The following is a 133,929-nucleotide window of genomic DNA, read 5'->3' as shown; positions in this document are numbered from 1 at the left end:
CACACACACACAAAGTTGAGCAAGTGAGCCTGTGTTGAAAGCCCTAACATGTATAATGAGAATTCTAGAAAAATACAAAGACAATGATGGTGAAACAGTGTCTGAAAATATTAAGATTTTTAAGGTGTTGATAAAAGACATTAGACTTCAGATTTTAAAAACAAACTCTTAGTACTAATAAAATAAACATGTGCTGAGGCATATCATACGGATATTTACAAAATATCAAGGATAAAGAGCAAATTGTAAAAGCTACCATCGACGTGAGAAAGAAACCGATTTTGCCTACGGAATGACAGTAAGACTGATAAAACACTTCCCTGTAATCCTAGAATTTTATTTCCAACCAAATTGTCATTAAAGAGTGAAGGCAAAATACATTTTGTAATGCCAGAAACAATGAAGGGATAAAAAAACCACACCCGGGGCACCTGGGTGGCTCAGTGGGTTAAAGCCTCCGCCTTCGGCTCAGGTCACGATCCCAGTGTCCTGGAATCGAGCCCCGCGTCGGGCTCTCTGCTCAGTGGAGAGCCTGCTTTTCCCTCTCTCTCTGCCTGCCTCTCTATCTACTTGTGATCTCTCTGTCAAATAAATAAATAGAATCTTAAAAAAAAAACAAAAACCACACCCACCCAATCTCACTGAAAGACCTATTTATAAACAAGAATTAATAAAACTGCTTGGGAAAAACGTCCACTTCTGGCCATGATGGTGCAACAGGACCCTCTTTGCCTTTGCCACGTAGAACACGGGTTAGAATACATAAGCAACACTTTTCAGATAATGGATGTAGCAGGCAGTACACACAGGAGAGTGGTCCCTGAGAGAAGGGGAAAAAATGAGGTAAATCCTGTGAGAAGCCCAACTTACTGCCTAGAGTTTTCAGGCCACTTTGTGGGGAGAGGAAACCCAAACAGAGCCTGACAATATCATTGCATTGAGAAGACAGGGTTGAGAGTTCAAGGAGACCAAAGTGGCTAACATTACCAGAGAGCCAGAAAGGATGGAGTTACCCAGAGAAATAACTATGGCGCTTCATAGAAGGATCCTCTCCAGATTTTGTTTGTGAACTGAGCTAAACATACACATGCGGAAACTATCAAGGTTGAGGAAAGAACCCTCTGAGAGGAGTAAACAAAACAGTGGAAAGGAGGCCATTTTGGCGGATGGCAGGATTACCGCTGACAGGGTTCCTGTTACAGCTGTTTGTCCCTAGCGAACTGCAGAGCCAAGCAGTTACAAGATATCAGGTTATTCATTATTTTTTCTTTTTGTAAGACTTTTAAAAAATATTTTTATGTATTTATTTGACAGACAGAGATCACAAGTAGGCAGAGAGGCAGGCAGGCAGAGAGGAGGAAGCAGACTCTCTGCCGAGCAGAGAGCCCTATGTGGGCTCCATCCCAGGACCTTGAGGTCATGACCTGAACCGAAGGCAGAGGCTTAATCCACTGAGCCACCCAGGTGCCCCTGTAAGACTTTTATTTATTTATTTTTAAATTTATTTTATTTGACAGAGAGAAAGAGAGAGAGATTACAAGGTGGGAGAGTAGCAGGCAGAGGGGGAAGGAGAAGCAGGCTCCCTGTAGTGAGCCAGACGCAGGGCTTGATACCAGGACTCTGGGATCCCGGCTTGACTGACTGAGCTGCCCAGGCACCCCAGTCATTCACTTCTTTGAATGTGAACCTCGGCTAAGAATATTTGTCCTCACGATGACGACAAGAAGCAGCAGGATTTTTCTAAGTAATACTTAGAAAAGTATTGGCCCCTGGTTTTCAGGGGCCAATCTGTCAGACTCAACTTGTGTGTCCTCAATCCTCAACAGCCAATATAGCAAAGGAGTTCTCTTACTAAAGGATTTTGAGGATTCCCTAAGGAATGGGTAAGTATGCCACAGATCCTCCCTGGAAATTACTGTCGCTTTTGCCAGCTATCCTTGCTCCCAGACACTGCCCCTCTTGAACTTTGCCATCACTTCCTTTGGTCCCACCCACTGGACCTAGATCTCTACTTTATTCCCCAAAGCTTTAACTACTTAACAAGACGCAAAGGCACGGACTTTAAAAACAAAGAGGACCCCACAGCTTCCACTAGAATTGGCTGTTCTTCTGATCCCTGATAAGGCAGAGCTGGCTCAGCGGGCCTCCTTCTCCCTGTAGGAGCTCTGGGCTGGGCCACTTCTTGGAATCCTAATGCCCGCATTAGGCATGAGTCAAGAGAGAATCTTTCTTTTCTAACTCAAGGCCTGCCTATTCCCACTCTAGAATATTTGATTGAGGAACTATCCTTTTTTTTAGGGGGTGGGGAAACTCACCTCCAAGTTGGCCTGCTGATTTATTAACACAGTCTCAGGAGTCACGGACACCTTCCAGACTTTGGGTAATTTGGCTGTACGTAACGCCATTTTGTGATCTGCCAGTTTCCAGGCCAGTCTGTTCTCTTATACACGGTGCACAGGTTAAGATTCACACACTCCTCGGTGGGGGCTCCGATTTTGTGATCACCTGTGAGCAAACACTTGAATAAAAACATACATAGATCTCCTAATAACAAGTAAGGATTTTCTTAAGAGACATTCCAGTCTATATTCTTATTTAGGCGGGGAAACAGTCTCTTTTTCTCTTCAAGGGCACAGTTCTGCAAAATATTTTATGTTACTAATACATTAATTAATTAATTACCTCCAGGGGCACCTGGGTGGCCCAGTCAGTTAAGCGGCTGCCTTTGGTTCAGGTCATGATCCCAGGGCTCTGGGATCAAGCCCCTTGGCGGGCTCCCTGCTGAGCAGGGAGTCTGTTTCTCCCTCTGGCTCTCCCCTTCATGCCCACTTGCTCTCTCTGTCTCCCTCTCTCTCTGAAATACATAAAATCTTAAAAACAAAAACAAAACACCTCCGGTATCTCAGTTTGAGATCTGAATTTTGATTAATGTCATTTCATTTCAAGATTTTCTTCAGGATAAAGGTGGGATATTTCCTTTAAAATGTGTAGAGGGCCCATTCTGGTGATTTCCAGGAGTAAAGGTGGATGGCTGCAAGATGAATTTAGATCTGGCCTTCTAGAAATAGAAGACTGTAACTTTAATTTTTTTTCAAAGATTTATTTATTTTAGAGAGAGAGAGAGAGCAGGGGCATAAGGGAAATAATCCTCAAGCCAACTCCCCGCTGAGCAAGGAGCCAACCAGGGGTTTGGATCCACAGCCCTGAGATCATCACGGGAGCCAAAACCAAGAGTCGGTCACTCAACCCAGACAACCAGGTGCCTGAGAAGACTGCAACTTTAAAATAGAACACTTCTGGGGCACCTGGGTGGCTCAGTGGGTTAAAGCCTCTGCCTTTGGCTTAGGTCATGATCCCGGGATCCTGGGATCGAGCCCCGCATCAGACTCTCTGCTTGGCGGGGAGCCTGCTTCCCCCTCTCTCTCTGCCTGCCTCTCTGCCTACTTATGATTTCTGTCAAATAAATAAAATCTTAAAAAAAAAAAGAACAATTCTTTGACATTTAAAAAAAATTTTTATTTATTGGGCACCTTTTAAAATTTAGGGAGTACGAAGAGGAGTATGGATTGGCCCAGAACCTCAGAAATGGACTCTTACCCCTTTTTTCCCTAATAACGTCAAAATATCTGCATTTCTTCTTTCCTAGCTCTAAATCCTGCCCCACACTTTTTTCCCCTTCCCTGGATCAATCTTTTACCTTTAATCACACACAGGAAAGAATATAGCGTCAAAAACTACTGAGCTTCTGGGGTCCCTGGCTGACTTAGTTGATACAGCGCACAACTCCCGACCCCGGGTTTTCGAGCCTCATGTTGGGTATAGAGACTGCTTAAAAATAAAATCTCAGGGCGCCTGGGTGGCTCAGCGGGTTAAGCCGCTGCCTTCAGCTCAGGTCATGATCTCAGGGTCCTGGGATCGAGTCCCTCATCGGGCTCTCTGCTCAGCAGGGAGCCTGCTTCCCTCTCTCTCTCTGCCTGCCTCTCTGTCTACTTGTGGTCTCTGTCTGTCAAATAAATAAATAAATAATCTTAAAAAAAAATAAAATCTCAAACACACACACACACACACACCTGCTGAGCTTCTAAATTCATTATCTTATGAATAGCATAATATCTTCAGAAACAGAATGTGAAGGAAGTAAAGAGTCAAAGACAGGGGCGCCTGGGTGGCTCAGTGGGTTAAGCCGCTGCCTTCGGCTCAGGTCATGATCTCAGGGTCCTGGGATCGAGTCCCGCATCGGGCTCGCTGCTCAGCAGGAAGCCTGCTTCCCTTCCTCTCTCTCTGCCTGCCTCTCTGCCTACTTGTGATCTCTCTCTGTCAAATAAATAAATAAAATCTTAAAAAAAAAAAAAAAAGAGTCAAAAACAGAGTTAGGAACTCAGGAAAACCCCAGGGAGGGCAGGAAAGACTGGGAGGACTGCTTCCTAACTTCTCACCCTCCTCTTATTCTCTCCCCACTTAACGTCTTCTGTGTGCAGGTTGAATTTCTCAGTCTGTGGTTGGCCAGTCTCTGGGGGGTCTTGTATTTCCAAGCCACTGTGAATTTTCTTTCCTTTTATTTTATTTTATTTTTTTGCCACTGTGAAATTTCTATGAGCATTTTAAAACTTTGTACTTTAAGTTTTATAATATGTTAGCTGATTTTGGATCATCTGGATTAACACTTTATATTTTGAGTGATCTTGAATTGAACTGGTGTCACATTAGACTCTGAAGTTAAACTTTTAATTTCAAGGCAATGTTGCCTGGCCGTGGCAGGGGGGTATGGAGTGGGGAGGGGTGTCCTTTGAATCCCTTGGGATCTGCAGAAGTATGTCTCAGTGCTTCACAATTTCTCATGTTTGGAAAACACTGCCTTGAACTACCTTCTCCTGTTTTCTCCTCTCTCATGAGAGATAACTTGAAAGAGGCTCATGAGAAGCTAAGAGAAACAAAACTGTTTTAAAAATGACTAGTATTTGGGGGCACCTAGGTGGCTCAGTTGATTAGTGTCTGCCTTTGGCTCAGGTCATGATCCCAAGGTCCTGGGATGGAGCCCGGTGCTGGACTTCCTGCAGGGAGCCTGCTTCTCCTTCTCCCTCTGCCAGCCACTCCCTTTGCTTGTGCTCTCCTTCTCGCTCTCTCTCTCTCTCTCTGCCAAATAAATAAAATTTAAAAAAAAATGGCTAGTATTTGTTAGTTTATCTTCAGTGCTTGACCAGTTTGGGAGCTAAGAAAATACAAGCAATCTCTTGATTTCTTTAACTAAAGCAAAGGTGATACTGGGCTTTAGATTTGTATGTGTAGCAATTGCCAAATGCTTAGTTATTTTTTATGTACAACTAACCAGTCATTTATCTCTTGTTTTTTTAATAAACTTGGTATATATCTTAAAGATTTTATTTATTTAGAGATTTCTGGGGGTAGGCAGGCCTGCATGAGCAGGGAGAGGGGTTAAGGGAGAGAGAGAATCTCAAACAAACTCCCGGGTGAGCAAGCGACCCCACTCTAGGCTAGATCTCACGACCCTGAAATCATGACCTGAGATCATGTCCTGAGCCAAAGTCAACAGACACTTAACCACTTAACCGACTGAGCCACCCAGGTACCCCAGCTTGCTATATATTTTAGAGACCTTTCTATCATTGGGCCAGTCCCTAAAGTACATGTTTAGGAGCTTCTTCTGTGACTATGTTTGATTAGTCACATTTTTGAAGCTCATAGCTTAAAGACTCAGGAAAATCAATCTACTAATATAATGTTTTGGGTTTAGTTAAAAAAAATTTTTTTTTGCTCCCTATCAAAGCATGAAATCTGTGTGTCCTTGGAAGCATATTTTAGTGGTTTTGGGGAGAATGGGGATGGCTAAGGAGAGGATAATCTTAATAATCTTTGTCTCTTTTCCCATGTCTTTCTCTGAGCCCCCTTAAAATCTCCACCTCCCCTCTCTGAGACACTGCCACCTTCCCAGAACCTTGCTTTTTTTTTTTTTTTTTTTTGTTTTATTTATTTAACAAAGAGAGAGCACACTTGAGAGAGCTCACATAGGGGGAGCGGCAGAGAGAGAAGCAGACTTCTTGCTAGCAAGGAGCCAGACAGATGCTTAACCAACTGAGCTACCCAGGCGTTCCAACCTTGCTTTTTCCTGAGTCGTATTTTTTTCTGCTTTTTTCCTTGTTTGTTATTCATTTTGTTTCAGATCCTCTATTTTTTGTAAAAATAATTCCAAATAATTTAATGTCACGTGTATCCCATATTTATCATGTGTATGTGGATACTTAAATGGTAGTACATCATTGAATTCAGCATTTATGCAAACTCAGCACTTTGTATTAGTTCCTCTTATCCTTAAAGCAATTGGAAAAAGTAAATATTGTATGTCTGTTTTCCATGAGGAACTGAGCCTGAGAGAGAATAACTTGTGAAAGACCACATAGATTAATATATGCCAAAACACGTGTGTTTTTTCACAATGTCACATTCCATAGTTAGGGAGGGAAAAAGAGGCTGAGTCATTTCATGCCTGTTATCCTGCCCTGTCCAGAGATCTCATCTATGTTCATTAGGACCTATAGGCCTAACTAACATCTTCTACCCTCAGCCTAACTTCAGTGGGTTCAGTGTTTAGATATCTAATTGTCACCTTTAACGGAACCCACCATTTTCTCCCCAAACTAGCAAATACACACCAACCCACGCCACACCATTTTTTGTTAATGGCTCCACGAATTTTTGTCATTCAGGGTCAAAACTTTGGTATTATTCATTCAAGGGAGATATTGAGCACATACAGATTGTGCTAGGGATGCTGGGGTATACAGTAAGTTTGATAGAGTTTTTGCTTTTGTATAGGCTTTAGGAAAGACTAACAAATGGGGAACCTACCCAAACTAGATTATGGATATTAGAGAAGACTTCTTGGAGGATGACAAAGGTGGGTGGGTATGGAAGTGTGTTTGATAGGCAAAGGCATAGGAGAAACATGGTTTTGGAGGAATCCAAGGATGTATTGCTGAATACACTGATTTGTAGTGGGAATGGAAAGTGGGAGAGATATGTTAGAATTAGTTCAAGCATGAAGGGTCTGGTAAACTATGTTAAAGAATTTGGACTATCTGTATAGCAGGAGGAAGTATAATTAGTTTTGAATTTTAAGAGAGTCAATCTGCTCATAGTTTGGAGGATTTCTCCTTGTTCTTCCATTCCCTGAATCCAATCTGTTACTAAATCCCGTTCGTTTCTTATTGTCTCATTTGTTTATCTCTATTCCCACTGCCACCACCTCAGTTCCAGCCCTTCCCATCTCATGCTTCGATTAAGAGCCTTTTAACCAGTTAGTCTCCACTTTGTTCCTCCAATCTACACTGCACACAAAGACTAGACCAACAGTCCCAAAAAGCTATGCAAGGATAACGGTGAAGTCCAAGTCACCCATCTTGGCGCTTATGACCTTCTCTACCCTATCTATCGAATATTAAAATCGCTTTCCAACGAGGCCAGCCAGCTTCCTCCAAAATCCTGCTAAATGCAGTTGACATTCGTTTCTCACCCCTGCAACCTTGTAACATTATTCTCTTCTCCGAGGCATAAAGCACTTCTGGGGCAACCAGAGGACGTCCAGCAACAGCTCGTCTTCCTCTCCTTTGATTTCTTCTCACCCAGCAGAGACTGTGCCAAATATTTTTGTATTGTATTAACTCGAATGATGCTACAGATTGAGGTTTTCATTTCCTTTAGTCAGAAAAAGACTCTCTCCTAAGACCAGGCCAGGCACTTCATGCGCTCGGAACAAATACTAGTTAACTTTAATAGAGCCGAATTGGGCGGGTTTGCGGAGCCTGAGCGCGCGGTGGGGAGAGGGGACTGATGCACTGCAGGATGGATCAGGAGGGCTGGGTGGCACACAAAAGAGCTACTCAAACACCGAGAGGCCGGAGTACGGGGGCGAAGGCAGGGCGGGGTAGCGAGGGACAGCTGGTGGACAGCTACATATGGCAAGCCACTCGCCGGGCTGCGGGAGACAAGCCGCGGCCGTTGGTGGGCGTGATCGCGCCAGTCTCGCGGGAGCGGCGGTTGGGCGGGCCGTTGTCCCCGCGGGCGGGGCGAGTTGCTAAGGAAATGACTACCCGCAGCGCCGCGCCGTGCCGCGCCGCGCCGGCCGGGCGGGGTCTGGAGCAGCGCCGTTTCCGCTTCCGCTCCCTCTCTGCTCCCGTCCCGTTACCGCCTCCTCGCTGGCCTCGCGCCTTTCACCGGCACCTTGTGTCGGCCGTGCAGCCGGGCCCGCTCCTGCCACGCGCGCGCCCCCGGGGCTCCGGCTCCGGCACGGGTCGCGCCCCGGTCGCCTGCCCCTGAGGTCGCCGGCCAGCTGCCGCCATGGGTGCCTACCTCTCCCAGCCCAACACGGTGAAGTGCTCCGGGGACGGGGTCGGCGCCTCGCGCCTGCCGCTGCCCTACGGCTTCTCCGCCATGCAAGGCTGGCGCGTCTCCATGGAGGTGAGGCGGGAGAGGCCCAGAGGCGGGCCGCTGCAGGGCGGGAACCTGACGGAGGAGGGGAGCGGGGGTGGGGGGGATGGGGTCATCCCCCGGGAAGGGTCCGTATCAGAAGCCTGCAGCTGCAGCTGCGGCGGCAGTTTGACCGGCGGCAGCGAGAGTGGGCCCGGGCCCGAGAGGGAACTACCGGTGCTTGGGAACCGTGTCTCGGTGGCCGGCTTGGCGGCGAGAGTTCGGCCATGTGGGGAGAGGCACCTTCCGCCCACTGACCGCCCTCTCCCCGTGCCTTCGCGCCATCCTCTCTTGCCAACCCAGCCCTCCAGGCTCATAAACGGTGTGAGGTGTAGTGTGGGAGTGAAGATGAAAAGAGGGACTGTTTATTCATTTAGTTTTGCGAGGATGAGGAGAATAGACGGGCATGACTACTTTTTTTTTTTTTCTCCTTCCTTAAATGTGTGCTGTGAGAGGCCTCTTTGGACGAGGAGTTTGACAGTGAAAGAAACCTGGGCGAGCAGTCTGTTTCAAATTCTTAAACACCTAGTTGCTTGGCTCTGGTCACCGAATGTTAATTTCAGAGGCTTGACCTGACCTCCGGGAATTGTCAGTGGTTTGTATTCTCATCAGGGCCTTTTACGACCTTTGGAAAACTTCAGTAGTGTCGATCGGTATCACTCCTTTTTTTATTATGCTTGGTATTTTTTCCTCGGAATTTTTCTAAGACTTAATTCGCAATTGTCATTTGCCTGTGCTTGTTGGGGTTTATAGTTTCCTTGATTTGCAATCATTCCATCATAACCTACAAAGTACTGATTTTTTTTCTTTTCTAGAAAACTTCTTCTGGATAAAAGGAAAAGGGAAAATTTCTGGATAGAAAGAAGTAGAATTGGGCAAAATGGATGTGAAATTACAAGGGAGAATAGGGGAAACCATGCAGGGAGAAAGGGAGAAAGACGTGTGTAAGACATGTCTTTGTGAAGAGTGTTGGGAGATCTAAGCAGAAGGGCCAGGGAAATGCTCTTAATTATTTCTGGGATTAAGGGTTGATTACTTAACTAGGTGGGCTTCAGGTAACAGCCTAATACTACTGTCTCCCTGGGGAATTTCTTCAAATCCCTCACTCCTCCCTGTGGTTAGCTCTGGAATGGCAGTATAAACTTAAATTGTTCTCAGATTCAAATTTTATACCCACGGATGACTTTAAACTGTTCTGTCATTAGGTATAGCATTTCAAGAATGAGGGGAATCCTATAGTTCATCTCATCTAGTTTGGCTCCCTCATTTTATAGCGGGGAAATTGAGGCCCAGAAAGGTTAGGACACTTGTGCCTTGGTGGAAAGAATCTGTGGGATGAAGTTGTTCGAGACAGTTGCTGAACACTGTTATCATAGTGTGTGAACATGAAGTATAGCATTCATATTTCAGTGGGGTGCTCAGTATTGAGCTTACTGGGTGCTTGGTAAATGTAATTGAGTGTTGGAAATATCTGGATTGAGCTTCGAAAGAAAAACCTTAATAAAGGGCTGGGCTTTGGGTTAGTTGCTAGTTTGGAGATTCCATTTCTATGGCATTTTCTGTTAATATTGTAAGATTTGAGGTGACTCATCTCACAGTAAGGCTTATCCTTCAGGTTTCTCATTCCTTATTTTCTAGTTTCTTCTCTGCTGTGGTTTTTCTAGGGTTTTTGTTTGTTTTATTTTGTTTTGTTTTTTGGTACTTTTCTAGTTTTCTTTAGTGAGTTGTTTGGATATTTAGTTTTCCAAGTTGTTTGCCTGGTGATTCTGTTCTGTTTGCTTCTCTGTGGGGTATTTACCTTTATTTTTGGTTTCTCCTTTGGTAATTAGAAAATGACATTTTCTTCCCCCCCCCCCCCCCCATCAGCAGCTGTTTGGCTTATAGAAATCTTGTTAGAATATTTCTTAGATCCTAATCTTCCTCCTGAGAGGTAACCAGTTTGGGTTTTAAAATCTTCCTGTTAATGTTATTTCTCAATTTACTTTTGTTTGAATGGTTATTTTTAATCAAATCCTCTTGAAGTCCTGCTTGGGATCCTTTTCTGTTGCATCAGTACTTTTCCTTCTGGCTTTGCTTCCTTTCTCTACAAACTATAACATACTTTCCTTGCTATGGCAAGACCATAACTATGACTTGTAGGCTCTTGAGTGAATCTTACCTTTTAAGAAAGTGTACACACCTGTTCCTCTTAATCTTTAGGACTCAATCCCACCTATTTATTAAGTCTGTTGACCTTATTTGCTTGGTCCTAATGATTCCTTTGAGGTAAGTTTGTGCCAAAAGACATTACAGAGGTTGCTAAAATCCTAATTGTTGCATAGATTCAGCCTTAGTACTATTTTACCCCTTCTCTTGAGGCAAGGATGGCAACTATCAATAGCGGGCATTTTATACTTTCTGCCTCTCCAGCCCCTCTTGCTGTGGAACCAGGGTGTTTTGAGGAGGGGTAAACAAAATACCACAGTTGATGTTCCCTTCCCTTCTTCCTTCTCCATGGTTTGGAGGGACCCTCAAGCTGGTTGAGGTATGTATTTTGTGGGTTAACAGGTAGGTTGTGGAAGGGTGCCTGAGAAATATATATGGAAAGGCTCTGAGTTTTTGGTGGCTAATGAGAAGTCCAACCTGAAAATGGTTTTAGTTGATGTAGTCTTTTTTTTTTTTTAAAGATTTTATTTATTTATTTGACAGAGAGAGATCACAAGTAGGCAGAGAGGCAGGCAGAGAGAGAGAGAGGGAAGCAGGCTCCCCGCTGAGCAGAGAGCCTGATGTGGGACTCGATCCCAGGACCCTGAGATCATGACCTGAGCCGAAGGCAGCGGCTTAACCCACTGAGCCACCCAGGCGCCCTAGTTGATATAGTCTTAAAGGGACATGGGTACTTTTAGTTTTGGGTTATGAGGTTCTCTGGAAGTGATAAAACTTTCTTTGAGGAGTTAGTTTTTTTGTTTTTGTTTTTGTTTTTAATTCTGCGAATTATATTTGCCTTTAAAAGGCAGTATCAATACCAAGAGTATACTTTTGAGTAGGCTAGCTGTTTACTGCCATAAAGAAGCTGGCTCATTACTGGTCATAAAGGGTCATCTAGAATTGAATGTAGATAATGTTAGGCAGAACATTCTTGAGAGACCTACATGACAGTTTTAGTCATTATGTTAACGGAGCAGAATATAAAATGGGATATACTACAAGCATTGTGTGGGGTTCCCCTTAAAAGAGGATATCTGAAGGCTGAAGAGCATTTTTTGTCTGATCCTCAGATTAATGCCTCATCTCTATGTCTTAAAGCACTTTTTACTTACTGAACCAGATCAGAATTCCTTTGTCCAGGATGCAGTTAAGCAACTTCTATAAAAGGGCATTCTTTTAATTTGATTAGCATGCAGTACCTATTCACAATTCAGAGATAGTATGAAATGATATGAAATGTATATCCATGAATATGGAGAAATTGTTTTCTATTTTACTATTCCTTTATAAGTTCTTACACAAATGGAAGTTAAAATCAGAATTTATTCCCTAAGATTTCAAGAATATTTTACATAAATTATTTCTATTGCCCAATCCTATAGCAGATGTTGCTACTGCTTCTCCATCCTGACCCTCTGTTGGGTTATATCATCTTGGAATTGTACTTTGAGAGGTAAGGTAAGGAACTGTACTTTGAATTTGAGTATAAAAGTTTCACAGATCTGATCAGTAGTTCTTGCCATAGTAAGCTGTAATTAATTAATTTATTTATTTATTTATTTATTTTTAAAGAGAGAGATCACAAGTAGGCAGAGAAGCGGGTGGGGGGGGGGGGAAGCAGGCTCCCTGATGTGCAGAGAGCCTGATGTGGGGCTCGATCCCAGGACCCTGAGATCATGACCTGAGCCGAAGGCAGAGGCTTAACCCACTGAGCCATCCAGGCGCCCCTGTAAGCTGTTTTTAAATTATGCTGTCTGAAAGCATAAATCTTTAGAACTTATCTCAAAGCATCGCTAATATATAATGACGTGCTTTAAACTGAGTACTGATTCCAGAGGAGTTGTTTTCTGTTTCCCTTTAGATTCTGTCCAGAGATGGAATCTATCAACTTTTAATCGCATATAGTACTTAAAAATGTCTATACAGATTTCTTATAAACAATTTTGAGATATAGTTCATATACCATATCCATTTAAAGCATACATTTTAGTGGCTAATATATTCAGAGTTGTACAGCCATCACCACTATCAATTTTAGAACTGTTTTATCACTGAAGAAGAAAACCTATAACCATTACCAGTCACTCTCTACCTCCCCTCCTCCAACCCCTTGCAACCACCAATTTATATTATATCTGTATGGATTTACCTATCTTTAACATTTCATAAAAATGGAATTATAAAAGTGTCACCTTTTATGTCTTTATATATATATTTTTTTAAGATTTTATTTGAGAGAGAGCATGACAGGGAAGGAGGGTAGAGGGAGAAGGAGAAGCACATTTCCTGCTGAGCAGGGACCCCCACCCCGACATTGGTTTCGATCCCAGGACCCCGAAATCATGACATATGCTAAAGGCAGGGCTTAACTAACTGAGCCACCCAGGCGCCCCTCTAAACAGTATTTCTAAGAGTCACTCATGTTGTACCATGAATTCTTTTAGATGGCCGAATAGTATTCCATTTTATGGCTATTTTGTTTATCCATTCATCAGTTAATGGATATTTAGATTTCCACATTTTGGCCATGATGAATAATGATGCTAAGAACATACATTTATAAATTTTTATGTGGAAATAAGTTTTTATTTCTCTTGAATATGTTGTAGGAGTGGAATTGCTGGGTCATATAGTAACTCCATGTTTAACATTTTGAGGAGCTACCTGTTTTCCAAAGTGGTCTCACCATTTTGCATTCTTACCAGCAATATATGAGGGTGTCAGTTTCTCTACAGCCTCCCCTTTTTATTATAGCCATTTTAGTGGGTGTGAAATGGTAGCTCACTGTATTTTTGTTTTTGTTTTTGTTTTTTTTAATTTTATTTTTTTATTTATTTGTCAGAGAGAGAGAGAGAGAGAAAGCACAAGCAGGCAGAGTGGCAGGCAAAGGCAGAGAGAGAAGCAGGCTCCTTGCTCACTGTGGTTTTGATTGTATTTCCCTGGTAGCTTATGTTTGACCATCTTTTCTTGTGTTAATTGCCACTTACAGATCTTTGAAGAAATGTCTGTTTGGATCTTTTGTCTGTTTGTATTGGGTGGCCCCCCCCTTTATTTTTTTGTCTTTTTATTGAGATGTAAGGATTCTTTATATATTTTGGATAAAAGTCCTTTATCAGATAAGATTTACAAATATTTTCACCTATTCTGTGGGGTGCCTTTTTGCTTTCTTGTCCTTTGAAGCACAAAGATTTTGAATTTTGTTGAAGTCCAGTTTCTCTATTAAGAGTTTTATAGTGGGACGCCTGGGTGGCTCAGTCGGTTAACTGCTGCCTTCAGCTTAGGTCATGATCCCAGGATCCTGGGATCGAGTCCCATGTGGGGTTCCTTGCTCAGCAGGGAGCCTGCTTCTCTCTCTGCCTCTGCCTGCTTGTGCTTTCTCTCTCTCTCTCTCTGACAAATAAATAAATACATAAAATCTTTAAAAAAAAAAAGAGTTTTATAGTTTTAGCTCTCATAGCCATTGTGGGTTAATTTTTGTGAATGGTGTAAGAAAGAGATCCAATTTCATACTTTGACACGTGGATATCTACTTGTCCCAAAACCATTTGTTAAAAAGCCTATTCTCCACCACCCCACCCCCCGCACTGAATTATCTTGGCATCATTGTTAAGATCATTTGACTATAAATAATGAGGGTTTATTTCTGGACTCCTTCCATTTCCATTGATCTGTGTACTTACTGCTCTGCCAGTACCACACTGTCTTGGTTACCATTAGCTTTGTGGTAAGTTTTGAAATTAGGAAGTGCGAGTTTTCCAGCTTTGTTCTTTTTCTTATTTCTCCTTCTCTGGGTCCCTTGCATTTTCATATGAATTTAAGATCAGCTTGTCAATTTCTGTGCAAAAGGCACTTGGAATTTTGATAGGGATTGTGCTGAATCTAGATCTAGTTGAGTGTTGCTATCTTTAACAATACTAAGTCTGTAGTTTTCTTGTGATGTCTGTGGTTTAAGTATCAGGATAATATTGGCCTCAGAATCAGTTGGGAAGTGTTGCTTCCTCTTCTATACATTGGAAGAGTTTGAAAAATTGGTATTATTCTCTTAAAAATGCTTGGTAAAACTTACCATTGAAGCCATCTGAGACTGGTCTTTTCTTTATGGGAGTTTGTATGTATATGTATGTTTTAATTATTTTATGTTAAGTTGTGGTAAAATACACATAACATAAAATCTTCCATCTTCACCATTTTGAAATGTATAGTTCAGTGCATTCATACTGTTGGGCGACCAATTGCCAGAACTATTTTCATCTTGTAAAATTGAAACCCTATACCAGTTAAACAGCTCTCCATTCTGCCTGCCCTCTGCCCCTACCACCTGGCAACCATTCTACTTCCTATTTCTATGAATTTGACTACTCAAGGTAACTCCTAGAAAGACACATTTGTCATTTTGTGACTGGCTTCTTTCACTTAGCATAATATTCTCAAGGTTCATCCATGTTATAGCATGTGTCAGAATTTCCTTCCTTTTTAAGGCTGAATAGTATAGTATCCATTGTATGAATATACCACACTTTGTTTACTTATTCATCTGTTGATGGACTCTTAGGTTGTTTCTTCCTTTTGTGTATTGTGGATAAAGTTGCTGTGAACATGGGTATAAAAATATATCTTCAAGACCCTGCTGCTAAGTCCGAGACTGAGGTGTCTGCTGAGGGCCCACTTTCTGGTTCATAGATGTCTGCCTTCTAGTTCTATTTTCAAGACAAGGGAGCTATTTGGAGTCGCTTTTATAAGGGCACAATCTCATTCATGACCTAATTACTTCCCAAACACCCACCTCCAAATAGTGTCATGTTGGAGATTACATTTCAACATATGAATTTTGGGAGACACAAAATATTCTATAGCATTGAGGTAATACATGCATGTAATTTTAAAAGTCAGATAGTAATACATGACTTTTTAAAATAAGAAATGTAGTTCCTTTCCCAACCACCTTCAAACTTTTTGTCTTGGTTTATAAAGATTTAGATAAGTTTATGTATATAAATGTAAATGGTTGGTCATCCAGTAACACAGGAACATTTGTGGATGTATTTATAATCTTAGGAGATTGACATCAGGCAGGATAACCAGGATTTTATTAATATAGATCCATTGGTTGCCTAGAAGATCAGAAGGTTCTGTATGATATGTGATTTTAAGTAAGGCAAGGCCTAGGGTCCCTGACTCAGGTGACCTATGTGTTCTGAGTCATCTCCTTCAGACTATATCAGCTGTTAGTGTGTTACGATACATCTCTATGTTTAGGATAGGAAATGAGAGAGGAGGCATCTGTAAGGTATTTGTCCTGAGGCAGCTGGAAACTCACCATCATAAACAAACATGGAGTCCTACTATATTGCAGAACATAGTTTTAGGCCCCAAAGCTGTAAAGAAATTTTTTCTGGTTTACGATATAGTTTTGGACCTAAGACTCTTTTTCCCTCATGGAATGCTGGATAGCAATACAAGACAGTATATGCTGAGTAACCACATTATTGGTAGAGACAGTAAATATTAAAAGAGTTTGGAGAGAGGAATGATCATAGAGTATTGGTGTGATTGAGAAAGAATTCCTTTTTTTTTTTTTTAAAGATTTTATTTATTTATTTGACAGAGATCACAAGTAGGCAGAGAGGCAGGCAGAGTGGGCAGGGATGCAGGCTCCTTGCTGAGCAGAGAGCCAGATGCGGGGCTCCATCCCAGGACCCTGAGATCATGACTTGAGCTGATGGCAGAGGCTTTAACCCACTGAGCCACCCAGGCACACTGAGAAGGAATTCTTGGAGATGGTGAGATTAACTGGACCTTAAGGAGAGAGTATAATGGGGACAAAAGGAGAGGAGGAAAGAGGAAGGAGAAGAATGAGAACGAGAAGGATATCGGAGGGAGGGATAGGAGTAAGGACTCTTGAGGCTTGCTTTCTACTTTGCTGGGGTGTCGTAGTCAGTGTTGAGTGGAGTAGTTTCTTTTGGGGAATGGTATGAAAATTAAGAGATTCGTTTATAGAGATGGGTAGGAATGATGATTGAGTGCCTTAAATTGCCTGTAAGTTGTGTGGAATTAATCTTATATCCAGTAGACTTCACTGAAGTTTTTAGCAATAAAGTGTTGTATTGGGAAGGATAATCTGGCATCTGAATGTATGTAGTCTGGATTACAGGGGCAGAGAGTAGAAACAGGAAGGAGATAAAATGCTAGTAAGAGTAAAGTAATCCAGGAACAAAGTTATAAAGGAAAAGTTAGTAGGACTTGGTGATTGGATGGTAGAAGAGAACCAGAAAGTAAAGGTGAACTGATATTAAGTGTTGCCTGGGAAAGTTAAGATTCCATGATTAGAAATAAGACCTACAGGGGAAGTTCTGATTTTTTTGAAGACTGCTGAGTTTCTGTTTACATATGTTAAGTTTGAAATGAAGGGACATCCTGTAGAAACAGGCAACTGGAACTTCACAGAGCCCAAGAGAACTTTCAAGAAAGCTGACATGGTTTTCACTGTTTAATTATGTACAGTATTTGGTAAAAAATGAAGCCTGCAAAATGGCTATTTGGGTTGCTATTACGGTTATTGCCTGCTCTGTGAAGTAGGAAAAGGAAAAGATTTTGAGATTAGAAGTTTAAGAGGAAAATAAATCTAAAAAAAGAGGAGATGATTTTAACCAGTTTCCAATAAATGGTTTAATACAGGTTTTGTTGAATTAAAAGAAGAGGAGAAACAATGCTTTGGAGGCAGAAGTGAAGGAGAGGTTGGGTAAACCGGTAGAGAAATTTTGAGGTAGAATAGAGACAATGAGGTAGTTCTTGAAATATGACCTTGATCTAAGTAAGCAAGAGGTTAGCTCATCTGCTAAGAGTGAAAGAAGAGCATTGAGAGCTTGAACAATGGGGGAAAGGTTTGTGATTGACTGTAGTGAATATATTGAAACACCAATGCAGAACACGTGAAAAAAATGTTGAATGGGATTAGGGTGCACAATTAACATGGGTTCATGACATTTTATGACTAGCAATACTTAGTGGCTCTGATTCAGGGGCAAAGAAAGCAGTTGGTCGGGTTATACGAGGTTGGATGAGTTTTTCTCGATTACTAAGAGACAGTGTTGAAATACTTGGCTCTGGCTCAGAAAGGTCAAGAGAGAAAGAAAAGCAAGGGTAAAGGTAGGTAGGCTCTGAACAGAGATGCAAAGGGGGAAACTAAAGTGCTTAGAGAGGGTAGAACAGTTCCAAATGATAAAATAGATCGAGGGCCTTACCAGGAAGTGAAAGAAAAGGTAGTGTGAAGTAGTTCTAGGAACTGAGACCTCAAGATATAAGATGAATCTTTACAGTAGGCATTCCTCTTTGAGAATAAGAATAGGGAAGAAAAATGTGAGGTAGGTGCTGATACCAGAGCAGAATATACATTTGTTGAATTCCAGCTTACAAGGAGTTTTACATATTTTGCAACTATTGCATCACAATACTTCTGTGGTGATACGGGTAGGTATGGTAGCTATTCCTGTTCCATATTATAGGAGAGAAAATGGAGGCACACCAAGAGGTAGCTGGCCAGAAATCCTGCAGTATATCATAGCATGGCCACTTGAGGACAGTTCATAGGTTCATTTTGTCATCATTATCATTCAAACCAGAACAATATGGCATATTGTACAAAAAGTTATAAAGTAAATGCTCTGGTTTCTCTTCAAATCGTATAAATCTTTCGCCTTTTACAAAAAGTTATAAAGTAAAAAAAAAAATAGAAAATAATTATTATCCAATTCTTATTCTCCACCCAGACTTCTAGGATATATATACAGGTACTTTTAGTTTTTTCTCCTTTTATCACTTAATATATTGTGAACCCATTTCCAAGTGAACACATTCATTTCATTTTTTAAAATATTTTTTATTTTTTTAAAGATTTTATTTATTTGAGGGGCGCCTGGGTGGCTCAGTGGGTTAAAGCCGCTGCCTTCGGCTCGGGTCTTGATCCCAGGGTCTTGGGATGAGCCCCACGTCGGGCTCTCTGCTCAGCAGGGAGCCTGCTTCCCTTCCTCTCTCTCTCTGCCTGCCTCTCTGCCTACTTGTGATCTCTGTCTGTCAAATAAATAAATAAATCTTTAAAAAAAAAAAAGATTTTATTTATTTGAGAGAGGCAGGACGGGTGAGGGGAGCACGAGCAGGTGGAGGGGCAGAGGGAGAGGGAGAAACAGATTCCCCACAGAGCAAGGAGCCTCGATCCCAAGACCCTGAGATCATGACCTGAGCTGAAAGCAGACTTGTTTAACCAACTGAGCCACCCAGGCATCCCCTACGTACTCAATTTTATTTATTTTATTTTATTTATTTATTTGACAGATCACAAGTAGGCAGAGAGGCAGGCGGAGAGAGAGAGGAGGAGGAGGCAGGCTCCCCGCTGAGCAGAGAGCCCGATGCGAGGCTTGATCCCAGGACCCTGGGATCATGACCTGAGCCAAAGGCAGAGGCTTTAACCACTGAGCCACCCAGGCGTCCCCGTACTCAATTTTAATAGCTGCATTCTGTTGGAGGGATGTATCCCTTGTAATCTAATTTCTTCATGGAAATTAGGATGTTCATAATTGTTCTTTATTGTAAATAATGCTATAGTGATCTTTTTTTTTTTTTTTTAAAGATTTTATTTATTTATTTGACACAGAGAGAGGGAGAGACAGCGAGAGAGGGAACACAAGCAGGGAGAGTGGGAGAGGGAGAAAGCAGGCTTCCCACCGAGCAGGGAGCCCAATGTAGGGCTTCATCCCAGTCGTGACCTGAGCTGAAGGCAGACACCTAACTGAGCCACCCAGGCACCACTATAGTGATCATTCTTTTTTTTTTTTTTTTAAAGATTTTATTTATTTATCTGACAGAGATCACAAGTAGGCTGAGAGGCAGGGAGAGAGAGAGAGAGAGAGGTGGAAGCAGGCTCCCCACTGAGCAGAGAGCCCGATGTGGGGCTCCATCCCAGGACCCTGGGATCATGACCTGAGCCGAAGGCAGAGGCTTTAACCCACTGAGCCACCCAGGTGCCCCTATAGTGATCATTCTTATATGTATCCTTGTACCCTTTTCTTATTACTTCTATAAAATAAACTTTTGGAAGTCCAGTTACTAAATCAAAGGGCATGTGCATTTGAAATTTTGATATATTACCAAATCGTGTTCCAGGAAGGCTATACTAATTTATATTCTTGTTGGTTAGGATATGAGGATGTGTTTTTACTTCACTCTTATTACCCTTGGTTATTATTAATCTTCTTCATTATTCTAATTTGCACAAAAGCATATTTCCTTGTTTTTAATCATTTTTCTGTTTTTTCAAAAGTTCTTATGAAGCTAGATCTGCTTCACATCACATGCTTTTGTGAGAAACAGATGAGGAAGTCAAAAAAGATGATTTGAATAGAGGTGTGGGTTCAAAAGAAACAGTACAGTTCTGATTTAGAGTGGTACTGCAGGACAGAGAATGATTGTCCTGTTCCATTAGGAAGGAGTGGACAAGTAGACTGCTCTTCCCTCCCCTACAAAAAGTGGAATTAGTTGGGGGCGCCTGGTTGGCTCAGTGGGTTAAAGCCTCTGCCTTCGGCTCAGGTCATGATCCCAGGGTCCTGGGATCGAGCCCCGCATCGGGCTCTCTGCTCAGTGGGGAGCCTGCTTCCTCCTCTCTCTCTCTGCCTGCCTCTCAGCCTACTTGTGATCTCTGTCAGATAAATAAAATCTTTAAAAAGAAAAAAAAGTGGAATTAGTTGGACCAGTTTCTCAAATTCTGGTGATACATTGAGTCTTTTAAAAATACTTAATTTGCTTTTGAAGAAACTGAACATTCCTGTGGCTCATCTCGCTCCTATCTGTCTGCACCCTCTGGTTCCCACCACAGTTACCTGTTTTTCTTTAGTTTTCTGTGTATCCATGTAGTATTGCAGTATGTGAAGACAAATATCTATTCCTGCGCTCCCTCTTCTTACACAAAAGCAGCTTACTAAATATGTCATTCTGTACTTTGCTTTCCTTCTGCACTTTGCTTTCCTTATTTAACAAAATATCGTGGAGCTCTTCCATGGATTTTTTTTTTTTTTTTTAAATGAAAGCAATACTTGTGGAATTCCAGAATTCACTAAAACAATTTTAATTTAATTTTACTTAAACGAGTACAAACATAGAACTGGGCATACATTCCATGCCAACAAACCACACTACAAAATCGACAGAATTAAAGTCAACATTAATATGACACACTGTTTTGCTGATCATGACTTAGGTAGTGACTGCTGAGGTGCAGTTGCTTATGGCTTTAGCAAGCATGTACCACACTGTGTCCCATGCCGATTCAGTTCCCCTGCCCCTTTTCTGTAATCCCAACTCAGTCCTCTGTTCTGCCTTTCCTTTATTCCATAGCACTATCATGTTTCTATAGGAGTTACAGCATCATGCTATAGGATTTAACTATTTGTTGTGTTTATTGTATATATTCCTCGTGAGAATGTAACTTTCTTTATGAAGCGCAGGTCTTCATTTTATTCACTGATATATCCCAAACACTCAGAAGTGATCCTGGAACATAATGGGTACTCAAATATTTGGTGAAGGAATAACAAATGAATTCTTAGGCACATAAAGTCTGAGAACCACTGGTTTAGGATGCTGAGGCAAAAGATGGTCATAAAGGCAGGCCAAAAGGTGCTGAGAGGAGAGGTAGGTCCAGTAAAGTCTAACCCTGGCTTAGCAGGAAGGGAGGCCAGTGTGGCTGGTGGTGGAGTGGTTGGAAGAGGGAGAAAACCTTTTTGGTCTATAGTGCTCTCTAGGTCCTGGGGATGGGGCTCAGAGGTGATTGTTTACAACTTTATTAGATAGGCCATTGAGGGCCCTCTGTGGCAGCCCATTCGATTCTGGGACACTTTCTCCTAGAATCAATCAGCGGGAAATACAAAATAGTTATTTTTGCATTCTCTCGTTTACTACCTTAAAATACCCTTTATTTTCTAGATTTTGTATAATGAAAGCTTAGTCTTACTGCAGGGACAACAGAAGAACCATTGCACCAATTTCCTAAGTATTGATACAGCTAGAAAAGTTTAAATGCCTCAAAGAGGAAGGAGAACCATTAACTTACAGAAGGATCATCAGAGTAAATAGCTGATTATATTTTTTTTGTTTTTAGAAAGTACCTGAAAGGGAGGTAGGGTTGTGTTCCAAGATGGGGCAGAGTAAGCTACAGCACATTCTTGCCTAGGTTCAACATCTTAGGGCCTAGCCTGGAAGTTTGCCTGGGGTGGCGGAGTTTTTTTTGCAGACTTCTCTTCAAGTGTGCTAATGCCATCAGCGATGAATGATATCTTATTTCCAGCTGGGGGTAGGAGGTGGGAAGGCTAATTACATGAGGCATTGTAAATTCCAGTTAACTCCGAGTACTAAACACAGTGTAGCTTAATAACATTATTTGTTGGGAGGATTCTTTTGTAAATATATCCTCTGCCTATCCTGAAGGTAACTTACTGAGTTAAGCTTTGAGAGAAAAGAATGATTTGTTTAGATGGTGCTTTGGAGAAGTGGTGGTATAAGTGTATGTGTATATAGTTCTACAAATTTTAGTGCTTTCACTTAGGCATTTTAGGTTTCTCCTAGCAACTTGTCAGGTTGGTAATGCCCTCAGGTCTCTTTTTCCTATCTTCCCTAACATTTTCTTTCTTGAAGTTCTCTGATTCATAGAATGGGTCTAGAAGTGACTTTAAAGATCCTTTATTCTGGTTCTTCCCATAGTTGCCACAAATCCAAAAGGTCAGGTCTAGAGTTCCAACAGCCAAACATTCTGCCATCTGGACTGAGATCTCCTAGGCCGAGGCTGCTAGACTGCGGAGGTAGAGACCTGATTCATCTCTCTCCCTTCTACCCTCTCTGCTTCCTTTCCTCCCCTCCTTCCCTCCCTTGGCTCTTTTCCTTTCTCCTTTCCCTATACTTCTTTTCTTATTTTATCATCCCACTTTCCTTTCTTATTTCTAGGCCATGTAGGTCAGCCAGGGAAGGGTTAGTGAGATTAAGGCATGAAGGCGATCCTTACGACCTGAGGTGCACAAGGAAGAACATCCTTTGACCTTGAGAAATGCTAATTATGCTCTCTTTTTCCTAGGATGCTCACAACTGTATTCCTGAGTTGGACAGTGAGACAGCCATGTTTTCTGTCTATGATGGACATGGAGGTAACTTTAGCAGATCATATTGGTGACATTCTTGAACGGCAGTTCCAGACTTTTGGGGGAAGAACAGGTCCTTAGTAGTTCTTTTCCCTTCCAAGGTTCTGGTCCTCAGATACCATTTCCTTCCCATTGCTGTTTTTCTCTTTTCTGCCATTCTGTTTTCATAACAGGATATTGTATTAGTTTATAATCTGACCAGGCCTTGTTTTAACTCAGAAAGCCTCTTCCTGTATTAGAGTTTATTTTTTTTCCCACTGAGAACTAAGCATATAGATGGGAAAAGACAAAAGGTATATTAACATAGTCCTGAAGAGTTGATGGTGAAATCCATTTTCTGGCTCAGAACTTCCTAAACAGTTCTCTTTCAGATAGGTTTCAGTTGTATGAGATAGTCATTTCCTCAACCCTTGGGGTTCACTCCAGTATGGCATGTAAATACTATATGACTTTGTATGTGGGAAGCATTGCTCTGGGTGACCTTACCTTTCTTCTAGGGGAGGAAGTTGCCTTGTACTGTGCCAAATACCTTCCTGATATCATCAAAGATCAGAAGGCCTACAAAGAAGGCAAGCTACAAAAGGTCTGTCTTTTCGTAGTGCTCCTTATCTACTTCTGTAGGCTTGCCCTTGTTTTTCAGTCCTTGGTTTTTCCTTTCTTACTGTCAGCAAGCTGCTGCTTATTGCATTTCTTAAAGAATTCTATTCCCACTGGACCTTTTTAGAGCTGCTTCATTATTCTCAGGTCTCTGAACTGTTTTTTTATTGATATGTCAGTGTCTCCTTGTATGGTAGATCACGCTGTAATTGGCATGCCATCTTTGTACCCAGGCTGTATATAGGCAATTCATGTTGTACCCACTGTACTTTTTTCTACACTTGCCTCATACTATTTGATTTATATACAGGCATTAGAAGATGCCTTCTTGGCTATTGATGCCAAACTGACCACTGAGGAAGTTATTAAGGAGCTGGCACAGATTGCAGGGCGACCCACTGAGGATGAGGATGAAAAAGAAAAAGTAGCTGATGAAGATGATGGTGAGTTTGGCATCCCTTGTTTGAGAGGAAATCAAGTTTTAAAGTTGTTTTAATCAAGTTTAAAGAGTTTTAAAGAACTCTTCTTTAATATGTATTATTTATGTGTCATTTCTAAGAGAGGATGACTTCTTAGGGACTTGGGGAGTCCTCACATTAAAGAACCCTATGTTAGGGGCGCCTGGGTGGCTCAGTGGGTTAAGCCGCTGCCTTCGGCTCAGGTCATGATCGAGCCCCGCATCGGGCTCTCTGCTCAGCGGGGAGCCTGCTTCCTCCTCTCTCTCTGCCTGCCTCTCTGCCTACTTGTGATTTCTCTCTGTCAGATAAATAAATAAAAATCTTAAAAAAAAAAAAAAAAAGAAAGAACCCTATGTTCTATGCTCCATGAGGTTATGGAAGGAGAAGAATTAACCTTTGTACCTAGTGTCCATAATTGTAAGGATTTTTATGTACATTATTTTTTGCCATTGTGACGGGGTCTCTCTGGTTCCTGTTAATGTTTATGTGACCCTTTTTTTAAGACTTGGAACTATCATTAGCCTCAGCACCAGTCACTAAGCCTGGGCTGTAGGCCTAAAACTAGCGTTGTGGGCTTCTTGGCTCCTCAGCCATAATGAGGTTTCCAACTTATCAATCAAAAATGAGAGTACAGGGGCGCCTGGGTGGCTCAGTGGGTTAAGCCGCTGCCTTCGGCTCAGGTCATGATCTCAGGGTCCTGGGATCGAGTCCCGCATCGGGCTCTCTGCTCAGCGGGGAGCCTGCTTCCCTTCCTCTCTCTCTGCCTGCCTCTCTGCCTACTTGTGATCTCTGTCTGTCAAATAAATAAATAAAATCTTTAAAAAAAAAATGAGAGTACAGTAACTAGTACTACAGTAACTAGTATTCCTTTGACTAAGAATAGGGTGAGAGACAACAACCAAAGGAAGTCTATGCAGGCAGATATTACTTGAGAAGGAAGCAAGGGGGTGTTCTGAGACTTGATAGGAAACTTGATAGGATCCTTGAGTGGGCGGTGGTGGGGAAGTTGAAACTCAGCCTGCAAGGGTTGTGGAAGTGAGAAGGGGGGCTGATCCCATGAGGAGTCTGGGGTGGGGGTGCTGACTTAGCCTCTTCTCTGCAGTGGACAATGAGGAGGCTGCGCTGCTGCATGAAGAGGCCACCATGACTATTGAAGAGCTACTGACACGCTACGGGCAGAACTGTCACAAGGGTGCTCCCCACAGCAGACCTGGAGCTGGGACAGGCGAGGAGCCAGGGTCCCAGGGCCTCAACGGGGAGGCAGGACCTGAGGACCCATCTAGGGAAACTTCTTCAGAGGAGAATGGCCCCACAGCCAAGGCTCACACTGGCCTTTCCTCCAATTCAGAACGTGGGACTGAGGCAGGCCAAGGTGGCGAGCCTGGTACTCCCACTGGTGAGGCTGGGCCTTCCTGCTCTTCAGCCTCTGACAAGCTGCCTCGAGTTGCTAAGTCCAAGTTCTTTGAGGACAGTGAGGATGAGTCAGATGAGGCAGAGGAGGAAGAGGAAGACAGTGAGGTAAGGGCCTGTGGGAGCACACAGATGCTGAATCTGCAGAGAGGGCCTGTTTGGTTACCATGCATATCTGTTGTCTCTTTTCCTTCTCTATTTTTTAATTTTTAACTTTTTAAGTAATTTCTACATCCAACTTGGGGCTTGAGCTCACAACTCCAAGATCAAGAGTTGCATACTGTCCCTTAACTAAGCCAGTCAGATACCCCACCTTCTCCTATTTTTAGATCAGCCCCCAAGACCTACTACATTCCAAGGTTTTCTTGAATTCATTATTTCCACCAACATAGGAACCGTCAGCCTTCAAATCCTCTTCCTTTGTTGGTACTATAACAAATAGATCTAGTTCTAGCCTTTCAGAGTCTGTCTCAGAGAGAGAACAAGAAGGTGGTGGTGGTTAACTTTGGGTATTTGGGTATTTCCTTCTCTGGGCCACTTATTTTCTGGCTGCGTTGCCTGGAAAGTGCTTCTGGCTGAGAGCCCTGGCCTTTCGTAGGACTTCCTACTCATGACTGTTGAACCCAGCTCAGGATATTAGTTCTACCCATCTAGCTCTCTCCCCTCCCCTAAATTTTTCTATCATGATCATACAGTTGTATCTTTCAGTGCTTTCAGAATCTTTGTTCAATCAGAGCCTCTTGGTTCTGAGTATGAGTTGGGGGGAGGGGGGCAGGGGGTCATCTCAGTCTCAGCAGCCTGGGATCATCCCTCTGGCAGGAATGCAGTGAGGAAGAGGATGGCTACAGCAGCGAAGAGGCAGAGAATGAGGAAGATGAGGATGACACTGAGGAGGCTGAAGAGGACGAGGAAGAAGAGGAGATGATGGTGCCAGGCATGGAAGGCAAGGAGGAGGTGTGTAGGGAAGGGGAGCACCAAGTCTGTAAAAGCCAAGAGGCAGATGTCATTCCCTGATAGTGATTTCAGGACAGGGAATCTCCTTGCTGCCTTAGTACTAAAGTCCTGGTATGGGGGCATTTATGCTATAAGGGGAACTAGGTCTTTAGGGAACAGTTAGCTCAGAGTAGAAAGCATGCTCTAGTCTTTGGAAAGACTAAATCCATCCCTCTCCTGTTTGTTAGAGCTCTCTTGGTGGTCCCAGTGAGAGGAGAGAGCATAAGCAAATGATCAAGGGCACACCAATGAGGAGTTTGTGTCCAGAAGCTCCCCTCATGCTCCCTTTCTTCCTCTTAAGCCTGGCTCTGACAGCGGTACCACAGCGGTGGTGGCTCTGATACGAGGGAAGCAGTTGATTGTAGCCAATGCGGGAGACTCTCGTTGTGTGGTGTCCGAGGCCGGCAAAGCTTTGGACATGTCCTATGACCACAAACCGGAGGATGAAGTGGAGCTAGCACGCATCAAGAATGCTGGTGGCAAGGTCACCATGGATGGGCGAGTCAACGGGGGCCTCAACCTCTCCAGAGCCATTGGTAAGGGCCAGGAAAATGTGGGGAAGACTTTGGGGGTCTTATTCTCTTTCCAGACTCCCTGGTAGCAAACTTTAATCTTAAAAGGCCCTTGTACCTTTTTCTAAGTCCTTTGGTATCTATGACCTTTGTCTGTAAAATGTCTCCATGAGATAGGTATGGTAGCTGTCATTTTTGGATGATTTTAAAAAAACAGGTTAGTGACCTACCTTAGATATAGCAAACTGAAGATAGGGCTGAAACTAGAAAAACTGGAACTCAGTTTTCCATTTACTTAGATTATGGAACTTTGTAAAGAAGGGAAATGAATGGCAAGGCTTAACAGCCTTGAGCACAAGTCTTTGGGGAGTGCTTAAACTGCTCATCAACCAACCATTCCTTTACCTCAGGAGACCACTTCTACAAGAGAAATAAGAACTTGCCACCTGAGGAACAGATGATATCAGCCCTTCCTGACATCAAGGTCTTGACTCTCACTGACGACCACGAATTCATGGTCATTGCCTGTGATGGCATATGGTGAGCACCAGTAGAATGACCTAAAATTCCCTTTTTTATGCAGCATTACTTTTCTTGTAGGGCTCTGAGCTAGTTTGGCTTTTTCATCCCTCTAACAGCTGCATTCAGCACTTTTCTCAAACAGCCCTAGCATTAGAGCCTAGGCAGGCAGAAATCTTGGTGTCAAAACCCCCAAGACTAAGGCAGAGCAAAGGACTGTCCTCCGTAGGTATTTACATTGGTCCTGGGGGCTGTCACCTCTGTCTACATTCCTCTCTTTTGCCTTAGTGGGACTAAAGAAGAGTATATTGTTTTTGACCCAGGAATGTGATGAGCAGCCAGGAAGTTATAGACTTTATTCAATCAAAAATCAGCCAGCGTGATGAAAATGGGGAGCTTCGGTTATTGTCCTCCATAGTGGAAGAGGTGAGTGCCTGGGCAGAGGAGAGAGGGCATCTGGTTTGCATAGCCAAGGTTTTGTCTTGTGACCTGAGCTAAGACCAGAGCTGGGAAGTTACCACTAATGACAGATGCTGGTCTAGAAAGTTCCATTTTCCTTCATTTCCCTGACTTATCCTCATGCCTTATGCACTAGCAGGTGGCTTGTTTTGTGACGTCTGTTGCCTCTTCTCCTCCTGCCACCGTCTCAGCAGGGTCAGCCCTCTTCTGGGAGTTTAGGTTCCTAGGAAGGTGTTCAAACCCTGAAGCTGAGCTATCTGCATTGTCCCTTTTGTAGCTGCTGGATCAGTGCCTGGCACCAGACACTTCTGGGGACGGTACAGGGTGTGACAACATGACCTGCATCATCATTTGCTTCAAGCCCCGAAACACAGCAGAGCTTCAGCCAGAGAGTGGCAAGCGGAAACTGGAGGAGGTGCTCTCTTCTGAGGGGGCTGAAGAAAATGGCAACAGTGACAATAAGAAGAAGGCCAAGCGGGACTAATGGTTGTCCAGACCCCTGCCCACCTAGACTGTTTTTTGAGCCCTCTGGACCTGAGACTGAGTTTTGTCTTTTTCCTTTAGCCTTAGCAGTGGTTATGAGGTGTGCAGGGGAGCTGGGTGGCTTTACTCAGCCCATTCCAAAGAGGGCTCTCCCTCCACACAGCAGCCTGGGAGCCTCTGCTGTCTTCCCCAGCCGCCTCCTTGCTCCTTGGGGCTCATCACCGGTTCTGTGCCTGTGCTCTGTTGTGTTGGAGGGAAGACTGGCGGTTCTGGTTTTTACTCTGTGAACTTTATTTAAGGACATTCTTTTTTATTGGCGGCTCCATGGCCCCCAGCCGCTTGCACCCGCTCTCTGTTGTACACTTTCAATCAACACTTTTTCAGACTAAAGGCCAAAACCTAATTGTGCCAGTGGTGTCCTTTTTTCAATAATGCTCTCCTGCCCGGCCCACCGAGAACTCTCTGGCCCCACATTCGACCTCCTTGGTGGTATCTACCAAGCCCCTCAGCGCACTTGTGTGCCTGTGCGCGCGCGCGCGTGTGTGTGTGTGTGTGTGAGCGCGCGCGTGTGTGCGAGCCTGCCTCGCTCGCCAGACCTGTGTGAGGCAGAAGGGACCAAGTATTGCAGTTCCCTGAGCTGCTGGGCAGGCTGGCCTAGCCTCACGGCTCATCCTCACCCTCCTCCGGAATCAGGAATAGTTTACTAGTTCCTGCAGGTAAGGATAAGGACCTGCTGGGCGGCTACCAAGACTGAAAGCCGGGCCAAGGCTTCTACATTCCTCACCCGGCTGGTTTCTATCTCATCTCTGATTGGCTCGCTCCCTTCCTTTCGTCACAATCACTTCCTGGTCATGCTGTGGACGTTTTCGCCGCTTCTGCTTTCCACGGACTACGCCTCCCGTGTGGCTCTGCGGCAGCGGAAGCGGAAGCGAGGACGGAGGTACCAGCTGGTCTCCGTAGGGGGGGGTAGGGGGCTCCATGAATGGACGCGGCGGCGGCGGCGGGAGCGGCCTGAGCTGGGCGCCGGGGCCAGGGCCGGGGGCTGCCCGGGGCCCGCGCCGCTGCATGGAGGCGGCCCGCGGGCCCTGAGAAGAAGGGCGGGCGGGCAGGCCGGATTGGGAGGGGCGGGGCCGGGCGGCCGCAGGCCGGAGGCGCGTCGGGCTGGAGCCGGTCACGATGCCCCGAAGGAAGCAGAGCCACCCGCAGCCCGTGAAATGCGAGGGGGTCAAAGGTCAGGGGTCAGGGGCCGCGAGGGGGGAGGAGCGGGGGTGGGGTCAGTGGAGTGGGTTCAGGTCGGGGTGGAGGGGTACTCCTGAGGGATGGGGTGGGCGATCTGGACTCCTAGCTTCCTACCGAGGTACTAAGGGAACCCGAGAGGGTCTGCGAGTTCGGGAAGTACGGGCTTCGAGGGCTAGCTCCCGGGGTGCGGATCATGGGCTCGGTTCCTGAGGGAGAATCTACAAGCCCCCTCCCTTCTTCAGTGGATACCGAAGACTCCCTCGACGAAGGACCCGGGGCCCTCGTATTGGAGAGTGATTTGCTACTAGGCCAGGATCTGGAGTTTGAGGAGGAAGAGGAAGAGGAAGAGGAGGAAGGTGACGGCAACAGCGACCAGCTCATGGGCTTCGAGAGAGACTCTGAAGGTGGGTTTGAGGGACTTGGTCAAGGATTAGTGGCCGCTGGAACTTCAGCCCTTCAAGAGGCGGGTTAGGATTTAGTGCCAGTGAGCAAAACACGAAACAGTGCCACAACCTAGGGATGATTTTAGATTTGAGCTAGATTTTTTCATTTGCCTAATGGTCCAGTGAGCTCCATCACTTTGTTGAGGTGTAGTTCTGGGGCCTGGTTCAAAGGTGGTATGAATAGGACAGTGGATGAATCACATGGAGCAACTGGTTAAAAGTTAATGTCCTTTTAATAACCTTGTTCTCCTGTCTAGCACATTCTTTATATGAAGTTAAAGAGGGTCAGGGAAACAACTTCTTGTTGAAATTAAGTTGTGCCTAATCTGCCTTTCACCTGCAGCATAAACCCTTTTCTATTGAGGTTTTGGTCCCTACCCCCAAGTGTTCTTGAACATTCCTTTTCCCTGTCAATCTTAACATCACCCCATCCTAATTTGGTGCACCATCTACCCACTTATGCCACCTATACAAAGGATGTTTTTGAAAATCATTGAGGGAATCCATGTAAAAGAAAATCTTTTAGGCATGTTACTTTGTTTCCACTTCTCTCTAGATTTTGCCTCACTCTTGACATAGTTTTTATTATATAATCAGCTCTATACTAAAAAGGACCTTCCTAATACAGAGCTTAGAATAAGGTCTCAGGCCTCTGCCTTGTGTATTTTCACTTTACTTTCTTATCCCAAAAATCAGCTAATTACATTATCGATTCATTTCATCCTGTGGTCCACTGTGAGCCTTTGATCTTTTTCTGTGCAGTGGAATTAGGTACAGCTGTCATCACTAGGTTAGTACAGGCTCAGAAGCAGGTAATTCATATTGAATTTTCAGGATCACTGAAGTGAAGGGTGGGGCCAAGCAAGGGCGAGGGGTGGGGAGACACCACTGAGTGAATTTGGAGCCTGGTCCTACCCCACGTTGATGTCTCTTCTCATGTCTGTCTTGCCAGGAGACTCTCTGGGGGCCAGGCCTGGGCTTCCCTACGGGCTGAGTGATGACGAGTCTGGGGGCGGCCGGCCACTAAGTGCTGAGAGTGAAGTTGAGGAACCAGCCAGGGGTCCAGGGGAGGCCAGGGGTGAGAGGCCAGGCCCAGCCTGCCAGCTGTGTGGGGGGCCGACAGGTGAGGGGCCGTGTTGTGGGGCAGGAGGGCCGGGTGGGGGGCCCCCGCTGCCCCCACGGCTACTATACTCATGCCGCCTCTGCGCCTTCGTGTCCCACTACTCGAGCCACCTGAAGCGGCACATGCAGACACACAGCGGGGAGAAGCCGTTCCGCTGTGGCCGCTGCCCCTACGCCTCAGCCCAGCTCGTCAACCTGACGCGACATACCCGCACCCACACTGGCGAGAAGCCCTACCGCTGTCCCCACTGCCCCTTTGCCTGCAGCAGCCTGGGCAACCTGAGGCGGCATCAGCGTACCCACGCGGGGCCCCCCACTCCTCCCTGCCCGACCTGTGGCTTCCGCTGCTGTGCTCCACGTCCCACCCGGCCTCCCAGTCCCACAGAGCAGGAGGGGGCAGTGCCCCGGCGACCTGAAGGTAAAAAGCCAAAAACCAAAAGAACCTGGGACATGGGTGGGTGGCGTTAGGGATACTTGGATTCATAGCTCAGATCTCATTGTCCCCACAGATGCTCTGCTGCTTCCAGATTTGAGCCTCCATGTGCCACCAGGTGGTGCCAGTTTCCTGCCGGACTGTGGGCAGCTGCGGGGTGAAGGGGAGGGCCTCTGTGGGACTGGCTCAGAACCACTGCCAGAGCTGCTGTTCCCTTGGACCTGCCGGAACTGTGGACAGGAGCTGGAGGAGGGCGAGGGTAGTCGGCTGGGAGCTGCCATGTGTGGGCGCTGCATGCGAGGAGAGGCTGGAGGGGGTGCCAGTGGGGGGCCCCAAGGCCCCAGCGACAAAGGCTTTGCCTGTAGCCTCTGCCCCTTTGCCACTCACTATCCCAACCACCTGGCCCGGCATATGAAGACGCACAGTGGCGAGAAGCCCTTTCGCTGTGCCCGCTGTCCCTATGCCTCTGCTCATCTGGATAACCTGAAACGGCACCAGCGCGTCCACACAGGAGAGAAGCCCTACAAGTGCCCCCTCTGCCCCTATGCCTGTGGCAACCTGGCCAACCTCAAGCGTCATGGTCGCATCCACTCTGGGGACAAACCTTTTCGGTGTAGCCTTTGCAACTACAGCTGCAATCAGAGCATGAACCTCAAACGCCACATGCTGCGGCACACAGGCGAGAAGCCCTTCCGCTGTGCCACCTGCGCCTACACCACAGGCCACTGGGACAACTACAAACGCCACCAGAAGGTGCATGGCCATGGTGGGGCAGGAGGGCCTGGCCTCTCTGCCTCTGAGGGCTGGGCCCCAGCTCACAGCCCCTCCTCTGTGTTGAGCTCTCGGGGTCCGACAGCTTTGAGTGCCGCTGGTAGCCGGGCTCTCCATACGGACTCGCCCTGAACTAGGTCCTTCTCCCTCAGGGCCCTATGGATTAGCCCTGCCTCTCCTGTACGTTTTATACAGATGGACCAGAAGCCACCTCCTACTTCCTCCCCCGCTGGCCAGGGGCTCCACAGACTAACCTAGGCACTATATGGACCAGCTCAGACCCCATGGGCGAGGGGCCCATATGGACCAGGGGGCCTTGCCTTGACTGATGCACTTCATGAGCTCAGTGAGAAGGGCCCTGTGTTCACCTCCACTGCTCCCAGGGGCAGGAGAGGAACTGGCTGGGGGATTGCCCAGCCTCCCACCTGTTTATTTAACTTATTTCAGTGCTTTATAATAAAGGAAACACTAACAAAGCCATGTCTACGCTGAATTGGCAGTGGCAAGCACCTTAACCTTAGCGTAGCAGTCTGTGCTGTGATGGGGGGGGGGCAGGGGCAGTGAAAGGGAACCAGAGGTAGGCAGCAGTCAGGCTGAGTTTAATGATGGGGAGTTGGGCCAGACCGTACATAGACCTCTGCCCATCCCCTTGGCCCATGGCCCCGAGAAGCCAGAAGCAGCCCCAGGGGAAGCTGCAGTTCCTCCCCAAGGCAGGTAGCCATGGTCCCTTGGACTTTGTGCAAAATACTAAATGCTAATTTGGCATTGAGGGCCAGCTCTGAAAAGAGAGAACACTCCTTTGTGCAGCCAGCCCAGGGGGTGGAAGGGAAAGTAGGTTAGGAAGCCCCTGGCCAAGAGAAGAAAGGGGAAGGAAGGAAGGAAAAGACCCCCTGGCTTGGGGGATACAGGCACAGGGCAAGTTTCTGAACATTCCTCCGGGGTAGAGGGCAGACATCTGAACACTGAAGATCACAGATCCTCATCTCCAATGCCCTCGAAGGCAAAATTGCCGTGGACATCACTGGCACTGGCATCTGTGCTGGGACTGCCAATCCCCCGCAAGCTCACGGCACTCAGCTTGCTCTGTAACAAAGGCAGGGTTGGGGTCAGAGGGCTCGAGCCTCCCTGAGATCCCCTACCAACACCAACCTCACCAACCCACATGGGAAACTCACTGAGAGTTTGACCATGGACTCCCGGCTGGCATCAGGTGACTCCTGAGGAAGAGGAGGCGGAGGTGTCAGAGACCTCACCAGGGGAAATAAGGCAAGGCTGGCGGGTGGGGTACTGATGAGAAAGTGATACTTACAAGCAGGGGTGGGGACTTCACTGCTTGCTGGCTGTCTGAGCGTCTCAGGGTGCCCCCCACTCGCCTGCGCAGCATCTAGGGATGAAGTGCTGATAAGAGTAGGATCCCTTTGGATTTTCCATCACTTCTCCCTCTTGGGAGAAGCCTCACACCCAGGACAAGAGGCACGGAGAGCATAAAAACTCAGCTGTTTGGTCCACACCTTTGCTTACCTTCCTGATGCTGCCACCAGATTTCTTCACCATCAGTTCATCTACCATGGACTGCAAGCAGATACTCATCATGATGGCCTGAGGGCAAGAAGAGAGCTCAGCCTGACTAGAGTGGTCATCCTGAGCCCAGCACCCCTAAGACAAGGGCTCCCACTCACATGGAGTCCTGGAAGCCCTAGACTTGGGTATCTAAGAGACGGTGCAATGGGCTCCAGAGGAGGCCTGAGGGTGGGCTCACACCTGAGGGCTGGTGATGGTGACCCACTGTAGCCGGTCCTTGCTCATGAGGTATTCAAAAGCCAGTTCCAGGCGCACCTCACCCCGGCCCCGGCCTGGGCTGCTCGTGCCTCCACTGGGCAGTGGCACCTGGGAGAGAAAGGAGAGTTAGGGTGAGATTGTTCCCGCCCATCTGTCTCCCTCTTTAATCAACTGCAGCCCATTCCTGAAGCTCAAGGCTTGCCAGACCACCATCCCAAAGGCCTACCCCAACTCACAGAGGAGGTGACGCGCCAGCACCGCATGCGGGTGACCCGGAAGGAACCTTCGCGGAGTTGCTGGCCAGGCAGGCGGAGCTGCAGGCTGAGCTCACTGTTGCCTGCGCTCACCACCACGGGACAGTCCTTCTCTGGGAAGTCAGCCACACAGGCATCAAAGCGCAAGTAGCCATAGTGCCGCAGTGTCTGCGCCAGCCGCAGGAACTGAAACCCAGTCACCATGCGGGACGTGTCAGGAGGGGAAGTGGGGTGAGTCAGAAAACAACCCTTGGAAGGAGACAGGAAAGCAGGCTCACCTCCTTCTTGGAGACCTTCTCTTGCAGAGATTTGAGCTGCCGGTGCTGCTCCTTGGTGACCAGGATCCACCCACGCTCAATGTCTGATACCGTCTACAGTGGAAACAATGGGTGGGGGGTTTGGGGCTTCCAATCAGAGGTCCAAGGAGAAGTGTCCAGATACCTCTGTCCAGCTGACCCTCAGCCCCATGCTTGAGCAAGGTCTTTGCAGTAAGTCCTTGACTAAATCAGCTTACAAAGTAGGAAGAGTGCCAGGTGCCCTGATAGTATTCTAGGAACTTTCCCGTGAACTGGGTGTGAGGACATGAAGAGTTTCCACATGAAGAGTTTCCTCGGCGGAGTGGGACACCAGTATCTGTTTGAGGGGAAGGGTTCTGAGGCAGCTCCAAGCTCACCTGAGCATAAAGCAGGTTCAGGCCAACCCGGTTCTCCATGACATCGTCATCATAGGCAGAGTCCCAATAACTGTGAGGCCAAGAGGTGGAAAGGGGTAACGGGGCTAAGCTGGGGTAAGGCAAGAGAGGTGGAATAGAAAATAGGAGCAATCTAGAACTACTGGGCAAATAGGGTGGTATAGTGGGAGGAAGCTTGGGAGGCCTGGTAGTATCACCCAGCACTACCCCCTTGTCCAGGTTATTCTGTCTCAGTACATGGCCCAGTAATCACCAGCACCCTCCCCCTCCTCCAAGCCCAGCCCTGACCTCTTCCTTAGCACAATCTTATACTCTTGACTCCGAAGACTGGTAACAGACACATAAGGCAGCTCAAACTCTTGCAACTTCCGTACGACTATGGGTTAAAAGGAAAAAAAAAAGAAAAAAAGTAAATATAAGACTCAAGGGGAGAAAAATCAAGAGAGGAGCCCTGAAGAAATGTCAGATTTGGGGAGGAATTAGCAGGGCAAATTCACTACTAGAAGCACAGGGAAGAAGTCATGTCCATAGAAACTCACAAGAAAAGGTTCCGTCCTCTTTCTCTCGAACTAGAAAGAGACTAAAGTATCCAATCAAGTCATCCGGAAGATCCAGCTTTGCAGCCACAGCCTGGGGATAGAGAAGCAAGTACAGCTCATCATACTGGCTGGTTCTAATCACCCCCAAACCTGGGACCCTGGGGGTGCAGAGGAGGTGGGGCCGTGCAGTACAAGTGCCTCACCTCTAGGACATCTTCAGTCTGATCTGAAGTTAGCACATTGACCAGAACTTTCTGCCCATTGCTGAGTAGCACTTCCAAGGAAACCTCCTCGGTGGGGACCTGCTGTGTCTCCTGGAGTGAACATATATGAGGCACTGCCTTGTTAATGCTTGCTCAGCGTCCAAGTCTGACCCATTCCCAACTCTATTTCTAGGTCCTTCTAGTGTCTTTATTCTTATTTGCTTACAGGCTGGGTTTCCTTGATTTCACTGGTACAGCAGAAGCCCCCTCCCATAAAAAAAGGTACCAGGATGACTCTTCTGTAGCCACTGCCTTAAAATGCCATGGCCCTATAGGAAAGTCCTTCCCTTAAATCTTGTTACCACCCAGAGCCTTACCTGTTGTGCCCGACGCAGGAAGCTGTTGAAGGTCTCACTGCTCCCAAGCAGCGGGTCTTGCCGAACTGTAGGGACAAGAGAACACTATTCCAGTAACTTAGAACTCCCTCTTGACCCCCCGCTCAGTTCTTTTCTTGGTAGGTTCCCCCATGCCCCATTTCCTGGGCTGATGATGGCCTGTTGTATCCCCCAGCTGGCCTCACCTCACTCACTGTTTGCAAATATTCTTCACCTGCCCCACCCTTGGCTGCCATCTAGTTGAGTCCAGTCTATAAAACTGGGGAAATAACAATGATGTTAATCTAAAGTACGTCAGATACAAATTAAGTTCTCCCCACCCATCTAAACTGCTTTAAGACTATGAAGTGTTACACTGGTATTTCTAAACTGTATTAGTCTATTGGCCAAATTGCTTTGCTGATACCTAGACCATCCTTGTGTGTTATTTACTTTTCCTAATTAACAGATCAAACAAGAGGCTCCCCAGCTGTAGAAATTAATTCAGGCCAGTCTAAAGAACGAGCGGTTTTGAGTCTCTTCCCACAGCTCTCTAAACAGTTAGCCTAAAGTTCCCTTCAACCACTCACCAGCTTGCATGTACTTCTCTAACTGCTCTCTCCTCTGTTCTACCTCAGCAGGTGTCAGAGAGAAAAGCTTCTTTGGGGGAAATGCAGGAAGAACATTGGCCCCATACTCCTTCCGAAGCTATTTGGGGAAAGAGATACAACCCTTCACATAAAACACAGCAAATGAGAAGAGGCAATCCACACTCACAGTGTTCTTTTGGGTACCCCTTCCCTTCCCTCAGCCACCATCCCTTCATGCCTGCCCCGGCCCCATCTACCCTGGTAATCCAGGAAATCATTCCTCTGGCAGAGGTAGCATCCCAGTGGAGCCATTCTTCTGTCCCAATATTAAGTTCTTTCCCATCTTACTATGTACAAGTCAGGCCCTTCACAGTGTGGGTAGGGTTTATATAGGGCCAGGGCCTAGGGAACTCTATTCAGCAAGACTGAGTTCATTGAACCCTCACCAGAAGCAAAGAACTTTAAAAGGAAAATTTATGCTCCCAGTTAAGTACAGCTAATACATTCACAAAATATGTTAAGACTTAAAGGGAGGGGCGCCTGGGTGGCTCAGTGGGTTAAGCCTCTGCCTTCAGCTCAGGTCATGATCTCAGGGTCGTGGGATCGAGCCCCACATCTGGTTCTGTGCTCAGCAGGGAGCCTGCTTACCCCTCTCTCTCTGCCTGCTTCTATGCTTCCTTGTGATCTGTCAAATAAATAAAATCTTAAAAGAAAAAAAAAAAAGACTTAATGGGACTTTGCAGACCAACAAATACATTTTTCAGTCTTAGAAACTAAGGCCCAGGGTGCCTGGGTGGCTCAGTGGGTTAAGCCTCTGCCTTCGGCTCCGGTTGTGATCTCAGGGTCCTCTGCTCGGCGGGGAGTCTGCTTCCCCCTTCTCTCTGCCTGCCTCTTTGCCTACTTGTGATTTCTCTGTCAGATAGATAAATAAAATCTTAGAAAAAAAAGAAAAGAAAAGAAAAGAAACTAAGGCCCAAAGAAATTAAGTAACTGCTCAGGGTTGCACAGCTAGTTATCAGTAGAACCAGGACACTCTACTGAGTTGAATAAAGCTTGCAATTTGCTGAAGGATAACATAGAAACACTGCATCAGAAATACATAAAGATAACTGAACAGTTAGGCCCACTGAAATGAGCTAAAGAGCACAGAAGGATCCGTGAATGATTTGTATGAGAAGGAAAAAGAATTTCAAATTGTAGTTCAGATGGCAGAAGAAATGTACTTTGGCAGCAGAAGGAGGAGGTCGCTTTTTCCATGCACGGGCAAAGGGTGAAGGAAGACTGAGGACAGGAAAGCAGAAAGGCGGATATGAGTATAAAGAGAAGCAGTTAAAGCAGCAAGACAGCAAGCTTCTTAGGGAGTTCCCCGGAAATGTCAATCGGTAAGATAAAGCACCAGACCCTTCCCAGTGGCAGTGATTAAAGAAAAACTACACAGCCTAGGAGAGAGCCAAGAGGGGGAAAATGAAGATACCGATGCCCAAGTGTAGGAAAGGGCTTGAAAGCTGCCTCAAGGCAGGGGTACTGGTCCCACCTGCTCGTGCAGCCCCAGGAGCTGGCTGTAGCGCACCCGGCAATGCAGGACTCCATTCACGTGAATGTTATAGGCCTGAAGACACAAAAGCAGGCAAACATTATAGGGTCGTGGCCTGGGCAACCCCCTTGAAAACCGTGGCCAGAAGTCATCTGGCACCAGCTCCGTCTAGGTAACACACCGAGATCGTCCGAGGGTTTATTAGTCTGTTTACCCCAGGGTAGGGTCCTAGAGCATAAGGACCAGCCGGGGGTCAACTCGGGAGCTCATGCCGCAGTCTCCCTCCCCAAGAGGCCAGTGACGCCCACCAGAGCGGCCGCGGCCCAGACCGAGGGAGACGACGCGGGGGAACAAAGGACTTGAAGGAGCTTGGGCGACCTTTGGACGAATCTGAGACGGGATATAAGATCCCAGGAAGGCCGTCGGGAGTCGGCTACCTGGGACCAGGCCCCAAGGGTGGCGACCCAGGCCTCGGAGGCCGCTCGGAGAGGGCTCTGGCCCGTTATCCCCGCCCCTGCCCGGCCCGGCTCCGGCCGCTCCTCACCACGTAGGCGGAGCCGCCGCTGTCCCCGCTGCGGGACTCGGTTTCAGGAATGGAAAAGTGCATGTTCCCTGCGGCAGGGCCCAGGTGGGTTCCGGACTGACAGGGCCGCAGCGGCTTTACACGCTCGCCTCCGCCTCTCAGCGCGTCCCCGCTGCCTCACTCGCCATTTTGGGGGGGGGGGGGGCGGGGGCCTGGGATCGGAGATGGGAAGGGTGGTGGGACGTCCGCTCTGGGCGCAGCTCTCCCGGCATGCTGGGAATTGTAGTCTAAAGTGCAAGAACCCACTGCCACGCCTGGGAGAGCAAAGCTGAGAAGGCCCTCCTCAGTTCCCGTAGCCCGGGGCGGAGCCCCAGTGCACGTCGGAGATTGTAGTCCGCCGAGGGCTGTGCTCCCCGGGTGTCTGCCCAGGTGGCGCTATAGGCCCAAGGACTGCGGCAGGCGGAGCCTAGAATCGAGGGTGATGGCTGCCGTGGCTGTGGCTGTTCGTGAGGGTGAGTGAAGGGCGGGGGCGCGGTAACAGGTAAGCAAGCCGCCGGGCGCCAGGAGGCTGCGGCCGAGCCCTGAGTCCCTCTGGGTCCTGTCGTTCGGTTCCGGCGCCTCTCCGGACTCTGGGGTGCACTGCCTGGGGCGCAGCTTCTCGCCGCGTACCGGCTGGCTCGGGCGAGAATGGTGGGGGCCCCTCCCGGCTGCCTCCTCCGCCTTCCTTTTGATCCTGCCGCGCACTGCGTCCCCACGCGGATCCCTGGCTTGTCTCCCGCCTGGCGGCAGAGCTGTGGTCATGCCGACCCAGCAGCCAGCCGCGCCGGGTACGAGCCCCTCCAAACCCTCCCGGAGCCTCTCTGGCTCACTTTGTGACCTGTTTTCTGATGCAGACTCGGGGTCTGGGATGAAGGCGGAGCTTTCTACTCGGCCTGGGGTAAGTGAGGGTGCCCTCCCAAAACGCCTGTCAGGCTCTACGCAGAAGGCTGTGTCAGCTTCGTTCCGCCCCAGCCTCCATCCCCGTTTCAATTTATTTCTCAGGAAAGCCAGGTTTTACAGAATTCTTTCAACCCTAACAGTATAGGACTCTGATCCTGGAGAAGAACCTTCGATCTGTATGGGATGTAAGCTTGTAATAGCTAGCTGGTTAGAGTTAGAGAGCATTAGGGGCTTTACCTTATAGAAACCTTGGAAGGCACCAGTAGTGTTTTATCGTCTTTGGCATTGTTGGGGAAGAGCAGTATTCTATGTCTGTGTCTCAGGCAGCGGGGAGGGAGATGACCCAAGAAGAGAAGCTGCAGCTTCGGAAGGAAAAGAAACAGCAGAAGAAGAAACGGAAGGAGGAAAAGGGAGCGGAACCAGAAACTGGCTCTGCTGTACCTGCGGCCCCGTGTCAAGGTGCGGGGGCTTTTTTAAAGGGGTGGGGTGTGGAACTGGTAGATGTGTGCGGAAGAAGAAGGGGAAACAGGACAAACAGAGTTGGTTTGAGCAAGTGAAAAGCAAAGAAGTTTATTTAAGATTTTATTTCTTTGCCAGAAAGAGGGCGTGCACAAGCAGGGAGAGCTGCAGGCACAGGGAGAAGCGGGCTCCCTGCTGACCAAGGAGGCGGATGCAGGACTCCATCCCAGGACCCTGGGATCATGACCTGAGCTGAAGGCAGGGGCCTAAGGGACTGAGCCACCCAGGCATCCTGCGAGGAAGTTTATATAAGCGTAGAAGCTTTGGCTGGGGCACAGGTAGATATTACCTGCCTGGGGCTTGGGCACCTATTTTTTCTGTCTTTCGTAGGCCCAACCAAAGAACTGGCAGGACCAGGCAGTCAGCTGGCTACTGCTGGGGAGAAAGTTCCAACTGGTCGAAGTAAAGCTGAACTTCGTGCTGAACGGCGAGCTAAGCAGGAGGCTGAGCGGGCCGTGAAACAGGCAAAGAAAGGGGAACAAGGAGGGCCACCTCCTCGGGCCTGCCCCAGCACAGCTGGAGAATCCCCCTCAGGTACCTTCCCTTCATTGCGAGACCTCTGTTTTGATTTTAATTCTTGTGTTAGCTCAGGCTTCCCTATGGTAAAACAGCTCTCCCTTCTCATTCTTTGCCTTGGGACCAAGAGCTCAAAATCCTCCCTTCAACTTCATCCTGTCTCTGTTTCTTCTCCTCTTTTCTCCCCTGCTTTCCCCCTCTCCCTATTCAGTTTTTCTTGATGTCGCTTTTCCCTTAGAAGCAGATTTCTTTTTATTACCTACAGTGTCTTGAAAACGTGGTCATTATCTTTTAGGAGTGAAGCGTCTGCCTGAACACACTCAGGTCGATGACCTCACACTTCTGAGAAGGCTTGCTAAAAAACCAGAGCAACAACAGGTAGGAAGTGGTTTTGGTGTGTGCCAGAAATTGCCTAAGGGAGATGGGATGTTGGGGGAGGTGATCGAGGCAAAGGGAGATCCTGGAGAAGAATGGGTATTTGGGGCAAAGTAGCCTTACTGTTTACTTGCTTTCCACTGCTCTTGTTCCCCTGTTTTGTCAAGGTTCCTACACGAAACGATTATGGATCCAAAGTCAGTCTTTTCTCCCATCTACCCCAGTACAGCAGACAAAACTCTCTGACTCAGTATATGAGGTAGGATCCCATGAAACTGTCACAACTTTTAAGTTCTAGGAGTTTTGGTGACTCAGTATTGAAAGTGACTGGAAATTTGAGATGGAGTCTGGGGGAAGAAGCCTGCACACAAGGCAAAACTCTAGAGGATATGGGGGTGTCTGTGCTAGTGAAGGAAGTTCCTTTTCATCAGGAGCAGCTGGGCAGTAGGTGCTCAAGCTCCCTTGCAAAGTGTGTGACACCGCCATCCCATCAGCATCCCATCCTCTGTGATCCACCCAGCCATGGTGCGACTCGGCCTGCAGTACTCCCAGGGTCTGGTCAGTGGCTCCAATGCCCGGTGTATTGCCCTGCTTCGTGCCTTGCAGCAGGTATGCCCCGTCCTGTTCCCTCTATGACCCAACTCTACCTTCCCCAACACTACCCCAGCTTCCTCTCACCTGAAGTAATCTCTGGGGGACAGAGGGAATGACTACCCTCAGAACACTTTGCTCAGTGAAACATAACCTACCGCCCACTTTCAGAGACCTTTATTAGGGGACATTTTGCTGATCACTGTGTGTATCCTGTAGGTGATTCAGGATTACACAACACCTCCCAATGAAGAACTCTCAAGGGACCTAGTGAATAAACTAAAGCCCTACTTCAGGTAAGGACAACCACTTCGAGTCCGCTCCCGCCTCCCCTCGCTCTCTTCTTGTACCCTTTCTCTTGCTCTTATCTCTTGTTTCATTTTTCTATTTTCTGTCTTTAGAGAAAACATTTTTAAGTACAAACATAAGTTGTAGAGTCGCACAAACGTGAGGTATTGTCTTTGTAGCTTCCTGGCTCAGTGCCGTCCTCTGTCAGCAAGCATGTACAACGCCATCAAGTTCCTTAACAAGGAGATCACGGGTGTGAGCAGCTCCAAGCGGGAAGAAGAGGTGATGACTATGTGGAATGAGCAAGGCATGCACCTGAGGGTACAGCTGAGAAACTTTCAGGACTCCCAGAAGAGACAGTGAGGCCATTCTGCCCTGGTCCAGCATTAAGGAAGTGGTTGGGGTGTCTGACTTGTACCACCCTTGGGCCCCCATTAGGCCCCCTTTGAATCTATCCTTGTGCACATACTCTGGCATCTGGCATAATAATCAGAGGAAGAAATGTGTCCGTTTCTTGTTCCCTAAGCATTTTAATCCATTTAGGCCAAGTCGGAACTTCGAGTAGCCATTGATCGGTATGTGCAAGAGAAGATTGTGCTCGCAGCTAAGGCAATTTCCTGCTTTGCTTGTAAGAAGATCAGTAATGGAGATGTGATCCTCGTATATGGATGGTACGGTCCAGACCCTACGACTGAGAAAATTGGGAGAAGGGACTGCCCCTTTGCCTTTTAGTAATGAGCTGGCTGGCTGTCAGTTTGTGACATCTGTACCTGAATCCTCCTCTCCATTCACTCCAGCTCATCTCTGGTATCCCGAATTCTTCAGGAGGCTTGGTCTAAGGACCGGCGGTTTCGGGTGGTAGTGGTGGACAGCCGGCCATGGCTGGAGGGAAGGCACACACTACGTTTTCTGGTCCGTGCTGGGGTCCCCGCCTCCTACCTGCTGATTTCTGCAGCCTCCTATGTGCTCCCCGAGGTGAGAGCAGAGGAAAGGGACTCTAAAGTTGGAGGTAAAGGATGTAGTGGTATAGACATAATCCCATCTTCCCCAGGTTATGATTATTTAAATACACTAGAATTTTATAGCTTTGTTTGTATTTAATAGGAAAAGCAGCTACAGCATGGTCTAGCAATGTTGTTATTGTAAGGACAGTAAACTAGCAGCTCTCAAGAGAAAACAGGGCAAAAGTAACTTTGGAGTTTCATTTTCTTACGGGAGATGGAATGGGTCAATCGATGGTCAGGTGTTTTCCAAGAAGAACCATTACATTCTATTATTGTCTTAATATTGGTATCCTGGGCAGGAGTGGGGAACCTTTTTGTGCATTAATCACATGCCACATTTCCTTCGCCTCTCCACTGTTCAAAACAATAGGTTTCTAAGGTGCTGTTGGGAGCTCATGCACTCCTGGCCAACGGGTCCGTGATGTCACGGGTAGGGACAGCACAGCTGGCCCTGGTGGCACGAGCGCATAATGTGCCAGTGCTGGTCTGCTGTGAAACATACAAGTTTTGTGAACGTGTGCAGACTGATGCCTTTGTCTCTAATGAGCTAGGTAAGGAGCCCAGGAGGGCAGAAAAGAGGGTTCCAAAGATCTGAGATATGGGAGGGAGAGGGAAGGTTGAATTCAACTTATTTTCTCAAAGGACATAAATGGGTACATCTCCTGTTGCAGGTGACCCTGATGATCTGCTGTGTGAGCGAGGAGAACACGTGGCCCTGGCTAACTGGCAGAACCACCTGTCCCTGCGGTTGTTGAATTTAGTCTATGACGTGACCCCCCCGGAACTGGTGGATCTGGTGATCACGGAGCTAGGAATGATTCCTTGCAGTTCTGTACCTGTTGTTCTACGAGTCAAGAGTAGCGACCAGTGAGTGGGGGAACGCGGGGTCAATAAATTACATACTCCGTGCATTCAGCAACTCTGCTGCCTTTGTATCTCTTTTAGTATCGCCATCGCTTAGGTTACAGACACTGAGCTAGGTATGTGGAGGAATATAGGGACAAATCCGAGAGATATCTTTAGTATTTTATGATCATTAATCTAATATTTATATTGATATGTTAAATTATCTCATCTTCAGTTTTGAGTACTTCTTAGGTATTTTTGAGTGTTGAGTGCTTCTTAGGTGTCCGAAACTGCTATAATCCCTTTCTGATCTGTTTAAGAAGGTTAAGATAGCTCTCTAAAAGGAAATTTTACAAATAAGAAAACTGAGACACAGAGGTTAAGTTCCTTGCCAAGGCAACACAGCTAAGGCACAGAGAGGCTGAGTTACTTGTCCAGGGCAATACAGTAACAAAAGCAGCTTGTGGTCTCATGCTTTCTGGATTGGGAGAATATACCCCTAACTTTTATGCCATCTGCCATTGAGGAACACTGATCTTGGTGGAAGCAGACAGTATCTGCATGTGAGAGAGGTTCCACTAGTCATATTAACAGTTCCTAGGAAGCAATCACAGATGATGCCAGGAAACCTAATAAGGTCAGAGAAGACTTCACAAGGAGCATGTGATCTATGAGGGTCGGGAGTTTCCCAGTTGGAAAAGAATGGGAAGGCAGATCAGCAGTGGGATTAGCTTGAATGTGAAAACAGAGTGGCCAATCCAGTGTCAAAATGGTGTGGTGAGGCTACACCCGAGACCTACACCCGAGACTCACTCTCCTATGTGGAGAGTGAGTGATACAGACGCAAAGTAGGTTGGGCTGGGGCCAGACTGTGAGTCTTAACTATTGCGGTTAGCCTAAAAAAATGGGAGAGTCATCTGTTTTGTGTGTACATTTATGTGTGTTTTATTGAAAAATTTCAAACAGAAGTAGAGTGAACTATGCTAAGAATCCCCATCCTAGCTGTAATAATTATCAAGATTGGCCACATTTGCTTTCTTTTTATTTCCTTCTTTTTCTCTTGCTGAAGTTACTTTAGAGCAAATCCCAGATATTGTATCGTTTCACTTCTACAAACCTCAGTATGTGTCTCTAGAAAATACGTAAGTTAACCGTTTTATTGTTACACCTATTAAATTCTCAGTATTGTCCAATCCATAATCAAATTTCCTTGTCTCCAAAACTGGCTTTTTTGCAGTTGGTTGGTTTGAATCAGGACCCAAACAAATCTGTCCATTACAATTGGTAAGTAGGTGTTCAGTTTAGCAGAAGCAGTCTCCTCAGACTCCCTCCTGTTCTCAGGACACTGACTTGTTCCAGATACCAAGTTATCTTATAAAATGTTCCCCACTCTGGATTTGACTATTGGCTTCCATATGGTATCATTTAACTCATTCCTCTAACCCCTCTGTTTCCATGCAACTTTTTGGGAAGAATACTTAGTAAATGGTGCTGCATTTCATATCGCCTCACATCAGGAGGCAAATAATAGCTGTTTGTCCCATATTCAGTGATGAGTGGGTCCAGTTAAAGTTTGAAGTTTTGATGTTTCTCACCAAGTTTTCATTTGGTGGTTTTATAACCACTGGTGGTTATTGCCTGAATTATTTCATTAGAAGATGCAAAATGATTTTTCCTCCTAATTCTCTGATTCTTTCCATATTTACTAGCTGGTAATCTTCTAAAAAGAATTTCTTCTGTTTATTCTGAATTAGAGTTCATACTGGAAAGACAGGATAAATGTTTCCTTTTATTTGCTAGTTTCCAAGAATTGATCACTACTTACTTCCTGCGGCATACAATAAGTAGTTGTGGATTAGTAGGCTTTCTCTCTTTTTTAAAAAAAGGATTATCAGTTCATGGGTTTTTTATGTATTGAGCATATTACTCAATCATTAAAATTAAGCAGAGGATCCACAGGGTCAACTCTATATTTTAGAAAGGTAACTGGTAGAGATTAGAAGTAGGGAAACAGACCATTTGAAAGATTGCCTGTCAATCAAAATTACAAATGCACCAAAACGTTGGTCCAGCAATTCTGCCGCTAGGAATTTATCCTATCTACCCAAATAGCTGCACATGCTTGAGGTAACAAAGTTATTTATAGCAGCATTGTTTATCACGGCAAAGGACTGGAAACCACCTAAATATCCATTAAGAACAAGGGACTAATTCAGATTATAGTTGACTGTTGAACAACATGGGTTTTAACTGTGTGGGTCCACTTACATATATATTTTTTGTTACACTACTGTAAATGTATTTATGATTTTCTTAACATTTTCCTTTCTCTAGCATATTGTAAGAATACAGTATATAATACATATTGATATGCAAATCATGTGTTGACAGTTTACAGACTTTCAGTCAACAGCAGACTATTTAGTAGTTAAGTTTGGGGGGAGAAAAAGTTAACATGCAGATTTCCCACTGCCTAGGGGTAGGCGCTTCTAACCCCGTGGTCAACTATATATTACATTTATATCATTATTAAGCAGTCATAAAAAAGAATGGGAGGAAGGTTTTTATGTACTGAAATGGAACAATCTCCAAGGTACACTCAGCTAAAAGAAGCCAGATGCAGGACAGAGTGTGTTTCGGTTTGAATTAAAAGGGTAAATATAAAAAATTTGCTTATATGTATAAATATATAAAATATCTTGGATCTGTAATAAGGAACTGATTGTGCGGATGTGGAGACAGGTGGAAGGGAGTCTTCACTTTATATCCTGTGTTTCAATTTTGAGCCATGTGATATCTTATCCGAAAAATGAATATAATTACTATAAAAGATTTTGCAGTTAAGTCGAAGATAGCCTAATCTGAGGCAGCAGAAGTGGAGACATTTCCTCATTACAGAAGTGTTTGAAGCTGAGAGCTGTCCATCCGACAAGCATTTAAGATAGTACTATTGGGGGAACTGCAGCCTTATCTGCACTGAATTTTGAGTTCTCACAAAGTTGGTCCTAAGTCACAGCACAGCCTTGCTTTTGCCTTTAGGCCGCTAGGAGTTGGGGTGAGAGTCCCTTTACTCCCGCTTTTATGTCTTATAGTTCCTCCCACGTTTTTCTCAAATGTTTTGTGTGACCAAGGGAATTTAATAGGTGAAATTCTTTGGGAACAAAAGACTGGTTGTCTCCACCCCTTCTTGTCCCTATTTACACATCCTGAACTCTACTAGTTAATATGCTGAGACCTGTAAAGTTTATATGGCTTTAAATCTCTCGGAAAGGGCAGAAATTTGTTACGTTCTTCCTTTGTTCACCCGCATCCCATCTCCCAAGGAGGGAATGGGGAAGGGCCTATGCCCAACCAAGGCCAAGGACCAAGCCTGAGGCTACATTACAGGGTAGTGTCCCCACGCCAAGGTTTTTCTACTGATTTCCCTTCCGTGTCCTTTCCCTAGCACTCTTTGTGTTTTTGTAGCTCCCATCCTTGTCTTCCTGAGCGGCTGCCCGGGGCGGAGGATCCTCCAGCAGCCTGCCGAGGCTTCCTCTCAGTCTGTGCCCTCAGTTCGGACGGCGCCGGGGTAGTTACTGTCGCTCCAGCCTGGCCCTGCCTGCCACACGGCAGGTAGTCTTGACAGGCAGCCTTCAGCGCTCGGGAGCGGCGGCGAGGCCTGGGCGCGCAGTACGCTCGAGGCTCGCGTACAGGGCCCGTGGGAACCCGCGGGGCGCGACGACCCTCATCGCGCAGGCGTCAATCTTCCTTTCTTGACACTGCAATTCCCAGAAGGCCACGCAGCGTCCCCCGCGCGGCTTAAGCCCAGGAGCCTCGCCCGCTCCGAAAGGGCGCGGGATTGTCGCCGCACTGCATTATGGAATACATAGTCTGAGAAAACGTCTTCGGGCATAAACTCCCCACCAAGCTCACGTGTTTACCTTGTGCATTGGAGGCCGGGGGGTGGGGGGAGGGGTCAATAAAGAGTAGCTACCAGATTTCGTCATAAAACCGCGACCAGACAGGCGGCGCCATCTTCGAACTTGGACTTCCGGAAGGACTTTGGTGAGGGTAAGTGTACCGCAACGGGGTGTGCGGGGGCCCCACGATTACTCCTCCTCCTCCTTTTTCCATAGCACTAAGATATTGGGAACCAACTCCCGACTCCGCTGTTCCTTCTCTGCATAGCATCGCGACCTCCAGCCCCGGCGCTGCTACAGAAACTCAAACACACCCCACCTCCTTTTCTGTATTGCAACCGGACATCCCTCAGCCCTGCTAATTACGGCTCTTGCCTTCTTCCCCGACGCGGTGCGGTAGCACGGCATCTTGTGTCCCGGCCGCGGCGCTGCTTACATTGCATCCGTCGGACTCAGCGAAGCTATAGTAGTTCTGAGCCTCAGGAAACTCAGGGCTCGCTCTCAGCGCAGGCTAGTGGTGGAGGCTGTCCCCACATCCATGACTGAAGAAGGGGCAGGCGATCACTCCTAGAGTGGTAGCGGATTAGTCTCACCGTGCTGTGTCCCAGCCTCTTCCTCCATGAGGCTCTTCTAACCCCGGGGTTGTGCCCGGCGCGCTCCAACCCCATTGGCGCAGCCAAGGGCCAGTTATGTTTCCCTTCTGGTGCTTTTATCCCGCGGCAAGTAGGCTGTCCGCTGGGGAAGGCGGATGAGGTGACTTCGGCCCCACCCGTGGTAACTCACTTTGTTAGAGAGGTGTAGTGTGTTTGGCGAAGCCTCTTCGACCTAGCGGCATATTGTTAAACAAACTTCAGCCATTCCTCTTCCTTGGTTACTTTTTGCCATCCCGTCTTATCTAATATACTATTATTTTCTTAATAGTTTTCTTTAAACTGTTTTTCAAGTTTAATTGCTTTAGTCTCAATCTGAGCAAGACATATGAAACCGTGGGTTTCAAGGACTGTGGAGTTTTTTGTTTTTTTTTTGAGAGCGAGCGCGCGCGCGGAGGGGCGCCGGGGGGAGGGGCGCCGGGGAAGGGAATCTTAAGCTGGCTGCAAGCCCAGCGGGGAGCCGGATTCCAGAGCTCGGTCTCACGGCCCTGAGATCACGACCGGAACAGAAATCAAGAGTGGGAGGCTTACAGGCTGGGCTACCCAGGCGCCCCCACGGGCTAGTTTTTCATACAAGTTAAAATAAACACAGTTAAAATCGTACATTTTTGTATCTCTAAAATCGTCTTGCATACCACCAGCTGCGCCATCGGAACACTTTGGGAAACAGTGTATTAGACAAATGTGTTTAAAGTAATTCCATACTTAAGGAACCGTGTTAACTGGTTATTTTCCTTGACTGGGGAAATCCTGGCACCCTTGAGGCAGTATTCCAAACAAGTTGAGGTGCAAATGTAAACTTCTATAAGCTGTAGCACCAATTAAACATCCCTTCCTTTACTTGTGTTTAGAATTTGTGTTGTGAAATCATAAATGGAAATTAACCACCATACCCTGGTGCTGTCTTCTACAGGAGTGAATCCTTAGAGGAATTTTTTGCAGCTTGAGGAGTTAGTCATTAAATCAACAAAGTTTAATTATTGCGCTTACCATGTACCAGGTTCTGGATTCAGTAGTGAATCAGGCAAGATTCTTATGAAACTTTCAATTGAAATAGATATGAAGTAAGTAAATACCCATGTTTCTTATCATAAGAGAATTCCACATGGACTGAAGAGCTACATTTAAGGCACCTGGGTGGCTCAGTCAGTTTAGCGTCTGCCTTTGGCGCAGGTCATAATCCCAGAATCCTGGGATTGAGTCCCATGTTGGGCTCCCTGCTCAGTGGGGAGCCTGTTTCTCCCTCTGGCTGCTGCTCCCCCTGCTTGTGCTTGCTCGCTCTCTCTAATGAATAAATCTTTAAAAAAAAAAAAAAAAGCTACATTTAAGATTCAAACTAGAGAAAGTATTAGAAGAAAATAAAATAGGATATGTTTATATTGGCAGGGTAGGAAATGGCCTTTTTAAGACGCAAAACAACTTATAAAGGAAAAGACTGAGAAAATTTTTTTTCTTTTTTCTTTCTAGATTTTATTTATTTATTTGACAGACAGAGATCACAAGTAGGCAGAGAGGCAGGCAGAGAGAGAGAGAGGAGGAAGCAGGCTCCCCAAGGAGCAGAGAGCCGGATGTGGGACTCGATCCCAGAACTCTGAGATCATGACCTGAGCGGAAGGCAGAGGCTTAACCCACTGAGCCATCCAGGCGCCCCAAGACTGAGAAATTTAACTCAGAAAAATATAACTGAAGTTTAACAAGAAACATTATAAACAAAGTTTTTTTTTAAAAGAAGAAACAAAGTGGGGCGCCTGGGTGGCTCAGTCAGTTCAGCGCCTGACTCTCGATTTCAGCTCAGGTAATGGTCTCAGGGTCTGGATGGAGCCCCAGCTTTGACTCCAAGCTCAGTGAAGAGTCAGCTTGCGATTCTCTCTCTCCCTCTTTATCTGCCCCTCCCCCCCCCAAAATAATAAATCTTCTTTAAAAAGCAGAAACAAAGTATTTGTAACATAAATAACAACTCACAGATTAATAAAAGATTGATTCGTCCTGTAGAGGTATGGGCAAATTCTATGTATAGGCAATTCGTAAAAAAAATATAGATGTCCTCTCTCTCTCTCTCTCTCTCTGACAAAGAAATAAATAAAAATTAAAAAAAAAAGTGGGTCCCTGGGTGGCTCAGTCAGTTAAGCCTCTGCCTTTGGCTCAGGTCATGATCCCAGGGTCCTGGGATCTAGTCCCACATTGGGTTCCTTGCACAGCTGGGAGCCTGCTTCTCTGCCTGCTGCTCCTCCTGCTTACACCTATGCACGTGCTCTCTCTCACACAAAGAAATAAAATCTTTTTTTTTAAAATAATTTTTTAAAAGATTTTATTTGTTTGTGATACATTCCAGGTGCCTGGGGGTTGCAGAGTCAGTTAAGTGACTGACTTTTGGTTTCAGCTCAGTTTTTGAGCTGAATGTTGTGAGATTAAACCCCGTGTGGGGCTCCTTACTGGGTGAGAAGTCTGCTTGAGATTCTCTCTCCTTCTCTCCCTCGTGCTTGTGTGTGCATGCACTCTCTCTCAAATCTTTAAAATATGTGCATGTTGTGTGTGTGTGTGTGTGTGTGTGTATCCATATTACTGTCTTAAAAAGGCCATTTCCTACCCTGCTAATATAAACATATCCTATCTTATTTTCTTCCAATACTTTCTCTAGTTTGAATCTTAAATGTAGCTTTTTAAATTTTTTTTAAGATTTATTCATTAGAGCAAGCAAGCACAAGCAGGGGGAGCATATACATATATGTATATATACACATGTATATATGTGTATGTATATATGGATATGTATACATATATACACATATATATGTGTGTGTGTGTGTGTGTGTATATATATATATATATATACACAATTGGATATCTGTATATCCAACAGATAAAAAGAAGTTGCTAACTTCAATCATTATGAGAACAATGCAAATAAATACAATAGGGAAGAATTCTTTCATGCATTAGATTGGCAAAAATTAAAGATTGGCAAGGGTGTGGTAAAATGAGTACAACTATAATTCTGTGAAACACTGGATAGTGTTCTCCAGAAGAATGATGTGTGTGTGTGTGTATGTGTGTACTGATGTGGAAAATCTTTTAGGCCTACCTAGAAATTCTCTTAAGTGATAACCTGTTTAACTAGTTCTGTGTTAACTGACATTCCTCTGTAGAGTGTAGGGACCGATGCCCATGGCACACTGTATCCTTGAAGCCTATATATAGGTGCTTCTCCTATAGGCCTGGTCATTCTGTTCCCACTGACTGAGTTGAATGCTTGCCAAGAATCATTGTGATGGTTCTCAACATTTTTTAATGTCAGTTAATTTGTTATCATATTTATATAATTGTGATATATGTTTGAATTTTAAAGAAATTTGAGTATGAAAGAGTTACTGCTATTAAAACTAAGTTGAGGGGCACCTGGGTGGCTCAGTCGTTGGGTATCTGCCTTTGGCTCAGGTCATGATCCCAGAATCTTGGGATGGAGCCCCACATCAGGTTCCCTGCTCAGGGGGAAGCTGACTCCTCCCTCTCACACTCCCCCTGCTTGTGTTCCCTCTCTCCCCGTCTCTCTGTCAAATAAATAAAATCCTTAAAAAAAAAAAAGTGGTTGAAACATGGCAGATAAATTGGTACTTCATTGTTATTCTTTACATCCTACATGTATTTACAGGTATTTTGTGTCAACTAAAAGTTTTATAAAAACAATTCTAAAAAAGAAAGCAAACCAAGTTAAATGCTTTGGAAAGAAAAAAGAGGTACATTTGCAAAGAAAGAAAGAGGCTGCTGAATAGGTATGAGTGAGACAGCTGTAAAAGATTGAGGAAAATTTGTAAAAATCTGAAACTTTGCTGCAGTTGAACTGCCTCTCAAGAGAATGTTCCAAGAAAGTTACCGTCAGTAGTGTCTGTGCTGCTGAGAGATCAGGTTAAACAAGACTGAGAAGTGTCCATTGCATTAATTGACCCAGCAGTTATTGATGACTTTAGCCTCAGTGATGAGTTGGAGGGCAATATCCTAGTCAAAATGAAGCAGGGTAATTAAAACACCAAGGCCGACAGCTCTTTAAAAGTTTGACTGTGGGGTGTGGTGGGTGGGGGGGGATATGGCTTAAAGGATTGTTGTATATATGTTAAGATGAGAATTAGAGACATTTATTTTTATTTATTTATTTTAATTCCATTTATTTATTTGAGAAAGAGATAGTGAGAGTGTGTGAGAGGGGAGAAGGTCAGAGGGAGAAGCACAGACTCCCTGTGGAGCTGGGAGCCGGATGCGGGACTCGATCCCGGGACTCCAGATCATGGCCTGAGCCGAAGGCAGTTGCCCAACCAACTGAGCCACCCAGGCGCCTGAGAATTAGAGACATTTAAATGCAGTTGGGAAACAACCAGTTTAAAAAAAAAAAAAAAAAAAAAAAAGGTTAACCAATTCCAGTGTCCTTAGGGAGTGGGGGAATAGAGCCAGAACACAAGTGGAAATTTGGCTTAGAAAGTAGATGAGGTGTTCAGATGCAGGTCGTGTTGGACTACTTGATCAGACATCGAAGTATGTCCCACATAATGGCTTTGGGTTTTGTTTTGGAAATCAGAGGTAAAATCATCTGCTGAGAACCAGGGGATCAGATGTTGGGGGAGAGGTAATGTGGGGGCTGACAAGAGAGAAAGTGTGATTGCTAGCCCGCTGGCAGCTTAGATACACACGTAGAGTAAAAGGATGATTGGTTCATCCAGAATTTAAATTTTGCCAGTCCTGTGGAACAAAAAGACAAGAAAGGAAGTTTGTACTATCGGCAAAAGTCTGATTAAAATAAAGGAATCTAAGCTGGATAGGATGTGGCCAACATGGGAAATTGGAGAGATCAATGACGGCTGCTTGATACGGTTGAAGAATAGATATAGTGATAGCAGTTGAGCAGTCTAGCTGTAATAACGGAAGGTTGCGATCAGATAGTGGGATGGCTTTGTGATTTAGGAGGTTAAAAGGTTTTTTGAGACAACAAGGTCCAGTATATATTTTTTTTAAGATTTTATTTATTTGACAGAGATCACAAGTAGGCAGAGAGATAGGCAGAGAGAGAGAGAGAGAGAGAGAGAGAGAGAGAGGGAAGCAGGCTCCCCGCTGAGCAGAGAGCCCGATGCGGGGCTTGATCCCAGGACCCTGAGATCATGACCTGAGCTGAAGGCAGAGGCTTTAACCCACTGAGCCACCCAGGCGCCCCAAGGTCCAGTATATTACAGCGAGTGAGTAGCAGTGGTTTAGCTGAATGTTAGGAGCTTCAAAGGAACAGTTTTTAGAGGATAGCGAGGACTGCTAGTCTACCAGTGGCATCGGAGAGGAACTGACAAGACACTGATCCCACTTTCTACCGTGGGGTCAGTGGGATGTGACAGAAGGAGAAGCCTCTACTGGAGAGCCTGGAAAGCTAGAAATTTCAATTCCTGGAATTTTTTTCTATCCAAGATTTTGAATATGATTTAGGTCTCGCTAATCACATATGTTCTTGAAGAACTCAAATTTGGACCCGAGTTTAGACAGGGGAGAGGCAGGCCAGGAGGCCATACATTTTTCTGGTTCAGACTGTGGCAAGGGTATGATTCTGGACTTGGGAGCCAGAGAAAGGTTTTCCCTGTGGAGTCGGGTCACTTTCTGATCACTGCAGAGGCAGTTCATGGAGCCATCAGCTGTGGCAGAGGCTTCTTGATTCACAGGTGCTGCCTCCTCATCGTGGCATTGGGGAGGTCCTGTGGTTCTTGAACCGGCAGCTGCCAGGCGACTTCCCATTTTGACAAGCATTTGTTCCTAAACTGTACAATGCCCCCCCCAGCCCTCCCAGTGACCCTGTGCAGGTGGTTCTCAAGCTTGCATGTGCATCCAAAAAGTCTGCAGGGCTTTGTGAAGATACAAAGTGCTGGCCCCATCCCAGAGTTTCTGATTCAGGAGGTCTGGGACAGCGGTGCTGATGCTGCCCAGACCACACTTTAGGAACCACTGATGTGAACCATGTAATACCCTCCAATAAATCCCTTACAGCTGAACTGGCTAGAGAGGATTCTGTTCCATGCAGCTAAACCTTGACCAGTAGAGGGGTCAGATAACCATTTCATTCATGTCTTCTTCTGTCCTTATCTATTTGATCTGTCAGGGGTTAAAAGAAGTAGTTCTTGTATTTCCTGAAGATTTTGCTTTGTTTTGATGATATGTCATTTGATGTCTAACATTTCATGATACTTATCTTTTATACAAGTTGAAGTTTTATTTATTATTATAAAGTATTCCCTTTTTGTCCCTTTTAATACTTTTTCCCCGAATTTAACTTTGCTATTACCAACAAAACTCCTGTTTTCTTTGTGCCTACATTTGCCTTATATTTTTATATCTTTTGACTTCCAGCTCTTTGAGTTCCTTTGTTTTAGATATCTCTTTCAAAGCATATAGTTTGGCTTTTAAATCAATCCAAATCCAAATCTTTATTCTTTTTTTTTTTTTTAAAGATTTTATTCATTATTTATTTGACAGAGAGATCACAAGCAGGCAGAGAGGCAGGCAGAGAGAGAGGAGGAAGCAGGCTCCCCGCTGAGCAGAGAGCCCGATGCGGGGCTCGATCCCAGGACCCTGAGATCATGACCTGAGCCGAAGGCAGCGGCTTAACCCACCGAGCCACCCAGGCGCCCCTTTATTCTTTTTTTTTAATGGATGAATTGATCTTTGGTTATTGTTATAGTCATATCTTAAGTCATCTTGTACATTTTTTCTTTTCTTTGTGTTTCTTTTGTTTTCAGTTTCTTACTCTGTAGCCTTTAAAACAACTCCTTATGGTTCCAGTGGCCTGCTAGGCATTTTAGAAGCAATGTAGTATACTGCTTTTGGTTCTATTAAACATCCTTTTTTTTTTTAAGATTTTGTTTATTTATTTGACAGGAAGAGACAGAGCAAGAGAGGGAAGACAAACAGAGGGAATGGGAGAAGGAGAAACAGGCTTCCTGCTGAGCAGGGAGCCTGATGCGGCGCTCAATCCCAGGACCCTGGGATCATGACCTGAGCCAAAGGCAGACGTTTAATAACTGAGCCACCCAGGCGCCTCTCTGTTAAACATCCTTTAAGGCATATATAGACCCATGGGGGTTTCTCTTCTGTGATTTGAGCTATTTCTCCTTCTTTGTCGTGGGCAGGTTATTCTGGCCAAAAAACCTTGTAGTTCTGTGTTGCTCAGCTTTTTGGTCTGGGGTGCAATGTTTTTTTTAATCTCTTATCAGTATACTTTTGCCATGATTGCACAAGTGATTTTCTGGGTTTGGGGGAAAAAAAATGAAGAGGGGCGCTTGGGTGACTCAGTTAAGCGACTGACTCATGGTTTTGGCTGAGGTCATGAGCTCAGGGTCCTGGGATCAGGCTCTGCGCTCAGCGGGAGTCTGCTTGAGACTCTCCCTCTCCTGTCCCTCCCCTGCTCTGGTGCATGTGTGAGTCCTCTCTCTCTCTCTCTGTCTCTTTTTAACAGTTTTTTAATCCATTCTTCAATGTGGGAAAGGTCTCTTAATGTGGTAGGATGTTCCTTAATTATCTCATAGCCATCTGCCTCCCCTCTTCAGGTAAAAGATTAATGGCAGAGCGCTAAAGAACTTTTACTTATTGTTATATAAATCTGTTTCTTGACTAGTATTCACAAAGGTGGATGTTAGCTCTAGGCATCCTCCTTCAATTTGGTCTAAATTTTATGTATTTATCAGCAGCTATTCTTTTACTTATTTATTATTACCATATAATGTATTATTTGTTTCAGGGGTACAGGTCTGTGATTCATCAGTCTTACACAACACACAGAGCTCACTGTAACACATACCCTCCCCGGTGTCCATCAGCCAGACACCCCTTGGTAGTTATTCTTTGTAGTCTGTTCCTAGGAGGTTTAGGGAGTTTAGGAAGATTTTTTTCACTCTTTTGTTTTTATTTTTTAAAGGGAAGGAGGTGATTCATTTCATTGGGTTTTAGGGAAAGAAGTTGAATAATTGTTCATTCACTGCATTATCCTTATGAAAAAACTTCAGAGCTTTAAATTAAACTGGGTGAAAAAAGAGGCACCTGGGTGGCTCAGTTGGTTAAGTGTCTGCCTTCGGCTCAGGTCATGATCCCAGGGTCCTGGGGTCGAGCCTCACATCAGGCTCCCTGCTCAGCAGGAAGCCTGCTTCTCCCTCTCCCACTCCCCCTGCTTGTGTTCCCTCTCTCGCTGTCTCTCCCTCTGCCAAATAAATAAATTAAATCTTTTTTTTTTTTAAGATTTTATTTATTTATTTGACAGACAGAGATCACAAGTATGCAGAGAGGCAGGCAGAGAGAGAGGAGGAAGCAGGCTCCCTGCTGAGCAGAGAGCCCGATGTGGGGCTCGATCCCAGGACCCTGGGATCACGACCTGAGCTGAAGGCAGAGGCTTTAACCCACTGAGCCACCCAGGCGCCCCAATAAATTAAATCTTTTAAAAATAAATAAATAAGGCTGAAAAATACAGTGCTTGGCACATAGTAAGCATTTAATAAATAAATGGTAGCTTTCTTTCTTTTTTTTTTTTAAGATTTTATTTATTTATTTGACAGACAAAGATCACAAGTTAGGCAGAGAGGCAGACAGAGAGAGAGAGGGGAAAGCAGGCTCCCTGCCGAGCAGGGAGCCTGATGCGGGGCTCGATCTCAGGACCCTGATGCGGGGCTCGATCTCAGGACCCTGAGATCATGACCTGAGCCAAAGGCAGAGGCTTTGACCCACTGAGCCACCCAGGCGCCCCAAATGGGAGCTTTCTTACTATCTGTTCAGTGCTAGCTCCGTTAGTGTGTAAGTTCCATGAGGGTAGGGACCTTGTCTGTTTTGCTTATTGTCATATTGACCAGTTCCTAGAATGGATAGAAGATGCTTAGTAATTGTTAAATGAATGAGTGATCAGGGAGCTTGGGTTTCTGGCTGCGGGGTGGACAGTGGGTGGGGTGGGAGGAGAAAAGACAGGAAAGGAGGAAAAATCTGAGCTAGTGCAAATAGCTTTTGCCTTCTACTCATGTGTATGTCTCTGCAGGGGCAGCCATTGTAGGGGGTGCTGATGGATACCTGCGGGGTCGGCTGTGTTGCCCTGGGGGAGGCCGGCCCCGTGGGGAGCATGACTGTGGTAGACTCTCCTGGACAAGAGGTGCTAAATCAGCTTGATGTCAAGGCCTCTTCCGAAACAACTAGTGCTGAGGCTTCCAGAGAGATGTCTTTGCCTGCGCCTTTGCCTGGATTTGAGGACTCTCTTGGTGAGAGGAGGCTCCCTGCAGAGCAAGAAAGCCTCTCCAGACTTGAACAGCAAGGTATGTACCTTGTCCTTTCCTCTTTTTATCTCCCCGTGCTTAGCTTAAGATGAAAGAGAGCAGGGTGAGCTCACAGGATCCTACCAACCTGGGTATGGTGTAATCTATTCCAAAGAGGTTTGAGCTCTGGTCCCATCTCACAGACCCATATTCTTCTCTACAGATCTTTCTTCAGAGATGTCAAAGGTCTCAAAGCCTAGGGCCTCAAAGCCTGGCCGGAAGAGAGGTGGTAGCACACGGAAAGGCCCTAAAAGGCCCCAACAGCCTAATCCTCCATCAGCCCCTCTGGTTCCTGGTCTCTTAGATCAATCCAACCCTCTATCCACCCCCATGCCTAAGAAACGAGGTCGAAGGTCCAAGGCAGAGCTGCTACTGCTGAAGTTGTCCAAAGACCTAGATCAGCCAGAGTCTCCACCTCCAAAGAGGCCCCCTGAGGACTTTGAGACCCCTCCTGGGGAACGACCCCGCCGAAGGGCTGCCCAAGTGTAAGGATTGTGGGGCACAGCTTGGGTGGAGGGCGGTCGGGGTGAAGGGTTGGTGGGGGCAGGTGTCGGAGAGCTGAGAGGCTGTGATGAGTTGTCAGGTAAGTGCGGGTAGCACCTGGGTTCTGGGGACTTGAGCCATCTTCTAGCTCTTACCACAACAATTTTTTATCTGTTGCTGAGTTTGTCTAGGAAATGGCTTTCCCTGCCTTGTATCCTGTCACGTTTTCCAGTTTCCTCCAGGCCTTCATTGTAATTTTCCCCCACAGTGTCTATCAGTCTCTGTGCCCTTCGATTCTTCTCTGGTCTCTCACTGATCTCTGACTGCGGTAGAGTGCAAGTGCCTTGGACTTGCCAGACCTGGATTCAGATTCCACATACGTGATCTGAGTCCTCTCTTGGCCAAGTCCCTTAACTTCCCTAGATTTCTGGTTCTTTATCAAACGGGGGGAGAGGAAACGAATAGCTGCTTCCCAGGGTCACTGGGCAGGTCCACTGAGATAATCGGCTAAGTGTCTGGAAAAGTGGGCTCTCAATTAAGTGTGAGTATGGCTCTGACCCCTCCCTGTCCCGCAGGGCACTTCTGTACCTTCAGGAATTGGCCGAAGAGCTCTCAACGGCCCTGCCTGCTCCAGTGTCCTGTCCTGAGAGCCCCAAGGTGAGCAGCCCCGCCAAACCGAAGAAAAACCGGCAGCAGGCAGCCTGTCAAGGTGGAGAACAAGAGGATGACACTGCACGGGACGAAGACTTTGTTCTCCAGGTTGAGGCTGAAGATGGAGAGGAAAGCGAGGCCCCAAGCGAGAGCTCCTCTGAACCCGAGCCTGTGGTGCCTCAAAGCACCCCGCGAGGATCCACGTCAGGGGTAAGCTGAATGAACAAGAAGTGAATGGGGAGACGGGGACTGTTAGGAAGGTCTGCAGGGTGCCCCAGTGGAAAGCTTTGGCCTAGTAACTGATGGCCAGAATAAGTAAAGGAGGAAACAGTTGAGCGGGCAGGGGCTGGGGGGCAAGCGCATGAGGTCACCCCTTCAGATACGGGCACCTGCACAGCACTAGGGGACACATGTGACTAAGACAGCCTCCTCCTGCCTGGCGGAGTCCACCGTGGGAGGAGGGCTTCACCAGGAGGGAACCAGAGGCTTCTGGTGTGTCAAGGAGGCAGTGAATTGCTGGGGCTTCACAGAGCAGTGAACAGGGCTGGGCTAGGTCTTAAAAGGCAAATAGGAGAGATTGGTTTTCCCGGGAATTCCTGGGACAGGGCATCAGAGCAGGCAGAGCTGTTGAGAGCTCTTAGCAAGTTCCCAAAGGTATAGCAGTGCCCTGCGGGACCAGCAGAAGGCTGGGGGAAAGGGGGAGGCAGTGGGGAGATCGAACTTGAGAGGATGGAAGGACAAAGACTTGTAGGAGCTAACACGGGTGTTTGTATGTTTGTTGAATTGTGGTAAAATATACATAACATAAAATTTGCCACTTAAACATGTAAATTATTTTTGGGGCATATGGGTGGCTCAGTCCATTAAGCATCCAACTCCTGATTTGGGCTCAGGTCAAGATCTCAGGGTCGTGAGATGGAGCCCCGAGTCAGGCTCTGTGCTAGGCGTGGAGCCTGCTTGAGATTCTCTCCCCTCTCCCACTGCTCCCCCCACCCAAAAAAAAGTACAACTGAGTGGCATTAGCCCATTCCTGGCGTTGTGCAGCCATCACTGTTACCCGTTTCCAAAACGTTTTCATCATCACAGAAACTCTGAGCATCAGAAGTTTTTAAGTAGAAAAATAACGTGATCAGGTAGGACGGTAGGTCAGCCTGCAGCGGACATCAGAAGACCGCTTCAGTTAGCCACGTGGTGATAGCTCCTGGATCAGGCTGCAGAGCAAGCAAAGGTGGGGGATAGGTGCAAGAGACATGTAAGAGTATTAGCAGCACTTGGCAGTTTCTGAAAAGGAAGGAGTAGGAGTTTCTAGTCTAGATGGTGCTCTTAAGTGCCGGACTTTGGGACAGAGGAATGGTGGGAGCGGGGGAAGAGTGAGGGTGAGCAGGGGAGGTGATGGGCTCATTTTCTGACACACTGAGTTGGAGGTGCATGTGTGCCATGAGCCGTCCTACTGGAGATGTCTGGTTGCCAGTCATGTGCATGAGACCAGTGCCTTCCTTATTTCAAGTACAACATTTAAGGGAGTACCCAACCCCTCAGAAATCAAGATAAATATTTTGATGCAGCAGATTTTTACAAAATAATTTGTTAAATCATTTTAACATATAAAAGTAATGCAGGGCCTCTGGGTAGCTCAGTCAGTTAAGCATCTGCCTTGGGCTTGGGTCATGATCCTGGGTCTTAGGATCGAGCCCTTGTTGGGCTTATTGCTCAGTGGGGAATCTGCTTCTCCGTTTCCCTTTCCCCTCCCTCTGCTTGTGTTCTTTGTCTCATGCACTTTATGTTTTTTTATTTTTTTAAGATTTTGTTTATTTATTTAACAGAGATCACAAGTAGGCAGAGAGACAGGCAGAGAGAGAGGGGGGAAGCAGGCTCCCTGCCAAGCAGAGAGCCCGATGTGGGGCTCAATCCCAGGACCCCGGGATCATGACCTGAGCCGAAAGCAGAGGCTTAACCCACTGAGCAACCTAGGTGCCCCTCATGCACTTTATTTTTATAGTATATTTATATAAATAAAATCTTTTAAAAAGTAATGTAACAAATTTATGATGAACAAAATACCAAAGTTTTAAATAAAGACAGGAACTGTATTTACTGATTTTCCTTTTGCCTTAGGCTCTATAACATGGGTTGGCACCACACTGTAAAAGTCTAGAATGTAGAAAAGCTGAACTGGGTAAAGTTTACATTTACTAAGATGTCAGGCCTAATGATGGTAGTCAAAGCCGTGGGCATGGAATGAGAGTCCACAGAGTATACGTATAGAGAGTCGAGAAGACAGACTCTGGGAAATACCTTCATCACACAAACCTGTTGGAGGAGGGGAGTGCCTGTGGGGGAATATCAGAGAGGCAGGAAGACTAAGGAGACGCTATCCCATGGGGCAGGGGTTTCAGGAAGCAAATGGGAGTCCTCTGAACCACATGCCATGGAGAAGCTGAGGAGGGTGAACAGAAAATACGTAACAGGCTTTGCAGTTTTGATGGAGGAGCGGGAGCAGAAGGTGGAGAAGTCACTGTAATGGCAGAGACATCAGTCTTTTAAGTTACTGATAAGTCAGGCTAGAGAGGAAACAGTGCCAAGAAAAGTAAAACGGGAAAAGCTGCCTTCTGGGGACTTTCTTTATAAAATTCTCCTTTTTTCCCATTTGCTCCTCAGAAGCAGAAGCCACACTGCCGGGGAATGGCTCCCAATGGCTTACCAAATCACATCATGGCCCCTGTTTGGAAGTGCCTCCATCTCACCAAGGACCTGTGAGATTTGATGGGGGCTGGGGATGAGAGGGTGGTGGAGGCATCTAGAAGTGGGGCCAAGGGAAAGAGGGAAGGCACTCACAGGGCAGGACACTGAAGACATTCGTAACTAAAAGGCACTGCTCCAAAGGCAAAGAGCTCCAGAGCAGTGCTGTCCAACATAGTAGCCACTAGCTGTGTACGGCTATTTAAATGTGATCTACACATAATTAAAATTAAAGGTCCAGGTTCTCAGTTGCACTAGCCACCTTTCAAGTGCCCAGTAGCTACTTGCAGCTAGTGGCTGGTGTCTCTGTCAGTACAGATGATGGATCACTTCCATCATTGTAGAAAGGTTTACTGGACAGCGCTGCTCTAGGATTTCTCTCCTCTTCCATTGATGCTGCTTCTGTTCCTCTAGCCGAGAACAGAAGCATTCATACTGGGAGTTTGCAGAATGGATTCCGCTGGCCTGGAAGTGGCACTTGTTATCTGAGCTGTAAGTTAAAGAGACATTCTGAAGCTGGGAGGGGGTGACACCCCTGGATACAGGAGGGTGGCAGGGAATCCTGGGGTAGGTGAAACTTCCAAACTCACGCTGTTCCCTCCCCGCCCCCAGTGAGGCGGCTCCCTACCTGCCCCAGGAGGAGAAGTCTCCACTGTTTTCTGTCCAGCGTGAAGGACTTCCAGAGGACGGCACACTCTACCGAATAAACAGGTGAAGATTGCGTGTCTCTCTGTGATTCTAGAGGATAGAAGCAGGAAAAAGGAATATGGAGAGGGATGACAGATTGGCCCTGTTTTCCTCCTGATGCTATTCCAGGGGGTTCCAAGGGAGGAGTTGGATCTGGCTGGATCTGGTCAGCCCGCCCTGATCTGCAGTGCTCGTCACTGCTGGCCAGACTGAGGGGAGCGAGGGGGATGGAGGGCCAGTTTACAGGTCACATCTACACAGAGAGACCCAGACAGACCGGCCCTGGGGAGAACGCTGTGGTAAACCAGAACGCACAGCCTATTATCTTTGAAGGGGAAACTAGAGCTGGACAGGCTTTGGAAGGAAAGGAGGAAGGTACAGATGGTGGCCAAGCACTGTTCTCACCTGTAGACCTTTCTTGAGACTCTGGCCCTTGCCTAAGCCAGTTCATATCTGCGCCAGCTGGAGCTCCCATTCTGTCCTCATTACCTTTTCTTTTTTTAAAAGACTTAATTTTTTTGGAGCAGTTTTAGATTCACAGCAAAACTGAGAGGGTGGGTGCAGAAATCTCCCATGTCCCCTGTCCCCCATGCCACTTCTTCATGCACAGCTGCCCCCCTCCCTTACCAGCCTCCCCCACTAGAGGGCACATGTGTTACAGCTGATGAGCCTGCACTGACCCGTCACCACTTGGAGTCCGTGGGTTACATTAGGGGTTGCTGTCGGTGTTGTACTTTCTGTGGGTTTGGACAGATGTGTAATGACCTGTCCCCGTCATTATGGTGTCATACAGAGTAGTTTCACTGCCCTAAAAATCCTCTGTGCTCTAACCACTCCTCCTGCTCTCCCCTCTGACCTGTCGCTGTCATGGATCTTTTGATGTGTCTATAGTTTTGCCTTTTCCAGAATGCCCCCTAGTTGGGATCATGCGGTGTATAGCCTCTTCAGGTGGGCTGCTTTCACTTAGTGATATGCATTTAAGCTTCCTCCATGCCTTTCCATGGTTTGATAGCTTGCTTTTTAGTGCCAGATAATATTCCATTGTTTGGATGTTGATTTACCCACTCACCTACAGAAGTCCTTGTTACCTTTTGTTAATTCCTTTCTTCATCCCATCTTTGACTTTTCTCTAGATTTAGCTCGATCACAGCACACCCAGAGCGCTGGGATGTGTCCTTCTTCACAGGGGGACCCCTCTGGGCTCTGGACTGGTGTCCAGTGCCAGAGGGGGCAGCAGCTTCGCAGTATGTGGCCCTTTTCTCCAGCCCTGACATGAATGAGACACACCCACTGAGCCAGCTTCACTCGGGTCCTGGGCTGCTCCAAGTCTGGGGCCTTGGGACCTTGCAGCAAGAAAGCTGGTGAGGTGGGGCTGGGACGCTGCCATGGGAGGGTGGTTGAGGAGGAGAGAACCTGACCAGGAGAACTGGGGAGGAGTCGGGAGACCTGGATTGGGGCTAGGCATGGGAGCCCCGGGGCCTGGATTGGGTTGAGATGGGGTGGAACACAGGCTCTGGTGGCCCTAGGCCCCTTCTCCCTGCCCATTCTCTGCCATTGCTTTCTTTCCTCAGTCCTGGCAACAGGGCTCACTTTGTCTATGGGATTGCTTGTGACCATGGCTGCATCTGGGACCTCAAGTTCTGCCCCAGTGGAGCATGGGAACTTCCAGGCACCCCTCGGAAGGTACGTCCCTGTTGGTTATAGGGTACCCTAGGACTCACAGGCAGAACAGAGAGGCCCTATGAGTTCCCAGGGTTGACAGTGGAGGATGGAGTTTTCCCAGAAAATCCATGTTATTTGCAGGGACCAAAACCTCAAAAGTTTTCTAAGAGGTCCTGATGGTGGCAAGCCTTAGCACAGATCTGGTCTCCCCCTCTAGGCTCCTCTCCTGCCCAGGTTGGGCCTCTTGGCTCTTGCCTGCTCCGATGGGAAGGTGCTGCTGTTCAGTCTCCCCCATCCAGAGGCCCTGCTGGCTCAGCAGCCCCCAGGTGAGTAGCACAGCAGGCAGGGGGTCGTGGTGCTGTAGCAGGCCCTGTCTGGTCTCTCTTGAAAGTCCTCCTGGCCTAACCTCTGGACACAGCCTCACTCAGCACCCCACCCACTCTGACTTCACACCTCTTGTCCTCAGCCTTGCTCTCTCTAGCAACCTGCAAGGGGTACTGTCTCCTGCCTTCTAATCACTGGGCTCTTCCAGCCCATTCCCCTTTTCCCCCTGTTTCCCTACTCTGTGCTCTCAGGCTCTCCCCTCCTGCTGCCACAGCTGATTGGCTGTGTAAAGAGCTGCTAAGGCTGATCTCCCCTGCCACACTCTTCCCCTTCCCCGAATCCTGTGCTTGACCTCTCCTGTCCTCACTGCCTCGCACACATGAGCACCGGTCTCTTTGTTGGGAACAGAGGGAGAGAATGTAGAGCTGAAGATGAGTTGGAAGAGGAAGGGGTTAGCAAAAGGCACCTCCTCTTTGTCAAATTTGCTTTTCAACTGTACTGAGTATTTAGCAAAGAGGGCACCAGGCTTGAGCCCTGAGAAATCCCATATTTGGTGGTCTGGCGGGGGAACGGGCTGAGGAAGGAATAGGCAGTGAGGAAGTGAAGACAGAAGTGAAGACAGCGCGTGGACAGTTCTCGCAAGTAGATTGGCCGTGAAGAACTCATAGTTGGAGGGCGGTGCTTGAGGTGAATCAGGGGTAAAGGAGGGGTTTGGTTTGTGTGTTTGTTTCATTCAGTTGGAGGACTATAGTGCATGTTTACATCTGAATATGAGAATGACCCAGTAGGGAGAGAGAAAGTGAATCATTCAGAATGGGAGGAAGGAAAGATAACCAAATGAGCAAAGTTCTGGAAGAGCTGAGAGAGGGTGGGGACAGAGCGCAGTGGAGCAATTAGCTATTCTGATGGGGGAAGGACATACACACACACAACAGAGGGGGAAGGAAGATGGGGGCAGGTAGAGGTAGATGGATCAGTGTGCTGCAGAGGTGGCGGCCAGGGAAGGTCATTCTCAGATCAGGGGTGCTGATCTCCGAGCAAGGCAGGTAAGGACGTCAGTCCTCTGTTCCCAGAGCATCAGTTACCGCTCTTCTTCCCTCGCAGATGCAATGAAGCCCGCCATCTATAAGGTGAGTGAGGAACCTGCTACCTTAGCCAAGGCTCCCATCTTCTTGAGCCTCCCTTTCTGGTTCCACAGTGAGTCTCCTTCTGCCTCTACCCCGGACGGGATTAAACACTGATTTGAGACTTTGTTGCAAGTGGTAAGTATCCCTAAGTCTGGTCCCGGCTCTTCTGTCCTTGTAGGTGCAATGTGTGGCAACCCTCCAGGTGGGGTCTATGCAAGCTTCGGACCCCTCTGAGTGCGGTCAGTGCCTTAGCCTGGCCTGGATGCCCACCCGGCCCCACCACCACCTGGCTGCTGGCTACTACAATGGTAAAAAAAAACAAAACAGAGCATAAGGGGCTACTGCTCTTTAAACTTTATATATGCTTGTTTTTTGGTGGCGGTTTCCTTTTTGGTTCAATGCTGGACATTATGTTTAAGCAATGTAAAAAAATACAAAGAAGAAAGAAAAAAATCACTAGAATTTTTCTACCCAGAAAAACATAATTAAGAAAAATGAACAGGGGCGCCTGGGTGGCTCAGTCATTGGGCGTCTGCCTTCAGCTCAGGTCATGATCCCAGGGTCCTGGGATCGAGCCCCGCATCAGGCTCCCTGCTCAGCGGGAAGCCTGCTTCTCCCTCTCCCACTCCCCCTGCTTGTGTTCCCTCTCTCGCTGTCTCTTTCAAATAAATAAAGTCTTTAAAAAAAAAAAAAAAGAACAAATGAACAGGGGCACGTGGGTGGCTCAGTCAGTTAAGCATCTGCCTTTGGCTCAGTCATGATCTGGAGGTCCTGGGATCAAGCCCTGCGTCGGGCTCCCCGCTCAGTGGGGAGTCTGCTTCTTCCTCTCCCTCTGCCCCCCACCCCCAGCTCATGCTCTCGCTCACTTGCGCTCTCTCTTAAATAAAATCTTAAAAAAAAAAAAAAAAAAAGATGAACATCATTTCATGGAATTCTTTATGCATGTGTAAGATAAAAAATCAGATGGCAAGAGAGAGAGAATTCTGTAGTGATGGGATCATACTATATAAGCTATATTAAAGATTTTATTTTTACGTAATCACAGCCAACGTGGGGCTTCAACTCTCAACCCTGCGGTTAAGAGTCGTATGCCTCACCGACTGAGCCAGCCAGGCGCCCCTACATAAGCTATTTTAAATGAAAATACATGAAGTTTAATTACACTTTAATTTTTTTAAAGAAAAAGACTGAGTTGAAACTGAGAGATGGGGTACACTCTCCATAAATATTCCTTCACCACAGATACGTTAGTTCCTTAAAGATACTCTTAAGGCTTAAACGGGGAGAGAAAGGATCATAGATAAAGAGCGTTCTGGTAGTTGGACTCCACAGGTGACAATTTCATGGTTAGACCTCATCAGTAGTCTCGCCTCAGGAGGTCAGGAAATGAGCACTCTCATGCTTCTAATGGTCCCTCTCTGTCTTTTACGTGTGCTTCTTTTGGTGTGGTGATTCTTACGTCATCAGGGTACATCATTCTTGATGTTGTTTTGTTGTCTTAATTCCCCGAGTTACAGTTCTGCCTTAAAATGATCATGCACGTCCACCAGTCCGCCCCTCCCTGTCTGCCCTTGTTGCTCCATGACTGATCCAGCTCAGCTGGAGTTCCCCGCCAATAAGCTTTTCCAAGAAAGCTTCATGGGTGCTACATTCCTGAGTTTTTAGCTACAAATAGTTTCCCCAGCTATTGTTTATTAAATTCTTACTCTTGGGGCGCCTGGGTGGCTCAGTTGGTTAAGCATTTGCTTTTGGCCTAGGTCATGATCTCAGGGTCCTGGGATCGAGCCCCATGTAGGGCTCCCTGCTTAGCGGGGAGTCTGCTTCTCCCTCTCCCCCCAACTCATTGCTCTCTCTCTCTCTCAAATAAATAAATCTTTAAAAAAATTCTTACTGTTCTTTAATTTGTCTTTTATTGGAGTTACGCCGTTGACTCCCTCCTCCTCTGCCAGCCTTTGTCAGGGGGCAGCTTGTTTGGGGTCGGCAGAGTTAGTTTCTGTTTGTTCATTTGTTTTCTGCTTCTCTACATCTTTTTTTTTTTTTTTTAATATTTTGTTTATTTGACAGACCGAGATCACAAGCAGGCAGAGAGGCAGTGGGAAGCAGGCTCCCCACTGTGCAGAGAGCCCGATGTGGGGCTCGATCCCAGGACCCCAAGACCATGACCCGAGCCGAAGGCAGAGGCTTTAACCCACCAAGCCACCAAGGCACCCGTTTCTCTACATCTTGTTGCTTTTGGCTCCTTGCCTGTTCTCTTTGTCTTAGAGCAGAGTTGGCAGACGTTTCTCTAAAGGTCCAGATAGTGAATATTTTATGGCTTGTGGGCTGTTTGACCATTGTTGGAACTACTCAACTCTGGCATTGAGAAATGAAGGCAGCCATACATTAGGTAAAGGAATGGGTGTGACTTTTCCCAGTCAGACTTTATTTACCAAATCAGGCCGCAGGCTGTATTTGGCCCAAGGGCTGTAGCTCGTCAGCCTTTGTCCTAGAGGGTTTATGCTTTTTTTAAAAACCCCTTTGTTTGTATTTAGTAGAGAATAGAGGCTCTTGGGTGTACTTAGTCTTTCAACCACAAGCCCTAGACTGAGCTATTTTTTTGATGAGAGTCGGAGCTAAAAATCACAGAGGGAATGTTGGCTGGCTAATCACGATCCCTATATCCTTTCATAAGGGGGTCACATCTGATAAAAGGCAGAGGTCTCTGGTAAAAGGCAGAGGTCCTAGAAGCCCAGACAAAGACATTAGAGCAAAAGAAGACAGAACTTGCCTTTAATACCTACACCTTCTTTCCCTATCTCAGGCATGGTGGTTTTCTGGAACCTTCCCACTAACTCACCCCTGCAGCGGATACGGCTCTCTGACGGCTCCTTGAAGCTCTACCCCTTCCAGTGTTTCCTAGCCCATGACCAGGCTGTGCGTACCCTTCAGTGGTGCAAAGCTAACAGGTACAGGACAGGAGAGCTGTGGGGCGGGAGGTGAAGCCTGGGAAGGCTGGTGCTCCCAGACTTGCTCCGATTTTATCTTCTCTCTCTTCTCCCCTCTTTCCACAGTCATTTCCTTGTCTCTGCGGGGAGTGACCGCAAAATCAAATTCTGGGACCTTCGACGACCTTATGAACCCATAAACTCTATCAAGCGCTTCTTGAGTACAGAGCTGGCCTGGCTGCTCCCCTACAATGGTGTCACTGTGGCTCAGGACAACTGCTATGCCTCGTACGGCAGGATGCAGATAGGAGGAGCTCTAGGGACAGGCCCTAAGGGTTGGGTGCAAAGTGTGCCAGATTGTTGTGGGGAGAGGAGGGTTGAGAGTTGTTTCACTGAGGTAATCTAAATTCTGGAAGGAATTAGGGAAGGGAAATGAATGCAATCTTGGAAAAAGGAAAGTTTTATTTTGTCTTCCTCTTACAGTTATGGACTCTGTGGGATTCATTATATTGATGCTGGTTACCTTGGTTTCAAGGCCTATTTCACTGCTCCTCGAAAAGGCACTGTCTGGGTGAGCCCCTCTCTTCATTTTCACAGGAAAACGATTCCTTTACTCAGCTACTGGAGATCAGGAAGAGGCAGTAGTTTTGGATAGAAGACAGATGTATGGTAACTGTATCATGAGAGATAAAAGTTATGATAAACTTTTTTAAGAAGTTTAAGTTCAGTTAATTAGCATATAGTGTATTATTAGTTTCAGAGGTAGAGGTCAAGTGACTCATCAGTCTTATAGAACACCCAGTGCTCATTACATTATGTGCCCTCCTTAATGTCCTTCACCCAGTTACCCCAGCCCCTCACCTGATAAACTCATTTTTGCTTCTGTGGGTGTGTCTTCTGCTTCAGACTGTGCTGTTGTTTCCAGTTCACAGAACTGAAACAGTACGAGTGCATGAATGAATGAAAGAAATCTGTCTCTTACTAGAGTCTTTCAGGATCCGACTGGCTTGGGACAATAGCCGCAGGAGATATATCCGGGGAGCTCATTGCGGCCATATTGCCTGATATGGCCCTGAACCCAATAAATGTCAAGCGACCTGTAGAGCGAAGATTCGTACGTATATGACTATTTAATGGTAGCACCATCTGTTGGGTCCTAATCCACATGACCTCCTAAATTAGAACTGTAAAGTAGTAAGATACAAATATGGATGAGGTCTCCCAGACCTGTTACTGTCCCAGGAAGTCTTAGTACAAAGTTGTACAGAATCTTCCAACCCTAGTGCATCTGTGCATGTGTTTAAACATACTGCTTTCTTCCATCTTTAAGTCTTTCCTGCCCAAAACCAATTTTCTCTCTCTCTCTCTTTTTTTTAAGTAGGCTCCACGCCCAGCGTGGAGCCCAACGCAGGGCTTGAACTCACGACCCTGAGATCAAGACCTGAGCTGAGATCAAGAGTCGGACGCTTAACCGACTGAGCCACCCAGGCGCCCCATCAATTGTCTCTTTTATTCTGTCTCCAGTATTCTAGGACCTAATCTCATGGTCTCCTTTCTAGCCTATATATAAAGCAGATCTGATGCCATATCAGGACAGCCGTGAAGGTCGAGACCATTCTTCTGCTTCATCTGAGGCCCCCAACCCACCCAAAGCTCGAACTTATGCTGAAACTGTCAACCATCACTACTTGCTCTTTCAAGATACAGATTTGGTAAATTGAGGCCAGGAAAATGGGTGTGGCATTTTTTTTTTTTTAAAAGTAGAAAACTTTAGTCCTGGTACAGGAGGGCATTGTAAGGAGCCACAGTGCAAAGATGCAAGACTAAGAAGCTGCTGGCTTTCTCTTCCCCAGGGTTCCTTCCACGATCTGCTCCACAGGGAGCCAATGCTGCGCATGCAGGAAGGAGAGGGGCATTCGCAGCTCTGCCTGGACAGGCTGCAGCTGGAGGCGATTCACAAGGTAAAAACCTTGTCTCTTATCTTCACTCATCTTCACACTCATTTCCTCCCAACTCTGGACCTAACGATCAAGGACATGGGGGATGAAAAGGTGCAGAGGGAAGGAAGGAAGACAGCTCTGGCAACCTCGTCTTCCAGAGTGTGATAGACCAACTCCTTCTTACCTCTCTCACTCCATCATGGTCCTGTCCTTTCAGATTGTCACCCCATCCCTCCACTCCCCCTGCTCCCTTTATAGCTAGGACTCACCCTAAAGCACCAGTTGCGAACATCTCTCTTGTTTTCTCTTCTCTTCCCAGGTCCGCTTCAGCCCAAACCTGGACTCCTATGGATGGCTGGTATCTGGGGGACAGTCCGGGCTGGTTCGGATCCATTTCGTCCGTGGACTCACCTCACCACTGGGCCACCGTATGCAGCTTGAAAGTCGAGCCCACTTCAGTGCTATGTTCCAGCCGTCCTCCCCGATTAAAGGGCCTGGCTTCCCTCCAACCAGCCATCGCCTTCTGCCCGGTCCCTAGTCGTGGTCCACACAGGGCCTTTGGAATGAAGTCTGCCAGGAACAAACGCCCCCCTCCCCATGCACAGAGCCATAGGAACTGGGGGCTTCATGGATAGTGATGCTGCCAGACCTGGACCTTTAGACCTGCCTTGCCAGGACTCCTTAGATACCTCTCCTTCCACAGACTTCTGTCATCACAGCCCCCTGCGGGCAGGGGGGCTATCCCTCCACAAACTCTCAAGGCTCCTCAGCCTAAAACTATGGCTCATGAGTAATACTCAGGCCTGACCTAGGCTTGGAAGTCAAATTGCTCATATTGAGCATGTTGTGAAGTGGGTAAAGCTAAGTAAAGGTACTGGGTGTTTTTGAGACCACGCACGAGTGGGTGTTTGGAGAACTGCAAAGGGTATCCGCATGAAGGCTCCTGTGTGACTGTATTCTAGGATCCAGTATTGCTGCCTTCTCAACTTCCTCTTGAGAGTAACCAACACACAGGCCCAGGAGGGGTGACAGTAATTTATTGGACCGAAGCTGCTTATAGTACTTCTTTAACTGAGGAACACCACAAACACCCTGACAGTAGAACAGTGGCTCAGATCTTACTTGCTCCTGCTTATGAGATATTCCCAATCACTGGTCATCTGACCCTACTTGAACACTCCTAGGCAGTCATGTTTTAAAAAACCTTCCTTTATATCAAGTCAAAGAGTATACTTCTATATAATTTCACCATGGGTATTAGGAAATCTAGTCATTTTCCCCTGTGATTGCCCTTTTACGTATATTTAAAAATAGCTATCATGTGTTTTCCAAGTCTTTTCTTCTCTAGATTAAATATCTTCAGTTACTTTAACCATTCTTTACACGTCATGATTTTGGTCCTTTATGATACTGTCACACTGTTGGCTTATTAAACATGTCTAGCTGCTTTATTTCAAATCTCTATATAGGAGGTGTTAAAACCCAAGTAATGTATTGTTTTATCTCCTCTTATTACAGTTTCTCTTGGGGGATACTGCAGACTCATAGGGACCGCAATATTGTCTCTGAACCAAAGACAGACCCCAGCAATGAGAAACAGGCAAACCATAGTGTATGGGAGTACAGTCAAGTTGGGGGGAAGTAGTGAGATGACCTCAGGAAAGCGAGAAAAATATGCAGCCAGCTCCAACCAAGGGAGTGGAGATTAATTTAGTGCCTACCTAGAACAAAACCCCTGGCACTGTGGTCTGTTGGCCAGATATCTGGGAACAGCTTTCTGCCTCTGGGTATAGGGAATTTATTGTATCTTAAGAAGAAAGGTATCAAGCAGTTCAGTTTCCTTCCTGTACAGAAGAGGAAACAACCCGGAGGCAACCAAACTATTAGCGGCAGAGGGATCACAACCCCTGTCAGTGCAAAGGAGGCAAGTACTGTAACAAGCTCAGGTTAAGCCCGGTTTGTTTTTGAGCTGACTGATAGGGAAGTGCCTTCATTGCAGAGAAGCTTTGCTCCTTCTCCACGGCAGCCCCTTGACACTGCATTATGGAATTCCACTTTCAGTGGCAGAAAAGATGGGACCTGGGGACCCATGCTGTTGAAGCTGCAGGTTGGTGCCAGCAACCCTGCTTCTGCTGCTGACTCTTAGCCTTGGTCTCTAACTCCAAAAGAATATCAGGAGAATGCTTTCAGCCCTTGCTCTCTTTACCGTAAACTCTTTTCTCTGAAGGCCATTCTACTTCAACCTTCCCTCCCAATATATACACTTTATACTATAATCTATGGATTCCTGTATTTTACTTCCTGTGCCTTTGCTCACACGGTTCCTCCATCATCTCCACATAAACCCCATTCATTCTTCAAGATCCCAGCTCAAATCTCAACCTTTATCAAGGAGCTTCCCAGATATCTCTAGTAAAAATTCTCTCTCCCTATGTATTCTCAAGAGGGAAGGGGAAAAAAGAGTAAATCACGTGTTTATTTAAACATTTGATCTATTTCAGGTATTTTGCATGTTACTTAATCATATGAGGTAGATACTGCCCCATTTTAACTGTAAAGATAAGATTCTGAGAGTTTGAGCAGTCTGAAAAAGATCACTTTACTACGTAGTGGTGCTGGGATTTGAACGTAGACAGTCTGACTTCAGAGAACAACTTTCTAACCTACCACATTTTGGTCTATTACATTTACTAATGTAAATTCACTCCTGGCATAGTGTTTTGAATATAGGAGCCTTGAGTGAAGTATTTGTGACATCAAATTATCTTGCTTCCTCATTGTGTTTCTCAAGTACCTGTGACAGGATTTTCCCTGTCTTAATCACATAGGCATTGAGTAAATAGGAGCTAGAGCTAGCCAGGTGGGAACCTGAAAGTCAGGGATGGCTGCTTCCTGAAGTGTGGGTTCCCTGGATATAGTTAAGCAAAGGCTTCCAGCCTGACAAATATGCCAGGGATCTTACAGTAGTTTCCGCCACCCTTGAAAGGATGTTGCACTATATTCACAAAATTTTAGAATGTTAAAGCTGAAAAGGAATATTAAGAAATCACATAATCTAGAGATTTCCAAACACTTTTAGTTGTGAACCCCTTTGTTTAAAAGTGGCTCTTTCTAAAATAATTTTTTAAACTGAGGTAAAGAACCTGTAGTGAGTGGTACCTCCCAAAAACATCTTGTAAACCCCTAACACTGAGGAGCCCAGTGTGATAAACATAGTCTAACAGGTGAGGAACCTTAAGTTCAAGTGTAATGATGACCAGGCTGCAGAGCCCACTAGTTACAAAGCCAGTACGCGGACTCTGAGTTTCTGGAATCCCGTGCTTTCCATGGAGGGGTCCTCTTTATGCAGCATCTCTAAAGGCCATTGTGGACAAAGACTAAACTAGTGCTCAGAGGATGACAAATTTTACCCATGCAGGAGCTCACAGTCAAGGCTAGTGAAGAACCCAGGGACACTGAAAAAAATAACGCACCTAACTACGGCTCATGGTTTCTAAATTGATTTTCGAGACTGAGAAGGGCATCAGCACCTTGGCCAGTTCCGGGGTGCGGTAGCAGCGAGGGTCTATCCAGGTTAAGAAACCAGGGCTACGGGGGAGAAGGGGCATGAAGAGGCAGAGGTCGGACCCAAGTGGGAACTATGGACGGCGGGACCCTCACCGAGACCCCGCGCGGTCCACTTCAAAAAGGGGTTGCTCACATACGGACAGCTGAGCGGTTCTCCATGAGTATTACGCTCAGTCCACTCCCACTCCAACCTCGGCTGCCGCGGGGTTGGGGGGGGAAGTTTCGGGGGAAGCCGGACGGAAGGGGCGGGACTTGAGGCGGAAGTCCTTCCCGGTCGGGTCACTTGGGAGGGGCTGGAGGCGAGGGCAGGTGAGTGCCGGGCGATCCTCCTTTCAGGGCTCAAATCGTCGCGTGCCTTTAGTGCCCAAAGCCCATGTGACCTGTCCTGGCCCAGAGAATGACGGGCCCTATTTCCGGTGTAGAGTTGGACTCAGGAAGGATACGGGCTGGTTCCAACTAAGTGAATCTGGCGACCGACCAGACTCTGGGTGAAAGCCAGAACAGACCTGCCGTTATGAAGTGTCTCGGTGTGGAAGGAGGAGGCCCCCCAGGTGGCTCTGCTTCAGAGATGGGGTGGCGGGTGGCTGCCACCGAGATTCCGCAGCCGCCTACAGCCTTCCTCTGTGACCTGATTGTCTAAGGCGATGCCTGTGACAGGAAGCTGTCCAGGAAGCATCCCTCCTGAGGCCTCTGCCCCTCTAAGACGTATTGGAAGTGTGCCGAGGAGAGGGAGTGGAAACAGGGAAAAGTCAAGGGTGTCTTTAATTGTGGGGAGGGGCGGGGGGGTAATTCCCCTCTCCTCTTGGCTTGACAGGAATCATGGCACTCTGGCGGGCATACCAGCGAGCCCTGGCCAGTCACCCGTGGAAAGTACAGGTCCTGACAGCTGGTGAGTGAATAGATCTGAGCGGGACCAGAGCAGCCTGATTTGGGAGGCAGAAGCTCACCCCACCACACCTTCCTCATTTTCTGCTTCTGTTGAGCCCCCTTGAAAGGTTGGCTGTCTCTCATCCAAAGCTGTCCCCAGTCTTTTGGTGGGTGGGCCCCCAAGGCTGTTCTTAAGGAAGGGTTATACCTGCTGTAAAGTAGGATTTGAAAGTCCTCAGAAAGCTGAGGAGTCATCCCTTGGGGTTAAAGGCATTGCCCCAGGAGACCTTAACTTAGAAAGTTAACAATAGCAAATGCTCCGTCTAACATATTAACAGTGTGCAAAACACTTTCAACACCTTATCTCATAGCTCTGCACAAAGATCTGTGAGATAGGATCCCTTGAGTCCACATTAGATTACACACCTATTAAGTGCTGGGATCAGGACTCTTACCCCAGTTTATTTTTCTTAGTTGTTTTTTTTTTTTGATCATGAAATAATATCTTAACATAGAAAAGAATGGTTAAGACATGTATGTAAGGTTTAAATAGTATTAAAACTGATTATTCTTGTATCAGCACCCAGCTTGAGAACCCTTGAGCACCTATCCTTAATTCATACAAACCAAGAAATAACTGGTTTCCTGAGTTTTGTTTATACCACTCTTTTGCTTTTCTTATAGTTTTACTACCCTTTTATGTATCCCCAAACAATATACTAATCAAGGATTTATGTTTGCTCCAAATCCAGTGAGTGGCTAGTGCCTTACAAAGGTAACCCAGTGACTTAACCTGTATTTGTTACCATCTTTACTTTGCGCATTAGCTAAGAAGGGAGGGGATGGCACAGAGATACGGTAAGTTTTACAGGGGGGAGGACTAGAAGCTCTGAGACTGTTGGGGCAGTGCAAGAGTGATCGGGTTAAGATGGGATCTTGCCTATGTTTAGAGGAAGGGAAGAGGATTCTAGGGAGGACCATGGGCTTCTTAGATGAAGACTGTTGAGTGGCAGGCTATGGAAGCCAGAGGAACAGCAAGCCTCTTACTGCAACAGCCCCACCTCAGCCCTAGAAACTTCACTGGATGACTGGCCAAGGGATGGACAATTTTGCCCCTCCCTGGGCCCCTCTCCAACCTCTGTGCCCAACCACCCCATGTCCTCAGAGTGTCCGTCAGCCTGCATGACTCACCTGGTTGCGTGTGTGGTGACTCATTCTGGACTGTGTGGCTGAGATGGGGACTGACACGCTGGGCCCTTTGCCAGCCTCAGACTCCCTCGGGGCCCTTCACTGCTGGACGGAAGTTTCCCCCTTGTGGCATCAAGAATAGAGAGGGAGAGCTAGTCCTTGTGTTTCCCTACCCAAGGGGTGTGCAGTGGACACAGGAGCTGGCCTTCAGAGGGGCCCTCTCACAGATACATGGGCTATGCTGGGGTGCTGGTCTAGAAGCACTTTCTAGGAAGCACTTTTCTCAGACTTCTTCCCTGCTGCTAGTGTATTTGGATCAAACTGCAAATAAAGGGAGGAGGTGGGTTTAGCTCCTCAGGCTGATCTTAGATCCTAGCGCAGTGCTTCGTAAGGCCCCGTGGGGTAGCTTCTCACACTGGAAGACAAAATAGGGATTTCAGACTTGGAGTTAGAAGAGCAGGATTTGAATTTAAGAGTCGTAACCCTCAGTAGGTGCCCGAAGAGAGAAAGTAAGTGAGTAAACCTCTTGGAGCCTCAGTTTCCTCATTCAGGAATTGAGTTTAGTTAGCTGACCTCACAGAGTTAGTGTCAGGGTTATCTCTGTGAAAAGGCTTTAGAAATTAAGAAATGCTTAATAAACACAAAGGCTCCTGGGCTTGGCCCTTTCCATGAGTATTGTTAACCCACACACGGCAAGCTGTTCTTTTTTTTTTTTTTTTTTTCCAGACTGATCTATTTATTTTTTAGAGAGAGAGAGCGCGCGTGCACAAGCAGGAGGGGCAGAGGGAGGAGGAGAGAGACTCTTGAGCAGACTGCACGCTCAGAGCAGAGTGTGATGCAGGGCTCAATCTCACGACCCTGAGATCATGACCAGAGGCGAAATCAAGAGTAGGACGCTTGGGGCGCCTGGGTGGCTCAGTGGGTTAAAGCCTCTGCCCTCGGCTTGGGTCATGATCCCAGGATCCTGGGATCGAGCCCCACATGGGACTCCCTGCTCAGTGGGGAGTCTGCTTTCCTCTCTCTCTCTCTCTCTGCCTGCCTGTCTGCCTACTTGTGATCTCTCTCTCTGTCAAATAATTTTTTTAAAAAAGAGTAGGATGCTTAACCGACTGCGCGCCCCCAGACACCCCAAGTGGTTCTTTTTCTAGTGGTGTTTTGGCTGTGTTTGTTCCATTTGCCTTAAATTTGAACATGGGTGATTATCTCAGCCTTGGTTCTCCAAGTAGCAGGGCCTGGGCTTTGGTGCAGGTACTTTGTGAGGGAGTAGAAAGTCGTCCGTGGGGGAGGAGGGCGAGCCAGTATGGAGGAAGATCAGATTGCATACTGCTTAGGGCCCATGGCTGCTCCATCCCTTAAAGCTGACTGAGAAGCTCTTTGAAATGCCTCTGAGGACTATAGGGGAGAATAGCCTTTTCTGGAGAAAAGAAACCTTTACCCACGAGCTCTCCTCCTCCATTTGTCAAACACATGGAATGTCGATACCTGTGTGCAGCCCCCAGGTGAGGCATCCACTGCACAGCCCTGGGTATGACCCAGGTTGAGCTGTGGTAGTGGGCGGAGTCAGGGATAAGTGAATCAGGATCTGAAATGATTCGAGAGAAGTGTCTGATAATGGGTAGTGTTGACCAAGCTAAAGTCAGGAACAGAGCATGCTGGGAAAAGGTCCACTGTGTGTTCCACACAGCCTGAGTCAGCCTCTTCCCGTCCTTTCTGAAGGGCCCTTCCAGTCTCCACTGGGCCCCGGGCCCAGCTCCATCCATTTTTGGCCACTCTAGTCCTGCTATGGGGCAGCTGAGCTGCTGCAGACACTGGTTTCCCTGGAGTCTGAATTCCGCCAGGCGTGCGCACTCAGCAGGCACGGGAGCGTCCGGTCCTGCCCTGACACCGTAGAGCAGGAGGCTGCAGCAGGGGCAGGGGTGATGTGTACTGGGGTCCCCGTGGTCAGTGGTAGAGCTGGCCTTAGAATGGAGCACACTTCCCAGTGATCTGCCCTGTACTCGAGACTATGGGGCCCCGGAAAGCTGAGCGTAGCCGTCACTGGTCTGGCTTACATACCTGAGAAGCTGCAGAGCCCTCCATTTTGTCCCATTTTCTAGCAGTAGGACAGCTTTGGGCCGGGAATGGGGAGAGAATTCAGATCAGTCCCCCAGAATGTGCTCCCCCCTCTGTCGTTGCTAGGCTTCTGTTGCCTCTGGGGTCTATCAGAGCCGGCCCCCAGCCCAAGCAGCCCTTTAATTGTGGAGACTTCTGGGGAGGAGAGAGTTGGCAGCACCCCTGGCCCCATTCCAGTAGCTCTACCTGTCGCCCAGGCCTCTGATCCTCAAGGGCATGCTTCCTGCTCCCCATTCCACCTTTCTGCCCCCCAACCTTCTCATCTTCCATTAGCACTTTATTTTCTTGCAACTAAGACCCCATACACAAAAGCCACGAGAGGAACATAATAGGGGAAGTTGGGAACTAGGAAGACGGTGTGGAAATTGGGGCTTTTCAACTAGCGGGCAGGGGGTGGTCCCAAATAGATCGGTGGCCAGAGGCAGCCTGCTCCCCACCCCCTCACTCCACTGAATCCAGTGGGGAGTGACGGCATGAGAACTGGCACCTACCCAAGGGCATGATGTCACACCTGCGCCAGTGTCTGCCTGCTGGGCTCCTCGCCCGGCCTGGCATCGGGCATCAGTGCCCGTAGCCCCTCGCCCTGCCCCATCAGGGCATGGCAAGTACGTCTTTTGCAGGTCTCCGGCTCCAAGCCCCTAGAAACAAGTCCAAGGCAAGGGGAGCCAGAGCACTGAAAAGATCTAGAGCAACCGAATATTCAGGAGACTCCCAGAACCCAGCTGGGGCCTGTTTGGGCTCTGGCGCTGGGGAAAGTGGAAGGAGGAATCTGAATGTCCGCTCTTCTTGCCCGGACTTGCTTGGGCGGAAATGCGGGCCTGCACTAGGCACTGGCCAAAGCCTTCAGCTGCCCCGGGGTTGCTGCAGGCCCAGCTCCCTGACGGCCTGTGGGCAGAGGAGGAATGGCTGGGCACGGCTTTGTCAAATGGACAGGGCTGGCAGGGGCTCCTCCCTCTCACTGCTGCCTTTCCACCTGACCGCATGGTCTTGGATCCTGGAATCCATCTTTTTCCAAGGCTGCCGGCTCCCTGGACTGTGGTTTTCATTCCTGCTCTGCCTTTAGCTTGTTGGGTGACTGTTGGCAAGTTGGGTGACTGTTGCCATCCCTACAAGGTGACAAGGAACAAAGAGGGTCACCTCCTGGGCAGTGAAAGACAGGAAGTGCATTAGTCTAAGAAGTGTCTTTGATGTGTGGCCTTTGGAGCCTTGCTTGGGCAAGGAGTCCCCTGGGAGTGGAAGGCACAGAGGCCTCCTGGCGCCACTGACCCATGAGCCCATGTCTCTGCCCCTGCCGTGATTCCCTAGCCTCCTGTTCCTTGAGAGAAGGCCTGGGTTCAGCCCCAACTCTACTCCTTACTAAATAACCTCATCTCTTAAAGACGTTAAATGGAGGTGTGACCCCACCTCCCAGGCCTTTCGTGGGGATTAAATGCGTGAGATCCATCTGTAAACTGTAAACTTTTTGCCAGTAGGACATCAAGCTGTTAGGTCCCTTCATTTAAGAAGTGACTGCCTTCTGTTCTGCCCTCCTCAGGCTTTCTCCAGGTACCCTTGCCTTGATGCATGGCCACAGCAGCAAGCCCTCCCTGGGGGAGGTGAGGCAGGGGAAAGGGAGATGAGTGCTAACCGTGTGGAGCTGGGAACAAGCCTCTGCTTTCACAGGTCCTCACACATAGGCATGGGGGCTCCTCATGCCCTTCCCGGAGCGGGCCTGTTGGGACTATACATTGGTGTTTTCCCTTGGTTGGTTTTCTGAGCACCTGCCAGGCCCTTGGTTAGGTGTGGTGGAGGATAAGAGAGCAAAGATGTCTAGGATTCTCTTCGCCCTCTGGGAGGTCATGGCTAGCATGTTCTGGGAAGAGCCTCCAGCACTTTGAGAGTTTCAGGGAGAGGAGAGGCAGGACCACCGTGATGGGTGCGCTGGGGCCCCAGAGCTGCTCCAGGGCTGGGAGTGCCAGCAGCTGAGGCCAGCCGTGGGGGTTGTGGGGGTCGTGGCGCCAGCCCTCAGCCTTCCCCAGCTGCCTGGGCAGCGGCTGCAGCTCTGGGGCAGGGCTTTGCAGCGGCTGCGGGGGAAGAGCAGTGAGTGCACAGCCAGCGTGGACGTCAGAGCCTGCTCTGTACCAAGGACTAGGGTTAAAGGATGTGTTTGCCCAGCTCTGATTGAGGGCACAGGGACCGTGGTGGCTGAGGGGCTGGAAGGGGGGCTCTCATTACTCAGTGATACGGGACAGGCGAGCCGGAGATTATCTGGTCACTCCCAAGTGACCCTGTGTGTGTGTGTGTTTGCTGGAAACCATCATGCCACCATAACTGACGGGGGGCTCTGTAAATAGTGACAGTTTCTATCTTGGTTTCTGGGTGTGGGCGTCTGACTAGGGTTGCTTGGGAAAGGGGTGTCTGTATGAATGAGGGAAGGGGAAGCAGGTACAAAGGCCTGGGGTTTGGGGGGAATGGCTATAATATCTATTGTCCCCCCAGTCTGAGGTTATGAATGGGGGGATGTCTAGGTTTACCTGATTGTGCTAGGAGGTGACCAGGACTCCTACTTGTGGGGACTCTTACCAGTTCAGCCAGTCGTCTTCCTGCCTGAGACCATGTAAGCACTCATGCTTTAGAAAATGAATTATTCTTGCTGTCCTTCACAAAGAGAGGCCCCAAGACCAAGGTGAAGGACACTTTCCAGGGTCTCGCCTGGGATTAGGGGAGAAACCCCAGAGTTCCTTACCATTCTACACAGGATCTGTTCACAATATGATTCCTGGAAAAATCACCGTGTAGGAAGTCAAGCCACCTGGTTCTTGCCTTGGTTCTGCCACTTACTGGGAATGTAAGGTCCCAGACCTTCATTTCTATACCTCAAAAATAAGGAGTTTGGTTGGAATTATCTGGAAGGCTTTTCCAGTTTTTTTTTTTAAGGTTTTATTTATTTATTTGACAGACAAAGATCACAAGCAGGCAGAGAGAGAGGAGGAAGCAGGCTCCCCGCTGAGCAGAGAGCCCAATGCAGGGCTCGATCCCAGGACCCTGGGATCATGACCTGAGCCAAAGGCAGAGGCTTTAACCCACGGAGCCATGCTTTTCCAGTTCTTATAGTCCATGGTTCTCAGTGTCAAGCACCTTAGGTTCCCCTTCATCTGCAGTCACTGACTTGACTTCCCTTTAGGACTTTGTGCACAGTCTGTGGGTCCTGGCCTGATGAAGGCTGCTCAGCTCAGTGTCTAACATGACACTTTGAAGTGGCAGTAAAGGACTGGCCATTTGCCCCAGAATTAATCTCTTAGGCTCTAAGTGTCAGAGCCTCATTCAGGGACTTCCTTCTGTCCCTGGAATGGCAACCTACCTTCAGGAGGTATCCTGACAACACCTGTGTACCCTGCTCAGGGTCCCTGATGGGCCTGGGTGACATTATCTCACAGCAACTGGTGGAGAAGCGAGGTCTACGGGGACACCAGTCTCGCCGGACCCTGATCATGGTCTCCCTGGGCTGTGGCTTCGTGGTAAGTTCTGTCTACAGTGGGGTTGCTGGAGGACTGGATGGTGGTCTTAGTTCCATGTCATTCTTCAGTTTCCCTTGGCCTCCCCTGCATCTAAGCCAACCTTAGATAGGATTTGGTTTCTAATCCTTGAGAGAGGAGCATTGTGATGCAAAAGCCAAGCGCTCCCCTCGCCACACACCCTCTGTCCCCTCTGGGGTTTACTTTCAGGGCCCCGCCGTAGGAGGCTGGTACAGGGTCTTGGACCGCCTCATCCCTGGCACCAGCAAGGTAGACGCGCTGAAGAAGATGCTGTTGGATCAGGTGAGCAGAGGGAAAAGGGACTTGGGAAGCAGGAGCGGGCATGGTGGGGGGAGGGAGGGGATTTCTGTGCTCACAGGACTTTAATTTCTCTCCCCAGGGGTGCTTTGCCCCATGTTTTCTAGGCTCTTTCCTCTCACTGGTAGGAGCACTCAATGGACTGTCAGCCCAGGACAACTGGGCCAAGCTGTGGCGGGTGAGCAGGGCAGGTGGGGGATGGTCTCCAGCTGGCAGCCTGGCAGTCCCTGGGGAATGAGGCAGGCTTTGTGGGGAGGAGCCGGTGGGATGCAGGCAGAGCCCCAGGCTCCGGGAAGACAAGCTGGGCGGTGCGGTCGGAGTGTAGTCTGTGTTGGAGGTGCTCTGCAGACTGGGAGGTGGGCGCTACTTGGAAGTGTGTGCCTGGGTAAGTTTGTTTCTTTTGTGTCCCCAGGACTATCCTGACGCCCTCGTCACCAACTACTACGTAAGCGCTGACTCTGCAGCTGTCTCTTCTGCTTTCTTGAGTCCAAAAGTGCCCGGGAATGGGAGTCCTCCTGCCATAGAAATCCTACAGTTGGGATGACTCTTGTCCCCAGTGTGGGCACTGTGCTCAGGGAAACACTCACCCGTTCGCCTTGTTCTTGTCTTCAGAAGCTGAAGTAAAGCCAGTGAGTCTGGGGGTCGGGTGAAAGAGGCAGCCCCCCAACCTTTACCTTCTTTCTCTTGTAGCTCTGGCCTGCTGTGCAGTTAGCCAACTTCTACCTGGTCCCCCTTCATTACAGGTAAGACACATCCTGACCCCTCCCCCCCAGGGAAGGCGCACGGCACAAACAGCTGGACGCCAAGTGATTCTCCTTTCGACCTGGAGTCACTTGAGACCCTCGAAGAACGCTGTCCCGTCAGAGTTCCTCAGACTCTCAGGCATGCTAGTCAGACCTTCTGATCCTTTAGAGAACCTGTCCCAGAACCTGCCCACTGACCCTCTTTCATCTTCTCAAAAAGGCTCCTGCTCATAGTCCCGTCTCCCCCGCCGCCCCGCCTGAGCACTCACCTTCGACGACAGAGCTGCAGGGCCAGTGTCTGGGGAGCAGCGGTCTGGGTTGGACGGGAAGGGAGACCGAAGAGCTGAGGGGGAATGTGGGCCCGTGAGGCCGCTGCAGAGCACGAGTCCACCTTAATAATAAGGGTAGTTGCTGAAACCACAGTGAAAACTACAGTGGAGCTCAAGATGAGTCGTTAAAATTTTGGGCAGTGAAAGGGCATCAGGAACGGGGAAAAGTATGAAACTCTTCAGAGGCGACGGAGTCAACATTTACATGAACAGTGTAGCTTAATGGACCAGGTCCTCAACACTAGGGTCCCTGTGATACTCTTTGCAACTAGAAAAAGGTAAATTGAGAATAAAGAGAAGGAGATGCTACTTTTTATGGCCGGCAGGACGGTTTTGGAAGGTAGACTCTCTTCAGCTGGTAAAGGCGGACAAAGACGAGCTTTCGGGAGCCTGGACAGGAGTGAGTAAGAACCACTCTTGGCGGGATGACGGTGTTCTACTCTGAGGCTCAGAGACAGAGCTCGGACAGCCCCAGAACCCAGCCTGCTTGTCCTCTGGTCTGAGCCACACGTCCCTCCCTCAGGGCTGAAGGAGGGAGACCTCAGTGTAGACGTTCTCAGAGACCAGCCCTCCTTTCCCGTAGCACTTGTCCAGCTCTCCCCACCCCCCATGCTTGCTCCTCGTCCTCCATTGTCCTCATGATGCCACCCCCCCGCTGTGCCGCAGGTTGGCCGTTGTCCAGTGTGTCGCGGTCGTCTGGAACTCCTACCTGTCGTGGAAGGCCCACCGGCTCTAGGCCAGCCTCACCCCGATGTCTATGCAGACAGTGCTGTGGCTTGACCCCAGCGCGCTCAGAGAGCCTCCTCGAAGAGGGCACATCGCTTTTCCTGGGGTTCCGTGGTCACTCAGAACTTAATGGACTTAGCACCTGACTTCTTTTGAAATCATTACAACCTTTATAATGGTCTTATCCCCACCATGTGGTAGGCACCCCATAAATGCATATGGTCTTGTCTGCTGTGACTCACCCCTGTATCCCACAGTGCCATCGCCCCCACTCATCACAGACATCTGCTCTCTAACCTTCATCTGCTCTCTAACCTTCCCAGCCCAGGTGGAGCTCCGGCTCTTTGGGGGCCCCGAACCTGTATATGGCGCCTCCACAGATCTGTTTGGTAATTATGTAGTCTGAAACCTGTAGACGCGATGTGAGGGCCCCAGCAGAAACTATGGGGCAGTCAGAATTTCTAGAGCTGGGAAGAAGTCTAGAGAGAGCCAATCCTGATCATCTCCTATGGGGGAGCACACTCAGGTGTGCTCACAAAAGTGAGGTGACGTGTCCACACCACCGGCCGCTGGCAGAGTGGAAACTTGAATCCACATGCTATAGATGAATGTTTGTGTGCCCTCCAGGATTCATCTGTTGAAAACCTAATGCCCATGGTTATGTTATTAGGCAGTGGGACCTTCGGAGGTGATGAGGTCATGAGGGATTCGTGCCTTTTTAAAGCAGCCCAGACAGATCTCTCACCCCTCCCACTGTATGGGGACATAGCGAGAAGGTGCTCACTATGAAAGTTAGCCAGCTGCTTCTCTCCTGATAGCACATCGGTCAGCGCCATGGGCTTGGACCTCCCAGCTTCTAGAACTGTGTGAGAAATAAATGTTTGCTGTTTATAAGATATGGAGTTGATAGTAGTTTTGGTATAGCAGTGTGAAGAGATGAAGGCAAGTTCCCTTACTTCCTACCAAGTGATCTTAACTGAAAGTCAAAGGTACAGTAATACTGCTGCTGTGATTCCCAGAAGAAAAACTAACTTGGCGAAAATGCCACTTGGGGGCAAACACTGAAGCAGATGGACCTGTCTTTTGTAGTCTGAAAGCACCCAGAGGCCAGAGGCTCTCTAATGGTGCCTCGATCAGTCTGGCCGAGAATTTGGACCACGGGGCTGGCATAAGGCCACATGCATCCTGGCAGTGGGGGCTGCATCTGGGGTCAGAGGTGACGACAGAGCCGGAGCCGGGAGCCGGCTGTGCTCCTGAGTGCCTTAGTTTGCCGAACTGATAGTGGGGACTAGGCACTAGGGACTAGGTTAGAGCAACGCAACGTTCTCCCAATGCCTCTGGCCCCTTCTAGAGGCCAACAGCAGGGTGGGTGCCACCGACAGCCATGAAGTCCAGCCTCTCTTTGTGCCACAGAAGACCAGGCACTTGACTGCTCTGATCTGGGGACTGGCCCTAGTCCCTGCTGGCTGTTGTTAGCAGGTAAAAGGGCCTCGTGGCTCCCAGAGCAATGGTTATGCCCCAGGGGCTTCTTGCTCTCTTAAGGTGGGGCCCACTTGCAGTGCTGACCCCTGGACCCAGAGTCTGGGGTTGTGAGGTGCACCCCTCCGGGTCTAGCCAGCGGCCAGACTTGAGGCTGCGGCCGTCATTGCTTCTACAATCAGTGCATGTTTCTCGCTGACGTCAGTCGGAGCTGTCCTGGAGCTATATAAGGCTGGCGGCGGTCCCGGGACAGACCCCGGGCTCCCCGCGGTGCCCTCAGCCCACCCGAGGGACAGAGACTGGAGCCCCATCCCGCAGCACGCAGACACTCTCCGGCAAACTGTGAGTGGCTCTGAGCATCCGCCCTGACTCCCTCAGCGCCAGAACTTGGCGCTCAGCTCACCCACCGCGATTCGCCCAAGGGGAGAGAGGGAGGACCGGGCTGGGCAGCCGCTGGGGCTGGAGGGAAGGTTGTGGGTACCAGCCCGCAACCGCAGGGGCGCGGCAGGGGAGCTTGGATGCGCGCTGGGAGTGGTGCCACCTGCGACTCCCAGGCGTGCGCCTCACCCTGCGCTGCCTCTGTGTGTCCAGGGCCGGCGGCACCATGAAGCAGGGGGGACGCGCGGCGCTGCTTGTGGCGCTGCTACTCCTGGCACAGCTGCGCCCAGGGAGCAGCCAGTGGAGCCCGGAGGCGGCGGCGGCCGGAGTCCGGGACCCGAGTCTGCGCTGGAGCCCCGGGGCGCGAAACCAGGACGGCGGGGCCCGCGCGCTGCTCTTGCTGCTGGCGGAGCGCTTCCCGCGCCGCTCGGGGCCGGGCCGGTGGGGATCCCGGACCGCGGGGGAGCGGCCGAGACGCGACGACCCTCCGCTGTCCATTGATCTCACCTTCCACCTGCTGCGGACCCTGCTGGAGCTGGCGCGGACACAGAGCCAGCGGGAGCGCGCCGAGCAGAACCGTATCATATTCGAGTCGGTGGGCAAGTGATCGGCGGGGTCTGCAGCCACGAGAACCTCGACCCCTGTTCCCCACCCCCGGGCCGGGCGTGCGCGGCTGGAACTGACCCAGTCCCGCGGGCTAAAGCGGCCCAGGGATGCCCGGAGCACTCCGTGCGTCACCAATTTTTAATAAAAGTGCTGAAGAGCCTTTGGCCTCGGATGTGGGGTGCGGGGAAGCACAGCAGGGTGGGAGCCGGTGGAAAAGTGCGGCCTCCCAGGCCGGCGGGAGGGGACCGGATGCTGCCCGAGGGCTTCGGCAGAACGGCTTGCAACCGGCGTCCTGCGTCCATCGAACCCCAGGAACTCAAAGTCCTGGTGCCGCCGCACCACCCCGACCCTCTTCCCTTGGCACTGGGCTCGCGAACCCGTGCTTGATATCAAGGGGATGCCACACAGGGGTCATTCCACTTCCGCCCCTCAAATGGTCCCAGATCCGGAGAAGGGCAGGATGGTGATGGGGTCGCCTCCGAAGCTGAGGCGGAGAGTGAGCAATGAAAGGAGCCGCGGGTCTGGACGCATTAGCCTTTTATTGAGCCCCTCCCCCACGGCGGGGCGCCGAGCTGGGTGGCGCAGCGGTCTCTGCGCAGGTTGTCCGCGACCCCAGCTCCAGGACCTAGGGGTCAGTGCCCGCCTGTGCCTGGGAAAGAGAGCTCAGTGGGAGGGCGCCCCAAAGGAACAAGGCAGCTACGCACCCCGACTCACCCCTTTTCCCCAGCCACGTGGCTTTCTCCTCTACCACCCCACGCAGCAGGGTCTCCCAGAGCCCAAGGGGAAAGGCTGGTGGGAAAGCGTGTACTTCTGCACGCGCGCTAGGGGGCGCCCCTCCTGCCCGGGGCAGGGCGGCACTTCAAGAGAGGAGGCCACCAGCGACTCCCGGGGCCGCAGGAAGGCGTCACGAAGGAGGTTGGGGGGGAGGGGAACCGGAGCGTAGGGCCAGCCCCGCCGGGCCCCTCGGGACGCACTCACCTTCCGGCCCCTCCGGCCGCTCTTCTTCTGGCCCCGCGCCTCCCTCTTCCCCGTCCAGTGCCACTTCCTCATCCTCGTCCTCCCCGGAAGCGCCTAGCCCCAAGGAAGGCCCCGTGAGGTGGGGTCCCTGCAGCTCCGGGCCGTGACGCACCCCCCGGCCCCGGCGTCTCCTCCGGCCGCCCGGTCCCCGCGGCCCGCCGCCCCCCTCCCATCCTCATGCCCTCACCCGGCTGGAAGTCGATGGTCCTCAGCATTTCGGCCACGTGCTCCACGCTCACGGTGAACTGCTCCATGCTCTCGTAGCCCGGCTCGGGCCGTCCCGCCAGCTCCACTTTCGACATCGCCCCGACCCTGCGGCGCGGCAGCCGCTCAGGGGGACCGGCCCCAGTCCCCTCACCCCCCTCCGCGTGGCGGCGGAGCCCAGGCAGCCCCTTCCCTGCCATTGCCGCTCCGCCTACTCACTTATTGATCAGCTCCTTGGCCTGCTGCAGGGAAGAAAGGAGGGTGAGCGTAAGCACCGTGCCAAGCGCTGGCAAAGTCCCCTTCTGGTGCCCGCAGTGCTGCGGGGCAGGCGGGGATGCATATCCCGGTTCGTGGAGGAGAAAACGGACTCAGGCGGGGGACCTGCCCCGGGCTGTGGGGCAATGTGGGGACCAGAGAGGAGACCGGAGCCCAGCCCTCCATGTGCCAAGGCGCCCACCGCAGCCGCTCTGCAGCCTGCCTCCCTCCGCCAGGGCCCACCTGGAGGTACAGCGCCATCTGCGGCTCCTCCATGGACTGGATGGCGGACTCCACGAGCTTGGAGGAAGCTTCCAGGTGGTCTCCATACTGGCGGATGAGACCCCGGACTCGCAGCAGCTTCTCCTCCTGCTCTCGGGCCAGCGCCTGCAGCAGCTCTGCCTTGCGCTCCTCCAGCACGGAACACAGGGCCTCGAACCTCTGGTTGAGCAACTGCTTCTGCCTCCGGCTGTTGTCCTGAAGGGGGCGGGGGTGGGGTGGGGGGGCAAGGATGAGACCTCCAGCGGGAAGAGCACTCACCCACTTGTCCCACTCCCCATTTAAGGGACGCCCCAGACAGCCAAGAAGGAGAGTTCCCCACACACAGTGGCCGAGCATTCCCAGGCCTTTGCAGTAACAATTACAAGATTTTAAAAAATTGAGATATAATTGACTTTTAACATTATATTAGTTTCAGGTGTGCCATGTCGTGATTCCATATTTGTATATACTGTGAAATGATAACAAGTCTAGTTACCATCTGTCACTAAATACAGTTACAATTTTTTTCCCCTGTGAACACTTCTAAGATTTTCTCTCTTTAGCAAATACAAGATTTTAAAGGACTTCAGGGGTATCTCTGGCCCTCGTTTTTACTTGTATTATCTCATTTAACTCTCAAAAATATCCAGTGAGGTAGTCGTCATAGCATTCTCATTATCACCAATGCACAGAGAAGTGAAGTAAGTGGATCAAAGCCACAGAGCTAGCCGTGGGGCCCAGCTGGGATTCAAACCTTGCAGCCTGGCTAAACTACCCCAATACTTGGGATTCACCCCCCCCCCAGGAACCCAGAAATGTCCCCTCCCTCCCCTTCCAGGCTCACCTCGATGGTCTGGCACACTTCCTCCATCTGCGTGATCACTGCTTGCACACGGTCGTTGCCCGCCACCAGCATTGCGATGCCATCACTGAGCTCGCTCTGCCACGCACACACACAGGCCAGCCCTTAGAGCTGGAGGACGCTGTCTACAGCTGTACCCTCCCATCCCAGCCAGAGCCACCTGGGAGAGGACTGCCCTGCCGCCCCACCATCAGAGCAGCCATCCCAGAGATCTAGATGGCTTGGAGCCATCCAAGAAGTGTGGAAGCACGTTTATGGATTCTGGAAGGGGGTGGAAAGAGGAGAGCCTCCACCACCAATTGAGAAAGGAATGGACATTTGCCAAATATCCACCAAATGCCAGGCCTGGGACTAAATGCTTCATCTGTAGATTCATGCCTTCCATCAATCTGGAAAGATTCTTCGTAATAATCTGTTAGGATACTATTGCCTCTTCTCTATTCTCTCTGTTTTCTCATTCTGTGATTCTGAGGTGATGTATGTGTTCATATTTCTCAGTTCCCAGTGCTGCATCCGAGGCTGCTTTTTCAGGCCCCCCTTCCTGTTCGCTAATTCTCTCTTCAGAGAAATCTGTCGTTTAATTCACCCTTTCAGTGTTTTATGTCAAGAACCACACTTTTGTTTTAAAAGCTCTATTTGGTTCTTTGTTAAATCTGCATGTTTGGTAATCTGTTATCACTGGGGTTTTATTTCATCTTTTTCAGAAAACACTTATATACAAGGACTCTCAATTTTTTAATAATTCTAATATCTGAATCCCTCAGGGGTTTAAACTGTATTTTTGTTTCCACCAACTTTACTCATGGGTTATACTTCTTTCTGTACCCTCATTTTTGAATTAATATTTTGTTGTTCTAAATCTAAGGAAAACCCAAGGGCCTGAATTGAGGGGGTTTTCCTCTTAGCAGATTCAGCATTCACTTTTGTCAAAAGCCAGGCAGCACAGCTGACTGCCTTCGTTCCTGAGGTCCCAGCTTAAACGGGGTTCGTGGGAATCTTCAGGTCAGGTGTCCACCTCTCAGGGCTCTGGAAGCATAGTCTCATCTCTCTAGTTCAGGAATACTGCCAGCTTTTGCCCTTTGATATAATTTTTATTTTATTTTTAGAAAAGATTTATGTAGGGGCGCCTGGGTGGCTCGGTGGGTTAAGCTGCTGCCTTCAGCTCAGATCATGATCTCAGGGTCCTGGGATCAAACCCCACATCGGGCTCTTTGCTCGGCAGGGAGCCTGCTTCTCTCTCTCTCTCTCTCTCTGCCTGCCTCTCTGCCTACTTGTGATCTTTCTCTGTCAAATAAATACATAAAATCTTTAAAAAAAGATTTATGTAATTTATGAGAGAGAGAGCAAGAGTGTGAACAGAGGGAGGGGCAGAGGGAGAAGATCTCAAGCAGACTCAACGCTGAGCGTGGACCCCCATGCGCAGCTAGATCTCACAGCCCTGAGATCACAACCGGAGCCAAAATCAAGAGTCAGACGCTCAACTGACTGAGCCACCCAGGCGCCCCACTGATATAATTTTTAAGTTATGTTTTATGTCAAATGTAGTTGTGTGGTGGTGAGAGGGCCTGGAGAGCATCTAGGCCACCAAACCGAAGTTTCTGGTATCCATTATCTAATTGTATCCTTAAAACAACTTTGGAACTTGGCACCCTCGTCCCCATTTTACAAGGGAGGAAAGTCAGGGCCAGGGAGGTCAAGTGACTTACCTGCGGTCACACTGAGTCATGCACAGAGCTGGGACTGTAGCCCTGATCTGCCAGCCTTTAAAGCCAAGTGGAGTGAGAGGCTGAAGTTGGAGACCCTGTCCACTGTCCCCAGCCCCACCACGCCTCCTCCCTCGGCTGTTTGGTACCTTTTGGCGTTTGTAAATGGTGGGCAGCGGGGCCACCTCGCAGTCCTTGTGGGCGCCGAAGACCTTACAGAGGGAGCAGGTGGGCACCTCACAGCTCAGGCAGTAGATATTGATCTTCTCCTCTTCGTGCTCCTCACACATGAGGTGCTGCTCAGCCTTGGAGTGCAGTGGCCTGGAGGGGAGTGGGCAGGATGGCAGAAGGGTCAGGGGCCAGGCTGGAGGGAAGTGGCGGGGGGGTCCCACGAGTGTGGGGCTGCCCAGGGTCCCATCCTCTGATCTCTAAAGAGGCAGGCTGATTTTTTTCAGCCCTTCCCCTTTGACTGATGGGCTCCCCAGCTGTGTCCCAGGCTCTGCTCCTTAGAGGGACAAGAGGTCCTGACAGCTCACCGGGAAGACTCCTGCTTGTAAATGTCAATGATGTTCTCCACTAGCAGGTTTCGCTGCAGGCCATAGACACCATGTCTGTCCAGGACAACCTCATGCCTGCAAGATGGGCAGCGGAAACGGCCCCCCGAAGACACCGTGGTGGAGCCCCGGGACTGCCATAGAGGGTTCGAGGCCTGTAGGGACAAGTAACATGAGAGAACAGGCACGCTGAGGCATGAGGACCCAGGGAAGAGGAGGCGGGGGAAAGGTCATGAGGGCGGAGGTGTAGAACGGCAGAATGGGGAGGTATCAGCTCTTTCCTCCTCCTCCTCTGAGAGCAGCTCAGGCGGGTGGCTCTGGAGATCATCTTTCCCACTTTTGCTTCATTACTCCTTAAGCATCCCTGCGTCCAGAGCCTAACTTTGGTCAGGCCCCAGTTGGGATGGGATTTCTCCAAAGGGGCCCAGCTTGCAGGTGTGGGAAGACACTGGTGTTGACAGGAAGTCTAAGGTTGAAAATAGGCTCTGTGTGGTACAGCCAGTTCCTCTTGGGGCTTGCATGGCCCACATCTGGGGGGAGATTCTCTGGAGCCCTTGGCAGGGAAACTGAGACAAGTGGTGAACAATAACACACATGACACCATGCTGGGTCATTCTAGGAAACCATCCCCAGAGACTGGGAGTCAGGAGACCTGCGTTCTCGGGTTGCCCCTAACACTGTTCTACCACGTAAATTTGAGCACACATTCAATGTCTGTAAAATTAAGGATGAGATTGGAATATTCCTTCTACAACAAATATTGAGTGTGCCAGGTAATTGCAAGTCTCTGGGGATAAGATATGAATATATGCATCCCTGCCCTACGGACGAGCAAACCGAGCAAAGCGACATCTACACCCAGCAGGCTGGGTGTTAGGATAAGAGTAAACTCAGGAGGAGGGTTTACAAGAGATGTTCATCACTTACACCTCTTAGAGAACTTGCTTCATCCCATCCTGAAAGGGAGAGCCCTGCCATGGCCCAGGCCACAGATGATTGGCTCAGAATTGAGGAGGTGATCCAATCAAATGTTCTCTCCAGGAATTTGGAATTGAGATACAGAGGCGGAGGTGTCTGGATAGTGTGCGACTTTGAAATGGGAAAAGACCCATGAAACTGGGCCAAAGCTGTCACTTGGTGCCCTTGGACTTGTGAAACCCGAGGGGTCAGAGAGTGTGAACAGGAAGTCTGGTCTTCAGAGAAGACAGAAGAGTCAACTTGTGGACAGCAGGAGAGATAGGAGAACGCAGAGACCGCTTGTCCTTCGATGTCTACCTTGTCTTCTTCGGTAAGAAAGTCTCTGAATTGTTAAGCACATGGAATAAAGATTGCGTGTCCAAGCCTCCCTTCTAGCTGGGTGTGACCAGGTGACTGCATTCTGGCCACTGGGATGTAGATAACAAAGTTTTGTGCCATTTCTAGCAAGTATTTTTTTTTAATATTTTATTTATTTATTTGACAGACAGAGATCACAAGTAGGCAGAGAGGCAGGCAGAGAGAGAGAGGAGGAAGCAGGCTCCCCGCTGAGCAGAGAGCCCGATGTGGGGCTCGATCCCAGGACTCTGAGGTCATGACCTGAGCTGAAGGCAGAGGCTTCAACCCACTGAGCCACCCAGGTGCCCCTCTAGCAAGTATGTTCAATGGAGGGACATCCCCTCCTCTTTTCTCCTTCCTGCTGGCTGGAACGAATATGGAGCGGCTCAAGCTGAAGCAGCCATATTGAGCGAGGAGGTAGTCACATGATGAGAATGGCAGCAAGATAAAAGGAGTGAGTCTCAGATGAGGCAGTCCTGGACTGTCGGCCTATACTTCCAATTAAGAGAAAAAACGTGTTTTAACCTCCCTTAAGTCATTGCTATTTGGGGTTTTCTGTCATTTACAGCAGAACTTAGTCCTAACTGGCTGGAAGACCATGAACTCATAGAGACTAATGGGGAGAACAGTCTACCCATGACTGCAAATTTAGATGTATTTCCTACAGTTGAGTTCGATGGAATTCTCCAAATTCTTAAGCTGGACACCAGCCAGAGGGCCCCATCTGTGTACGACAGCACCCAGAATACATACAAGCGTCCAAGTCCACAGTCTTGTTTGAAACTTTAAAAGCAAGAGGTATAGGCAAAGCAGGAAACGTGACCCCTGTGCAGTGGGCAAGCCTGCCTTGGTGAGAGTGACTGCATGTCACAAATGTCACATTTGGGGGGCAATTCTTGTGAATCATAAGAAGTTAATACTTCAGGCCATCATAAAGCCAAACGGGTTAGTCTGAGATTATCCAAGGTTGTGTTGGTGCCTTTGTCCTTCTCAGTAGCTGGAACATTCTCTTTAGGCAGTGGGTTAAAGTATAAGATCACTGGGCTTTTGCTTATTTAATGCAATTACCTTTCATTATTTAGAATCCAAGTGAGTAAGGAGCTGTTGGGAGAACTCTAAGGCTGCAAGTTCCTGGAGAGATTTGGCTTCTCTTTGATGTACTGGTGGCTAGCATATAAAGGTATTCAGTGAATGTTTGAATGGATGGAAAGGGGACAATATTCTGAAGTCTTAGCCCAAAGCACAGACTTCTGAGGGGCCTCTCTCCCCCACCTTCCTCTGCACTGCCCCTCCTTCCTCTATACTCAATATTTAACATTCAACTCATGTTCTGAGGGCCTATTATGTGCCAAGCACCATGCTATGGACTTCCCAGACATTACTGAATCTAACTCTCAAGGATTTCTTGTAAATATGGTGCAGGAGATGAGCATTTACCTGCCCCCCCACTTAGACTACAGGAAATATAGGGACAGTGGCTAACTGGGCACTTACTTCATACCAGGTTTTGCCCTAAGTCCTTTTATTTATATTAACTCATTTAAACCTCTTATCAACCTTATAAAATAGGTACTACTATTAGCCCCATTTCCAAGATAGGAAATTGTAGCCCAGAGATGTTAAATAAATCGGTCACGGTTATCAGCTAATAGGTGGCAGAACCAATATTTGAACTCAGGCACTCTGACCCCAGTCCATCCTAAAAATCAATATACTACATTGTCAGAGGCAATAAAATTGAGGCCACCTGAAGAGTGATGCGCAGAGCTAATATTCACCTCTCCGACTCTCAGGTGAAACAGATTTTAGTAAGGCCAAACACCAACCCTTCACAAAGGAAAGAAACAACAATGTAGAAGTCAGCTGTGCAACTGCAGATTGATGTTATGGGAGCAGAGATAAACTCTGACCCATCCAAACCAAAACCCCATGAAGCAATATAAAGGCCCAGCTTGCAACCAGAATGTGAAAAGGAAAGGAAGCCTGCTTATCCCTCTCCCCCCGCCCCCCGCTCCCATCTTAGGAAGACTTCCTCCCATGGATCTTCACGTGCCCCCAGGAAAGAAAATTCCTCAGATTCTGTGTGGAAAAATATTCTGCAGCAACATAACCAAATTGAGACCCTCAGTTGCCTACTAATCCAGGTCATACCCCTCTGATTGCCAAAGAAGCCAAAGGACCAAACAGAGATTGCAAACCAATGATAACATCCAGCCAGCCGGCTCACATTTGGGTGGACAGTGGAAGAAAGCCAAGGTAAACAGAGGGTTGAGTAAAGAATTCACCCTCAGCTTCAGAACTACCCCTGTTCAAAGAGGAGAGGTAAGCAGAAAGGATCCAATAGGAGATACAAGCCAAGTGGGGAGCTGCTTCCCCCCCTCTCTCTGCCTGCCTCTCCCCCTACTTGTGATCTCTCTCTCTCTGTCAAATAAATAAATAAAAAGATTTTTAAAGAAAAAGAAGAGATATAAGTGATCAAAGCTGGACAAGAAAAGTGAACTGGCAGAATTAAGAAATCATGTAAAATATGTTAGCAATATAGAAACAAAATTCACATTTGACACAACAGCAGGAAGTAGAGTGCGTGACATTGACAGTCACCGAGATTGTGGTGGAAAGTAACAGGACAAAAGTAATCAGGACCACATGCTGCAGTCTGGGTCAACCTTGAGGACATTGTGCTAGGTGAAATCAGCCTGTCACAGAAGGACAAACATTTCATGATCCCTCTCATATGAGGTACCTAAAAGAGTCAAATTCATAGAGATAAAAAGTAGAATGGTGGTTGCCAGGGACTGGGGCGTGGGGGAGTGCGAAGTTAGTATTTTAATGGGTACAGAGTTTCAGTTTGGAATGATGAGAGGTTCTGGATATGGTAATACAACAATGTGGATATAGCTAATCCTACTGAACTACACACTCAAGAACAGTTAAGATGAGGGGCACCTGGGTGGCTCAGTCATTAAGTATCTACCTTCAGCTCAAGTCATGATCCCAGGGTCCTGGGATCGAGCCCCGCATCGGGCTCCCTGCTCCACCAGAAGCCTGCTTCTCCCTCTCCCACTCCCCCTGCTTGTGTTCCCTCTCTCTCTGTGTCTCTCTCTGCCAAATAAATAAAATCCTAAAAAAAGAATAGTTAAGATGATAAATTTATAGTATGCATTACCATAATATAAAAAAGTGGTTTTTTAAAATATTTATTTATTTATTTGAGAGAGAGAGAGAGTGGTGGGGAGGGACAGAGAGAAAAAATCCCCAAGTAGACCTTTGCTGAGCGCCAAGCCCTATCCGGGGCTCAATCCCATGACCCCATGGGATCACACCTTGAGCCGAAACCAAGAAACCAAGAGTCGGGCGCTTGACGGACTGAGCCACCCAAGTGCCCCTAAGAGGAAGTTAAAAAAAAGCAATCAGGACTTGCTGGGATGTCTGGGCCAAGGGGGATGGACGAGGAAGCACGCTACTCCCTCACCACTGCCCCACGCCATAAAGACATTTTAGTAGCTCATCCCCCTAGCTAATCACTGCCATTCTCTTGGGATTGTCTCTGGGAGACAGTCCATATCAGGCAGTCCAACCTAAATCCTTTGTTTGAAGAGCACCTTTCTGGGGAGCTGGCGAGCTCCCAGGCAGGTGGTGGGGAGGGGTCGCACCTGGCCTTTTTGCGGTTTGCCTGCAGCTCCAGGGCAGCTCCCTGGATTGGGTACCACAGCCCACCCGAGATTTCCCAGCCATCCACGTGTTCCACAGTCTCCTCCCTCTTCCAAAGCTCAGTTCCTCCTGCAGGATCCTCCCTGGGGTAGCTGGCTGGCTTTCCTCTTACCCTCCTGGGCACACCCCCTTCCTGTGATTGCCTCAGCAATGTTTCCCCCGCCCAAATCCACACCCCACGTTGGTTGCTAAACAGTCCTCCGCATGCATATATATGTATGTGCCCTTTCGCACTAGGGCTAAATGTGACCAGTAATGAAATAGTTCAGTTCATCTTCTGGATTTTCCAGGCTCCTTAACTCTTGGCACACTCATGTTGCTTAGAGGCTGTCTCTGTGTTACCCATGAGCTAGCTCGGTGTTTCTCCAAGTGTGGTGTACATAGTGATGACAGGCATGGAGATTTTAGGTGGTATGCAAATGGACATTGACAATTTCTATGTTTATTTTGTGCATATTAGAAAAAAATAACCAGCCTACGTAGTGATTTTCCAAGAATTTTGTCATTTATTTATTTTTTTAAAGATTTTATTTATTTATTTGACAGAGAGAAATCACAAGTAGGCAGAGAGGCAGGCAGAGAGAGAGGAGGAAGCAGGCTCCCTGCTGAGCAGAAAGCCCGATGTGGGGCTCGAACCCAGGACCTGGGATCATGACCTGAGCCGAAGGCAGCAGCTTAACCCACTGAGCCACCCAGGCGCTCCAAATTTTGTCATTTAGAATGAAGATAGAGTGATCATTTAAGCTTTAAAAGTGAGTCCTTTTTTTTTTGTTAAGATGTTATTTATTTATCTGATGGAGAGAGAGTGAGCACAAGCTGAGGGGAGGGGTAGAGGTAGAGGGAGAAGCAGGCTTCCCCGTGAGCAGGGAGCCGGATGCAGGACTCTATCCCAGGACCCTAGGATCATGACCTGAGTTGAAGGCAGATGTTTAACTGCTTAACTGACTGAGCCATCCAGTCGCCCCTAAAAGTGAGTCCTTTTAAGTAGAAATAATCAACCATAGCACAGGTGGTACACAGCTATGGCAAAAATCAGGAAGGTGAAAAGAGAATGAAGACTGGGGAGTTGCTCTAACCCTTTCCTGACTCCTTCCTCACTCGAAACTTGTCTGTCTCATGTCCCAAATTTTTTTCAAATGCTGGTGGTTATTTTGAGAAAGTCGTCTGTACTGGATATGTGGATAAAATTGTTACCCCTTCTTGGTAACATTTCTATATTTTAACAGAAGGCATTTAATGCAGCACAATATAGGGAAAGCAGCAACGATCTGAAGATCTGGTTTTGGATTTGGCATTTACGACCTTAGGAAGGCAATTTCTCTCAGGGTCCCAGACTCCTCAGATCTAAAAAGATGGATCTGTACTTAGCACTTGGTCCTGATGTTTTGTGAGCTATGAGCCTTGATGGATAAAATATGGTAAGAATTTCAGATACCCTGACCAGTGTTTATTTGCCTGTGAGATGGCAAAGGAGTTTTATAACAACCTCCCCCCTCACACCACAGAGGCCATCAACTCCCTCTCTTTAACTCCGTGATCCAGGGTCTTACTTGTCTATGTGCCTCCCCAGCTGTAAACTAGAGCCCTCTTCTTGTCTCATAGAAGTAGTTCCTGAAATCCCATCTCTGAAATAGTCCTAGTGTGTTTGGATAGATTTATTCATTCTATCACTTGTATTATCTATGAGGCTTGAATTTTATATACCAGTATTATCATAATATACCTGTATAATCAAAATAAACAATAATTTTTTCATATAGGAAACATACTGATTATGTGACAGTAAAAGAGCAATTTTTAAAATATTTTATTTATTTATTTAACAGAGAGAGAGAGCGAGAGAGATCACAAGTAAGCAGAGAGAAAGGTTGGCGGGGGGAAGCAGGCTCCCCACTGAGCAGAGAGCCCAATGCGGGGCTTGATCCCAGGACCCCAGCATCATGACCTGAGCCAAAGGCAGAGGCTTAACCCACTGAGTCACCCAGGTGCCCCAGTAGAAGAGCAATTAAATGAGTTATAACAGAATTATTATGCCATTACCTTTCTTAACAGAGTTCTTTGTAACACGGGGAGATATTCATGTCATGATTTTTTTTTAAAGATTTTTTTTATTATTTATTCATTTGACAGACAGAGATCACAAGTAGGCAGAGAGGCAGGCAGAGAGAGAGGAGGAAGCAGGCTCCCCGCTGAGCAGAGAGCCCGATGCGGGGCTCGATCCCAGGACCCTGAGATCATGACCCGAGCCGAAGGCAGAGGCTTTAACCTGCTGAGCCACCCAGGCGCCCCCATGTCATGATTTTAAATGAAAAAAGCAGGATGTAAATCTACATAGACAGTAGGATCCCAATTTTGAAATGGGTGATGGGATTCCCAGGTGATTTTTAAACTTTCTTCTTTGTATTCATCTACATTTCCCAAATTTCCCTCTATAGACCCTGAATTACTTTTAAAATGCATTTTAAAAAAGGTTAAATGTTTTTGCAATAATTGTCATCAAGAGATAGAATTGTAAGTTATTCCTTTTTCTTTTTCTTTTTTTTTTTATAATTTCTAATTTTTGTACAAGGACTTTGGGGTTTGAAAAAAAATTTTTACTTTTAAAAAATGTGGGGCACCGGCTGGCTCAGTGTGTGGAGCATACAACTCTTGATCTTGGGTTGTGAGTTTGAGATCCAGGTCAGGTGTGGAGCCTACTTAAGAAAAAAATAAATTCTTTTTTTAAAATACAATGTTCAGGGGCACCTGGGTGGCTCAGTGGTTTGAGCATCTGACTCTTGGTTTCAGCTCCGGTCATAAGCTCAGGGTCGTGAGATGGAGCCCCTGCGTCGGGCAGGGTGCTCAGTGAGGAGCCGGCTCGGGATTTTCTCTCAACCACTCCCTCTCTGCTCTTTCCTCTGCTCACACTCACTCCTTTCTCTCTCTCTCTCCCTCTCTCTTAAATAAATAAATAAAATCTTTCTAAAAAATGCAATGCTCAGTCCTGACATGAAAGGAAAGGGGGCGCTAGAGTGCCATAAAAACCGAGAAGATAAACCACTAGAAGAAATGTAAAAAACGATGTTGGTTCAAGGGAGGGAATGTTTAAGAAGATGCCATTTGAAGACAGGGTAGACAGGTGGCAGACAGGTAGGAAAGAGTTTAAGGAGAACAGGAGACTAAGATTTTAAGTTACACACGGGTGGTATGGGGTGGGGGGAAGCTAGAAAGGTGGGTTTTTAAATGAAAGACTTTTGAGTTTAATGAATTAATTTTAGAAGACTTATTTATTTTAGAGAGGGAGAAAGAGAGTGGGGGGAAGGGTATAGGGAGAAATTCCTCAAGCAGACACCCCACTGAGCTCAGAGCCCAATGCAGGGCTTAATCTCATGATCCATGAGATCATGACTGCAGGCAAAAGCAGGAGTTGGATGCGTAACTGACTGAGCCACCCATGCGCCCCTTTTAAATTTTATTTTTTTTAAAATTGTGGCAAAATCATAGAGGGCTTTAAATTCAAGGGTAAGGATCTGAACTTAATTTTGTAGACATGTTTTCTGAACTAGGAGAGAAAATAAGAGTGAATATTAATCTAAGAGAGGTAATTTGGATAGATGGTGAGGGGAGAGAGAGGTTGAAGGCACAGATAACTAGGAAGCAAGTGCCATAGTCAAAACAAGTAATGGGCCCATCCTCAGGCAGTGGAAAGACTAGGGATGCCAGGGATGCCTTGGTGGCTCAGTGGGTTGGGCATCTGCCTTCTGCTTGGGTCATGATCCCAGAGTCCCAAGATCAAGCCCCGAGTGAGGCTCTTTGCTCAGCAGGGAGTCTGCTTCTCCCTCTGACCCTCTCCCCGCCTTGTGCTTTCTCTCTCCCTCAAATAAATAAAATCTTTAAAAAAAAAAAAAAAAGACTAGGGATGCCAGAGGCAGAATCAGTAAGACTGACCATTCAGTTGGATGTGGGTGGGTTGTGGGCAGAGGATAAAGTCAAACCTGGATACTTGGGAAGATGCTGGGGCCTGTAATGCAGGAGTATTTAACCTGGAGACCACAGCCCCGAAAGTTCCTTGTTGAAAATTCTATGGACACAGATGAGAAAACAAAACAAAACAAAAATCATACCTTGATTTTCACTAAGCTCTAGCAGAAATTGGGTATTTCCCTCAATTATAAATGTAGGCAACAAACCACAGCAGTTGTAGTGGTACTTGGTTACCCACAGAAATCACGAGCATTTCACATCTCATTATTGCTGTTGCTCAAATACCCAAAAATAATTTACGCTTATCACTACCTCTAAACTACTTCAAGCCCACTGTTTGGGCTCATGATTTAATGTGGTAATCAGGAGCACATACATTACTCTATCAAACATGTTCTAATTACTCTGGTAATTACATTCCAGTGCTTCTCAAGCTTTTTTTCATTACTGCTCCTTCCAGGAAACTTGTAAGACATTTTCCCCCCTAATATCAACCCCTCCCCCATTAAATTTTAGTACCAAAGAAATCTACAAAAATGAAACTCCTAGAGGCAGAGAGTAGAAAGGGGGTTTCCAGGGGGTGAGGTTGGGGGGGAATGATGAGATACTGATCAGAGGGCACAAGTTTTCCATTCTGAGATGAATGCGTTCTGGGGACCCGATGTACAGCATAGGGACTGGAGTTAGTCACACTGTGTTGCCTACTTGGCGATTGCTAGGAGAGCAGTAGACCACACAGGGGTAACCGTGTGAGGTGATGGATGTTTTAACTTGCTTGCTTGGTGTGATTGGTTCATAATCTCAAATCATCATGTTGCATGCCTTAAATATGTATAATTTTTGTCAGTTTTATCTCAGTACAGCTGGGTGGGGGGAGTTTTACCTGAAAGCAAAAACTAAATAAAAAATTAAAAATAAAATCACAATAGGGGCGCCTGGGTGGCTCAGTGGGTTAAAGCCTCTGCCTTCGGCTCAGGTCATGATTCCAGGGAGCCTGCTTCCTCCTCTCTCTCTGCCTGCCTCTCTGCCTACTTGTAATCTCTGTCAAATAAATAAATAAAATCTTTTTTAAAAAATCACAATAAAAATACTCTAATATGGCAGATATCCCTGGGGCAACATCAGCTCCACTGAGAATGTATGAGAATGCATGCCGTGTTCTAGTGGGATCCAGTCTCTTCATAATCAAATGTATTTTAATGCACTTAAAAATATTTTTCTTTTTTTTTAAAAGATTTTATTTATTTATTTGACAGAGATCACAAGTAGGCAGAGAGGCAGGCAGAGAGAGAGAGAGAGAGAGAGGAGGAAGCAAGCTCCTTGCTGAGCAGAGAGCCCGACGCGGGGCTCGATCCCAGGATCCCCGGGATCATGACCTGAGCCGAAGGCAGCGGCTTTAACCCACTGAGCCACCCAGGCGCCCTAAAAACATTTTTCTTACATAAACCACAGACATCGCCCTTAGGATCCACAGGCTTTACAAACTGACAAAGGGGTCCACGGTCCAAAAAGAGAACTTTCTGCCCTGATTGTAAGTCCTACACAGTCTCAATTTCGCGCTAAGGTGTCGACGGCAAACTGCTTACTACCGCTTCAGAGCTGACCATCTCCACATCGGACTAAAAAGATCTCTCAGCTGACTAATACCCAGTTAGAAAAATCCCATCTTCTGCTTCTGTTTATCTTTCTATTTCAAGACCAAGAAATAACACTGTATGTTAACCAACTGGAATTAAAATAAAAACCTAAAATAAAAAACACCAAAAAAAAAAAAAAAAAAAAAAAGCAAGCTTTTGCAGATGGCTGTGTGGAAGCACAGGGGATAGACCTGCTCTTAGCCTGATGAAACTACACTGTATATAATGCATCCCTTTTTAAAAGATTTTATTTATTTATTTGACAGACAGAGATCACAAGTAGGCAGAGCAGCAGGCAGAGAGAGAAAGGAGGAGGCAGGCTCCCCGCTGAGCAGAGAGCCTGATGCGGGGCTCGATCCCAGGACCCTGGGATCATGACCTGAGCCGAAGGCAGAGGCTTTAACCCACTGAGCCACCCAGGCACCCCATATAATGCATCTTTGAGTTGATATCTTCTTTAAGATATAAGCTTTTGTAAACAATTGTGTAGAGGCAAATGGCAAAAGACTTGTACTTAAAAAAAAAAAAAAAGAACTAAACTAAAAAAAAAAAAAGACAACTGATGGGCTCTGTTGTACACAGAAATGTCTTTCTTCTTTCCTGAGATCTTACATTTTCACAAGACAGACAGCCCCGTGGAGCAAAATTTCATATGCCAATGAGGTGATGTGTAAAGGAAATTCCATCACTCTAGGAAACGGAAGACCTAGATTTAAGTCCCCGCTCTGTCTCTTTGTGTGTCTATAACCTGTGTCCTGTTCCGCCGGGAATCACCTCCATCCTGTCTAACTCAAATGGACTCACGCATGTGAAGGTTCTCTGTAAACAAGACAGCAATGCACAAAGGGTTGTTAACAACCCTAAAAGTATAAGAGCACACAGAACCACGGGGCCTGAAATAACTGCTCCTTCTTCACTGTGGAGGATAAAATGGAATGGAGAAAATAAATGGAATTTAATTCTAGGCTATGTTTAAGGCTTCTGTGTGGCATACATGCCTTGACCTGTCTTTTAGACTGTATGGCGCTTCCTTTTTTTTTTTTTTTTCTTTTTCTTTTTTTCTTTCTTTCTTTTTTTTTTTTTTGTAATATTCCATAGTGCCTACTAGAAATGTTCCATCTGGGAATAGGCTTTATGAGTTCAAGGGGAGTTTTTGAAAGCTATCTCCTCCCAAAATGATGACCTGGCCGATGACGAATAGTGGACCATGCAGACCTTCAGAATATATTGGAGAAACCATGGGAAAATGGTAACAGAAGACCAGAGATTTGCAGAAATGTTGAAGATGGAAGAATTTAGATGTCGTTAAAAGCTTGGGAGAGGGATTCTGAGTGGAGGGCTAGCTCTGCCTGACAGAACTCAGCCTAGCACAAGGGGGTCTGTGACAGGAGATTGGCTGGAAGGAAGATCGAAAAGGAGAGGAGTGAGTCAAGTCAGGACACCGGTAACCAAATAGAAAATGCTTAAAAAATGGAAATCCAAGGGTGCCTGGCTGGCTCCGTCGGAAGAGCAGGCAACTCTCGATCTCAGGGTTGTGGGCTCGAGCCCCATGTTGGGTGTAGAGACTGCTATAAATAAACAAACAAACAAACAAACTTAGGGGAAAAAAAAGAAATCCATAGTAAGTTTTCTTGAATTTGTGAAATCAGATTGTTAGAATTACAAGGATGTTAAAGCTGAGCTTAAAGCATCCTTTTCATCTATATATGTGTAAACAGCCTTGAAGAGGTAAAATAGTCTGACATCACGTGGCAAGAAAGGACTAGATTAGGGACTAGAACCCAGGAGCCAGTCTTGGTCTAGGTTTTTTGTTTTCTGCTAACCAAGTTTCTTCCATCAAGTAAGCAAAATCCCTAACCCTGCTGCAAGGTAAATGACATTCACAAACTTGCACTGAACCAATTTCTCATAAAGGAGACCCTCCCCCCCCGCCCCCCGCCACCACGCCACCGTGGGGCTGGGGAGGTCCCGGTGCCCTCAGGAGCCGTGGAAGTGGTGAAGGAGGCAGGCTCTCCCGATGACCACAGGTCCTCACAGTGAACGGATAAGAAACTAGATTTCAGGGTGGAGTGAAACAGAGGGCATCTCTTTCCCAGGGCACCCTTTATTAGAGAAGGTGGCCCTTTTCTTCAGATTCCCATATCTGCACATCTCTCCCTAGATGGACACCTTCCAGAAAAGCTGTTCCCCAACAACCTTCTTCCAAGGCCTTCTGGTTGTCTGCTAAATCACAACAGGCTGCAGCCCATAAACAAGTGCTCACAGTGAAGTGGGGGCAGGTATAAAAATAAACTGAAGGCTGGCTTAAGGGAGTTAGAACTGAATAGAGTTTACAAATACAGAAGTGCATGGGAAGATGTTTGTGTCAAATTCCCACACCAACAGCTTTCCCCTCGTCAAAGTGCTTGGTTAGCTGAGTGGGTGCAAGTGTGGAGAAATAGGGAGGGAGAAATTAGAGGAGGTTAATGTGGTATTTTGGTGTCTTTCTCTTTAAATTCAGAGTGAGAGAGAGAGAGAGAGGTATTATGGTTCTAAAGAAACCTAGTTAAATTGTGATGGCAACTATGTAAAGATGTGTACGGCCAGTGGGGCTTGAAAGTAATATACAAAAGTGAAAATCACTGTGTTGGGGGAGGTAGGATTCTGGATAACTTTCTTCCAAACCCTTAATGCTGTTCAACATTTTCAATTAAATGTTCAATTAAACATTTTCCAGTTTGCTTCCTGGGCAATTAACCTGATGTTATAAAATCACAGTTCTCTAAAATTATTTTATTTTTTAAGATTTCAGTTATTTATTTGACAGAGAGGGCACAGGTAGACAGAGAGGCAGGCAGAGAGAGAGATGAGGAAGCAGGCTCCCCACCGAGCAGAGAGCCTGATGTGGGGCTCGATCCCAGGACCCTGGGATCATGACCTGAGCTGAAGGCAGAAGCTTTAACCCACTGAGCCACCCAGGCATCCCTAAAATTCTTTTATTAAAAAAAAAAAAATTTTATTTTTAAGTAATCTCTACACCCAATGTGGAGCTTGAACTCACAACCCTGAGATCAAGAGTCACAGGCTCTACCAACTGAGCCAGACAGGTGTCCCACAACTCCCTAAAATTCTTGCTTGTTGTCCATCACAGCAGTTTTTAGGACAGCAAAACACTGGACACCATGTAAATGTTTCAGAGGACTGATTTAAATAGGCTGCGGTCCAGTCATAACAATGGAACATTATGCCCCCATTTTATTTATTTATTTAGGGGGGGATGGGGGAGGGGCTGGGAGAGACAGAGGGGGAGGGAGAGGGAAAGGGAGAGGGAGAATCCCAAGCAGGCTCCGGGCTCAGCTCCGCCCTGAGATCATGACCGGAGCCAAAAGCAAGAGTCGGACCCTTAACTGACCGAGCCAGCCAGGCGCCCCTATGCAGCCATTTTAAAACGAAGGCACAGATCTCAATGTGTGGAGATGGAACTACCAAGAGAGAGTGAGCGAGCAAAGGCAGATGTAGGACTATGAGTGTAGCTGAAACACACACACACACATACGTACCCATCTGTGGAAAATCTCTGGAAGGATACCCAAGAAAGTTGGAAATGGCTGCCTCCATTTGGAGAAGCGAAATGAGGGCCTGAGGCGGTCACTTGTCATGATATAAACTCCCATACTATTTTTTTTTTAACGTGTGTGTGTGTGTGTGTGTGTGCGTGCGTGTGTGTGACACTGGTTTAAGTTTTATAAGTTCTATTAACTTTCTAGGCAATGTTCTCAGGGTATTCTTCCTAAGTGGTTTTAAGATAGAGTTACCAAAAGTCCTATTCTTGTTCCCATACTTAGAAAACAGACAATCTGATTATGCCTACAGTTGTCAAAATGTGGAGGCAATGTGCGAAAAAACTAAATATGCTCATCTTTCGGAGGGAGATCTACTGAGATGTATATACATAAGTGCAGCCAAAGAACTGGGTCAGCCTCCCACCAGGCTGCCCCAAATAAAGCAGAGCGAGGAAATGAGCTGTTCACTCTTCTCCTTGGGGAGGGGGCAGGGCGCTCTGCACTTTTAGAAGAGACTCATCATTGGGCACCTGGGTGGCTCAGCTGGTTGAGCATCTGCCTTTGGCTCAGGTTATGATCCCATGGTCTTGGGATCGAGCCCCGAGTCAGGCTCCCTGCTCGGCGGAGAGCTTGCTTCTCCCTCTCCCTCTGCCTGCCTCTCTGCCTACTTGTGTATGCTTGCTCACTCTCTCTCTCCCTGTGTCAAATAAATAAATAAAATCTTTTTTTAAAAAAATAAGAAAATAGAAGAAACACATCAGTCCAGATCCACAGAACCATCCCAAATCTCTGGGAATCATGTTGTTTCCTAAATATTATCCATAAGGTTTGGGTCAGTCCCAGGTCTCTCTGGGTCCAATCAGTATTTCAGAGCTTCAAGGAACCAAAACGGTGAGGCCACTTAAACATCCTCTAGCCTGCACATAGAGAAGCTGTCCCTGGGACCATCTGGTGATACTACACCTTGTACTTTAATATTCTGGCCATTTTTTTAAATAGGACATATTACCCTCACTTTCAAAACTTCTCTTTGCTTTCATGTATTTCAAGATCTAATGGAAGGACGCTTCACTACAAATTCATGAGAAGGGCTGGCAAAATCTTGTTGCCATTCCCTCCTGGGCACGTCAGCCTAAAGGACGTTCAGAAAGGCACTTAGCACAAGGGGAAACTAAGATGGTGGACAAGGAGAGGGCTCTAGCACGTGACTTGATGTCCAGAATGAGCAGAGAGAGCAGTCAGCCCTTCCCAGAGAGAGAAAACCACAGGCTCTGAGATATTCTGGAGCCAAACAATGTAATGGCAGGTTTAGACAATTAGAAGAAGAGGAGACAGAGGGGCGCCTGGGTGGCTCAGTTGGTTAAGCACCTGCCTTGGACTCAAGTCATGATCCCAGGGTCTTGGGATTAAGTCCCAGGTGGGACTCCCTGCTTAGCAGGGAGTCTGCTTCTCCCTCTCCCTCTGCTGCTCCCCCTGTTTGTGCTCTCTCACTTGCACTCTCTCTACCAAACAAATAAATAAAATCTTCTAAAAATGTTAAAAAAAAATAGGAGATGGGAATGGGCCTCAACAGGAAGATGGCAGACAGCAAAGCAAAGACAGCAAAGTGTAGGTCACAGAGCACCACTGTGGGACAGCCTGACTTAGCTAGTGCATTAATTTTCTCCCAAACATGCTGCCCCATTCCTCCCCAAGGAATTCCCCCTTGAAGAGAGAGAGAGAGAGAGAGCGAGTGCGAGCGTTTTCTTAGTTAAGTTAAAAATCATTTGTGTTCAATACGTTTCCTCCTAAATTCTGATACAGTTGAAGAATATGTGTTCATGGCATCATTATCACTGCCGTGCCTATGGAGCTGGCCAGCTTTGGTCTAGTCCGAGATTTTACTTCATTAGGAAGGTGTGCGTGTGCAAGTGCGTGTGCACACACGTGAGCGTGCACTTCTCCCCTTACTCTCTCTGATCTTCATTCCAGTGGCACAGGACAAGCAAGAAAACCCACTGATGAACCATTCTAGTATATGCTGCATTTCCTTCCGAAACCAGGAGTTAAAACAACATCTGTGAATTTGATTAGCTGTGCTTTGCCTCACAGGCTCACATCAACCAAAGCCGGTTGCATTTCTGTGCCTCCTCTCTATGTAAGTGACCTCTTGAACCAGCAGGCCCCTCTCCTGCCCACCGTCTAACTCTGCCCCCCAAAGATGGACGCCCTGAGCTTTGCCTCCAATACAAACCGTCCCATCATGGACTTTGCTCACAGGGCTCATTTTGTCATGTTTATCTTATTGGTATTTTCTCCAAGTTTCCCGTATCATCCTCAAAACCCGAAACTCCAAACTGGAATGCCGAGTCCAGCACAGATCACCACACAGCCTGGTGCGGGATCACCTCCCTCCCGGGCTCTAGTTTCTATGGGGATCTTCTCTCCCCTGTGGACACTGGCCTTCCGGCTGTGGTCTCCGCGCACATCGCCTGTCCTTTCCAGCCTGAAGAGCAGCTGCTGACTCATGCTTACTTTGGGATCTCCTGGGACCCCAGGACAGCCACCACCCACCACGTGGAGGGCCCTGCCCGCCAGCTTCTGGGGTCTCCGCCCCCCGGGCCCGGCCCACCTGGAAGACGTCGTTGGCACACTTGCGGCATAGGTTGTGCTGGCAGGGCAGGATCACCACCGGTTTGGAGAACATCTCCAGGCAGATGGGACAGATGAGCTGCTTCTCCAGGTTGTCCATGCTGTGTGCATCCCCTAGCAGCGGCTTGAAACCCACTGTGAAGTTCATCCCCTCAGTGATCGTGCCTGCCCTGACCTTGGCCCCGGTCCTGGCCTTCCCTGACTGCCTCTGGACCCTTCCTCGTTGACTTTAGACAATCCGTGGGTTCTTATGTTCCCTTCTACTGCTTGCTCTTGAAATAGCTCTGTTTGCTTTCCTGTCCCTTCCTCCAACAATTCCCCTCGTCCTCAGATGGTTGTTGTCAGACACTTCTCTGTCTTTATCTACTCTTTACTCTGAACCCCAGCCAGGCACATGTAGCGCGAGCTTTCTCTGTCCCTCCCTCCCTGAATGACTCGTCCCCCAAAATTCCTCCTTTTGTTCTCCAAGTGACTCTTGTTCACTCTATGGGCAGCACTGTTTGTCCCTTGCTTCCCAGAGAGGAGATTAATTTTAACGTGGGGGTGGGGAACAAGGGGCATCTGCATGACATTCCAACTCCCGATTTAGCTCATGTAAGGCGAGCCACAGCTGTCACTGAGTGAGTGACCCTGACTCACTCAGGAATGGGTGACTGCCTTACACAAGGGCAGGGGTGAGCTTCGCTGCTCATGGTGAAAGGTGGGTCTCCGAAGGTGTCCAGCTCTCAGGCTCAGAAGGCTCCTATGGCCCCTGAGCCCCATAAGCATGGGCTCTTCTTCCAGGCAGAACCGACACTGGCCTGGATGGGGGCACCTGACATGGCTCAGGGTGGCAGGAAAGACCTCACCAGACCCAGAGCCTAGTCGGTGCCTCCAAGGCTTAGCCAGTGACCCTCACCCTCTTCCGCTGAACCCTGGGATTCAGAACAGGGACACCAGAGATTAGTGGGAAAGGCTCTGGTCCAACACTTCTGGTCCATTTCTGTTCTAGCCCAGAACTTTCTTCTATCATCCTAGGAAAAGAAGCTAAGGACGCTAGAGCTGGCAGTTGCACCAGGGCCTGGAACGACCTCATGAGCATGCCTCTGAGAAAGTGTGGGAATTTGGTCCATGAACACATCACTGGAGCCACTCCAAAGACTTTAAATTTGTTAGGAAATCGAGAGAAGTTGAGCTGAGCAGAAAGGACCTGAGTGCCAGGAACCTATTTTGGGCACCAGGGGAATTGGTCTCCAGGGAAATTTTAGAGCATTGACAAAGTCGTAATCACAAGGCTCCGGGAGGCCTTTGCTTCACTCCACGGTTGTCCTGGACCCCTGCTGGACCCCTCCTGGACTCCTGGACGACTCCTCTCCAAGACAGGCTGGTCTCAGACGTGAGCACCGGCCCTCTGTCTTTTTCTCTTGTGGGCCTTTCCCTCTACCTCAGGCAGGATTCATCTTTTTGGCGCCCAACAGATGCATGGGGTTGGACAAAAGCTCTTTTATTTATTGACATTCCTTAGCCCTTCTCCCAGTGGTGAGAGAGAAATTTGAGGAGTTACTTGGCTCTGACCTTGGATGGATGGGAAATAAACGGTGTGGAGAGGATAAAACGGGCAGGGTGAAGAGGCACGAGAATGCGGAGAGGGTCTATAGAAATATTAGCTTTTCCCTATCATATGTTTCACGCCCCTGTTTTCAGAACAAAATATATGGTGATCAGCTTGCATAAGATGTGGAGAAAAGGATGGAGGCAAGCAGGCACTGAGAGATGAACTTCAGTCAGCCCAGGACCCATGCTAAGGGGCGGCCGTGTTGGGGTGCAGTCTGGAGAGAAGCCAGAGGTGGGGTAGCTACCCCTACCCCTCCAATGCATTCATACTTTGCCCAAGTTTACTCATGGTGGCACAGAATGAGACTGACAATGTCAACTGCTTGGGCAGCAGAGAAAGAGACCAGCCCCAGAAAAGCGCGCTGGTGAAGGAATGAGGCTGACGCTAAGTTCTTGGTGCAGCGTTCCGGCAAAGGAGGGTTAGCTGGTACAGCAGCTCTGGGATAGGATCTACTCTGCTCAGTTATCAGGATCTTGGTGGAGACGATGAAAGTGGCTCAGGGCCCTTACCAGTTGAAATTGGCCCAAATCTCAAGGCACAGGAAAAAGAATGCTCGGGAAAAGTCTGTCACCACGGCCTGAGACCTCATAAGGGTAGAGATGGGAGGGCTGCTGTCTAAACAGATTAAAATTGGGACTGGAGCTAAAAAGAAGAGGAGGTGGGTGACCCTGTATTGCCAGGGTCAATGATACCATCAAGGACAGAGGGGGCATCCTCACTGGGATAGATGCCATCAAGGCTTCTGAAGTTGGGATTTTTATAAGAAGAGGGGCAAATCAGGGCCAATGTCAGGACATGGCTACTTGCTCCCCTCTCCAACATATTCCAGTGTGTTGGGCAGCAGAAGGTACCCTCGCTGGGTCAGCACCTGGGGGCAAAAGAGGTTGACATCTTATTAAGCAGAAGGAATAATGACCCAGAATTTAAAGCAAAGCCCCTGCAGATAAGGATATAAACACCTGAAATCCAAAGTCTAAGATACAAACTTTCTACTAATGACTCACTGAAAGTTAGTGTGTGTTCTTTTCTTATTCTTTGATTATTACTGCATTTTAGCTTTCATATATACTCACTCCTCTTCTTCTTTTAGAAATCATCTTCATTATCATCTTGACCTCTTCTAAAGTTTCTTTTGTTTCCTATGATGAAATTTGAAAAACACATATACAAATATTTAGTAACAATTTTTAGTCCCATGGTCAGAAACCTGTTACCTTACAGTTACATGTCAGTATCACTAGGTGGCACTATGGTGAACTTCAGTCAAAGCACACTTTCAGGGCCTGGGGTGGGGATGATCAGACACTTAGTTTCCTTTAGAGTAAAGGCAGTAAACTTCATCCTCTATCTTGTCTTCAACCACTCCCTTTTCAAGGTACTCTCCCACCCATTCTTTTTTTTTTTTTTTTTTTTTTAGATTTTATTTATTTATTTGACACACAGAGAGAGAGAGATCACAAGTAGACAGAGAGGCAGGCAGAGAGAGGAGGAAGCAGGCTCACCGCTGAGCAGAGAGCCCGATGCGGGGCTCGATCCCAGGACCCTGAGTTCACAACCTGAGCGGAAGGCAGAGGCTTAACCCACTGAGCCACCCAGGCACACAACCCCCCCCCGCAACTCCTTAGCTTAATAGTCACGAGAGGCCGATATAACATTCCAACTGTCAGCTGGTGGCCTAAGTCCCTCAGAAACCAAGCGTATCCTCTTCTCTTTCTTCACTTTGCCTCAATACCGACCTGAGACTCCCATATTTAGGGTTCAGAGTTTCACCCCCAACTATTTCATTCCTTCCTAACCAGCTCTTACCTCAGGCCCTGTCTATGGCTCTCACCTGCCCTCGGAGGCTGATTCTGGACATTCTGCTGATATCTTCTGGCAACCTCCTCAGATGGCGGCTTAAGCGTTCCACAGCAAAAGCAGCAGCAGCAGCAGCAACAGCAGCAGGTGAGCAGGGCGCACAGGAGGACCAGTGTCTGAAAGGTAGGAAAGCATGGCCTCAACCCAGCATTTCTTCTGTAGTTCCATTCCAGCTCCTCTCCCTCAACCCCCCTGGCACCCAGAAAATGAGACAACAGAAGCCTCTGTCCTGGGAGAGAAGGGTCAGCTCTCCAAGAAGAGGTAGGTCATCCCTCCTTCCTTCCTTTTTTTTTTTTTTTTAAAGATTTTATTTATTTATTTGAGAGAGAGCGGGAGAAGTAGACTCCCCACTGAACAGGGAGCCCGACACAGGCCTCGATCTCAGGACCCTGGGATCAGGACCTGAGCCAAAGGCAGATGTTTAACCAACTGAGCCACCCAGGCGCCCCATGCCACCCCACTTCCTTATTCTTAAAGGGCTAGGAAGAACTGTATACCTTGAACCAGCAACTATTCATCGTAAAATAGTATGTGACGCCTTCTTCACCAAAGTGATCGTATATGTATATTCCCAACGAGCCATGCCGGTCATAGATTTTTCGCTTCTTAGGGTCACTCAGGATGGAGTGGGCTGTGTTGATCTCTTTGAATATTTCTGCTGCTTGAGCATCCCCTGGATTCTTGTCTGGATGATACTTTAAGGCCAGTTTCCTGCCCAGGCAATACCCAAAAGGAGGGTGAGGGGAGGATGGTTGGAAAATGGCTGGGAGAGGAGGGTAGGATGAATGACAGGGATAAGTCTCTAGATGTGAAGAAGCAATGCATGAGTGCGAAGAATGGAGGCAAGCAGCCCAAGTCTAAATTCCTTGCCATGCCACAATGAAAAGGGTGATGACTCCATCCTACCCAAAGTGAAGGCCTGAGGATTTAAAAACGGTCATAAAGCAGGGTTTAAGTGGGGGCGGGGGGCAAATTCCAGGGTTTAATAAGAGGCCGGGTCTGAACCTGTAAGCCTTTTTGATGTCTTCAGGTGAGGCACCTTTCTTAAGCTCCAGCACGGCATAGAGGGTTGTCCCACTTTTGGACAGCTGGCGGGCTGCTTCATCCAAATGAGCCATGATCTGGGTCAGAGGAGAAGAAGCATTTGTGAGAACATCCACAGGCCATGGAGAAGTGAACTTCTGGTAAGGAAACTCCTCGCCTTCAGGCGCTAGGCAGGCAAAGCTAGTACAAAGGGACAAGGACAAGACAACAGTGAGTGGGCTCTGTGACTAGCAAGAGAGTGCAGGTGACCAGAAATGACCAGAGAAAATATCTCCTCACATTTCCCAGCGTCCTTCAGCTACACAGCCCTCCAGACACCCACGTCGTGGAGAGGTGTAAGCAAGGGGAGATCTAAACCATGGGAAGAGGGTGATTTTGTCTGAAATTCCTGTTACCTTAGGTGAACAGCTCTGGGCCTGTCCAAGCTCACTGCTGGGTTGTTAAGATCAGGGCAGCCTAGTCCTTGATTAGGCTGGGTCAGGATCCCTGGGCATGCACAGTTCCCACGGAAGAAACAGTTCAGACCAAACCCTGAGCTAAGAGAAGTCCGGTGTCCCACAGCCAGGCCGGAGGGCCGCGCTGCAGGGAGGCCAAGGACGTTCTTCTCCCTAGCCTCCCCTCTCAAACCTCGGAGACCCGGCAGCAGGGAGAACATCAAGGGATGAAGACGGAAGCGAAAGGGGTAGCTGTGGGGGCCGACCGGCCAGAGACCAAGGAGCAGGACCCTAGACAGCGGGAGAGACCTTGCGAAGCAGTGGCCCATGAGAGCCAAGGCTACATGCTCAGAAGGGAACGCTCTGGTTCCCACATGCCCTCTGTGGGCTCCCTGCTTGGCCTGGTGCTCTACCTCTCCTCATCTCAGAGGAGACGCCCTCCTCACCTGGGGAAGCCTCACACAACCTCCATCTGGGTGTGAAATTTCACACCGCCAGGGTCCAGTGGCCAACAGCGCTTAGAGTGCTGCGCCAACACTCCCGGTCGCTTTTTGGCGCTGCCAAAAAACCTGGGAGGTGAGGCTACGTGGGCCCTGGGATTTATTTCGCTCCTGAGCGTAGGGATCAGCCTTGCGCCAGCGGCCCATGGTACGTGCTACGCTACGTTGCCAGCTCTTCCGGTAGGCGTGGCCTTGGACGGGGTCGGGGTTGTCCATTTTCCTGTGGGCGAGGATCACCAGTCTTCGTCACCCGCCAGGCTCATCCACTCACCTAAGGAAACATATTGGGCTTGCACGCCGGGGTTGTATGAGAGGTATGGCTCCTGCAAAGCCTTTCTCCAGAGGTGTATTACCTTCCCTGTCTTCTTTTGCAGAGTTTAGGGGGGTCTCCATTTTGTCCTTTCTTTCCCTTCCACCAGGAAACTCCTACACATCCTTCAAGACCCATCTCGAATGTCCTAGGAATCCTTCCTTCTTTTCCTCATTTGTTTCCATCTTGCTCTGTCAGCGCATTTATCCTATTATATTGTAATTATGAGTTTGCGCCTTCCCTTAAATGATAAACGGTATCTTGAATTTTCCAAAGTCTCTACTGTTCTTCAAAAACTTCATTTAAATACTATGGTATCATAAGGATGTACCATAAGGTATTTATATAATCCAGATTGGATACTTAAGTTGTTTCTAGCCGTTTGATAGTGTAATAACCTTGTAACGAAAATTCCTATCTATCACTCTTCAAATAAATCTCTTCCCTCCCCCCTTGAGGTGGATTCCTGGACGTGGAATTATTGGGTCAAAGAGAATTTTTTAGAGACTCCTGATCCATGTTGCTAATTTTCTTCCCAGAAAGATCCCCAAAGTGCCAATTTACATCCCTACCTGCCAGGCTCGAAAGCGCCAATCTCCACCTGGCCGCGCTTCCTGTGATCTCCTACAGGAGGCAGTGTTTGCACCACTTCTAATTTACCGCTTTGTAATGTTTTCTTTACAGAGGAGCACTCAATAGCTCCCATAGCGTGTAATTTGAAAGAGCTTTAATGTTTCAGTAGTTTTTCTCTGCTACACCTCGTGTGGCTTTTATCACTCTCTTCCCTTTATTACAGTTGTTTGCGCACATTTGCATCGCCTTCTAGGTCTTAAGTGGCAAATCAGTCTTCCATCCCAAGAGATGTGAGCCATCTGAGTAAACTAAGGAGTCCATGGGCAATAGGCACAATGACCAGGGAATTAACCAACTTCTTTCTGTAGATCTGTGATCGCTGTAGGGGTGGGGATGAAAAGCTTTGTCATCAACCTCCCAGTTCATAGGTTCTGGGTCGGAGGAGTTTATAAGTTAGTCCCCTAAAGGAAAGGAGCTGAAACTGATATATATATATTTTTTTTCCTGTGAGGGTTTGTACTATGATAAATTTCCCTAGCTAACTCCCAACTTTTCATCATGAACATGGGATGGCAGAACTAGCAGAACAACCCAGGTTGTTTCTTTACTAGTGCTGGGAAGACGGCAGAAGGCACTAAAAGTGCAGAGCACTTACAGTGAATTCCTTGCCTCAGTCTATAGGCCCAGCCTGGTCTGGCCCCTGCCTCTCATGCTAGCTCTGCCAAGCACCACTGTTTTGCCTGCTCTGGTCTCAGCTGCACTGGTTTTCTGTCAGTTCTTTGAAGACACCCTGTTCCCTCCTATGTCAAAGGCCTTTGGCCACGCTGTTCCCTCTGCCTGGAGGACTCCTCCTCAGGCTGTCCACTAGCTGACTTTTCATCCTTCTAGGATCTCAGCTTCATGTCTTCTCCCATAGGTCTTTAAATTTGGAGTTCTGCTTCTCTCTCCTCACCTCATAACACCCTTACCATGATTTGTGAATATATGTTTATTTGTGTGTTGATTTGCTTAAGGTCTGCCTTCCCCAGTACAAAGTGAACTCTCTGAGGGACCTTGTGGGTTTGCTCACCATCTTTCACCCAGCACCTAGACCCATGCTTGGTTCACAGCATGTGAATTAATGATTTGTTGAAGGATCTGCAGCAGAGGGAGCCTTCGGTTGGTCCAATGAAGGCCTAGAGGTTGGGCCCTGGCAAGAATTCCCTAGAGGAGCACTTAGCTGGGGAGTTGGGCCGCTAGAGACCGTCCCAAACAAGAAGAGGCATAAGGGGTTAAGAGAAGGTGGTAGGGGAGATAGTAACGGTGATTTGGAGCTCCTTGCTTCTTGTTTGTCTTCATCTTCCTTCAGTTCCTAACACAGTTCCTGAGATACTGTAGGTGCTCAATGAATGTCGGCCGGTTGAATGAATAAGCAAACATTGTGTCTTTTCAGAGGCACCGTAACCTAATAATCTGCTTTGATTCTCACAGCAGCTACGAGAGGTGGTGTGATCCCATTCCTGCTTCATAGAAGTGAGCCCAGAGAAAGAGGACAAATTAGGTTATTCTCTGGAAGAGTTAGTAAACATCTTCCACATCTTGCCAGAGGCTCCAGAATGTTATTACTTCTTATCATTGCTCTCTGACATTATAATTAATTCTAATCATAGTCTGTGGCTCTTGAAATTAGCTATTATCTTTAAGTCTTCTGAGCCTTTAGTCTGAATGAAAGGACACAGCAGGCAGTAGGCTACAGACATGGAAAGAGAGGGCAGGCAAGTTAGCCTGGCATCCTTTGGCTAGAGGCTCTCCACTTTGCCTTCACCTAGAAACAGACCCCATCTGGCTCTGTTTCTATGTACACAGTCTCTTCTGACACTCAGCACAGGACTCAGAAGAACACACAAGCCCAGAATCAGAAGCCCTAGACCTTGGTTTTGGCTCTGTCTCTAATGAGCCGTGTGATCCTGAACAAGTCACTTAATCTCTGAGGTTCCTTTTCCTTTCCTGTAAAAACCTGTGCCATTCCACAGGGTTGATGTCAAAACTAAATTAGATTTGGTTGTGAGAAAAAAAAAAACGGAGAAAATAACTATGCTGAAGAATGATTTCAGGCCAAAACCTTTTCTACAATCATTTGCCCTCAAGTCACTGATCTTATAGTTTACTATCTCACAGTTTGGTCTCTCCTGGAGAAAACCAAGAAGCATCCCTTATTTACCCACAAACAGCTAAGGTTTTAGTCATATAGCCAGAATACACATATACAGACAGCAGACATTGGCATATTTATACCCAAAATATCATGCTCTCGAGCATATGCAGTGGGAGAGAGAGATCATAATTTGTCATACCCAACCACTAGGTTCTAGAATTACATAGTTTTTGAGTTGGAAAGGAACTCAGAGGCTTAACTCTCATCTAATGCCTTTGTTGTGTAATTAAGGAAATTTTGGCCCAGAGAGAAGGAATGACCTGCTCAAAGTCAACCAGTGAGGTCCAGACCTAAGTCTTCTAAGTTAAGATTCTATGTCATGGGGGTTCCTGGGTGGCTCAGTGGGTTAAAGCCTCTGTCTTCAGCTTGGGTCATGATCCCAGGGTCCTAGGATCAAGCCCCACATCAGGCTCCCTGCTCAGCAGGGAACCTGCTTCCACCTCTCTCTCTCTCTGCCTGCCTCTCTGCCTACTTGTGATCTCTGTCTGTCAAATAAATAAATAAATAAAAATCTTTAAAAAAAATAATGGGGGGTTAAGGGGGTAGGAGAAGAGTAAATGAAACAAGATGGGATTGGGAGGGAGACAAACCATAAGTGACTCTTAATCTCACAAAACAAACTGAGGGTTGATGGGGGGAGGAGGGTTGGGAGAGTGGGGGTGGGATTATGGACATTGGGGAGGGTATGTGCTATGGTGAGTGCTGTGAAGTGTGTAAACCTGGCGATTCACAGACCTGCACCCCTGGGGGTAAAAATATATTATATGTTTATAAAAAATAAAATTTAAAAAAATAATAATAATAAAATTAAAAAAAAAAGATTCTATGTCATGTCTGCTCCTTATACACATCAGCTCCCTTCTCACTTTAAAGTTGAGGTCTAGGGGCGCCTGGGTAGCTCAGTGGGTTAAAGCCTCTGCCTTCGGCTCAGGTCATGATCCCAGGGTCCTGGGATCAAGCCCCACATCGGGCTCTCTGCTCAGCGGGAAGCCTGCTTCCTCCTCTCTCTCTGCCTGCCTCTCTGCCTACTTGTGATCTCTGTCTGTCAAATAAATAAATAAATAAAATCTTAAAAAAAAAAAATAAAGTTGAGGTCTAGGGGTGCCTGGGTGGCTCAGTCAGTTGGGCATCTGACTCTTGGTTTCGGTTCAGGTCATGACCTCAGTCAGGGTCGTGGGATTGAGTCCTCAATCGAGATCTTGTGTTAAGCGGGGAGTCTGCTTGAAGATTCACTCCCTCTGCCCCTCTCCCACATTCAAATAAATAAGTAAAAATAAATCTTTAAAAGAAAATAAAGTTGAGGTCTAGAGACAGACCAAAGCTGTAGCTGATATCCACCTCCTTTTATGATGTCAGGTAATGTCCTGCTCTCCCTCTGTCCAGGTGCAGGATACTCACTACCTATGACAAGACATCACTGGCCCGGTTTGTTTGCCTGTCCTCCGCTGGGCAGACATCTCAGAGTGGGAGGTGGAGGGCTTCCAGCCAGAGAGGTGGCCGCATACCCCTGTCCTCTCTTACCTGCAACTCCAGATTTCAGAGCTCAGGGCAGGCTGACAGGGCACGGCTCCCTCACCTGTAAAATGGAAATAATAGTGTGTACCTTTTAGGGTTGTTAGCTGGATTGAATACTTAATTTGAACAGTGCTTGGCACATGGTAAGTGCTAGTTATTGTCATTGTCACCATCATCCTCATCACCATCCTTTCCATCTGGTCGCCTCTCAATTTTGTAAAGAGAGAGGTTGCTTTTCGTTTTTTTCCTGGGAAGAAGGGAAAACTCAGGATCCTTCCTCTAGGAAGATTTGCAGATTGTCATTGGAATTGTTCCATCTGCTTTCTGTATCCTTCTCTCAGCCTCTTAGAACCCCATCTCCTTGTTCCCCAGCCCTCATGCTGCCTTCTTACTCTCCAAAATATTCCTGCCAGTCCTCCCTAAGCAGTTAGAACTCCAAAGTTAACTCTCTCACTTCTCTTTTCAATAATTTTGGTTTTTTGTTTTTGTTTTTAGAGAAAGATCACGTGTGCATGTGCATACACAAGTAAGGGGGGCAGTGAGGGTGAGGCAGGAGCAGAGGGAGAGGGAGAGAGAGAATCTCAAGCAGGCCCCATGCTCAACGCCCAGCCGAAGCAGGGCTCAATCCCTCAACACTGAGATCATGACCTGAGCCAAAATCAAGAGTTGGACAGTTAACCGACTGAGCCACCCAGGTGTCCATGCTTTCAATATTTCTAATAAAAAGTATGACCTCCATCAAAGGAGTTCATCCCTAAGGGTTGGTTAGGTGGAAAGTAACCTGATTTTTAAAAAATATTTTATTTATTTATTTTGACAGAGAGAGAAAGAGATCACAAGTAGACAGAAAGGCAGGCAGAGGGGCACCTGGGTGGCTCAGTGGGTTAAGCCTCTGCCTTCGGCTCAGGTCATGATCTCAGGGTTCTGGGATCAAGCCCCGCATCAGGCTCTCTGCTCAGCAGGGAGCCTGCTTCCTCCTCTCTCTCTGCCTTTCTACCTACTTGTGATCTCTATCTGTCAAAAAAAAAAAAAAAAAAAAAAGGCAGGCAGAGAAGGGCGGCAGGGGTGATGGGAACGTAGGCCCCCTGCTGAGCAGAGAGCCTGATCAGGGGATGCAGGGCACCATCCCTTGTGGGACTCCATCCCAGGACCCTGAGATCATGACCTGAGGGGAAGGCAGAGGCTTAACCCACTGAGCCACCCAGGCGCCCCAGAAAGCTACCTGATTAGAATAACAATTCAGGGGTGCCTGGCTGGCTCAGTCAGTGGGGCATGTGATTCTTGATCTTGGGATTGGAGGTTCAAGCCCCATGTTGGGTGTAGAGATTACTTAAAACTAAAATCTTAAAAAACCGAAAACCACTGTAATTCAGCTTATAGTAAGAATGGCTATTAATGGGGCGCCTGGGTGGCTCAGTGGTTAAAGCCTCTGCCTTCGGCTCAGGTCATGATCCCAGGGTCCTGGGATCGAGCCTCACATCGGGCTCTCTGCTCAGCAGGAAGCCTGCCTCCTCCTCCTCCTCTCTCTCTCTGCCTGCCTCTCTGCCTACTTGTGATCTGTCAAATAAATAAAAATCTTTAAAAAAAAAAAAGAATGGCTATTAATAAATACCTCACTTTCCCCATTCTTACTAACACAAAAGGAATAGGGGTGCCTGGGATCTCTGCTCAGCAGGGAGCCTGCTTCTGCCTCTCTCTCTCTCTCTCTCTCTGCCTGCCTCTCTACCTACATGTGATCTCTGTCTGTCAAATAAATAAAATCTTAAAAAAAAAAAAAAGGAATAACTGGCAGAATTTCAGGCAGTGTGACCGAATGAAGTAAAAAAGACCAAGCTGTGTTTTGGGGAAGACTTTGGACCCTAAATCACTTTTCTCTTTTTCTGTTCAATTTCACATCTTTTGCTTTCCGTGGCTCTGCATTATTCTGGTTCTCCTCCTACATCTCCAATAAGTTTCCTGCCCCGCCCCTTCTGGATCCTTTTTTCACCTCCTTCCTGAATATTCAATATGGCTTGGTCTTTAATCTTCTGCTTGGGTTCTCTCCTCTCCACTTCAGAGATCCAGTCTATACCCATGGCTTCAGATGTCATAAGTAGGCTTTACGGTAAGTTTTGGGTTATCCACAGGCCAGTCTCCCACTGCCTCCAAACCATATTCCCCATTTCTCTACTGATGTTAATGTTATGGCTATTTCCAAGGTAGTGATGCTCAAAACCCGAACAACACTTGTCTGTGGATTCACTATTTTCCCCCAATTCAGCCCAAAAAGTCTTACTATTTTTTTTTTTAAATCGCTCTTTCATGTGTCCTTTTTTTTCAGCTCCCACAGCCACAAAACATCCCAGTTAAAGGATTTCCATATCACACGACTGATGTTCTAGCCTCCTGACTGTTCTCCCTACCGCCAGTCTCATGCTGGATATGGCTACCAGATCAGTGTTTGTAAAGCAATGCTTCTGTCATTACCACTCCTTCGCTCATGGCCTAGAGGATGTAAAACAACCTTTTAAATCTGGCAATAGGGGCGCCTGGGTGGCTCAGTGGGTTAAGCCTCTGTCTTCAGCTCAGGTCATGATCTCAGGGTCCTGGGATCGAGTCCCACATCGGGCTCTCTGCTAGGCAGTGAGCCTGCTTCCTCCTCTCTCTCTCTCTCTCTCTCTCTCTCTCTCTCCTTGTGATCTCTCTCTGTCAAATAAATAAAAATCTTAAAAAAAAATCTGGCAATAGGGGCGCCTGGGTGGCTCAGTCAGTTAAGCGTCTGCCTTCGGGTCACGTCATGATCCCAGGATCCTGGGATGGAGTCCAGCATTGGGCTTCTTGCTCAGCAGGGAGCCTGCTTCTCCCTCTGCCTGCTTCTCCCCCTGCTTGTGCTTGCTCTCTCTGACAAATAAATAAGTAATATCTTAGAAAAAAAATAAGCCTGGCGATAAACTCTACAACTTGATACCAGTTTAGCTCTCCAAGTGCATTGTCTGGTGTTGCCCTAAGGTAACCCTTCCATGACAGACTGGTCTCCCGCCGCCCCAAATATTCCTGTTCTTTCTCACCTCTATGCCATTGCTCTTATACCAGTTCCCCTTGTGAACTGTCCTTTTTGCTAATCCATTCACTTACACAACAGGTATCTTAAACATTGCTATATGGGGGGCCTGGGTGGCTCAGTGGGTTATGCCTCTGCCTTTGTCTCAGGTCATGATCTCAGGGTCCTGGGATCGAGCCCTGGGATCGAGCCCTGCATCCGGCTCTCTGCTCAGCAGGGAGCCTGCTTTTTTTTTTTTTTTAAATAAAACATTTCAAACACAAAGATAGAATAGCACAGTGATCTCCATCTACCCACCATCAAGCTGTAACAACCATTGCTTTCTGCAGTTTTTAGACAGTATTTTAAGCCTTGAGATTGGATTGATATCTCCAGGGAGTGAGTGTAGAAAGGTAAAGTGAAGGGGGTGACTAAGTCCTGGACCATTCCAGTATTCAGTGGTTGAGAAGATGAGGAGGAACCAGCAAAGGAGACTGAGAATAAGCAGTCAGTGAAGTAGGAGGAAAACCAGATTATGGTATCCTGGAAGCCAAGTGAAGAAACAAGTAACTCCCAAATAATGATGTAATTCCAGTGTGATAAATGCTGAAGAAGAAAAAGAAGCGTGCAGCGAGAATGTATAACATGAGAAATAACTTAGTCTGGGGATCAGGGAAGGCCTCCTGGAGGAGGTGATATTTCAGCTTCATCCCTCCCTCATCCTCTCTATCTCCAACTAAAATCCTGCTTTCTCCATCTTGCTTCCACTCAGACAACCGGCCCCTTTTTTTCTGGGGTGTCTTTAATGAGGACTGTATGTCAGCCACCAGGGGCCCTAGGGACACCGTGATGAGAAAGGTAGAAGCAAGCCATTCTGTTTCAGCGTGCTGAGTGCCAACCACACATAAGCACAGAGGGCCTTGAGAGCACGGGAAAAGGGCACATAGCGGGGGAGTTAGAAAGACTTCCTGGAGGAACACCTGAGCAGAGAATGGAGTAGATACTGGACCCCCTTGTTATCTTTCCCCTTACCCTTCAGCCTGGCTTGGACCTTTCCAGTGTTAATCCATTATCTGCATGCTTGACTTCCAAATCTTGTCTGAGATCCCTAGCCCAGCCTAAATCCTGACTTCAAGGCTGGACTTAGCTCTCTCCTTCTCTCCCAAAATGAACTGGTCCAGCCTGGGCTCCCTGAAGCCCCCTTCTGACCTGCTCTGCCACCATCTGTTCCAGCACTGACCTATCCTCCTGAGAATTTCCAGGGACTCCTGCTTCCCTCATCCCTTTGGGATTTAACGTGGCCTAAGGAATCTCCTTAGGGAAAATTGATACCCGAGGCAGGAAAGGACATTTAGAGCATGTGGGTAAATCAGCAACCAAAACCTGCAAAATAGAAATTTCTTGCAATCAAGTTAAAGCTAGGAAGGGGGAGGAAATGCATGTATCTTGCTCACCAGAAATTCCCAGTTATTCTAGCAAAGTGCATGGCAGGAAATAAATGTTCAGTAAATGTTGAATGAATCGTTCTTACAAGATTTCAGTTCCCTACAACCAGCTCTCAGCCTTCCTTCTAACTCCTGCCTCATTTTCCTAGCTCCTAACCAGGTGCTGGATGCCTTCCTCAGACCTGGCTTTCAAGAGGACCCTTGGCAAAGATTTTCATAGGGCCACTTGATGGCTCTTTGAGAAACAGGTGCAAGAGGTCTGTTTGGCTGCCAGGCTTTCCTTGCATAAATTTCCAAGCACAGGCGACTGTTGGTATTCTCCCCGCTGGTGCCCTCGGCTTCTGGAGGCAGCACGTTCCAAGGCGCGACACGGAGGGAGCCGCGGCAGAGGACAGCCTTGTAATCCATCTGCTCCCAGACTTCATTCCCCTCCCGCCTGCTCGCTCCCCGCCCAGGGGCGGGCGGACTCGTGCCGGCGTCTGCGCCCCCTCCCGGGAACCCGGGGCTGCTGTCTGCGCACTGTGGACTGGCTGCCCAGGAAGGGAAATCCCGGAGGGAGCCATTGTTGTCAAGTCCCCTAATGTCGCCATCGGCTAAGGCGTGCCTAGAAACCCCTTCCCCGCACAGGGCTCCGCGGTTTCTCCCCATCCTGGAGCTCGCCTGCCCCGGCCGCTTCCCGCGAGGCTACAACATCCCAGCCCTGGAGGGCTCCCCAGCTCCAGGGCTCTCAGAATTGGGGAAGCCCCAGGCCCAGTGCCAAGCTTCGAAAACCGACGGCGCCTAGCGGGACTTGCTGGGCTCTGACCTAGGCGGACCGGGCATGAGTTCCACCCCGCTCTAACAAGGACCAACAAGGTGACCTTGGCCGGTGGCTTCCCCTCTCGCTACCTCTGTCTGCATCCCTGCGACCCGAGCAAGGAGCTGAGGTCCCACTCCTCTAGGGGAAATTGGAGGAAGAAAGGACCCCCACCCTCACTCCCTCGCCCCTCGCCTCGCGTGGGCTTTGGGCTGAGCCTTCTGCCGGGAGTAGAGGGAGGGTGCCGAATAAAGGCTGGCGCTGGCCCCGGGAGCCGCGTGGGTGGAGACGCGGCACCCGGGGCTCGCGCAGACCCTTTGGTTCTTCCGTTCCGCACGGTTCCCCAGCGCAGTACGCTCCCTTCGTGCGCGCCGCCCGCAAACCTTGGCAAGGGCCTCACTCTCCCCCGCCTGAGCAGCCAGCCCGCCGCCCAGCTTGCCTAATCCGTTCAAGCCTCACCTCCTCCGCGAAGCTCTCCCGGGTTAACCCCATCTCTTCCAACCACTCTATCTGGCACGTGCTCCTAGTGTTTGTTCGCGGATGGGGGGTGGGGGAGAGGTGTACAAGCAGTTGCAATGTTTGGGAATAATAACGTTGGGGAGAGGTGTCTATCCCCAGAACCCCAAATGAAGGATGCCCAGTGTGTTCTTCAGGAAGTGTGCCCGTGGATGGGTTTCTCTGCTGGACTCACCAACCGCTCCCACCCACCACGCTTCCCTATCCAAGCTCACTTCTCTCCCTCCTCTTCCAGACCCTTCTCTTCAGAGTGTCACAACTTGGAGGGCACAATGCAATCCCCACCCCCATTTCATTCTATAGTGGCGGCAGGAGTGAGGGCCAGAGAGCATTGGGCATGTGAAGGTTTGAGGGGCTGAGGCTCAGTCACTCCTTCCCCTGGGCTTTAGTTAAAAGCGGCAAAATGAGGTAAAGGCCCAGCCAGGTGCTAGAGGTTCGGAGGTAAAGAGTCACGTGCTGGCAAGCGGCCGCTTCCCTCCAAGAACAGTGGGCTTATGACCAGAGATGTGGCATCGCTCCTTCCTCCTCCCGTTGCCCCGGCCTGTGAGTGGCAAGACTGCGGCGCGCGCTCTCTTCAGTCGCCAGTGCGGTGCCCTGAACTGGAGAGGGGAAGAGGATGGGGTTCCAGTCCCAGCGTTTTATTCACCGGCTACATGACCCTAGATGCTTCTTCCTCTGGAACTCAGTTTACTCATCCGAAAAATAGGGATAGTAATGAATTGGAGGAGAACAGGAAGCTTTTGTCACCCGAAGTCTCTATAAAAATAAATGATAATGAGCGGCACAGTGCTTGGCAGCAGATTCCGCATGCAAATTCCGACCCCACATCCTCCACAGAGGGGTTTCTGGCCAGAGTCCCTGGAGTTCTCCCGGATGTGTCACTGCTCACCCCACACTCTTTCTGGCTCTCTCGAGCTAGGTAATGGACCCACACTTGATTCTGCCTCCTTGTGGGGGGCTGGACGACACCCCCCCTCATCCCCGCCTGCAGGCTTGCAAAGGGAGGTGTTCCCTGGGGGAAGGTTGTGGGGGGGGTGCCAAGCCTTGAGAAGCTTGGCTTGGAACCGGCGGGCGGGACTTGGGTGGGGGCGGGGCTATGGAAATTTAGCATTCTCTAGAACCCTGCGGGGGCGCAGAGGGCTCCCGTCGCCCACACCTGGCTCTGCACTGGGAAATGGGGCTTTGGCTACGGGGGCGGGGCTCTAGGGGCGGTGCTTAGGCGTGGGGGAGAGACCCGAGAGCCTGGAGGCGGGGCTTGGGGAGCTCTCCCCACGCGGGGCGGGGCTCCAAAGGCCGCGGGATCTGCAGTTCGGACTCCCCGCGACACAGTCGCTGCAGTTCCCTCTACTCTGGTGGCCCCGCGGCCCTGCGGGGAGTCCGGGGGTCGGCTGGCCGCTCGGACTTGGTGCAGGGCCGGCCCCGCCTCTCCCTTACACGGTGGGGCCTAGACGGTTGGGGCCGCGGTGACATGGAGCCCTCTCCTGCCACGGGGGGATCGGAGACCACTCGCCTGGTGAGCCCCCGGGACCGCGGCAGCGCCGGTGGCGGCTTGCGCTTGAAGAGGTAGGACAGACCTGGGCTGGTCCTCAGCTCGGGGGCGCCACCCTCATGCCATCCGTCCATTTCGTTGTCTCCCCTGGCGTGTCCCCGGCTGGCCGCCCCAACGCCCCGAAAGTCCCGCGGCTTCGCGGCGCCCGGCTCTGTCCTTTCCGGCCACACAGCCAGAACCGACCCCGACCCTCCCAGCAGTCCGCTATGCCTCCTCCCGACCACGCTCTTTTTCTCGGTCCCGCAACACGGCTCCCCGGCCTGTCCCCCAAGCCTCCGGACCCCTCTGCCGCCCTCGCCGCATCCGACTTCCCCGCGAGCAACTGCCCCTCCGTCGGGCCGGAAACCACGCCTGGTGCCCCGAAGTCCGCATTGCTTCGGCGCCCTGGCGGTGGGAGCATCTCGGCGCCCAGGCTTCGGAGCCCCCGCTACAGGCCCCTGGCCCTTCCCTCTGTGCGCGCGGGCTCGGGGCGCCCCCTCCAGCCACCGCCAGCTGTGCGCACCCGGGCCGAAGATGGACCCGGGCTCCGCGGCGGTTCTTCCGGGCCCCTGGGGGGCGGCGGCCGCTGGGAAGCGAGGGGGTGGCAGGGAAGGAGCAGGTGCGGTCTGGGCGGCAGGGGGTATTCCCGGCTCCGCACAGACGGGGCCGGGGGCGGCGAGGTGTGAAATGAGGCGCGCAGAGCGGCGGGGACAGCGGGCCGGGGGCGGCCGGAGAACCTCCTCCGCGTCCCGCCGGCCTCCCGCGCCCGGCGCCCGCAGGGTCCCTCGGAGCGGCCGCGCCAGGCCCATCCTGGCCACCTCCGCTGGCCATTTTGTCTGTTGGCTGACCGTCCGTTTGTCTCGGAAATTTGACAGGCTCCCTGGCTTTTTCTCTTTCTTCATTTCTCCCAATCGTTTTGTTTCCCTCCGAGCACCTTTCCCTTTGTCTCTGATGATGTGGTGCCTCTCTCGCTCTTTCCCTGGATGGGGGCCGTAAACCTGGGTGGGTGGGGGAGTGGATGAACAGAAGGGAGGACAGACTTCCCGTCTGACTCCTTCCTGCCGGGGACTGCAGACGTGGGCTGCTGTGGAGGCTCCAGCCCAGGCCCTGGCTCTCTTCACATATCCTTTTGACTCTGCTTCAGGTCCTGGTCCCCTCCCCACACTTCACCTCTACCCGCTCAATATTACTTGTTTGTTGGGGTTTCAGAGGCCAGGGAGAGAAAACTGCCTTTCCTTCTCTCTAAACAACATGTAGCCCCCCACCCACATACACACCCACCGGCACCAACAATGAGGCTTTTTAAAAAATGTTTGTTTTGTTTTTTGTTTTTTTAAAGTAGACTCCAAGCCCAATGTGGAGCTTGAACTCATGACCCTGAGATTAAGAGTCCCATGCTCCACCAACTGAGCCAGCCAGGCACCCCAACAATGAGCCTTCTTTAGTGCCCAATTCATGCAGGACAAAAGGGAGCAGCCTGTTGATGCCTGGCTACCTTGATGACTGGCTACTCTGTTCCTTGTAAAAAAAAAAAAAGGCATCTTGCCCATTGCCCCAAAGCCACGCAGCCTCTGCTTGCTATCCAGACCCGCATCTCTGACTCCCGGCTCATTTTCGGTCTCATATGACCATTAGTCACCAAATCCTGCAGTATTTTCTGAAAGAGGCTCTTCCCTAACCTACCTGCCCCTCCTTTGAAATCTGGTGCATGGAATTTGTGGCCTGGTCTATTCTGGACCCTTCCATCTCCTCTCCTCTCCCTCTCCAGACTAATATACATCAGCAAGGTCATCTCAGGGCTTGGGAAAGATATGTGAAATCAATCAGTATATCTCCTTTGGTGTTCCTTTGAGCCCTCACTTTCCTCCTCAGCCCTTGCCCTGGCTCCTGACACTTAAAATGCCTAGCCACTTATCTTGTCATTGACATCTCATGTGTCTAGAGCCCCCTTCTTCACCTAGGTCTCATGTTAAACATCTCTTCCTCTGTGAAGTTGTCCTCACCCCCATCCCAGGTGGTCACTCCCTCCCTGGTGCTCCAAAGTCCCTCATTCATAATCCTCCCAGCCCCAGCCTCTCCTTGCCTAGTAAGTCATTTGTGACACCTCTGTCCAGGTTTCACTATGTGCACCCTGCCTGCCACCTGAGTCCCAAGCACCCAACTATGTGTATACCTCATTGAAGAATGAGGATGGGTTTCAAAGCCACCCTCGTCTCCCTGTCTCCTCGGCAAACACACCCAGCATCTCATCATCATACACATTGAGATTCTAAGTCTTGGAAGAACATTCCAAGAATTAAATCTACCTGCCAGCACTCGAATCTTCCCTGCAGGCACCAAATGTGCCCCCACCTCCCTCACACCTCAATTCACCCACTTGGCAGAGCTTTTCTCAGCCAGAAGGCTCCAGGCCTCCCTCCTCAATTTACTGCTGTGACCACGTTTCTATCTGGAGCCTTCGATTTTTCACTCATGGGTATTCTTGTCACACTTCCATGAGTATTTCTAAGACTGTATTTTCTATTTAGGTCCTTTCTTTGTTCTATGGGAGGTTCCGGCTTTGCCGGGGTTCAGGTTGGTAGTCGTGGGGGTAGGAATGGGGCCAGCATGAGCCTAAAACTCAGCCTGAGCTCAGTCTCTGGCATCCCAGGTGAGGCTCCAGCCCCACTCATGTATTGAAGGAGGCTTACGGTACCATACAGTTAAAGTGGCCTCCGCTGGGTACTTACAATCGGCCCAGGGTCCAGCGAACATGAGGCAGCCTCCAAATCCACTGCTCCTACCACTACCTCCCCAGCCATGCAGTCGGCGCTTCATCCTCCCCGTGACAACCCCAGCTCTGGGATCTGGGACCCCTGCCTTTTGGGTCCCAACATTCCACTCCTCTCTTAAATGGCCACGTTTCAACAGCATGTCTAGATAGGATAGGGGAAGGATCTGGAATGGAGGCACAGGAAGATGGATCTGGGAGGGAGACACTAAGGCCAGGATCCCGTGCTCACCCTTTGACACCACCTTCCCTTCATCCTCTGCCTAGCATGTTCACCCCGTCTTTACCCGAACCCTCTGCTTCCAGACCCCCTTCAGTTTCCCTGATTTCACTGCAATTCATCTATTCTATCCTCCGAGCCCTGAGAGCATTTTGTTTTATGGCAATAGCTACTCTCCTGCTACATATCACAGCACTTAGGTACACCTTTGTCTTGCTCACCAGAAGATCCCAGAGCTCAGCAAGATCCTGCCATTTTGTATTCTTTCTGGTGCCTATCCATGCATTATGGTGGCGTCTACTCTCTACCATGAACTAGCTGTGCAGCCTCCATATGTCCTCTCTGAGCCTCATACTTGTAATTTCTGTAAAAAGCATCAGACTACACCATCTCTATGGTGCTTCCGAGCTGTGGAGTTTCATGGCTCTGTGTATGAAAGGAGAAGGAGTCTGGAATCTGAGGTGTTTGGCCCCATCTCTCACGTGGCCTTCTGTCCCCGAGGCTCCCAAGTTTGGCCAGGGCTTGGAATGGACAGAGCAAGTGTCGGGCCACAGCTGATGAAGCCCATCTAGCAGGACTGGGGACGTGGGAGTGAGGAACAGGTGAGCCCACGGCCAAGCCCCAGGCTGAATGGTGCTGCCCCGCTGCAGTCTCTTCACAGAGACCTCGGAGCCCCTCCCTGAGGAACCCAAACCTGTGGAGATGCCCTTCCACCACTGCCACCGGGACCCCCTGCCGCAGCCCGGGCTCACCCCAGAGAGGCTGCAGGCGCAGAAGCAGCTGGGCGCCGCCTGTGCCGTGTGCTGCGTCTTCATGGCTGGGGAGGTGGTCGGTAAGTCAGCGAGTGGCTCCGTCAACCCCACCCGCCTAACCCCTGCCCAAGCCACTCTCCACCCAGAGCCCCAGCAAGGTTCCTGGAGGGGTGGGGCAGGGGGAGATGAGGAGAGTGGGGTGGTGGCAGTGGGCGCGTGGGTGCCCAGGACTCAGGACGTGGGAGAGGGTGGGCGATGGCACCTTCAAGCCCAGGGCTGGGGCCGAGGGCTAGGGCTGGCTTCTCAGCATTAGCTAGTCTTTCAAAAGTCCCATTTTCTTGATAGTAAAATGTGTCCTTATAGAAAATCTAGAAAATGTGGATGAGTGAAAAGAAGCCGATAATCGCCCCTCCTGTAATCCCATCGTTTTGGGATGCCACCACACTCGCTTTGGGGCACGGGTCCCCCTGGTCTCCTTCCCTGCTTCTCCACACGCTGCCACAGTGCCCGCTACTTCCTAACCAGACCCAGACTGTGCCCTGCTTTACCCTTGCAGGGGGGTATCTGGCTCACAGCCTGGCCATTATGACCGACGCAGCCCACCTGCTGGCCGATGTGGGCAGCATGATAGGCAGCCTCTTCTCCCTCTGGCTCTCTACCCGGCCAGCCACCCGCACCATGACCTTTGGCTGGCACCGCTCAGGTAAGGCCCCGCATGGCCCCGTGAGCCTCTCCTCTCACCAGAAGGTACCTCCCAGGGTCCCGGGCAGGTCTCTGATAGCTCGTCTCCCTCTGCAGAGACTCTGGGAGCCTTGGCCTCTGTGGTCTCCCTCTGGATGGTCACCGGTATCCTCCTGTACCTGGCCTTCATCCGCCTGCTGCACAGCGACTACCACATCGAGGGGGGCGCCATGCTGCTGACCGCCAGCATCGCTGTCTGTGCCAACCTGCTGTACGTCCCCGTAGGGAGCGGTGCTCTGGGGGCCTCAGGGCGAGGGGTGCTCCTCCGGGGGTAGGGGGAGAGCTGGCTCTCTCCACGCCCCGAAAGGCACACAACAGGCACACACAGTTCTCCCCTGTCAGCTACCCTAGGGCTGCCTGAGGACAGACGGGAGAAAGACCTGGAATCCAGAGCCAGCAGACATTTCCTGGGGCCACTTTGCTGCAGCCTGTCATCAGCAGTGTCTCATTTGAGCCCCCCCCCCCCCAATGAGGTAGACAGTATCGGCCCTAGTGTACAGTTAAGGACACAGGACCCAGGAGGTGGCCAGGGGACTTGCTCAGGTGTAAGTCACCGTGGCAGGATCTGAAGGCATGTCTCTAGCACCAAGTACGGTGTTTTCCCCCCCAGCCTGCTTGATCTGTGTCCCTCAGCCAATGCTGTCTTCCTCCTGGGGCTGGGAAAGTAGGGAGGTAACAGGTGGAGAAAGGGCTCCCAGGGAGGTGAGGTGGAGAGACTCGGCAAGAGGGCAGAGAGGCCGGGAACAGGTCAGTTGGGCTGAGCTGCTCTGCTTCCCCCTCAGAATGGCCTTTGTGCTGCACCAGGCCGGGCCCCCCCACAGCCATGGGTCTAGGGGGGCAGAATATGCACCGCTGGAGGAAGGGCCGGGGGAGCCCCTGCCCTTGGGAAACACGAGCGTCCGGGCAGCCTTTGTGCATGTGCTGGGGGACCTCCTGCAGAGCCTTGGGGTCCTGGCCGCCTCTGTCCTCATCTACTTCAAGGTACTGTGCGCGCAGGCCTGCCCCAGCCTTCATCCCCCAGCTCCGCACCCTGCCCCCCTCCTTGCCCCTTTGGTCTCCCTCCCCCTCCCCAGCTCCCCAGAACTCCTGGCTCTCGGGGCATGGTCCCTTTCCCCTTAGCAGGGCTCTCAGGGGCCTCTCAGGTCCTGTTTGTCCAAGACACCCCTAGGTCTTCCCCTGGAGGATTCCTGTTTCCTGGGCTTGGAAGTCTCTCTCTCTCTAGCCTCAGTACAAGGCAGCTGACCCCATCAGCACCTTCCTCTTCTCCATCTGTGCCCTTGGATCCACGGCTCCCACCCTCCGAGATGTCCTCCGTGTCCTCATGGAAGGTAAATCAGATGCCACCGCTCCCCACCTGGGGCCCTCTCTGACCTCACTCCAGCTCTGGGCCTCGTCTCTTCTCTCAAGAGAGTGTCGGGAGAAGGCCTGGGTCCTGGGTCTATTGCTGGGAGGAGGATTCAGGCCCAGGGTGAATTGTGGGGGTTGACGCTGAGCGGATACAGGGTGAGGGAGGTAGAGTCTGGAGAGGGGCCACCTCTGCGCTGGAGTGGCCTTGGCAATAAGGCGTGGCCGGCGCTGCTTGCAGGTTCCCCCAGAAGTGTGGGGTTTGAGCCCGTGCGGGACACGCTGTTGTCCGTGCCGGGAGTCCGGGCAACTCATGAGCTGCACCTGTGGTCCCTTACGCTTACTTACCACGTTGCCTCTGCACACCTGGCCATTGGTGAGTCCACACTGGCCCTAGCCAGTTCCCTCCTAGAAATATACCACCTCCTGGTCCCCCCCGCCCCGCCCCTGACTGCCCCAGCCCGGCTCCCTCTTCCAAACCTAGAAAGAGAGTCTGAACTGCTGGGATTGCCATGCCAGCTCTCTTTCTTGCTCTCTCTCTCACACATGTGTGCATGCTGGAGACAAAGCACCCTGGACAGGGTGTTGGGGTGGGGGTTCGCCCTCTCTGAAGTAGTGCAGAGAGCCAACAACCCTTTAAAAGACCACTAGTACCAGGTGGTCTAGTCACGGGGCACAGTTAGGTAAGGGGTGACCGTGGGGTATCACGGAACTGTTCAGACTGATGATGATGAGCTCTGTGTGGCAACTAGGGAAAATGTTGATGGTATAATGCTAAGAGAAAAAAGCTGAATGTAAAATTATATCTACATTATGATTCAACTATTAAAAATATATACGGTGACTCACAAGCTGACAAAGGATTTTTGAGTTTCTTCCAGATGCAAGAAGCAATCAGAGACATGCAATTTTGATGCCAAAAATATTATACTTTGTGGGATAGTGGAGGGTAACTCTAGAGGGACAATGGGAGAAAATAGTTAACATCTGGATTGTCTTGGAGACTTGGGTGCTGTGGCTGCTGACACGTACAGCTGTCCATGGACAGTCAAAGAGCAGAAGAGAATAGAAAAATAAGAATAGTTTGGCATGTTAGCGGGGTGGCCTGGTTGAGTGAGTCTCTCCAGCCTTTTCTTTGGCATTTTTATGCTGTTCATACAATACAGAGAGAAAAGAAAGCTCCTTGAGCAAGCCTGGTTTTAATGGTGTGCAAGCCCTGGGGTCCCCCTGCGCCCGTCCTTATCTTGGCCCCTGCCGGGCTCCCGACTCCCCTGGGAACCTGCTGCCTCTTATCACTCTCCCACAGACTCCACGGCCGACCCTGAAGCTGTCCTGGCTGAAGCCGCGTCACAGCTCCACTCCCGGTTCGGGTTCTCCAGCTGTACCCTGCAGGTTGAGCGGTACCAGCCTGAGATGGCCCAGTGCCTGCGCTGCCGGGAGCCCCCCCAAGCCTGAGCCGAGGCCCCGCCCTCGCCCCACTGCCAGGCCCTGGCTCAGGCCCGGACTCTCAGTACCTGCCTCCCTTCTCTCAGCAGAAGGGACAGAGCCGGGCGTACCCCTTCCTCTCTTCCTCCTTCCACCTGCCCGCTCCCTAGCCCCCAGCCCTGGTGGGCAAGACCAAAGTGGGGGGGGGCGGGCAGGGGGCGGGCTGAATGGGAATCAATCCGTGGGGGTTTGTAGAAGTCCCTTGGTCCCCCCTCCCTATGGTTTGGGGAGCACAAGCGTCCTTTCCATGCAGTTCATTTGTCTGTGTGGCAGGTTGGCTGTCTGGCTGGGGGCATCTGCCTGTCTGTGTGCTGTTGGTGTGCCTATGCCTGGGGGAGGTCAGCAGGGGCCCCCTCCCCACGTGGCCCTCGCTCTGTCTATGCAGGAGCCCCAAAGCCCGCACTTTGTCTGTGTGTTCTAGCCCTGTGGTTTTGTCTCAGTGTGTGTGTGTGTTTCTTGGTGCTGTGGCCTGTGTGTCTCTGTGCCTATGTGGCTGTGCTATAGTCTCTCTGAGTCTGCACCATCCATGTGTCCTTTTTGGGGGGTCTATCTGTCCATCCCTCTGTTGGTGCTGTGCCCTCGGCTAGAGGGGGAGGACTCCGCCGCAGCTCCACCAATAAACTTGTGTTCATGTCAGCTTTCAGTCCCTGTACTGACTTGTCAGGAGGGGAAAGGAGGGTCATGCAGCCAGAGTGAACTTCCACAGCCCTCCTACCTTCTACCCAGCCCCTCCACCCTCTCTACCCTCAAATATCCATGCCCATGTGGGCCAAACCCCACCAGTCCCTTTATTACCTTCCCCTACTCCACGCCTTGGGTCTCTGGCTCAGGGAGAGCCCCCACGTGCTCTGGGCTTGGTTGCAGGAGAAAGTTGGAAGGTAAGGAGCCAAGGGATCCTGGAGAGTCATTCCTAAAGACTACTGCAGGCCATCGTGGCCTCGGGCTTAGTCCCATTGGGGGAGAGTGCTTGTACTACATGCTGCCGTGGGCCTGGTTCCCAAGCTGTGTCAGGTGTCAGGGGGAGCCTCCCCACCCTGGCTGACAGCAGCAACCCCGAGGCCAGTTTTGGGCTGTGGACACCAAGGACCTCTTTTGCCACATTATTCCCCCTTTGCCTTTAAGAATCATATATTTTGACAGATTTAGTCTTTATAAGCCAGACTTAAGGGATTATTGTTATTATTCAGGAATCCCTTAAACTTAAGGAATTGTAGATTTTCTCTTTCAAGAAATCAGACTCTTTTTGATTTTAGAGCTAGTGCTTTGGATCAGCCGAGTTCACGGGCATGACCATCCTAGACGTATATAATTCCAGACCGAAGCAAAGACATGAGCATATTCACTAGTCCGTGCATACTACTACAAGGCTTTCCTCTGCATGACGGAAGAATCTTTATCATAAGATGATCTTTTAAAAATTATTATAAAAGCAATATATGCTTGCTTTAAGAGTCCAACAAAGGAAAAGTATATAAAGTAGAAAGTGAGTGTTTTGTCTATTCTACTGCTCCCAGAAGTAACTGCTATTCATAGTTTGGAGTCTCTCTGCCCATATTTTTATAAATGTACAAACAGTTCTGTATAACATAAAT

The 133,929-nt window shown here is 48.6% G+C and overlaps 10 protein-coding genes across 19 annotated transcripts; 7 read left to right on the top strand and 3 right to left on the bottom strand.

Annotated features, from left to right (window-relative positions):
* Window positions 1-8,133: 8,133 nt before the first annotated feature.
* PPM1G (protein phosphatase, Mg2+/Mn2+ dependent 1G) lies at window positions 8,134-28,678 on the top strand. 2 transcript variants are annotated; one of them, XM_047744806.1, is made up of 10 exons: window positions 8,137-8,472; window positions 22,781-22,850; window positions 23,342-23,427; window positions 23,752-23,884; window positions 25,002-25,417; window positions 26,129-26,263; window positions 26,604-26,838; window positions 27,225-27,354; window positions 27,657-27,759; window positions 28,070-28,678. In XM_047744806.1, exons 1-10 carry the CDS (start codon window positions 8,353-8,355, stop codon window positions 28,274-28,276), a joined length of 1,635 nt encoding a protein of 544 aa, XP_047600762.1. In that variant the 5' UTR covers window positions 8,137-8,352; the 3' UTR covers window positions 28,277-28,678. The 2 variants fall into 2 exon arrangements, with proteins under 2 accessions (XP_047600763.1, XP_047600762.1); XM_047744807.1 differs by lacking the exon at window positions 28,070-28,678 and having other exon boundaries at window positions 8,134-8,472; window positions 27,622-27,697.
* A 416-nt stretch (window positions 28,679-29,094) lies between these two features.
* On the top strand, window positions 29,095-32,767 carry ZNF513 (zinc finger protein 513). 3 transcript variants are annotated; one of them, XM_047744810.1, is made up of 4 exons: window positions 29,095-29,215; window positions 29,757-29,918; window positions 30,910-31,497; window positions 31,589-32,767. In XM_047744810.1, exons 2-4 carry the CDS (start codon window positions 29,894-29,896, stop codon window positions 32,413-32,415), a joined length of 1,440 nt encoding a protein of 479 aa, XP_047600766.1. In that variant the 5' UTR covers window positions 29,095-29,215; window positions 29,757-29,893; the 3' UTR covers window positions 32,416-32,767. The 3 variants fall into 3 exon arrangements, with proteins under 3 accessions (XP_047600766.1, XP_047600764.1, XP_047600765.1); XM_047744808.1 differs by lacking the exon at window positions 29,095-29,215 and adding an exon at window positions 29,250-29,506; XM_047744809.1 differs by lacking the exon at window positions 29,095-29,215 and adding an exon at window positions 29,535-29,632.
* A 94-nt stretch (window positions 32,768-32,861) lies between these two features.
* Window positions 32,862-39,001, bottom strand: SNX17 (sorting nexin 17). Its single transcript, XM_047744812.1, has 15 exons — window positions 38,792-39,001; window positions 38,248-38,322; window positions 36,714-36,831; window positions 36,127-36,191; window positions 35,750-35,860; window positions 35,547-35,637; window positions 35,296-35,383; window positions 34,990-35,059; window positions 34,595-34,687; window positions 34,299-34,502; window positions 34,045-34,170; window positions 33,805-33,882; window positions 33,593-33,667; window positions 33,459-33,500; window positions 32,862-33,366 (listed from the first exon to the last, which is right to left on the bottom strand). Exons 1-15 carry the CDS (start codon window positions 38,852-38,854, stop codon window positions 33,253-33,255), a joined length of 1,413 nt encoding a protein of 470 aa, XP_047600768.1. The 5' UTR covers window positions 38,855-39,001; the 3' UTR covers window positions 32,862-33,252.
* Window positions 39,002-39,160: 159 nt separating this feature from the next.
* EIF2B4 (eukaryotic translation initiation factor 2B subunit delta) lies at window positions 39,161-43,921 on the top strand. 5 transcript variants are annotated; one of them, XM_047744803.1, is made up of 13 exons: window positions 39,161-39,282; window positions 39,664-39,707; window positions 40,033-40,167; window positions 40,555-40,762; window positions 41,040-41,122; window positions 41,287-41,378; window positions 41,614-41,728; window positions 41,930-42,006; window positions 42,178-42,280; window positions 42,542-42,669; window positions 42,796-42,973; window positions 43,373-43,553; window positions 43,674-43,921. In XM_047744803.1, the coding sequence occupies exons 1-13, from the start codon at window positions 39,252-39,254 to the stop codon at window positions 43,871-43,873; spliced, it is 1,575 nt and encodes a 524-aa protein (XP_047600759.1). In that variant the 5' UTR covers window positions 39,161-39,251; the 3' UTR covers window positions 43,874-43,921. The 5 variants fall into 5 exon arrangements, with proteins under 5 accessions (XP_047600759.1, XP_047600760.1, XP_047600757.1 ...); XM_047744804.1 differs by having other exon boundaries at window positions 39,164-39,282; window positions 40,033-40,168; window positions 40,559-40,762; XM_047744801.1 differs by lacking the exon at window positions 39,161-39,282 and having other exon boundaries at window positions 39,365-39,707; window positions 40,033-40,168; window positions 40,556-40,762.
* A 3,707-nt stretch (window positions 43,922-47,628) lies between these two features.
* On the top strand, window positions 47,629-71,616 carry GTF3C2 (general transcription factor IIIC subunit 2). 2 transcript variants are annotated; one of them, XM_047744791.1, is made up of 19 exons: window positions 47,629-47,898; window positions 57,432-57,702; window positions 57,866-58,187; window positions 58,761-59,046; window positions 61,495-61,589; window positions 61,990-62,067; window positions 62,188-62,286; window positions 63,396-63,623; window positions 63,834-63,945; window positions 64,142-64,250; window positions 65,353-65,378; window positions 65,554-65,683; window positions 68,176-68,320; window positions 68,426-68,587; window positions 68,783-68,870; window positions 69,285-69,413; window positions 69,859-70,011; window positions 70,153-70,260; window positions 70,559-71,616. In XM_047744791.1, the coding sequence occupies exons 2-19, from the start codon at window positions 57,456-57,458 to the stop codon at window positions 70,775-70,777; spliced, it is 2,736 nt and encodes a 911-aa protein (XP_047600747.1). In that variant the 5' UTR covers window positions 47,629-47,898; window positions 57,432-57,455; the 3' UTR covers window positions 70,778-71,616. The 2 variants fall into 2 exon arrangements, with proteins under 2 accessions (XP_047600747.1, XP_047600748.1); XM_047744792.1 differs by lacking the exon at window positions 47,629-47,898 and adding an exon at window positions 50,788-50,833.
* Window positions 71,617-74,031: 2,415 nt separating this feature from the next.
* MPV17 (mitochondrial inner membrane protein MPV17) lies at window positions 74,032-84,479 on the top strand. 2 transcript variants are annotated; one of them, XM_047744824.1, is made up of 8 exons: window positions 74,032-74,115; window positions 74,621-74,695; window positions 81,355-81,470; window positions 81,678-81,770; window positions 81,868-81,963; window positions 82,198-82,230; window positions 82,476-82,528; window positions 83,524-84,479. In XM_047744824.1, the coding sequence occupies exons 2-8, from the start codon at window positions 74,626-74,628 to the stop codon at window positions 83,591-83,593; spliced, it is 531 nt and encodes a 176-aa protein (XP_047600780.1). In that variant the 5' UTR covers window positions 74,032-74,115; window positions 74,621-74,625; the 3' UTR covers window positions 83,594-84,479. The 2 variants fall into 2 exon arrangements, with proteins under 2 accessions (XP_047600780.1, XP_047600779.1); XM_047744823.1 differs by lacking the exons at window positions 74,032-74,115; window positions 82,198-82,230.
* Window positions 84,480-84,614: 135 nt separating this feature from the next.
* UCN (urocortin) lies at window positions 84,615-86,200 on the top strand. The gene is made up of 2 exons (XM_047744826.1): window positions 84,615-85,404; window positions 85,654-86,200. The coding sequence occupies exon 2, from the start codon at window positions 85,667-85,669 to the stop codon at window positions 86,045-86,047; it is 381 nt and encodes a 126-aa protein (XP_047600782.1). The 5' UTR covers window positions 84,615-85,404; window positions 85,654-85,666; the 3' UTR covers window positions 86,048-86,200.
* A 366-nt stretch (window positions 86,201-86,566) lies between these two features.
* Window positions 86,567-108,187, bottom strand: TRIM54 (tripartite motif containing 54). The gene is made up of 9 exons (XM_047744818.1): window positions 107,681-108,187; window positions 90,885-91,057; window positions 90,498-90,669; window positions 88,628-88,723; window positions 87,766-87,999; window positions 87,487-87,509; window positions 87,251-87,375; window positions 87,025-87,117; window positions 86,567-86,695 (listed from the first exon to the last, which is right to left on the bottom strand). The coding sequence occupies exons 1-9, from the start codon at window positions 107,846-107,848 to the stop codon at window positions 86,679-86,681; spliced, it is 1,101 nt and encodes a 366-aa protein (XP_047600774.1). The 5' UTR covers window positions 107,849-108,187; the 3' UTR covers window positions 86,567-86,678.
* A 974-nt stretch (window positions 108,188-109,161) lies between these two features.
* DNAJC5G (DnaJ heat shock protein family (Hsp40) member C5 gamma) lies at window positions 109,162-113,204 on the bottom strand. Its single transcript, XM_047744825.1, has 6 exons — window positions 113,076-113,204; window positions 112,157-112,272; window positions 111,649-111,862; window positions 111,126-111,267; window positions 110,368-110,433; window positions 109,162-110,162 (listed from the first exon to the last, which is right to left on the bottom strand). The coding sequence occupies exons 2-5, from the start codon at window positions 112,267-112,269 to the stop codon at window positions 110,381-110,383; spliced, it is 522 nt and encodes a 173-aa protein (XP_047600781.1). The 5' UTR covers window positions 112,270-112,272; window positions 113,076-113,204; the 3' UTR covers window positions 109,162-110,162; window positions 110,368-110,380.
* An 11,566-nt stretch (window positions 113,205-124,770) lies between these two features.
* Window positions 124,771-132,967, top strand: SLC30A3 (solute carrier family 30 member 3). Its single transcript, XM_047744817.1, has 8 exons — window positions 124,771-125,060; window positions 128,666-128,847; window positions 129,324-129,470; window positions 129,566-129,719; window positions 130,291-130,489; window positions 130,731-130,836; window positions 131,094-131,228; window positions 132,159-132,967. Exons 1-8 carry the CDS (start codon window positions 124,966-124,968, stop codon window positions 132,305-132,307), a joined length of 1,167 nt encoding a protein of 388 aa, XP_047600773.1. The 5' UTR covers window positions 124,771-124,965; the 3' UTR covers window positions 132,308-132,967.
* Window positions 132,968-133,929: the final 962 nt, after the last annotated feature.

The sequence above is a fragment of the Lutra lutra genome, chromosome 9 (assembly GCF_902655055.1).
Source record: "Lutra lutra chromosome 9, mLutLut1.2, whole genome shotgun sequence".
NCBI lineage: Eukaryota > Metazoa > Chordata > Mammalia > Carnivora > Mustelidae > Lutra > Lutra lutra.
Note: the sequence above shows the minus strand (reverse complement) of the source record. Positions and strands in the feature narration are given on the sequence as shown.

Excerpts from the sequence above, each read along its gene's own strand:
- PPM1G (XM_047744806.1), top strand. The coding sequence starts at position 8,353 with ATGGGTGCCTACCTCTCCCAGCCCAACACGGTGAAGTGCTCCGGGGAC. Across the intron at positions 22,851-23,341 it reads TGTCTATGATGGACATGGAG|GGGAGGAAGTTGCCTTGTAC; the intron begins GTAACTTTAGCA and ends CCTTTCTTCTAG. Across the intron at positions 26,839-27,224 it reads CAACCTCTCCAGAGCCATTG|GAGACCACTTCTACAAGAGA; the intron begins GTAAGGGCCAGG and ends CCTTTACCTCAG.
- ZNF513 (XM_047744808.1), top strand. The coding sequence starts at position 29,452 with ATGCCCCGAAGGAAGCAGAGCCACCCGCAGCCCGTGAAATGCGAGGGG. Across the intron at positions 29,507-29,756 it reads GAAATGCGAGGGGGTCAAAG|TGGATACCGAAGACTCCCTC; the intron begins GTCAGGGGTCAG and ends TCCCTTCTTCAG. Across the intron at positions 31,498-31,588 it reads AGTGCCCCGGCGACCTGAAG|ATGCTCTGCTGCTTCCAGAT; the intron begins GTAAAAAGCCAA and ends TTGTCCCCACAG.
- SNX17 (XM_047744812.1), bottom strand. The coding sequence starts at position 38,854 with ATGCACTTTTCCATTCCTGAAACCGAGTCCCGCAGCGGGGACAGCGGC. Across the intron at positions 35,638-35,749 it reads AGACTGAAGATGTCCTAGAG|GCTGTGGCTGCAAAGCTGGA; the intron begins GTGAGGCACTTG and ends CTCTATCCCCAG. Across the intron at positions 33,668-33,804 it reads CTGGTGGCAGCATCAGGAAG|ATGCTGCGCAGGCGAGTGGG; the intron begins GTAAGCAAAGGT and ends CTTCATCCCTAG.
- EIF2B4 (XM_047744801.1), top strand. The coding sequence starts at position 39,570 with ATGCCGACCCAGCAGCCAGCCGCGCCGGGTACGAGCCCCTCCAAACCC. Across the intron at positions 39,708-40,032 it reads AGCTTTCTACTCGGCCTGGG|GCAGCGGGGAGGGAGATGAC; the intron begins GTAAGTGAGGGT and ends TCTGTGTCTCAG. Across the intron at positions 42,007-42,177 it reads AAACTAAAGCCCTACTTCAG|CTTCCTGGCTCAGTGCCGTC; the intron begins GTAAGGACAACC and ends TTGTCTTTGTAG.
- GTF3C2 (XM_047744791.1), top strand. The coding sequence starts at position 57,456 with ATGGATACCTGCGGGGTCGGCTGTGTTGCCCTGGGGGAGGCCGGCCCC. Across the intron at positions 68,321-68,425 it reads CAGTGGTGCAAAGCTAACAG|TCATTTCCTTGTCTCTGCGG; the intron begins GTACAGGACAGG and ends CTCTTTCCACAG. Across the intron at positions 70,261-70,558 it reads AGCTGGAGGCGATTCACAAG|GTCCGCTTCAGCCCAAACCT; the intron begins GTAAAAACCTTG and ends TTCTCTTCCCAG.
- MPV17 (XM_047744824.1), top strand. The coding sequence starts at position 74,626 with ATGGCACTCTGGCGGGCATACCAGCGAGCCCTGGCCAGTCACCCGTGG. Across the intron at positions 81,471-81,677 it reads CCCTGGGCTGTGGCTTCGTG|GGCCCCGCCGTAGGAGGCTG; the intron begins GTAAGTTCTGTC and ends GTTTACTTTCAG. Across the intron at positions 82,231-82,475 it reads CCCTCGTCACCAACTACTAC|CTCTGGCCTGCTGTGCAGTT; the intron begins GTAAGCGCTGAC and ends TTTCTCTTGTAG.
- UCN (XM_047744826.1), top strand. The coding sequence starts at position 85,667 with ATGAAGCAGGGGGGACGCGCGGCGCTGCTTGTGGCGCTGCTACTCCTG.
- TRIM54 (XM_047744818.1), bottom strand. The coding sequence starts at position 107,848 with ATGAACTTCACAGTGGGTTTCAAGCCGCTGCTAGGGGATGCACACAGC. Across the intron at positions 91,058-107,680 it reads GTGCCAACGACGTCTTCCAG|GCCTCGAACCCTCTATGGCA; the intron begins GTGGGCCGGGCC and ends TTGTCCCTACAG. Across the intron at positions 88,000-88,627 it reads AAGTGTGCCAGACCATCGAG|GACAACAGCCGGAGGCAGAA; the intron begins GTGAGCCTGGAA and ends CGCCCCCTTCAG.
- DNAJC5G (XM_047744825.1), bottom strand. The coding sequence starts at position 112,269 with ATGGCTCATTTGGATGAAGCAGCCCGCCAGCTGTCCAAAAGTGGGACA. Across the intron at positions 111,268-111,648 it reads TGAATAGTTGCTGGTTCAAG|ACACTGGTCCTCCTGTGCGC; the intron begins GTATACAGTTCT and ends CCTACCTTTCAG. Across the intron at positions 110,434-111,125 it reads GAATCAGCCTCCGAGGGCAG|GAAACAAAAGAAACTTTAGA; the intron begins GTGAGAGCCATA and ends ATTTCATCATAG.
- SLC30A3 (XM_047744817.1), top strand. The coding sequence starts at position 124,966 with ATGGAGCCCTCTCCTGCCACGGGGGGATCGGAGACCACTCGCCTGGTG. Across the intron at positions 130,490-130,730 it reads CTGTCCTCATCTACTTCAAG|CCTCAGTACAAGGCAGCTGA; the intron begins GTACTGTGCGCG and ends CTCTCTCTCTAG. Across the intron at positions 130,837-131,093 it reads CCTCCGTGTCCTCATGGAAG|GTTCCCCCAGAAGTGTGGGG; the intron begins GTAAATCAGATG and ends CGCTGCTTGCAG.